The 144,179-nt window shown below is 40.4% G+C and overlaps 2 protein-coding genes and 1 long non-coding RNA gene across 26 annotated transcripts; 1 reads left to right on the top strand and 2 right to left on the bottom strand.

Annotated features, from left to right (window-relative positions):
- The first annotated feature begins 1,214 nt into the window (after window positions 1-1,214).
- Window positions 1,215-77,446, top strand: LOC131221188 (uncharacterized). Its single transcript, XR_009159091.1, has 2 exons — window positions 1,215-1,864; window positions 77,357-77,446. It is a non-coding gene; the product is annotated as an uncharacterized LOC131221188 (long non-coding RNA).
- Window positions 67,833-101,043, bottom strand: LOC131221185 (nuclear-pore anchor-like). 24 transcript variants are annotated; one of them, XM_058216353.1, is made up of 14 exons: window positions 100,900-101,043; window positions 100,412-100,480; window positions 100,014-100,109; window positions 99,777-99,881; window positions 98,991-99,104; window positions 98,759-98,837; window positions 98,321-98,364; window positions 98,148-98,224; window positions 79,723-79,825; window positions 79,520-79,654; window positions 79,340-79,438; window positions 79,224-79,265; window positions 78,952-79,005; window positions 72,411-73,010 (listed from the first exon to the last, which is right to left on the bottom strand). In XM_058216353.1, exons 1-9 carry the CDS (start codon window positions 101,026-101,028, stop codon window positions 79,756-79,758), a joined length of 783 nt encoding a protein of 260 aa, XP_058072336.1. In that variant the 5' UTR covers window positions 101,029-101,043; the 3' UTR covers window positions 72,411-73,010; window positions 78,952-79,005; window positions 79,224-79,265; window positions 79,340-79,438; window positions 79,520-79,654; window positions 79,723-79,755. The 24 variants fall into 24 exon arrangements, 1 of the variants encoding a protein (XP_058072336.1); XR_009159085.1 differs by lacking the exons at window positions 72,411-73,010; window positions 79,723-79,825; window positions 98,148-98,224; ... (5 more) ...; window positions 100,412-100,480; window positions 100,900-101,043 and adding exons at window positions 67,833-68,096; window positions 68,289-68,430; window positions 68,537-68,614; ... (2 more) ...; window positions 70,520-70,636; window positions 71,612-71,774; XR_009159069.1 differs by lacking the exons at window positions 79,723-79,825; window positions 98,148-98,224; window positions 98,321-98,364; ... (4 more) ...; window positions 100,412-100,480; window positions 100,900-101,043 and adding exons at window positions 67,833-68,096; window positions 68,289-68,430; window positions 68,537-68,614; ... (1 more) ...; window positions 70,329-70,432; window positions 70,520-70,636 and having other exon boundaries at window positions 71,612-73,010; window positions 78,952-79,034.
- Window positions 101,044-109,071: 8,028 nt separating this feature from the next.
- On the bottom strand, window positions 109,072-113,607 carry LOC131221187 (nuclear-pore anchor-like). Its single transcript, XM_058216356.1, has 5 exons — window positions 110,754-113,607; window positions 110,582-110,674; window positions 110,419-110,484; window positions 109,415-109,505; window positions 109,072-109,320 (listed from the first exon to the last, which is right to left on the bottom strand). The coding sequence occupies exons 1-4, from the start codon at window positions 110,931-110,933 to the stop codon at window positions 109,455-109,457; spliced, it is 390 nt and encodes a 129-aa protein (XP_058072339.1). The 5' UTR covers window positions 110,934-113,607; the 3' UTR covers window positions 109,072-109,320; window positions 109,415-109,454.
- Between the last annotated feature and the right edge of the window lie 30,572 nt (window positions 113,608-144,179).

Raw genomic sequence — 144,179 nt, forward strand, 5'->3', positions numbered from 1 at the left:
AAGAGAAAGGAACCCAAACTAGATCAAGCAGACCCAGAAACCGAAGACTCCGATACAGGAAACCCTAAGGGCCTGTTTAGATGCCTTTAAGTTCTTTTAAGTTGTAAGCAACTTACATGTAAGTCACTTACAGGTGAAAGTGACTTACAGGTAATTTGTTTGGATGTAAGCTGTAAGTTACTTATAGGTAAGTTAGTTCTTCTGTTCGAGTAACCTGTAAGTTACTTATAGATAAAAAATTGTGTATTCACATCGAGCAGAACTTAGATTAGAAAATTGTTTCAAAATGTTATAATCATATAAAAATGCATGGGATCAAATATGTAATTTTACTAAGCCCATCAAAATGAATATTTAAGCTAATTCTTAGGCCAAACTAATTATCAAGTGGCCCATAAAAGTAGATGAAATACATACCATTAAGCATAAATGGTCCATATATAACAAAATTAGAATTATCATCATCGTCCAATTTTTAGAATCTAAATGCATGAAAATAATTAAATAAAAATTTAAAAATAAATGCATTAAAAGAATCCAAGGGAGCATTTTAGTATAAGATTTGTGTGGCCCACCATAATATATTAATAAATAAATGCATAAAAAGAATCCATATGCTGCCCACCTTAATATATTAATAAATAAATGTAGAAAAAGAATCCATCTTAGGTGGACCACACCATTAGAAATAGGCAAACGGCCCATGGGTTCATTAAACTGGCCACAATTGTTTCTGTGGTGGGGTTCACGTGAGATTTGGATAATCCTAAAATGAGTATACACTCGTTTTGCACTGTTTTTAACTTGAAAAAAACATATGAATTTTTATAGGTAAATTGGCAGCTTGTTCTCAAACCACAGCAGCAACATAATATGTAAGTAGCATACGATGTAGGTGCACCCACCTTCTAGTGATCCAGATCATATCTCTGGTGCACTATGAATGGATCTTGAATAAAGGTAACCTCCATCAAGCAAACCAGCCGTCTAACGAGTGTACATTGTACCATTCTATACATGTCTTACTTTAAACCATCCACAGAGTTTATTATTAAAATGGATGGATGGGGTGGATCAAATACATAAATCACGGTCCCCCACCATCAAAATGCTTAGCCGCGCAGTTGGCGTCAGTTCTTGTGAGAACCTTTTTTGAGAACTCATAATAAGCTATGTTAGTCAAAAATCTGAATGGTCCAAGTGATTAAGCATCCCATGAAACCCACAGGGCTCAACTTTTACGTTGAGACAAAACTTTCGTGGGCCATGGCAAAAGAAAACAGTTTTCTCCTTTGATTTTCATATCACTTTTATATGGCCCACCGAAGTTTTAGATCAGAGTGAAAATTAGTCCCTGGGGGGGTTTAATGGGATTTTTCATCACATGAACCGTTCGGATTAGAGTTCCATTACACGTGTGGAAATTATCGCACGTGCGCACGTGCACAGGTGAGCATGCGTACGAGTAACACCTAATCCACTCCCGTTTTCAAAGCGGTAAAGGAAACATTGCGATCAAACCCTACCGTTTCGGGGGAGGAGTGAGAGGGAGGGCGGTCGTCGCAGACACAGAGAGAGATTGCAGAGAGGGAGGGTGTTCGTTGCAGACAGAGAGAGATTGCAGAGAGGGAGGGCGGTCGTTGCAGACAGAGAGAGATTGCAGAGACGGAGGGCGGTCGTTGCAGACGGAGATAGATTGCAGAGAGGGAGAGCGAGAGATTGCAGAGAGGGAGAGTGGGTTTCTCCATCTTCCCCTCTTTTTAAAAATCCGACCGTTGAGCCTGTAAGTGGCTTACAGGGAAGTGACTTCTCACCCCCATCGCCCTGCAGTTTTTTGGTAGATTTGCCTGTAAGTGACTTACAGGTTGTAAGTTACTTACAGGTGAATTTTCTCCCCCAAACACCACCTGTAAGTGACTTCCCACTTACCCAACTTACAGGCATCCAAACAGGCCCTAAGAAACTTAAGACAGAAGTATCCTCTTCTGAAGGTGATGATTCCAACGGTCCGCTACCTCTGCAGAGAATGGAAAACGGGCTCGTACTCCACTGTCTGGAGGCACTCGATATTGGGAAATGGAATGTTGCAGGTATCCCCTTTGTTCTTTCGAACGCTCTTGCTGTTTTTGATTGAGTTTCTTGGCCTATTCGAGTTTTTTGGGATTTTGGTATTGCTGATTTCATTGAGAATTTGATGGGTTTTTGAATAAATAAATAAAAATAAATGCTGAGGTTCTGAAATCTTCCATATGACATTTGTGTATTGCTTTCTGGTATGAACATATTCTCTCAATGCTGTAAACAAAGTTTCCTCCTGCTTCTGTTCTTGCCCCCCCTTTTTTTAGTTATTATTATTATTATTATTATTATTTATGAATGTCAAAATAGCAAAGTTTGAAAAGAAACTGAATGCAATACTCATATAGATTTACAACTGCAACGTCACGACTTGATTCACAGAAGCCTCCACATACCCCCACCCATCTTCAAAATCGGGCCCCACCCAATAACCAGATATCGTCATATGGACGCAAGAAATGGGCCCACAACGACGCCTACTTGATCTTGACAGATGATTTTCATCTTTTGTATTCATAATAAATCTGACATTAATCAAGCTGGACCTCAGACATTTCATCGTTGTCCTCGATGCTGCTTGACTTGAAACTCTGTCAAAAGATGAACTTCTCGGATGCATTACCAATTGGTGGGTCCCATTAGACTGGTTTTTGGAGCATAGAGCAGAAAGGGAAGGTGTGGAGAAACAGGTGTTGCAGAGCGCACAAGCCATGGCTAAGCAGCGTCTGCCTTCTCATGGGCCAGAATCACCCTGTTTTGGCATTCATTAAAATGACTTTGTACTTAATAGAAAGATTTACCCATTCTTCATGGTCATGAAGTATCTGCCCTTATTGTAGCAGTAGTTGAACTTGTTGAACACTGTCTCTTGAAGAAGAATTATAATCTCCACGTAAAAAAAAAAAGAAAAAGAAAAAAAAGGGGAGGCACTCGAGGTACTCTCTCTCTCTCTCTATTTTTCTCTTTTGATGGCTACAAATTGGGCAGCAACCATGGTAGTGACAGCCATGTCCGCCGCTGTCCATGGCCCCCTACATGTTTGAAGAAATGCTTCAACCAATATTCTCGATTGTGTCATGTACTCTTTCAGAATATGGATTAATTCCACAGATCTCCAACACATGTTGGTGTCTACCTAGATTCTAGCACGTCCCACACCTTCACATCAAGGGCTTTCATTGAATCACAACATATGGGCTTGTTCTTAGCCATTGGTTAGAGTGAGAGGCTTACTACCATATTTGCATTTTGACCCAAAAATCATGCCTTTACTGCCATTCGGTTGGTGGGCCAAATGTGTATGTCTAATGATCATCACTGATTATTCATTTTAGTTGGCCATCTTTTCATATGCGTGTCACCTAAGGGCCAGATTGGCCTGATTTTCAGGTCACCGAACATACACAGTGGGACATAATTGAAGAATAGCCCAGACCCATGTTGGCACATAATAGGATCTGGGTCCCACCTATGAGCAATCATCACATTTTTTAATATGCTTTTAACCGTTAAAATAGTGGTCTAATAATACTTGATAGCTATTATAGGCATCTATATAGAGGGTGGGACTGTGTGAATCTTAGCATCTTTTATTTATTTATTTATTTTTATTTTTAAATGTTAATCTTTAGGTTGCATGTGGATGCACCGTGACCAATTAACCATGGTTAGTTCAATAGAAAGGAAATGGTGAAATTGTCCCAGTATTTATGATATGAGGGAGTAGCCCTCAAGTTGCAATTAACTTCCATTTGTATCTGACATGGCGGTAATATAATTGAAATTTGGCGACTGGTTCCTCAATATGAATACTAAGGTAATTGCAATTTTGTCACTTCCACTTCAAGAACTAATTATTTCAGTTCACTTCATTAGTACATACTGTGCCAGTTCTTAATCATATAGCCTCTATTGTTGAGATCTGTCGTTAAATTTTAGTAATGGAAGTCCGTTTTTTAATGTTCCAGAATATTACAACAAGAACATTATTTAGCAGCTGAATCTAATATTATGCTTGTAATTGTTGCTCCTTATCATTGCAGGATCTTATATGCAGAGATTGGATGTCTTCAGAACATTCACAATAGCCATAGATGCAGTGGATACGAACAATTGCAAGTTGATGATTCTACAAGCTTGTTTTTTCTCTCAGGGACAGATTTTCCTGGCCAAGGAAAATGCAAAATGAGACTGGGCTCGAAATTGCATCTATATATCACACAGATGCCATGTAACTCTTACCATTTTTTTCTTTAAATTATTATTGTGGTGGTCCTGTTAAATATATGAAGTTTTCAATTGTTTTCACCACTAATGTCAAGGAGATTTTACTATTGTTTCTTATTAAAGTTGCTTATTTGTTGATGCTGTTCTATACCTTTTCTTTTTCCTGTAATAGGTGGGACGCATCAATGACTTCACCATTGTCATCAATGAGTGATGAGCCCCAGCCAAAAAGAGAATTTGCCGTCTATACACAAAGCCCCAGGTTCTATGGGTGAGTGTCCAGAACTGTCCTTAAAGAATGTAGGCAATTGGAGTTAGTTTTTTTTTACTATCGTAGTGAATTTCTTTAGTTATAGGAAGCTCTTTTTTTAATGCCTCTACTTTTCTCTTTCACATCCTAAAAGAATTACTTTCTTGGGTTAGATTAGAGGACTACTGGAAAGCCAGTCTCCTCTGCCTTGGAAGTACCTACTTTCATGCCTCCAATTTCTTGCATTTGTGTGCATCAAAGCTGTCAATGGATCGGCCATCTGAGTCATGTTGGGAGCAAAGACCATGGCAATGTTTCTTGCATTCATCTTGTTAGCTTCTTCCTCTTCGACGACATTTGCCAAAAGATCAACGGCCCAGTTGAGGAGCGCAGCTTGAGTTGGGAGGAGCAGTTTCACAAGTTCCAGGCCTTAATTAGACCTGCTAGGCAATGAACATCAATGTCATCAGGTACAATGCCCTTGTTCAGTTGGTCCCTCACATTTTCTTCCTTGCTGTTCTCGGGATTAATCACGTAACAATGCTTTGTATACGGATTGGCAAATTATTGCATTGCAACTTTGTTTCTGGTTGAGATAGTTTATGTTATTTTTTGTGCATGTTGATGTCATTGAGTTGGTAATAATACCATAGTGTATCCTGCAAGACCTTCATGAATTGTCTTGCAAATGTTGTTCATATGTTATTCTAATGTTAATGTGCATGCAGAGTCACAGACTGCAATAGTTTGTAAATCCCTCATAGCAATGCCATAAAAAGTAAAAACGAAAAAGAAAAAAAATCCTTACAGCCACACCCAAATTGTAACTTAGTTGAGCACTCTTTTCAGTTTGACTCGTTGCTTGATTTTTACTTGCTTATGTTGCAAAAGTTGAATCCATTGAAGTGGGGAATGTGCTCTAGTTACACTTCATATAGGGGTGTTGTTGTGTGTAAAGTAGGTATATGATTCCATTCCATGAAATTTGGTGGCATGTTTTATTTACTGTTGGATTTGACCGTGATCAAGCAATCTCTTTCAGATTATTTTAATGTTCGTTGGGTGAAATAGCTTTCCATCATTTGACAAAGAATGCAAAAGGTTCCGAAGTCATTCATGGAAGTACATGTAAAACTATTAGCATTATGAGGATTAAATTGATTGCTGGGAAGGTGTGTGCTTTCTATGTGGAATCTCAGAATAGATGATCTTCAGTTTTTCATTTTTCCAATTCATAGTGTTGATCGATTTCTTTGCATTCTCTGCAATTGCCAATGTATAATTTTACATCACAAGTGTTGAATGAACATCTGGATCTGGCTATGGGGAAGGTGGATGAGTTGCATCCTGACTTGACAGTAGACCCTCTTGGAATCTTGCGTCCTGCAAACAAATTAACTCATCAACTTCCAATGGTAAAACTTCAGCCTGCTGCCACTTCCCTTGAACCACCCAATTATTTTGCATAGGTCGTGACAATGTGTTTGTTACAGGTCAGTGCATACTCATCCTTTGCAAGGATGGTGGGAGTTGGAATTGGTTTGGAGCAACAAAGGAGGAGAATGGACCCCACGACTAATGAACCGTAGTTCACAAACTGCACTAGAGATTTCATTGGCACAGTTGATTACATATTTTACACAGGTAAATTTCCTTGTTGCAAGATGACTTTGCCTGAGCTTTCTTTCCCTTTCTCTTGCCTTTAATATCTATATTCTGTCATTTGTTATTTATATATATGGTTCAGATATTGATAAAAACTTCTACTAGTTGGAGCTTTGTGATCCAACACATATGGTGAGCACTGAAAGTTCAGCAAAGCCAGCAAGTTTACCATGAATGATGGTCACAATTCAATTAAAATTTAGCATGTGTGCAGAGAACAATTCAATGGGAAAAAAATATGATCTTGGATGATTCAAAGTCAACATGGTATTATCTATGGATCAGTAGAGAAAAAAAATCAGGTTTCAAAAAATACGTACAAATCCACATATAGAATCGGGTCGGTAAAGACACAAAAATCAACACCATTCGGCAGAAGAAATCTGATCACCTAGAAGAAGAATCTGATTTTTGGTGACGGATTTAGCAATTTATACACAAGAAAAATTAAACAACTTAGGATCTAGGTTGGGAAAAATTCACCAAGCTCTAATTTGAATTTGGGAGATAAATTTTACATATAAGATAAATTCATCCAGCAACTCAGAATCTGAATCTGAAAGACAAATTTCAGCAGTAAGAAAAATCCAGCAGTATAGAAATCTTTTTTGAAAAATTGATGAAAAAAATCAATATATAAAATAAAGAAGGCATGTTGCTGGCCAAAAATGTAATAAGTTGAATTATATAGGGAGAAAAATTCACCAAACAGCTGGCCAAAACCTAGTTTAAAAAATCAGGTTTAGGATGTCCATAGAGGGCCACAAAATATCATATTCTAATAACCTGAAATTCAAGTTGCTGTTGAGAACATAGAATGAACCGGTGTGCAACATGGTAGGTTCATTGGGTCAGTATTAAGGTGAAATTAGTGGAATTCTATGGTGGCCATTTGCAAATCAGGTGTGAGGAGACATCAAGAATCTTCAAGCAAGAATGTAGATGGATTCGAGTTTTTAAGTTTTTGAACCATGGATGAGCTGCTGCTGAAATTTCTTGGAGTGCGTTTGGATGGGCCGCAAACTAAAACTTACATTGAAATGATGTCCTAACTACCCGACTGATGGGCATCTAATGGGCAACTAGAATGAAAAATAGTCAATTGTTCGAATCAAACAAATCCATCTAATGGGTGACACTATTGCTGAAGCTAGGGCCATGCTGGATGGTATCTTAATCTGTAGCGAGATGGGTTCACTACAAAAAATACTTGTATTAGGGGCACATTATAATATTTAGTTTTGTTGGGGCCTTTGTAAATGCCAACTTCTCATATTGCAGGTTTTCTCAAAATTTTCTGCAGCAACAGAACAACTGTTACCAACATCAACTGATAAACTCAGTACACAGGAGGTTTTTGTTCTTCTTCTTTTTAATTCTCCTTTTGCTAAGCATAAGATTATCTCTTCTTATTAAAGAAGCAAGGCTTCTTAGATCATGAACATAGGATATGGAGGCATGTTTGTACCAGCATTTGTTCACCGTGTACTTCTCTAGCTACTTGCGAGTCTTGAAAAGTGTCTCATGCAATGTTTCTTCGTTGTTTTTCACATGTCACCTGAAAATTGTTCTTGTATGTAGATTGGCATACTGAAGGATCTCTCAATCTTAGATATGGGTGCTAATGAACTTGGATTTGGGGAAGCTCATGACTTGAGTTTTCTTGACTCCTTGACTAATTGCAGTAGCTTACAAGAATGCCGTAATAAACAGTGAGTGGCGTTTCAACTAATTTACTTCTGTAATTAGTCAAATGATTAGATGCAAGCTTTAGTTTTTTTTTTTTTTTTTTTTTTCGTGTGTTGTCTTTCAACCATGGGCAATCTTTTCTTTTAATTGATTTGGTGTGTAGCCTGAGATTCTTCTCTGCGTGTAACTCTCACCATACAGGCCAAGCATGTGTGGTCCACCATAATGTTAGTGCAATGTCCAATCCATCCATCTTTGTGCCTGATCGTCTGAGGAAATCAGTCAAAACGAAGCATGTCTAAAATGCAAGTAGGCCACAACACCAAAATGAAGCATGCCTAAAACGCAAGTGGGCCACAACACCATAAACAGTAGATATGCAATGCCCATCAATGTTCCTATTTTGGGGGCCCACAAACAGTAGATATGTAATGCCCATCAATGTTCCTATTTTGGGACTCTCTCTCTCTCTCTCTCTCTCTCTCTCTCTCTCTCTCTTCACATGCATTCCACAAGCCATACCCTCTTCCTATTTTGACAGTCACACATAAGAATGTCTTATAAATATATTTTTTTATATGTGGCATCCAAAGAACTAAAGAAACACCCTGTTATTACTCAGCTTAAGAAATGGTTGGTAGACACATATGCCACTTGAATAAAAGAATGATAGCTCCATAATAATTCTGGTTCCTTGTATGTATACTGTTTGGATGCCTTCATCTCCTCCAAAAAATTAGAAGTTACTCAAAATTAAAAATTAGATATTTCAAATATAGGCATTTCCCTCCCTACTGTGCCTATAGTGTCGCCCACTTGAGTTTTGGATGTCTTATTTTTTGTCTCACGACTTAAAATGTGGTGTCAAAATGGCTGTATGGGATGGCTTCCTCACAAACATCATGATAGAGCCCACCTAGCTTCCAATCCATGTGGGTAGACTCCAAGGTGCAATTGCACGCATGAGAAAAACTTTCATACTTTTCACTGAATAGATGCTGAAGCCTCAGCTCTGCAGCAAAAGCTTGAAGGAATGAAAATGTCAAGAGTACCTTCAACTGAAGGTGAACAAATAACACCTGCAGAAACAACTCATGCTACATTAGAGGTGAGCTTGATGCTCATTTTTGCATGGTGATTTTCTGTCATTAGGATTTTTATTTATTTATTTATTTATTATTATTTTTTTGTGATATGCAATAGTTTTTCAGAATTCATATGTAGGTGCATATTTGTGCTCGTTCACATGGACTTTGACTATTTTTCTTAAATTTCTTTGGTTTATCTAATTTTTGTATCTAATTTTGAATTTCTAGGCCCTAGCACTTGCAGAAGTTCGGGTATGTTCCAAATTGGAAGCACTCTTACTAAAGAAGAAATCCCTAAACAATGGAGACTCACCTGATATTCGTTCTCAAAAGGTGCTCACTCTATCCAATGTTAGGTTGATAAGAAAGTTGCTTATGAAAATTTACCAGTGCTTGTATTTTCACCTTCTATTTCTTCTTGCGTACATGCGTGCATGCACACGCACATGTGTGTGTGGGGGTATGAACACGTGTATGCCATGTGTGTGCATGCGTCAGTGGGTGTGTGTGGGTGGGCGGTGGATGTGCTTGTGTGCATGCATTAATGTGGAGGAATTTTCTATGTGCTTGTGTGCATGCGTTAATGTGGAGGAAATTTCTACAGAAGGCACACTTCATCTAACATGTGCATTAAAACTCTTCCTAAGTACTTGGAAATGATTTGTCATCCATCACTTGTTTTAATGCTTGTTACATTTGTTTTGTTGATTTCTCATTTTGTAATTATTGTCCACTGAGATTGGAAGAGTTTAAAAATTATGCTCCAAGTAAAAAGACTGCAGTAACTATACTCTCCTGAAGTTAATATAATTGTAAACAACTACCAAAACAGATGATAACTTGAACGACTAATTGATAGTGTTTGTATGAGTAGGGCTGGTAATGGATATCAGTTTACCAAATTACCAAACATAAATGGGGCTGGTTGTAAATGATTTACAGGTTGTGTTTGAATGCTAATTTAAGCCCATAAAGGTCTTCTGATGTAGAAGATTCTTCTAGCCAAGGTTAAGATAAACAGAATGTGTTTTATTTTTAATTTTTCTTTTCTTGTTTTCATTGGTGTTACTTGCACTATTCTCATCATGATATTTGGCAGATTCTGTCTGTGATTGTGAGAGTTATCCGAAAAGATGCTTTAGAGAAGAAGTCCTCTTTCAACCCAAGGCTGTATTTCAGGCTGTTTGTAAACTGGCTTTCAGACTTTGGTTCCCCTGACACTGTCCTTGATGGTGCCAACTTTCAGGCATGAGTTGCTTACCTTGGATCATCTTTATGGTATACACCTCTTTATCTGGCCTGAATGTGGCACATTCAGGTCTTATTGGGGTTCTCAACAGGCCAGATTTAGACCGGGCCAAGGTCAATCCAAGACCGACCTGGGTCTGTGACCAGTCTGTGACCAGCCAAAATGGCTCGAGCCTGGCCTTGTAATCTAATAATTGGCCCAACCCTTGATGGTGTCAGCTGATCTTCTGATTAGTTTCTTGATTGATCATAAGAGCTATAGGTTTGTAATTTTTAGGGTTTTTTTTTTTTGTTGAATCTCTCTGCTTTGTTGATGTGATTGATCTGAAAAATGCTTGAAATCGATTCATGCATGTATTTATGTGTGCGTGCAGTTGCTACAAGAAACAAAAGAAAAATGCAATATGAGTATGTGTGCAGCGGGGATGATAGATTTTAGAACTGTGAGACTTTTAATTCAAATTAATTTTGTGAAAAGATTATTCCTACCACCGTCAATTCGATGCTATAGGGCCCTCTTAGTCGCCACTTAGACAAAGAAGAAAAAAAGCGACATGGCGGTAGTGCGGAGTACCTGGCGGGAACGCCCTTGTGTAGCCTCAATCCAAAAATCAGGTTGATTCAGCATTCAGTTCAGCTTCCTTATAAAATTTATAACTCAAAACCTCTAAATTCACGTGGTATGGCCCACCTATGTTTTGTAATGATTTTTTGCATAATTCTTTCATCCTGATGAAGCACATTAGATGAATGGATTGGATGGCGTGTAAACACTATGGTGGCCCCTACACAAAAGCTAATATTGGGCGTCCCAACTTTTTGCTACGGCATGGACAACCAAAGTTCTGGGTGGTCATGATTTTTGGGTTACATTTGAAGCATGTTTTATGTTTGGGTTGGATCTCATGAAAGTTTCACTCACATGGCTCTCAGCGTGCGAGGTACCCAGCGTCGCACTTAGAGATTTTGGTAAGGATTAAAAATAATTTTGATAACCCATAATTTATATAAGGGTGTTTTTGGCTGCACCTGATGTCAATAAATTCCACAATATTTTTCTACAAATTAGATTGATTAGTCATGAAATGTCGTGAAATACAGGTAGATGCAACCTGGTGCCTTAAGCTATGATTTCTAATACACAATTTCTTTTAACTAAAATGAGATGAAATGATTTTCAAGTGCAACCAAACAGGGCCTAAGCATTTACAGGCAGATGCAAACTTTTTCCTCTCTCATTGGATTCGGATTTAGATGCGCAAGTGAAATGCCAATTCTTCAATCGTTGTGGTCAAATGGGGAGATGTTCTCTACAGCTAATAGTAGTTGTGTTTCTTCCCACTCCCAACTTGGAAGCAGTGCATTGGGCTTAATAGGAATGTGACCAGAGGTGAATGGGTTTGCTTAATCTGCAAACCCGAACACGTTACATGCTCTACATGCTTCTAATTCATTTTTCCTCAGCTCAGCAGATTCCCTGTACCACTGCCTGAAAAAAAGAAAAGAAAAAGAAGTTTCTCAACAAACTAAGTGCATAAATGATTGAATAATGAAGACCACAAAATGATCTGTTAGGAATGTATTTTTTTTTTTAATTTTCAAGTGCAAGCACATAATCCAATAGAAAATTTCACAACTTTGAATCCATTTTGCAATTTACAGAAATTATAGCTGACATAGTTGCACAAATTACAAATTAAATGCTCATGAATAAGAATATAAGCAAAGATTCATTAGTTTCATTATGGAGCAAAAGGAGACATTTGAAATTAGAATTTGGAGAAGTACCCACTTACAAGTGAAAAACACTTTTCATGTGAAACGGTTGGCATCTCCTTGGGATATTTAGCCCAAATACTGAGTTGCCGAGGCTTTATGTTATAAAGTCTACATTGGATGATCCGTTATGGTTTACATGAAGTTGCAAATTATCAACACGATGGTTTTATGTCTTTCTTTTTTTGTTATAATAATTTACCAAGGAATGGTTCTGTGTGTGTGTGTTGCTTCTTTCGGTGCTGTCATATGGGTGCTTTTTGTTGTGTTTGTAAAGTTTTCGATTTGCAGATGTAAATCTCATAAGCTTCTCTTTGTTGTTATTATGTCACTTTGTTACTGGTCTTCCTCATTTTGTTATGCTTGTTTGTAGCATATTATCATGCAAGAGAGCAACAGTTTAGATTCTCAGGTCTTCTTTTGTTACTATTTTGCAGCATCGGAAATTGTGGGTGTTGCAACACATTTGATTTTCTTGCTGATTTAGATGATCTGTCCTGGTTGTAAGTTAATACCCTGTGGCAATCTGTGTTGTTTTATTCTGCAGCCAACTCTAATATTTTCAATATCTCTCACCTTTGGCACATACATTGGCCATTAGAATTTTATCAACATCTAGATCTCTTTGCTACCTAGGTGGTCCTTTTTCTGATAACTGAGCTGTTTGCTGTAAACATTTAATTCACAACAAACACTTGAGATCTGTTTCAGTGGTTCCCAAGGCGTTTCAATTCATTTCTATGGATATTATTTTCCCTTTTTCATTGGGATTTGCTAGATCTAGAGATAGGGTCTACATTTCGGAAGATTAAACTGAGAAAATGGTTTTTCTTTGTGGAATGAATTGGATCATGTTTGTCATTTACATTATGGGACATCTGAATAGCTTAGGATACATTTGATCCATTGATATAAATGGCAAATACTGATTGGTTATTGGTATAGTGTTGTTGCCAATTTTCACTATTGATTTGCCAGGAGCTAATCCGAGATGAGGAATTATATGATTCTGGACACATGCATCTATTCTTGGGCTTTCAATTTTTGCATGTGGGACCCATCCATACATTGATCGTATGGTGTGCACCTTGGATGGATCATACCCAACAATATCTGATGGGACAATCCCAACACTTTGTTTGATGACTTGCTAATAAAAAGTCGAGAAAAAAAACAGCAATGATCTAGATTCATAGAAAAAAACCCAATGATTATATAACTTGCCATTCTGTTTCTTTGCCATAATTCATTGGTCTTGAATTTCACTAAGTTTGTTTAGTCAAGCATTTGGTAATTTCATATGATAGGAAACAATAGTTTTCGGAGCAATTCAGATTCCAGATTCTAGATTCCAGACAAAGAAAAACTTTTTAGCAAGTAAAGCCATATCATTCTCTGTATCTTCACTATCAGAATTAACATTGTTATCTTTTGAAATAAATTTGGATGACTTAAAGGCAATGAACTTACTTTTAGGAGCTTTAAAATTTAACTCATATGTTTGAAGAAAACTAACTCCTCAACCTTCATTTGATTAGTGTCTCTCTGTTCCTGAATGACAGTTACTTTAGAATTGAACCTCTTTGGAAAAGATCGCAGTATTTTAGCACAGACTTTGCTTTTTGGGATTCCATCTTCTAGACCTCACATGGAATTAACTATATTATTTAATTTCATATAGAAGTCCATGAAAGTTTCATTTTCTTCTATACGAATTTCCTCAAATCTTTTAGTGAGGATTTGAACTTTAGATTTCATGACAATAGTAGTTCCTTTGTATGTCATTTTAAGAATATCTCAGGCTTGTTTAGCTGTATCACATGAAATGATTCTTTTAAATTCATTAGGTGATAGGGCACATGTAATTGCATTTAAAGCCTTAGCATTTGCACTGCTTTCATTTTTCTGAGGTATAGTCTATAAATAAAAAGGAGTTTCTTTAATGGACTTGGTTCCATCACTGCCTAGAACCTCAGACACAGGTGGTTTTCATTTGGTTACCGTGGCTTGTCACACGCTTTCATCAACATATTTTAAGAAAAACCTCATTTTGGCTTTATAATAAGCATAATTTGAGCCATCAAAAAATGGTGGCCTGGTAATAGACAAGCTATCGAAATTTGACATAATGAAAGCTCTAGATCTTTAAACTCAAGGAACTTAATCCAAGTAAATGAGCAACTTAGCTTTGATACCACTTGAAAAGGGTGAGCTCGGGGGGGGGGAGGGAATAAGACTGCCAATATAAAAATTAAAGAACTGAAAGATTAAATAAATCAGAACCAATTAGATATCTCAACTGTAATAGTATTGAGAAATTGATTCAAACCTTGTTCAAAGGACAACCTTACGCCAAAGACAGATGTTTTAGGTAGGACAACCTGATTTCTTGAACGTGGTAAGGGTCAAGATCGCAAACTAAAAACAAGAAAAAAAGAAAGAAAGCTAACTATTACAAGCATTCACCACATGTACATGAAAAGATTACAATCATTCAACAAATATATATAACATACATCATTCACCACAAAACACCAAGAATTATAGTGGTTTGGAGTGTACATCAACTGTTCTCAAACAGCCACACGTACTCCACTCTCAATAATCACAACCCACGTGATATTGGCGTTCACTAATAATTAAAGTTTTCTTAGGTTCACCTTAAAATCTATACAGTTGTGTTTTCAAATGGGCTATCACAATCAAAACCCCACGCTAAGATTTTCTAGCTATATCAGTCAAAACCAATACAGAGATTTGCTGGATATCTCAAGAAACCAAAAAAAGAATAAAGAATACTTATCTTCTTCTGAAGACGCGCTTTGATGTAGCCCATAGAACCGCTTCGCTTGATGTAGAAATGTTTAATGTCCAATAACACAATCAAGAGTTATAGGTTCTAAATAGATTTAAAATTAATTCAAACATTGGGTTACTTGTTTGAATTCCTCAGATCTCATAAAGAAGAGTATGAACTCCCTTTAAAACATAAGATTCATAAAAGAGAGATCAATGAATTACAAAAACAAAAAGCTATTAAAAAATTTAAAACTACCGTGCTATAGCTTGAAAATGACGGGGACTTTTCTTTCTCATAATGAAGGCTTTTTGTGTCTTTGATGAATGAATTAGAATGAGAAAAGACCTCTATTTATAGGATGAAAATCGATTGCTTCGACTGGTCTAAGGTCTCTTTTGACTCGTCTAAGATCTAACAAAAAGTAAAATTTTCGGCTTGATCGGATAAAACCGTTCTTCGACTGGTTGAAGGGCCTGCTCGACTAGTTGAGCATTGCCTTCGACTGGTCGAGGGTGTGCCCACGACTGGTTGAGCACCCTACTCGAGTGGTCAAGGAACTACCTGAAAAGTCCATTTTTTGAGTTCGAATCTTGGACTGGTCGAAGTATTTCTTGACTGGTCGAACCAGAGCCTGGACTAGTCGAACTTAGGCTTGGACTAGTCAAACCTAAGCCTAATCAAAATATAAAAACCTGTGTATGTTTAGCATATAAAAGGACCTAAATCTAGGGTCTTTCTAAGGTCAATTATACTTGAAACTTCTACTTGAATCTTCAATAGCGTTCAGTGGATCTTCTACTTGAAGTAAACTTGTAGTTGTAGTTTGATCTTGAACTTGAAATGAAGTAGAACTCAAACTTGAAGTAGTCATCTTCATGTCTTGCACTTTCCAACTTCATGTGTTGATCTTGAAGGTGAACTTTCCATCTTGATTCACTTGAAGGTGAACTTTTCATGACATGAATGAGTCTCATTATAAGTTGTTTTGTCCCATCGAAATTTGACAAATAAGGGTGCTTTATACATCACAACACTTACAGTTAACATGTCCAAGAAGTTTATGCCATAATTTCGTTTCATCTGTTTGGACCATGTAACATGAAAATTTAGAAGAGCGAGACTTATTGATAATATAGCAATTTTCAGAAGTCCTACGACCATTTAATATCACACCACCTTTCTCATTTGAAATCTCGTATCCTTGATTAGTAAATTTTACACTATGTTTGTTATCGAAGATTTGAGATATACTTAAAAGATTGTGTTTAAGACCTTCAACATATAAGACGTTTTCAAAAGGAGGAAGGTTAGAGAGTTGAACAGTACCTAGGCCTACAATCGTACAGTTGCTTCCATCACCAAAAGTAACTGAACCATCATTTATTTATTTGTAGTTGGTGAATATATTTTTGTCACCAGTCATATGTCTTGAATATCGACTGTCTAGATACCTTTTTGAATGGCTAGAAGCTTTGAAGGTAGTGTGGGCAACAAGACAAGTAACTATAGGAACCCATTTCATTATAGTTCTGGGTTTAGGAGTACCATTGGTTTTTCTTGGCTTGTGAGAGTTGAAATTTCTCTGTCTATCAACTCTGATAACATTAGAGTTAGATTTGAGAAGCTCTTTGAGTAAGTCCACTATTTTTCAGCTAAGGGGTTATATCTTTGATTTATAAAGCTGATGTTATCAGAATTAACTTTAGAAGCTTGAAAAGGTTTTGAATTTTTGAAATTGTTTTGGTTATTATTTCTCAAATTCTTACTTTTTAAGTTTGAGGATTCTCCTTTTACAAATATAGGAGATGCATTCTTATTTTTCAAAGGAGTATCTTTGATATAGCCCAGACCCGATTTATCGCCACATTTTCTTGATGCGGTTAATAACTTTTCCAACTTAGGGTCTTCATGGGCGTATCTCCTAGTATCCTTAGAACTCAATAGTGAAGAAACTTCAAGTTTTAAATTCTCATTTTCTATTCTAAGTTTTTCAATTTCAGAAGTTTTGAAACTTAAATCAACTTTTGCTTTTTTTATAACAATAAAAAAGATGAGATTTTTCCAAAACAATATTTTCAAATTCTTCTTTTAGTTTAAGAAATTTTTCTTTTTGAATCTTTAACTTGATAACTATTTTTCAACTTTCCCTATACAGGGCATTATAGGCATCCTGAAGATCATCTTTATTTTCCTTTTCAGGGTCACCCTTGAGATTCTCATAATCAGATAAGTTACAACTATCTGAGGAGGTGATTCTAACTATAGTCATTAGGGCCTTCACTTCATTTGAAGTTTCTTGTTCTGATTCATCTGACTCGGAAGAACTTTTAGAGTCGGATGATTCATCCCAAGTAGCTAACATGTCATTTCTTTTTACTTATCCCTTTTGAGACATTTATTTGACAAATGCCCGTATTCATGGCAGTTGAAACATTGACTGTCTTTTATAGATTTTCAAGTTTTAGATTTTCCCTTTCTCTTATCAGAATGTTTTTGAAAATCATCTCTTTTCTTACTTTTGAAAATTAGCAAGTAAAGCCATATCATCCTTTGTATCTTCAATATCAGAATTAACATTGTTATCTTTTGAAATAGATTTGGATAACTTAAGGGCAATGGACTTACCTTTGGGGGTTTTAAAATTTAACTCGTATGTTTGAAGAGAAACAACAAACTCATCAACCTTCATTTGATCAATGTCTCTTAGTTCCTGAATGACAGTTAATTTGGAATTAAATCTCTCAGGTGCAGTTCATAAATAAAAAGGAGTTTCTTTAATGGACTTGGTTCATTCACTGCCTAGAACCTCAGACACAGGTGGTTTCCATTTGGTTACCGTGGCTTGCTACACGCTTTCATATATGAATTTTAAGAAAATCCTCATTCTGGCTTTCCAATAAGCATAATTTGAGCCATCAAAGGGTGATGGCTTGGTAATAGACAAGCTATCGCAATTTGACATAATGAAAGCTCTAATAGATATTTAAACTCAAGGAATTTAATCCCAATAAATGAGCAACTTAGCTCTGATACCACTTGAAAGGGGCGAGCACTCAGTCTTAGAGAGGGGTGAATAGGACTATGCCAATATAAAAAGTAACGAACTGAAAGATTAAATAAATCAGAACTAATTAGAGATCTCAATTGTAATAGTATTGAGAAATTGATTTGAATCTTGTTCAAAGGACAACCTTATACCAAAAACAAATGTTTTAGGTAAGACAACCTGATTTCTTGAACATAGTAAGGATCAAGATCACAAACTAAAACGAGAAGAAAATGAAAGAAAACTATCTATTACAAGCATTCACCACATGTACATAAAACGATTACAACCATTCATCACATACACATCACATACATCATTCACCATAAAACACCAGGAGTTATAGTGGTTCGTTGTGTACAACAACTGTTCTCAAACAACCACACCTACTCCACTCCTAATAATCACAACCCACGTGATATTGGCGTTCACTAATAATTAAGGTTTTCTCAGGTTCACCTTAAAACCTATACATTTGTGTTTTCAAATGGGCTATCACAATTGAAACCCCACGCTGAGATTTTCTGGCTATCTCAGTTAAAACCAACACAGAGATTTTCTGGATATATCAAGAAACTAAAAATAAATAAATAATAATACTTATCTTCTTCTGAAGACGCTCATTGATGTATCCCGTAAACCACTTCTCTTGATGTAGAAATGTTCAATGTCCAATTAACATAATCAAGGGTTCTAGGTTCTAAATAGATTTTAAATTAATTCAAACCTTGGGCTACTTGTTTGAATTCTTTAGATTTCACAAAAAACAGTATAAACTCCCTTTATAACATAAGATTCATAAAAGAGATCAAGAAATTACAAAACAAAAACTATTAAAAAGATTTAAAATTACCGTTCTATAGCTTGAAGAAGATGGAGACTTTTCTCTCTCAAAGTGAAGGCTTTTTGTGGCTTGAATGAATAATTTCAGAGTGAGAAAAGACCTCTATTTATAGGATGAAAATTTGTTGCTTCGACTGGTCTAAGGTCTCCTTCGACTCGTCTAAGAATCAACGAAATTTCAAAATTTGGGTCTGATTGGATAAAACTGTTTTTTGACTAGTCGAAGGCTCTGCTCGACTGGTCGAGGGCCCTGCTCGACCGGTTGAGCACAACCTTCGACTGGTCGAGGGTGCCAAAAAATTGTTGCTGGACTTCGAGTCGAGCACCCTTCAATTGGTCGAGGATATGCCTTTGACAGGTCGAGCACCCTACTTGACTGGTTGAAGAACCAATAGAAAATATCCATTTTTCAGTTCAAATCTTGGACTGGTTGAAACTTTCCCTAGACTGGTCGAACCAAAGCCTAGACTAGTCGAACTAAAGCCTAACCAAAGTATAAAAATCCATATATGTTTAACATATGAAAGAACATAAGTCTAAGGTCTCTCTAGGGTCAATTATTCATGAAATTATTGAACATTGAAGTATATACCTTGAAACTTCTACTTGAATCTTCAGTAGTATTCAGTGGTTCTTCTACTTGAAGTAATCTTGTAGTTGCAGCTTGATCTTGAATTTGAAGTGAAGTAGAGCTTATAATTGAAGTAACCATCTTTGTGTCTTATTCTTAAACTTACACTTTCCAACTTCATGTGTTAATCTTGAAAGTGAACTTTCCATCTTGATTCACTTGAAGGTGAACTTTCCATCACATGTGTGAACCACATTATAAGCTATTTTGTCCTATCGAAATTTGACAAATAAGGGTGCTTTATACATCACAACACGTACAGTAGACCACATCAACCTCGTTGCCTCTTTCCGTCAAGGCCTTATATCCTTCTACAGCTGTAGCCTTGATTGCCAAGATGGTTGCCTCAGACTCAGACAGCTGAGCAGCTAAGGCCTTCTTAGCCTAAGCCAACTTAGCCGTCAAGCTAGCTCTCACCCTCTCTAGCTCCGCCTTCGATCCCGCACATCGGCTTCGACGGATGAGACGTGTGCCTTCACCATCTCCAGTTCGGCCCTAACTGAGCCAAGGAGGGACTTGTCCCTTCAAGGTCTGCCATCACCAAGCCCTCCATATGTTGGGCTTCGTCCAGCAGGATCTTCAGAACATCCCGCTCCTCCCCAGCGCACTTTCGTAACGTCGTGAAAATCGGGGGTCGAGCACAAACTCAACTCCCGAGTTCCAACGCATCACTTATGCAACATAGATAATGATGATTAAATGTTGTCCATATTAGTGCATTAAACATGAATGAAATTATACCAAAACAGTATATCATACTCCAGAGACAAGTGAATTTTGCAAGCGGAAGACTGTGATAGATATATAAAATATATAAACTGTCGTAAGTCTCCAGAGTGTGAACATGTTACCAAGTTAAATATATACATGTATACTCCAAAAATGGACAAAATGAATATACATGGTGTTCCAAAAGTGCAAAATAATAAGTGTAATGGCATCTAATTAGCATCCCTGTAACCCCGTCGATCAAAACATGGTCTACATAGACCCGCCTGATAGCTGCATCAAGGAGATACCCTCCTCATCATCATAAAAGTCCGGCTCCGCCTCGCAGGCTACGCCATCATCTGAACCTACAACAGGGTCTGGTTGGTGTGTACAACACCGTCCCGTAACGTGGGAGTGAGTGATCAACTCAGTGGAACAATAAAGCAAATGTTAACATGTTATCAATTCAGTCAAGCAATAATGATTATGTAATACAAGCAAACATCCCTAAGTACTGTGATTAATGCAAGAATGATATGAACAATGATGCATGCCCTCGCCTGTGCTCCCTCAACGACTTCATCTTACGTTCGCGCATGCAACATTGCCACAGTGCTTGACATGCTACGCCAAACGCACACGTAATGCGGTGCATGAGCGTGATTACCAAGTTCTTATTAGTCCGTTTCATACAGTAGGATTGAGAAGCTAAGGTACCTCCCTTATATCAATTCCCAAACAATGATCCATTCTAGGGTCGTCAATCTTAGTAAATCTCATACGATGATACGGTTCTAGGTTAATGCAAATGGCTCGTTACCTTATCAGTGCAGGCCTAGTGTACTCTTGTTGCTACGTAAGGGCTCGTCGCCTCTACGCAGTCTTAGTGTATGCTCGAGGTCACTACAAAGGGCTCGTCACCTTATCAGTGTAGGCCGACAGCTCGAATACAGTGTCCCATACCACCGTATTCGGCTTACGAGTCTGGGTTGCTCACTGGTCACTACGAGGAGGCTCGTCACCCCAGCGTAGGCCGACAGCTCGATCACGGTGTCCCATACCACCATGCCCGGCTCATGAGTCTTAGCGGATCGAGGTACCAAGGTTTAAAAGGGTTTTCAGTGGTGAGTTTGATACCTTAGATTCAAGCAGTAGCGTCCATACATGGTGAACATACATCAGGTCAATCGGGTTACTTGACGAGCTCGATTAGTACGAGCGCACGTTGAGTTAATCGACATGAAGTGCGTAAGCACTCCTTGTGGCCTAACCACTGCCGACATCCCAAGTACGGCTCGGATTCACTGATCACGTCCTATGTGGCGAGACAACCTCAGCCACCAATCAGAGCCTGTTACCGATTGCCTGGACTATTCCGTAGTCCTAAACACATTCAATTATAACAGCTACTCATACAAACAAATCAGACCAATAATGGATTAACAATTTTCAATCATACAAACATGTGAGAATTTAATAGATTTCAACTTAAACATGAACTCACACATAAGTAGTGTCTAAGTTAAACAGATAAAGAATGTAACTTGCATGGAGGAAATCATACACATCGTTAAGGTAGTTGAGAATCTCTTCTCAACGCCCATATAAAGTACAGTATATTACATACTTGTTCATTCAGACATTTCTACAAACACTTAGACTACATATTCCAACATACATGACGTATATTGGTGATAGCACATATTAGGACAAATCCTTTCGCTAAGGAGTTTTTGCACATACAACTAGCACAAACACACGGCAATTAATCATGACAAACACATGTTCATATTTCATACGTATACGATACTTTCTACGTATACATGGAATACACTAATCTCAATAGAGTTCATATATATCAGAAACGCAAAACAAACATCGCATTTTGCATGTGAAATTGCACCCACATCAATAATAAACCATTAATCGACATTGAAAGCCTTGAAAACCTTAACCTATACGTTTATAGTCCGCACCTTTCGCCAGTAGACTCGTAACGAACTCAGTTTTAAAGCTAAGTCTTTGTCTACTGCAAATTGACAACCTATAGCATAAATTAGGTTAGCTAATTCATAACTTACACTATCTGAAACTCTAAAACAGATTAGGGTTAGGTTTTCTTACTTAAGAACAGGATTGGTATCGCCCGTATAGCGAGACAGGAGTGGTGGCTAAGCACGTGGAGCGTCAGGGAAAGATCCCAACATCTATCTCTCACTCTCTCTCTCTCTCTCTTCTTCACTTTCTTCTTCTCTTTTCTCTCTTCTTTCCCTTAGGGTTTGCAAAATTCGTGTGGCATATGAGAGAGTTTTTAAGGTCCTTATATAGGCCCAGGTTTGATGGGAATGGCCCCAGGGCCAAGGTTTACTTAGGTTATATCCAAATATGGATTGTTCCCGTCCAACGGAGCACTTCTGGCGGCCCCTTTTCCACGTGCAGTCGGACTTAAGCTCCCTGACCATGGATCTAGGTCAGCCTGAGTTTTCATTCCGATCGGATTTACAGATCAGCCGTGGCGGACCAGTTTCAGTTCAGCGGTCACGGTCACTCGATCAGGGCCACAAGTACATCGACATGTGTGGGACATTTTTTCTGATCCGAGGGTGTATTTGGGTCAAATTCTGACGGTCTGAATCTTTATATTTGGCCCGCAAGCGACACGACTCAGATTACTTAAATTCGGATTTTATTTTTAAATATTTCCATGTTTCTCACACTTTTTGCTCCGGGCTCAAGTTGTGCATTTTTAGACACAATCAATACTTGATTTCTGAGGGAGTTGTCAAGTCCAGTAATGCGGTCATATCCGTATAGTTTCAGGGTAATCGGACTTTCGACGTGCGGTATAGGTCCGATACGGAGTTTCAAGGTGCTCCCAAGAGCAACTGAGTTTTGAGATGGATCCTAAGTTTCAAGATAATGTAGCGTTAATGATTCTACTCATTTTGAGTCTTGTAGTTCGTATTTAAAGTAGTTCGAGCTAATTCTATTGATTGTTCAGTTTAGCAATTAACTAAATCGTGCCCTAATTACGATAGAATAAGGTCCTACGGCAGTTCTACGCCCCTTTTTAGTACTTTTAGTTGGTATATTATTTTAATTATTTTTCTAATAGTTCATCATTAAGTCCACTTCATCCCTACCAAAATTTCATTAGATTTTTTATTGTAGAAAAATTCTAAAAATTCCAGAAGCAGCAGCTGTCCAAACTAACAATTTTCGGATAGTTGTCACAACGACCTATATTTAACTATATTTAGTATTTTATTATAATTTTAAATTATTTTAATATGAAACTAGACTTATCAAGCTTCAATATGGCTTTTAAATTACTTAAATCGGAGTTATAATGAAGGATATATGAATTTTCAAAGTTGGGCGAAAATCACAGAATTTTTCTGCCGAAAACGGGCCGCCGGCCCGCTGCGGCCCTGCCAGGCCCGCATTTTGGCGAGGCCTTGCCAAACCGGCGAGCCCCTCACCGTTCACTGGACTCTGGGGCGAGGGCTCACCCCAGGGGTGATGTCCCCCCCGGGGGTGTCGGATACATGTGGGACCCACCTCGGGTCCCCCCGAATTGTGTCGTTTGGCCCCCGCGTCCGTGTGTGGCATTTTCAGGTCCAATTTGTAAACCGGAATGAGTTTATTTGACGTACAATATATGATTTTGAGTAGGAGATGCTAATCTATCCAACTAACTAATTTATTTTGTTAGATTCCAAAAGGTTAAGGGTCAAAAACCCATTTTATCCATTTATTTAATATTTATGGTAAGTTTTAGTTTCGGTATTGTTCTTCATCATTTATACCCTAGGATTGGTGTGTATTATGAATATGCTTAGAAAACTTTGAAGGATAGGATGGTGAAAGGTGAGATCTCGAAGGAAAATGGTTAAAAAAGGGACTTTACGCTTTGAGATTGAGTTTTAGAAAGTTAATAAGGTGTTAGGATCGACCCATTGCCTAAGTACGTCTAACTCCAAGTTAGCAAAAATCCGGGGCGTTACAACTTTAGAGTCCCCTTCCAGGCATCAGCTTCCGCCGCCCCCTCTTGAAGGCATGCATTGAGGGCCTCGACCTTAACAGTCTTCACCTTGGGTGCCACCTAATCTTGTTTGCACTCATCGGCTATCTGCCTCACTTTTTAGCAAGTGGTTAGCAGCGTGGGGATGAGATGGACATTAAGAAAATAAGTTAGAAAAATAAAAAAGGGAGCAAAGATGACGTCGGAGAGGGTACATACCTTATAACAAAGCGCGACCACATCGGTGAGGAAGGCCTCTGGATGAGAGTCCATCAGGTCAGCAATCTCTTCCTCTGGAGCATGTCTCGCCGCCCAGTAGCTAGACGAGACATATGGTAGCTGGGCGAGAATGTCCTCACCTCCTCATTAGCCCCGGGGCTCGAACCCTTGCCCCCCCTTCAGCATCAATTGGGGCCACTGAGGGGATGGTCTCTTGAGTCGCTCTAGACTCGTCTCCCTCAACAACTTGGGCAACCCCGCCCATAGCAACGACCTCATCTTCTTCGGCCACAGGCATGGCCTCAATGTTCTTAGTCGTGTGGACTTCAAGAGTGACGAGTTGTAAGGCCTTGAAAATCGGGGGTCAAGCATAGGCCTAACTCCCAAGTTCCAATACATCACTTATGCAACATATATAATGATGATTAAATGTTGTCCGTATTAGTGCATTAAACATGAATGAGATTATACCAAAACAACATATCATACTCCATAGACAAGTGAGTTTTGCAAGCGGAAGACTGTAATACATGTAAAAGATATATGAACTGTAGTAGGTCTCCGAAGTGTGATCATGTTACCAGGTTAAATATATACATGTATACTCCTAAAATGTACAAAATGAGTATACATGTGTGCTCCAAAATACAGAATAACAGTGTAAGGGCATCTAGTTAGTGCCCCTGTAGCCTCGGCAATCAAGACACGGCTCACATGAACCCGCTCGATAACTGCATGTAGGAGAATGCCTCCTCGTCATCCTCAAAGTCTGGCTCCTCCTCGTAGGCATTACCACCACCTGCAGCTAAGACAGAGTCTGGTTGGTTTGTACAACACCGTCCCAGAACGTGGAAGTGAGTGATCAACTCAGTGGAGCTATAAGGCAAAGGTTAACATGTTATCAATTTAGTCACGCAGTAATGATAAAGCAATACAACAAGCATTCCTAAGTACTCTGGTTAATGCAAGGATGTTATATATCAATGATGTATGCCCTCGCCTGCACTCCCTCTGCGAACTTCATCTCATGTTCGCGGCATGCATCCCTTCCACAGTGCTCAACTCCAACGCCAAAGGCACATGCAATGCGGTGCATGAACATGATTACCGAGTTCTTATTAGACCTTTTCATACAACATGATTAAGAAGCTAAGGTATCTCCCTTATATCATTTTCTAAAAAATGATGCATTCTAGGGTCGTCAGTCCTAGTAAATCTCATACAATGTTGCGGTTCTAAGTCACTACAAAGGGCTCGTCACCTGATCAGTGTAGGCCTAGTTTATACTCTAGTTGCTATGGAAAGGCTCGTCGCCTCAACGCAGTCTCAGAGTATGCTCGAGGTCACTACAAAGGGCTCGTCACCTGATCAGTGTAGGCCGACAGCTCGAATACAGTGTCCCATACCACCGTATTTGGCTCACGAGGCGGTGTTGCTCATTGGTTACTACGGGGAGGCTAGACGCCCCAGCGTAGGCCGATAGCTCGACCACGGTGTCCCATACCACCATGTTCGGCTCATGAGTCTTAGCGGATCGAGGTACCAAGGTTAACGGGGTTTCTACTGGTGAGTTTGGTACCTTAGGTTCAAGTAGTAGCGTCCATACATGGTGAACATACATCGGGTCAATCGGGTTACTTGACGAGCTCGACTAGTACGAGCGTACGTTAAGCCAATCGACATGGAGTGCGTAAGCACTCCGTGTGGCCTAACCACTGTCGACAACCCAAGTACGACTCGGATTCATCGAACACGTTCAGTGTGGCGAAACAACCTCAACCACCAATCCAGGACCTATTACCGATTACTTGGACTATACCATAGTCCCAAACACACTCCAAATACAATAGGAATACGTATGTGCTAGTCCAAAACAGCATATAGCAACCAACTTAAATATAAGTCTCATTTGAGCATTTCAACGAACACATAGTGTGCATATTAGCGTACATAGGCATTTTAACCATAAAGCACATAGTAGTGTATATGATATATAAAGGAAAACTATAACCATGGTTAATGGAATTGAGAATCCTATCTCAATACCCTCATTACTTGCATTTTAACAAGCATTTCCTCATTGAGGCATTTTATCAAACACTTAGACTACACATATTACAAACATGCAATAACTTAGTTAAAACACATGTTATAGCAAACCTTTCACAAGGAGATGCCACGTATACAACGATCATGCATTTACAACCAATAATCATGGCAAGCACAAATCATAATTCCATATTCATTCAAGCATATCAACAAACACATGGATTTCACTATTTTCAACATAGTTCATATATATGTGTAAAGTGCGAGGAACATCGCATCTAAGCATGTGGTATCATTCAAGTCAGTCATAAATCATTAACTGACATTGGAAGCCTTGAAAACCATAACCTAAACATTTATAATCTGTACCTTTCGCCGGTAGACTCGTAACGAACTCAGTTTAATAGCTAAGTCTTTGTCTACGGCACCACAACAACCTATAACAGGGAATAGGTTAGCTATTCCACCATTTACACTATTGAAAATCCTAAAACAGATTAGAGTTAGGTTTTCTTACCTAAGAATGGAATCGGAATCGCCGGAATAGCGACACGAGAAGGGTGGTTAAGCACGTGGAGCGGCGGGATTGAATCCCCGGAACAAATGCCAACTCTCTCTCTCTTTCCTTCTCTTTCTTTTCTCTTCTCTCACCTAGGGTTAGAAATTTATATGTAAAGGGAGAGATGGTTTAAGACCCTTATATAGGCCCAAGACTGATGGAAATGGCCCCAGGGCCAAGGTATACTTAGGTTATATCCAAAGGGCGTCTGTTTAGTCTAACGGAGCTGCTCTGGACCCCTTTTCTTGGTGCGATCGGACTTAAGCTCCCTGACATTGGATCTAGGTCAAGCTGAGTTTTTGGTCCGATCGGATTTACAGATCAACCGTGACGGACCAGTTTTAGTTCAACAGTCACCGGTACTCGATCAGGGCCACAAGTGCATTGACATGTGTTGAAAATTTTTCCTGATCCAAGGTATAATTAGGTCAGATTCCGGCGGTCAGAATCCTTAGATTTGGCCTGCAAGTGAACGACTTAATTCACTTAAGTTTCAGTTCGTTTTCTAAAGATATTCGCATTTCTCACACACTTCGCTCCGGGCTCAAGTTGTGCGTTTCTGAGTACTATTAGGACTTGATTTCCAAGATGGTTGTCAAGTCCAGTAATGTGGTCATAACCGTCTAGTTTCGCGATAATCGGACTTTCGACGTGCGGTCCAGGTCCGATACGGAGTTTCAAAGTGCTCTTAAGAGCAACTGGGTTTAGAGATTGATTCTAGATTTTAAGGTAAAGTAGCGCCAATGATTTTGCACGTTTGGGTCTTGTAGATCATATTTAAAGTGATTAGTACTAATTTTACAGGTACTCTAGTGTAGCACTAGCTAATTCTCGTCTAATTTCTAAAGGATTTGGTCCTGAGTGATTTCTGCCTGAGGTGATACTTGGGTCTTTGTACGGATTTTTCCGAGACATTACACAAGTACATCTTCTAGTTCCAATTCAACCATCTCCATGGCATTTGTACGTGAATGGGCAGTTGAGGCAGGAGCATCCATCTCACCCACCTCGATTGGGGCCAGTTAGCTTGTCATGGGCTGCTCGGCGATGACCCCTGGGCTCACTTCCGCTGAAGTAGTGAGTATTTAGGCGATAGAGGGGACCACTACATTCTTCTGAGCAACGTTCTTCTTCCTCATCATCTGCTCCACAGGAGGAGGACGCTTCCTCTTTCCGGACCTCTGGACCTCGGCCATGCCTACATAAAAAACTTTCTAAAGTTAGCTTAATGCTAATGCTAAGCTGTAATTGACAAATTGACGACCTGCTGCTCACCAGAAGAAGCGGAGACAAAATTGTGGAGAGAGATCGGTTGTTGAAGAGCAGCCGATCGATGGAGCCTAGGCCTATAAAGCAGATCAGGGGTGATCAGAGTATTCCAACGGCGAAACTCGTCCCTTAGAACTTTCGCCTTGTCTACTTGTTTATGAAGGGGGTCTGACAACTCGGGTCGATCCTTTGAGTAGACTGTAAAATTAAACAGACAATAAGACCATCACAAAATTAAAAGACCTGGATAAGAAAGTCTAAAGTACAACACCACAACAACACCCGACTTGGAGTGGCAAATTTGGTAGGGACCCTGACTCGCAGATGAGACAGCTCGGTAGTAGGCGCCTCCCACTCTCTTGACGCCTAGAACCATTTATTCTTCCAATCCTTGTTGAAAGTTGGGAGATTGACAATGAGGCTCTGACCTCTGTTCGCCCATGTAGAAAAGCAGTACCAGTACGATTGCACGGGGTTGTTCTTGGTCTGGTATAGGTATGTGAATTCCTTAGACGTCAGCTCGTTGTTCTTGAGCTGAAACCAGAGGATGTACATTGCCAAAAGTGCCCTCCACGCATTCGGAATAAGATGACCCGGAGCCAACCTCAGACGAGACATTATGACCCTCACGAACGGGTGAAGCGGAAGTCGAAATCTGCATTGGAGAGTGACAGTAAAGATGGTGACATCCCCTTCGGCAGGGTTACCGAGGTCTCCACATAGGGGTTGGTATTCAAATCCGTACGAAGTCCGGGATCTGATATTCTGAACGGATCCCGACCAAAGCCGCCTCCTTTAAGATCAACACCCCAGGGTCGACATCAACTGAATGCTCAACTGAGGGCTGAGCAACAAAAGCATATATCTCTCATTCCTCCCCCGACATATCCAACATATCGGGCCGAGGAAGGAAAAAGCAAGAAAAAGAAGGAAAGGAAACGGTGGCCGGAGAAGAGAGAACTCACTGAAAATCGCTTACTTTGGGAGTTATGAAGCAGAGAAAGGAAAGATAAAGCGCAAATAGCCGAGCTACTAATGAGGTATTCCGCTTTTATAGGCCTCCTCGGTTGCGGGTATTGATGACCTGCATCAAATGCCGCAGACAAAGAGACATCCTAGTGCCCACCTCTTTATACGCGGCAACTCTTTGTTCGCTCCGCCTATCTGAATCCCTGAGCTGTGCCACACATCTGCATTGTATAGGCCAGAAGCCAAAAAAGCTGTTGTGACAGTGTACGACGCCTCGATCATGTCAGGCCATCATTACAAATTTTTCTTGATTCTCACGCCTTCCCATCCACCTACGATAAAAGCAAGATAGCTTGTCTGCTTGACCCTATTCCACCGACTTACTTCCTAAGCATGCACTCCGAACTCAGAAGTAGGGGGCTTCTATTGTGGGTAAAAGTGGTCTGACCACGCATGGGGTCGGCTTGGACTCACGAGCTCATCGTACGTGTTCCCAGGATAAAGGGGGTCCTGAATAGCCGTCTCAAATCATTCTAAGGATAGGACACTCCCAAGCTTAGTCATCGGCGTTATGTATGACTGAGCTTCGACCAAGCTTAAATACTCATCTTTAGGAATCATTCGAATACATACGATTAGAAGATGCCCGGGAGACTGGTCGGCTTAACAAGATCAATGGGATGGTCTATTAACGACAATATCACCAGGTAGATGGGCTTGACCCCTAAGTTCGACGCATGGATGGATCAAGATGCACGAAAGGCCGATCGGTAACAATCACTATAGAAGCTCGCCCTGGGCCGATTGTTGACCTCTACTTGGTCAGCCTTTGGATCATATCTGCTTGGCCTCATTCTGAACAATCAAGAATTTAGCTCAACTCAGCTTCAACCACCCGCTACATGATTTTAGGGTCAACTACATCAACATTTATCACTCACGTAAATTCCGTGTAATGGTTGAGAAACTTATGCCTAGATTGCACCCATGGATCGCGCCTAAGATCATGAACTGACTCTAGCTAGTTTACACTATAAATAATGGAGCCATCTATATGAAAAGGTATGCAAATTCTCTCATTCGAACCCCTTGACACAACTAGACCTAGATTCCTAGCCTAACTTTGGCATCGGATGGTCCTTGCTCCAGCCAGGGTCTCTTTTACCTTTCTCCTCCTGTGCTGGTGTTTGAATGCCCAGCAACTCGGTGAGGGTGAACCAGATTTTTACATCAATAGATAGTTATGGGAGGGGTGTGTAGGTTACCAGGTTTGCATCCCTTATTTAAGTCAGCAATAAGCATATATATATATATATATATATATATTCCTACTTTAATGCTTGCTTTGGACGGTTAGACTATACTAGAAGGTGATGGTTAAGACTCTTACGCACCCACGTTTATTACGGAGAAATACAGTATTTTCTTTTGCATTTTTTTGAATATGATATATAGCATGATGCTGGTCTTCTTGAGCAATGGCATGTGATAATATGTTTTTATGGTCATGATGGTTCAGCTCAAAGCCTCGCCGTTTAGCCAATGGGACCCAAAGCACGGCTGGGATGACAGAAGGAAATGGAGAAACTCTCACCTGACGACTGGTGATTCATGTGGGTCCGCCAGTTGAACGCTTTAGATCCTGTACTCTACCACTGTTATCCAACTGTCCGAAAACAATTCTTTTATCTTTTTTGTACGGGGAACTACACTCCCTTTCAAATGGGAAGTATTTTGAGTATAAGATCAGGCCCACTTAATACCAACATTGAAAGTTAACATCCAACGGACTGGATTTTCCAATTTATTACCTGTTATTCTTAAATGGTAGGGACAATAAATGGACGGTCCATATTGTATGTTTTTCTACCATAACGAAACGACTGTCCTTAATCATTTTGGAACGCACGTTGTGGAAAATGCATGTACGGTGTATGTTCCGTCGCTGTACAAGGGGGTTGATGTCCATGTGGGGAGAAGTGAACTTTTCTTCTGTAAATGGACGGTCTAGATTGTCTGTTTAGCATGTTTGGTTAGGAAGGGTCGAATGTGGACTTTTCTTTTCTATGGCCATATGATGAGTTGAACATCTTGATCTATCCGGTGGATCCCACCTGATGAGCGAGTAGGAAGTCCAGCACGTGCCTTGAAAGCTCTTTTTTCAAAAATCTAGGTACATTGAATGTTCATAACGACCACTACCCAATGAACTGCTCAGATCAATCACACATGTGCCATCGCACGGCGGGAATCGGGCCCCGGATGTAGTTGTGATATAAACTATCTTGCAGTGTGGCCCAGATCTGATTGGTTTGGAATGAGATGTATGCATGACACGTGTACGTTGGATGTTGTCCACTTTAATACCAACTAATCAAATAACGGAAACGGACTGGCTGCTTGGCTGGTGGTCAGTGCTCTGTGGGCCCCACTATGATGTATGTGTTTCATCCATGCTTTCCATCTATTTTTGTAGATCATTTTATGGTATGAGACAAAAAATGAGGTATATACCAATCTCAAGTGGACCACATTACAGGAAACAGTGTTGCATGAATGTTGACCATTAAAAACTTTTTGGGGACATAAAAGTTTCGGATCAACCTGATATTTGTTTTTTCCCTTCAAATGGGTCTATATGACCTAATCAACAGATTGGATGTCAAATAAACAGTACAGTGGGCCTTAGGAAGATTTTAATGGTGGATATCCAATCACTATTGTTTTCCTGTGGTGTGGCCCACCTAATATTTAGATCCTTCTCATTTTTGGCATCAACCCCTAAAATGATCTGTAAAAATGGATGAACGGAATGGATGAAACACATACATCATGGTGGGGCCCACAGAGCACCTACCATCAACCACCGGGCTCGTGGCAGGGAGTAGCCAATCCGTTTCCTCAAATAACACCGCTCATGCTCTTGAACTCACTGTTGAGTAGTGAGTCATCAGTACGGATTGTAATACCCCACCTGTCCCAAGCTGGGCACAGGCAGGGGCTCTGATAGGCCACTGTGATTTATGGGATTATCTACCTAACACATACACCGCAGTGGGTGGAAATAACTTATCGACATCAACACAAAAAAAAAGTGTGTGATATTTCCAAACAATATTAGTCGTGAATGGTGGGTTTTTGCAGATTCCGCTGCTAATCCAAATGTGATTTCAAATAAACTTTAGGATTTACCGTTTAAATATTTACATTCCAAACATGGCATTTAATATACACAGGAAAAGAAAATTTATATACTAACTCTAACATCATGTTATCATTGTAAAAAATCAATTTCATTCCACTTAATCCTATCTAATTTCAAGAGCTAAACGCCCACCACGATTATTTATGTTTTAGATCCATGCCATTCATCAATTTTAACATATCATTCTAGAGCATGTGCCAAAAAATGAGACATATTCAACGCTTAAGTAGACCACACTAGAGAAAATAGCGGGAATTGAACAACCCTCATTGAAACCTTCTTAAGGTCTACTTTGAGGTTTGTTTGCCATCTAACATCTTCCTAATGTAACACAAACCTAGATTATGGGAAAAGATAGGAAAAGACAAATATTAGCTTAATTAGAGCCGTCCGTGGGAGTTTTCAACCCTAGTCATCCAATTCCCACTATGTAATTAGTGTAGTTCACTTGAGCACTGAATCTTCCTCGTTTTATGTCTCATGTTATAAAATGGTCCGTAAAAATGGATGGACAGTGTGGATCTGATACATCCATCATGATAAGGCCCCACTGAAATGTGTTGCAACACGGGAAGGAGTGGATCTGGTGAGACACAGGCCTCACCAATACGGTGCGGCCCTTACCGTGGTGCCCACCTTGACATGTGTATTCTTAGAGGTGTACACAAACCGAGCTAGCTCGATTAGCTCGCTCAACTCGACTTGAAAAATCTTGATTCAACTCGGTTCGAAGCCAAGTTCGAGCCAAGTCAAGCTGATTTTTTTAGCTCGAAAATGAGTTCAAGCCAAGTTCGAGCTGCCCTAGCTCGACTCAACTTGGTTCAAACCTAGCTTGAATTGAACTTGGATCAAACAGTTTGGTACTCGGTTACTTTGATATTGATGTTGCTCACCAAGTGTTTGATAAAATGACTCAAAGAAGTGTGGGTGGTGGCAAAAAAGGTATGTATATAAAACAAATACCCTTTTTTTTTTTTGATTTTTATGTTGCTTAGAAGGTGTTTGATAAAATGCCTGTAAAAACATTGCTGTTATTACACATACAGCGAGATTTTGAAGGTGCAACTTAGGTGTTTGTGAAAATGCTGCACAGGTAAACTCGACTCGATATCGGCTCGAACTGGCTCGAGCGATTGACCGAACTGAGCCGAGTTGGTCAGTTAGGCTCGAGGACCAAGCCGAGCCGAGTTTGAGCTGAGTTCAACCAGTGGCTGCTCGACTCGATTCGATTCGACTTGATGTACACCCCTATGAATTCTGTATTCACTCTCTTTCTGTTTTTCTAGGTCATTTTAAGACATTATCCACAAAATGAAGCAGATCCAATTACTTGGTGGACAATATCATAGGAAATAGTGGTGATTGGTCATTAATGACACACAAAAGTTTTGGATTACACTGATATGACTTTTTTTATCTTCCTACTGGCTTATGTGAACTTATCAACAGATTGGATGGAAAATAAAAATTAAGAAAACATTAAGATGAGCCCTAAGATGTTTTTAATAAGATGAGCCCTAAGATGTTTTTAATGGTATGATGTTCAATCACCATGTTTCCTAGAATATGGTCCATAGCTTGATAATTGAATCTTCTTAGTTTTTGGTATCTTTCTTAAAAATGGTCTGAAAAATTGGATGAATATAGTGGATATAGAATACACACGGCGAGTCCTTACTCTTGCCCGGGTGGTAGACTTTTCAGGAGTTTCAACTCTTGGTCAAGGGTTCGAGTACCCATAGGTGGTGAAATTCCACCAGCGTGAGTGTATGGCGTGTGTGTGCGTGTATTAAAAAAAAAAAAAGAATACACACAGCAAGCTGGCCCACGCTACCTAATCCGCTCCTGCACCTGAGCAACCTAATTTCTGAAATTTAGGTGGCTTGTAATGATGTATTTATTAGATTAAGGTTGTTCATTCATATTTTTTCATATCATTCTAGGATATAAACTCAAAAACAATGCAACTCCAAAATTAAAGTAGAACACACCGCTGACGATGGTTGGAATTGATGCTCCCATTTAAAATTTCTCAAATCACAAAAGGCTATCATCAATCTGATGCTTGTATCTTAATTTCGTCATTAAGGTATGTGTGATCTTTTGAACATGTTAGATGGAAAATAAACCTCAAGGTGGGCCTTTGAAAAATTTTAATGGTAATTTGTTCAATCCCCACTGCATTCAGTGGTGTGATCCAATTGAATTTGGATGCATGTACCTTATTTTTTGGGATCATGCTTTAGAATTATTTTAAAAAATAATTAATCTAACATAAAAATCAATCATAGTGGGACCTAGAAAAGTTGGGTTAAAATATTTGTCCAGCAGTCAACAATCTAGTTGGAGAGTGAAATCCGGCCTATCTACAGACACTGGCGTTTCATGTGCCTTCCACATAGGTGGTCCGCACTTTTTATGATTTTTATTCGTTCAGGTCCATGTAACCGTGTGAAAGGTTGGAAGGTCAATGCTACCGTGTAAAAGATTAGATGGTAAATAAACATGACAATAAGCCTTAGTAAGGTCCTTTCAAGTCTGACATTGTTGTCACCTCTGCTTCTGATACGCTTGAGCCTCTAATCTGCTTCTATTTTGAGCTCATGTCCTAAAATAATTTATGAAGGTCCCACAGACGGTGTTGATAAAAACATGTATGTATATAATGGTGGGTCCCACGGATCTCCTGCTAGGACCGTCCCATCTCTCGTCTCTAGCTAGGTCCAGGCGGTGTACTACCCAGTCCGCCGCATCACCTTGCAGGCAAGGCATCATGCCCTACCTTTTTTGCCGACATGAAACTTGTGCAGTACATTGTAGCCATGGAAACGGTGGGGCCCACCATGAATATGGCCTGAAACGAAAATCAGGCCGGCACACTAATCATTTGGGCCACACAGAGGCCAACGTGCAAGTGATCCTCTGACAGAACGTGTGTGGCCCATCTGATTTTCCCCAGGTACGGTCTTGATGGTGGAACCTGTATTTTAAACGGTACTGATTTTTTAAAGCAAGTGGGATGTTGGTGGGGAGAAGCGGATTGGCTGGTGTACCACACACCAGCTGCTGTAGGCAATCCACGTCCTTTTGCAACCCTGCTATGTCAGATATGCCCCGAAAGCGTGTTTTGCTAATTTTGTTACGCCATCATCTCTCTCCTCATTGTCGAATGATAAGTGGGCTTCTGGTACGAAACGTGGCGGTTTCCAATTGATGGGAAGAGCTCAGCCAGTCACCGAGTGAGCTCCAAATGGAAGTATCCAGTTCGGATCCGCGATGCAGGGGAGGCAGTTCAACGGAAAAGAAAAAAGCACCGAATTGAAAATGTGTTGGCAGGGGGCACATCAAATCACTGACTCTGCAATGGTCGGGTGGCAGGTTTTCTTTGCATTTGCTGGGTTTGGACGGGGTCATGGTCCAATGATCCTAGCCGTGGATGATGGCCACGGGTTTGTATTTTTCTGATTCCACTAGCCGTCAGCTCGACTACCCATATCATCAATTGTGTTGATCATGGAATCATGGCCTACTTTGCAAACCAAACCGTTGACATTATGTGAACTAAATTGTGCAGAAATAATCACCTGCAACATATCCCCCACTAGGAACCGGATTGACTGGTGTACCACACATCAGCTATACAGTTGTTGTATTGATGTCACCAAGTTTTGTGGTTCACATCACGAGGTATGTGTTATATCCAAACTGTCCGTCCATTCGATGAGCTCATCTTAAGGTTTGAACCGAAAAATAAGACAGATCTAAAGATCAAGTGGACCACATTGCAAAAAGCATTAGGGGATTGAAAGTCTACCATTGAAACCCTTTTAGGTCACAGAAGTATGAAATTTGTTTTTCCTCTTCATCCATGTATTTTTGACCTTATTAACAGATTGTATGGAAAATATACGTTATGATGGGTCCTACGAATTTTTTAACGGTGAAAATCATTATCCTCCCTGCTATTTTTGGTGTGGCCCATTTAAGCTTTGGATATGATTCTCTTTTTTTGTCTAATGCTCTAAAATGATCTCGAAAAATGGATGAACGGTGTGGATATAATAAATACATCATTTTGGGGCCATGTAACTTTGATCTCCTTTTAACTGTTCGTACAACTGGGAGCTTGAGGAGCGTCGGCGCTCGTCTTGGCATGAGACCTATGAGAAATTGACCACTGTAGATGCCACCTTTTACAAAGATGCTCCCAAACTTTACTTCCCCAAAATAAACCATTATGTACGGATACAATACTTGCAGATGAAAATGCCCTTGTATTCACAACCTATGGCTACGAATTATAACCGTAGCCATAGGTATTTAGCCACTGTGAATGAAAGGTATTTTCATCTACAAATAGTGTGTCCGTACAGAATGGTTTACTTTGGGAAAGTAAAGTTTGAGAGCGTTATGAAAAGACGCCCGGTAAAAGGTGGCGTCTACAATGGTCAATTTCTCATTGTGTCCTACCCCAATCAATCTAGGCAGGGCTCTGTGGGGTCCACCGTGATGTAAGTGTTTTATCCTAGCAGTTAATCGCTTTTCTCAGATCATTTTAAGGTATGAGCCAAACACTGAGCAAGGTACAGGGCTTAAGTAGACACAAAGTGGGGATTTAATGTCCACCATTAAAAACTTCTTGGGAGCTGGAGAAGTTTCGGATCAAGCTAATATTCGTTTTTTCACTTCATCCACATCTACATGACCTAATTAATAGGTTTGATGATTAAAAAAAAAACATCACGGTGGCCCTTAGAAAGGTTTCAATGGTGGGTGTCATTATCACTGCAGCTTCCTCCGGTGTGGTCCATTGGAACCGTGGACTTGCTTCAATTTTACATGCATACCTTAAAATGATCTAAGAAAAGCGATTAACGGTGTGGATAAAACACTTACATCACAGTGGGCCCCAGAGAGCCCTGCCGGTAGGACCCAATCCGCCTCCGATTATGATTTTGTAATTTTTTGTGAGTACTTGTAAATCCTGATGATCTTGCTATAAATATCCTCTTTCTTTTTTTCCTTTTTTTTTTTTGGGTCTCGGGGTGTGAAACAACGAAATTTCGCTTTGCTGAAATGGGTAAGGGGGCGTTTGGCGCAGAGTATTACATGGGACTAGGTGGTATAGAATTGCATTTGGTTGCGTGCAATTCCATCAGCAGTTGGAGAGGATGGGAAAGGTTGGGATAAAGTGGAATGGAATTGTATTTAGTCTCATGCATGAATTCTATGGATTTTGAAATCCACTATAGATGTGGCCCCACATTGATGCATATGTTTATCCATGCCATCCATTCATATACACCATTTACACGTGACATTTTGGTTATATACGTGTACAAGTGAATGGCATCCATTGTGAATTCGGTCCATTGATTACAATTCCATGGTCAACCAAACATGATTTTGCTTAATCCCATGTTTTTCGTAGCAGAAATTTTATCCCAAACATGTGATTGGCTAGCTACAATACCATGGTATTTCCAGACATGCAATCATCTTGTAACAATGATGTTAATCCCATCTAATACAATTCAATACCAAACACGCCCTAAGAGAGTTATTGTTGCGTGGAAAAGATGAATAAATTTTTTTGTTATTATTATCGGATTACCCCTGACGTTGCCAAGGATGTGGCTGAGAACGGGTAAGAGCTTTGAGTGGCCACCATGATGTATGGGTATTATCCACACCGTCCATCCATTTTTTCGTATCATTTTGGAAACAAGCCCAAAAATGAGGTAGATATAAGGCTCAAGTGGACCACACCATAGGAAGCAGCGTCACAGTTGAAACATTTCTAAGGCCCAACGTGATGTTTATTTTCCATCCAACCTATTCATAAGTCATGTAAACTTGGATGAAGAGAAAAAAACAAATCTCAACTCCATCCAAAACTTATGTAGCCTTAAGAAGTTTCCAATGGTAAGAGTTTAATCCTCATTTTGTAGTCGACTTTAGACCTGGATTTGCTCCATTTTTGGGCTTATACTCTAAAATGATACGAAAAAATGGATAGACGGTGTGGACAAGACCCATACATCACGGTAGCCACTCAAAGCTCATGCCCTTTCCTAGCTGGAGATGGGCAGGGGTAGGACACAATCCGTGTCCCGTTGCTAAAGGGGGGAGTTATTTGATACTCATGCTGCCTACTATACTTGATATGCAGTAGATGTAAATGCTATATTTTGAATATCTTAATTCAAATTAAACTAAGTAAATTGTGAAATGCAATATTTATAAATTACGGTCCAAAAATCAAATTGGTTGAACGACTATAATCTCTTATATAAATAATATGGATTACTTGTTTATACATTTCCTAGGTAATTTGTAAGTGTTCGTGTATCACTCATCACGCTTTGAAAGATCATTAATTTTTCTCTCCTCGTCATCTCATCCTGATAAAAAGGAATGATAATTGCATGTGTCACACACGTGAAAGGGGCACGTGTCAAAACAGAATCGGTCATCAGGCCATCCAACAATGTGGAGGCCGTATGTAAGAATGTCACATCGGTGGCCCACTTGATGATCCTATTTTGCATGATTTTAAATTGCATGGAATCCACACATATAGGATCGATTGAGGGGACGCGGATTGTGTGGTGACCCCAACACCACGTAGCTACGTGGTGTCAGGACTCTGTGGGGACCACTGTGAATTATGTGTTTTATCCACGCCATCCATCTATTTTGTCAACTCAGTTTAGGTCATAATCTCAAAATTGAAGCATATCCAAAGCTTGAGTGGACCACACCACAGGAAATAGTGGACAAACTATAGGGCCGAGTACTCACGTTCCATAATAGATGAGAATGATAAAGAACTTAGTATCTCTTGCACATAGATTATTGGGGCATCCAACATGCACGTTGGGGCCTTTCAGAATGATGGTGTGGATCACTTAACCATGCCCGCAAATGTACTTGATATAGAACGATGATTCTGACGAGAAGCCAAATATTACATTAGTTAAAGGTGCATATAGGCATAATGTCGAAGCAACTCTGCATAATACACGTGGCAATATGATGTATTAATTGGGCCATCCATCTAGTTACCCTTATGTGGATAGAAGCATTTGGAAATAGGCATGAATTAGATGATTCTAGCAATGTGACACGTGGCCTTCAAAGTGATTGTACAAAATGAAAATAATTAATGGTCAAACATAACAACCACAAATTACAGAAAATGTGATGAAGAAGATTGTAAAATTTCATCCAAACTGACCGTAATGTTTCAGGGAAATTCCATTGAAAGTTGAATATTGCAACCTTGGATCGAGGGTGAGATGTGCAGATTCCCTTGAAGGATACTATTTTCATGTCCTTCTCTTTATATTGTGCATGTGGCACATGTGTATGATAATATGAAAGATTATGGCTTATAAAAGATTTTAATGATTCTTGTTCAGCATATTATGAATGGTTATAATATCTTATCAATGTGAGTTTAGTTCAATGACCCATTAATAATTTCCGGTAGCTCAATGAAATGAATGGTTTAGATAATCATACAATCATGCCACATTTTCACTACTAATATAATATCATGTGATGTGTAACCATACTAATAAACAGAAAAATGAGTTAATCCCTCTTATTCATCACCTTGATAATCTCTGCTTAGGCGGATTCATTGTTTTGCTCCTCAGTCAAGTATTTGGTAGTCAGTTTCAACCTCTTTGACTATTCATATCTCAAGTTAAAGCATACCGAACTCATTTCTAACCTCACAGAGTCAATAATTACGACTCCATCAAGCAACAGATACTGAGCATCACTTTTATTATGATAGTTGTTGTATCACCGGCTCTGAATACAACTAATTTTCTTAGTCATGAATGTACTCCTATCATTCAACCAACTTCACTAGCCCATCATTCAACCAACTGGTGGTAAAATTAATTAAGCTTATTGTATCTATAATACAAAGAGGCTGAAGTAATTTGTCATGCATATACATATACAAACTGAAATAGAGTATGACCTTCATGTAATCATGTTGTAACGTTATCATGTTATCATATGTTCCCTGACACATGAAAGACTGGTCAATTTATCAATTAATAAATTGGATTCAATATAATCAATGAAATTTTAGCAAATAAAGGAAAAAGGTCCAAAATCGTAAAGAGTTAAGACCTCTCAATCTATGATCAAGTATATTGAGTAATGATTTGTTCATTAATCATAGTCCCCCACAAGTGTGGAAGTCTACTAAACATAAAATTGCATTTGTTGATAAGAAAAATATTATATTTCATCAAATAAACTTATTGTCGCATACATGAACACCAAACCTGACCTCCAATGAGAATACAGTTTAGCCTGAAAATTTCATTAATTGAATAATCATCCGAGGAATTTGGACCATTGACCATTTTCTTTCTAACCATTCATTTGATGGCCACCAATTATATCATTAAAACATGCAATCAGTTTGATTACAAACATTATATCTTGAAGACCTACATAATGCCAATGTAACACATGTGCATATTGATCCATAACATTAATCATATACTTTTCTTAGTATAAACCTTTATTTTTTTATGTCAACCCATTTATGAAATACTTATTGACTAAACTTGTACTCTATGGGTTAAGTGTTTTATCTAAGTACATCCAAGTACGCACAATTTCAAATTTAGCCTCGATAGATATATTTATGGTCCACCTGATAAACCTATTAACCAAACCTTAAGTTTTTTTTAAAAAAATCTTTCATAGGAATTAACATCTGAATTAATTGGATCTAACATGTGTCGTAGATCGGCACATGATCGGATGGAAATAATATTTCATCTGTCCTTTTAAGCAGGTAATATTGTTTACAAAGTATGGTAAATGATGTCAAAGGTGAATGTAACATGTCTTATAAATTAGACATGTGCACTTGTCACTCTATCCATAACTTTATGTATAAGATCAATAATATGAACCGTTTATAGAAAAGCAGCGTAAGTGTATCAGACAATTAAGTGATATATGCCGACGGTCCATCTGTCATTGGACCCAATATTCTATAATATCACTTTCTACATAATAAAATGTAATAATAATTAACATTGAACTAATGCACATTCACTACTACTCCTTTTGAAAAACTCAAACCAACATTTGTTTCATGGCAAGTGAAACTCGAGAGAGACAAGCATTCATATAATGTAAGTTATCAGGTACTTAATATTCAAAAAAATAGCATACATGCAAGATCTAGACCTTTCATCTATTGGGCCGGCAAAAGGTAATATTTTAAAAATACACCAGTCCAGTCATTTCACATATGTCAATATAATATCTGTATAGATTGTAATTGTGTACCATTATACATTTATCTCTAAGTGCATCTATGAGCTAATTTTATTTTTATCAGTGCATCTAAGTACATAACCCCACAATTTAAAATCTTTATAAATAAGAATGTGATCTTTTCCACATGTAGTGTTTATATATCAAGAGTCATACATTGTCTAATGTTTCATGTTATAATGGAAATACTATATTTTATACATGTGACACATGAATATAAGATTCAAACAGATCAACCATCAATGCATGTAAGATGGATCAAAGGACATAAGATACATGCAATGATACAAAAGGAATAATGTGAGTTGTCTATAGATACACAATGATAAGTGGGCCTCTGGTTCGATAGACTTAGCTATTGATCTAATCAAGTTCAATATAACATACCCCTATATTCCTTATGTGCACTCAGTATCATAAATGTCAACCACATCCATGATTGGTCTACCTTATAACTTAAAGAACTTTTTTTTAGGTACCATGAATACGAAGAAAGCCCACCAAATTAATATTTGGTACCTAGAACATGTGTTGGGTGACTCTTTGGTGTGCACTCATGCATCTAGGTGCTTTCTTAACCACTTTTTCAAACCTCTAGGTCCATCAAAAGCCAAAATCAAAATATGCAATAGAGAAAAATGACATGTTTTCTTAACCACCATCAAAGCATACATTCAATAGGGCTCACTAGATGATCACATGGTTCAGTGGACCCATTTTAGGATGTCGGCCCCATAAAGAATAGATCATAGATGGTCCTTTAATGATGATGCCCATCATTCTACAATGATACCCGTCCACTGAACAAATTGTTAGCATTATTTGTGGAAAAATCATACTTTTCCAATGATCCACTCATTATGAGATTCACATCTTGAATTGTTTTGATCATCCATATAGATGACGCAATTTACATACCATGAATGCACAACAATAGCCAACGGACCATAGAGTTTAGGTTTCCTTCAATGATTCCAATAACAAATGGGAAACCACGTATTTTGTTAGTCTAGTTACCCATCAAGCTAGACCAGACATTTTTCCAATCAACTAGACGGTTATAAAGTATCCATTGGAAATTACCAAAATACCCATCAAAACCACCAGAACACCACTTGGAATCTATGCGGCATCATATCTTTCAAAATACCATTTCGGCAATCTCATTCCTCATGAATCTTACTCCTTACGAAGACACCTATCGACATCAGATATGATCAACAAACATTTCCTATCCCCACAAAACAATAGTTTATCTTCCATTTTCCCCACTTAAACTGGTTCCTTCACTACCCCCACATCCACAGGCCTTTATACAGATTACCAGAGCAAATGATAAGATTTGGGTGTAGGGCTGCGTATGCGGCGTGCGCCTAATCTTATGGGAAGCGTCGATTTCCCGATGAGGAAGGTAGATAATAGAGGCCTAAGGAACAGTAAGTGATGGAGGAGAGAGTGGAATGAGAAAGGTTGTTTTGTGAAGTATTGGAGCATGTTTCATTAATGGTTATACTCAACAGATCAATGGTACAGATTACTTAACCATGAGCTCCATTTTTCAAAATCGAGAACATTGTACATCGATAAGGGCCATGGATCGCAAAACTTGGATGTTCAACTTTACGTCGTTGCATCATCACCGTTAGATAGGTGGCGTCATAGTGACCAAACACGCAATCATTGCCTTCTAATCATTGGCCAAAAAATTGATAGCAAATGGTCCTCATGTAACAGGAATGGTTCCACTGGACCAGAGGGATTTAAAAATATATATATAGATGGATGCAATTCTTAGCTTATTTATCATCTATTGTATCATCCACCATATGAATGGTTTGAATTGCTCAAGGATGGCCCCTCTTACATGGAACTCTAATGTAACTGAAAATGCCTTTAGTCGAGATGTTAACGAAATTTGTTGTAGATAATCTTTGTTATAGCTATTAATGATGGTAACCACCCAAATCCATTAGTCCAAATAGTTTTTCAAACTACAAATTCGATTTCAAGATTGTTGGTATACAGAGTTTGGAAAACTATTTAGACAAAATAAAATTAAAATTAGACTAGAAAAATAGAAAACTTATAGGTTTGTAGAAGTTGAGGCGTGACGTGAGTCACTTGGCTTGAAATCGAATTTGGCCTCCTTGGACCTCGTCCCAAGTGCAACAGGATTCAACGGGCAATTGACCTTTAGGATACAATGACTATGACCTGGTCCTACTGATGCACTCACTTTTCACGGGCTTGAACCACTTACAGTCTTAACCCGAATCAGAAATGCTTAAACACATTTTTGAAAACAAAACTTGATTTTCTAATCCATCTCAAAACTAAAAAGGAGAAGTATATTTATAAACTTTGAGAAGGCACCCTTTTAAAAAGGGTTGTGACTATTAGGTTTAAACCCAATTGGTGCGACTCTTAGGCTTAAAAAGACAAATTCTCAAAATAAAATATGAAAGGATGTAACCTTTCGGACTTGTTTCAAAAGACACATCCGTAAGGCACATGCTCACCTATTGCTACAGCCACGACCCGTTCCGATGGAAATTGTTAAAACACTAAATTATTTTAAAATAATTTTAAAATACAACAACCTCTTCTCCTGCTGCGGTGGGCCCCACCTCCGATCTCACTCAGGACGACCATCACTAACTCGACCTTTCGCTCCATCTATAGTCAGGCTTCTCTCTGCTTTGGTTTCGGCTGTTATTTTGGGGTTTTGCTGGGGCTAAAATAGGGAAAAAAAGAAAGAAATGGGATGTGTCTTTTCTAACATGTTGATATCATAGATAGTTATGGGAGGGGTGAGTAGGTTAATAGGTTTGCATCCCTTATTTAAGTTAGCAACAAGCATTTTATTTTATTTTATTTTCTATTTTCATGCTTTGGATGGATTGACTACACTAGAAGGTGAGCACTAAGACTCTTATGCACCTGTGTTTATTTTAGAGAAATATGATATTTTCTTTTACATTTCTTAAATTTTATTATTAGAATGATGCTGGTTTTCTTAAGCAATAGTATCTGCATGTTGATGGTATTGTCATGCATGTATGATAATATCTTTTGATGGTCCTGATGGGTCAGCTCGAATCTTCGTCATTCAACCGGTGGGACCCGGAGCACGGCTGGAGTGATATGTGGAAATGGAGAAACTCTCACCTGACCAAGTGGTGATTCATGTGGGCCCTACTAGTTGAACTCTTCAGATCCTATACTCCTCCCACTATTGTTATCCAACTGTCAGAGTACAATTCTTTTGTCTTTTTTACATGAGAAATTTCACTCCCTTTAAAATGACGTGTCTCAAATCTCTAGAGTATAAGATTAGGTCAACTTAATATCGACCCTTGAAATTCAAACCTCTGTATGAAAGTTAAAATCCAACGGACAAGATTTTATAATAATAGATTTATTACATGTTGTTCTTATATGGTGGGGATAATGGATGGACAGTTTAGAATATCTATTTTCTCATTGTATAAAGACGACTGTTTTCATTTTTAAGTGCGAATGGTCTGTGTTGAAGGCATAGGCAAGTGCCCTCGCTTCTCATAGGTCCACGTCATTTCTAATTACTCTATCTAACAAAATAGACCGAATTTCTCTCTTTGAAATAGATTGCTCGCTACACAACATAATTTTTAATGTGTGACGCTTTTCTGAGTAACAACGTGATTTTTGTGTTAGATCTACACTGCCCATCAAATTTTCTAGATAGTTCTAAAGCATGATCCCAAAAATGAAACACATCTAAAGCTTAAGTGGATCACACCACAAAAAAGCATTGGGGATTAAACAAACTACCGTTGAAACTTTCCTAATGCCAAACGAGGCTTATTTTCCATCTGATCTCTTCGTAAGATCACACGTACCTGGATGAAGTTAAAATACAAATATCAACTCTATCAAAGTCTTCTATCACTAAAAAAGTTTTCTACACTACCATCAATACTTATTGTTTTTTTCTAGCATTGCGGTTCATTTTAGCTTTGGATATTCTTTGGTTTCGGACTTTATCTTAGAATCCACGGAGCTTCTCTGGACTCCTCACAGAGACTTCTCGAATCCACAAGGAAAGAAAGTAGAAAATAGAAATAAATTCTAAGAAATTCAAAATTGATTAATTGATGAATAAAAATGAGTTCACAACCCTTTAAATAGGGGAACCAAGTAATGAGAAAGAAATTAGAATTAAACTACAACTCAAACTCCTAGAATCCGCGACTTACTATAAATAGTAAACTTACTATTTATAGATGGTAGTGATGTCTACTAGTGCGCAAGATTTTCGGCCAAAAATAGTGTCCTATTTGGCTTCACCAAACCATTCTCCTAATTATTCTAAGCCCTTTTCACGTTGGGCGCAACTCCTAAAGGCTGATGGATGAAGAGTTATAATCAAACTAAAACTTACTATTTATAGTAAAAATGAAGTTAAAACAGGGAAACGACCGTCGATCCAGGGGTTTTTCGTAATTCGGGGTTGCGCAACCCGGCATAGTAGGGTTGGTTGGCTAAAGTAGCTCGTTCTACCCCAAAATCATATATTTTATGCCTGATAACTCATTCTGGTTTGTGAGATACGCCCGATCTAAGGTCCGACGGTTCGGATCACTTTTATCGTCGACCGGGCCTTTTCTGATCCATCTTGGCCATGAAAATGTCCGTGACCCACTCTACATCAGTCCCCTCTACTTCAAAATAACTCGTCCTCGAGTTCTCATCCTGCTCTAGTTCATGATACTCGATCAGGTCCCCGACGTTGAAAGTCCATGAGATCGCATGTCATCAGGAAGATTAACAACATAAGCATTGTCATTGATCTTTCGGATGATTGGTACCGGTCCAATCTTCTTATTTTTCAACTTGTTGTACGTCCCGGTTGGAAATCTCTCTTTGCGCAGATGGACTATAACGCGGTCGCCCACCTCAAACACTTTTTGTTGCCGTTGCTTGTCCGCTTGTTCCTTGTACTTCTCGTTTGAGGCATGTAGCTTGGTCCTTTCGCATGGATGCCTATGATTTTATCTGCTATATGTTCTACTACAATGCTCGTGCACAGGTGCTTGGGTAGTGGGACCAAGTCAAGTGTGTGGCGAGGTACTCGTCCGTAGATAATCTGGAATGGTGATCTCCTGTCGAGCGGTTCACCATGTTGTTGAATGTAAACTCTGCTTGAGATAAGGTCAAATCCCACTACTTTAGTTTTTCTTCTAAAATATAGCGAATGAGGTTTCCCAACGTGCGATTCACAATTTCGATCTGCCCATCGGTTTGTGGGTGGTAAGCACTCTTGAATTGAAGTTGTGTATCGAATCGATTCCATAAAGTCCCAAAAGTGGCTAATGAACTTCATGTCACGATTGGAAGTAATAGTCTTGGGGATCCCGTGTAGCCGTCGACCTCCCTGAAAAATAGATTCGCCACGTGTGTTGCATCGAGGTCTTCTTGCATGGGATAAAGTGCGTCATCTTGGAGAAACGATCTACCACCACGAACACCGAATCCATGCCGCGTTGTGTTCGTGGGAGACCAAGCATGAAGTCCATTGATAAATCCTCCCAAGGACCGTTAGGTACAGGTAACGGGGTGTAGAGGCCCGTATTCTGAGATTGCCCCTTGGAGGTCTGACAAACATGGCAATGTTGTACGGCTTTTCCCACATCACGTACTAATTGCGGCCAGTAATACCGCTCTTCCATAAGAGCTCGCGTCTTGTTTGCCTAAGGTGTCCACCGAGGCCCGTCTTGTCTTACCCAAGGTGTCTATCGAGGCCACCTCCATGTAACTCCTGCATAATCCGCTCTATTTTAAGAAGAAACTGTCCTGTATATGAAAGTCATTGGGGTGGCCTTCTTGACACTTCATCCAAGAATCTTTAAAGTCCTCATCCTTGACATACAGCTCCTTGAGACAGTCGAAGCCGACTACCTCGTTGCTCATCGTAATAAGTAGTGATGCACGATGGCTAAGTGCATCACCACCTTGTTCTGCCGACTTGTGCTTGAGCGAACATGAATTCTGTAAAAACGCAACTCATCTAGCATGTACACGATTCACGTTAGTCGACTATTAATAAACTTTAATGCACTACGTCAGATGTACAAAACAAACTCTCTTTGAATCAGATAATGCCGCCAATGTCGCAGTGCCTGAACAACTGCGTACAACTCAAGCTCATAAGTCGACCACTTCTTTCGGGCTTTGCTGAGCTTCTCGCTGTAGAAGGCTACCGACCTGCCTTCCTATGATAATACTCCTCCAATTTCGACGTACGAAGTGTCACACTCAACCTCAAATAATTTGTCGAAATTATGAACTACCAAGACCGGTGTTGTAGATAAATGATGCTTAATCTCATGAAAGCTCTTGTCAGCTTTATCGGTCCATTGGAACGGTCCTTTTTTCATACAATCTGTTATAGCCACGACTATGGTGCTAAAATCTCGCACAAATCGACGATAGAAAGTCGCCAACCCGTGAAAACTCCTCATCTCATGCATGTTTGTCGGGATCAGCCATTCCCTAATAGCTCGCACCTTTTCATTGTCCACACAAATGCTTGTGGATGTTACAACAAATCCTAGAAACAACATGTTGTCAGTTAAAAATACTGCATTTCTTTAAATTGAGGTACAACTTATTAATTTGTAGGACCTGCAGTACCTGTTTGAGATGTTTCCTATGCTCCGCCTCATCCTGGGTATATATCAATATGTCATCAAAATATACTATCACAAATCGGCTAGTGAACGGTTTTAAAACTTGATTCATTAAATGCATAAAAGTATTTGGTGCGTTCAATAGGCCGAAGGGCATGACCAGCCACTCATACAACCCTTCCTTGGTCTTGAATGTCGTTTTCCACTCATCATCAAGTTGGATACGAATCTGATGGTACCCGCTCCTTAAATCTAATTTAGAGAACACCTTGGCCCCTTCTAACATATCGAGCATGTCGTCCAACCATGGTATTGGAATCGATATTTAATGGTAATTTTATTGATTGCCCGGCTGTCGAACACATGTGCCAACTTCCATCTTTTTTGACATTAATAATGCTGGTACGGCACATGGGCTCATGCTCTTTCTCAAGAGACCCTTACAGATCAATTCCTCCACTTACCCATAAAGCATCTCACACTCCTTCGGACTCATCCGATAATGAGGGCGGTTGGACAAGCTAACCCTAGGGACGAGGTCTATGTGATGTTGGATGTCCCTCATGGGGGGGCAATCCATCAGGTAAATCCTCAGGCCAGACTTCTTTGAATTCGTTTAGCAACAGTCTTAAACTTGGAGGGATGTTTGAGGGTTCCTCTTCCTCGCCCTTCACCACTACAGCGTATACCTCGCCGGTTTCCTTGGATTCCTTCATGAAATTTCAAATGGTCAAGAGGGAACTCCCCTCCACTTTAGAGGTTTTAGGGTGGTTCTCTGGTGCCATAGGGGCAAGGATTATTTTTCGACTATCTTTGACGAATATGTAGACATTATCTCGTCCCTGATGGGTCGTATCATGATTTAACTGCCAAGTTCGTCTAAGTTTCCATGTCGACCACATCACAAAGTATTTGATCCTTATAATTTTTACCAATTGAAAATGAAATAGTGCATTGGTCAATTACCTTGGTCTCATTCACCTTTTTTATCTAGCCAATTGAGTACGAGAAAGGATGTTTCGTCATTGGTAGCTGCAACTTGTCCACCATCACTCTTGAGACGATGTTCTCGTTACTACCACTGTCTATGATCACATCACAGACATTTTTGTTGACAGTGCACCGAGTACGAAATATATTGTGTCGCTGTGGATATAATTCCTTTCATGGGGCATACAGTAATCGTCTCACAACTAAAAATTCACTACGATTCTCACCCGTCATTTCATCACCACCTACTATTTCTTCAATGGTTTGTTCATGTTCATCAAAGCCATGGTCTTCTTCTATGGCATCATCTTTAGTGCCCCCTTCGCTTATAGTCAAGTGTGTTACGGGACATTAAGGGCAATTGTTTGATAAGTGACACAGCTTGGCCACAATGGTAACAATTGTTCGGCCTTGGTCAAGTATAAGGATTTAGAATCCTACTCGGACTCTCTGTTGTGGGTGTTGCACGTTGAAGTTTGGATGAGCCGCTCCCCTTATCACGGTTTGTAGTTGTAGGAAGTTGAGGTACTTGATCTTTTCCTCGTGTCAGCATTGGATCCTGCTTGGGACCCGTCATGGGGGTCAAGTGAAGGATATGGACGAGCAAGAACTCTTGCAAGTTATGTTTCTACCCTACCCGCCAATTGAACCGCTTCATCCACGGTCCCGACTGGTATATGAACTCGGTTCTGAATTGTTGGTCTCAACCCACCTATAAATCGTGCTACCTTACGTGACTCGATTTTGTGAGATCATTTCGTGCGGCCAAATGTTGGAATTCTTGATGTAATCTGTGTGATTCGATTTTCTTGTCTGCAATTTTAATATTGCTGTTGGAATAATATATGCTCATAATTACGAGGAGAAATTGTGATCGAAGAAGACGTCTCATCCGTGGCCATGATGAGATGGGCGCCTTATTTTGGCGGGCTCGTGAGAGTTGTAATTGTTCCCACCATGCAGAAGCACCATAGTTTAATTTAAACGCTACCAATTTTACCCTTTTATGATCTGGCACGTCCATATAATTAAAATATCTCTCTACTTTGGCTAGTCAATCGAGAAAATCTTCTATACGTAATAAACCGTTAAAACTAGAAAATTCAGCCTTACCTCGATAGTCTCTTTCAGCACAATTTAGATGATCACCTCCATGGATTGGTCATCGGGCAAAACCCTCATTAAGGTCCTCGTCGCTAGAACTTGAATCATTTAGCGTAGCCCTACGGTTTGCCACTAGTAGTGCTCTACGAAAATCAGGGTTGCATCATAGAGTAACCATGGGTGGTGGAGCAACCAAAGGTGGTGGAGCACCGCCTAGGGCTCGGGGCGAAAGTAGCGCATCAGCAAGATGGTTGAGGTTTACCTGCAGCCCTTGCATGGTCAACTGACTCTCCTGGTGGAAAGCTTTTATTCTTTCTAAAAGATAACGAATCACTGGATCACCATCCACAGGATTTTGATTCATACCTTCATTATTTGCCATCGGCCCGAGGGAAAACTTCGCTTTGATACTAATTGATGAAGGGATGGACGTGATGAGGATAACTACTCCGAATCCAGGAGCTTCTTTGGACTCCTCACAGAGACTTCTTGAATCCACGAGGAAAGAAAGCAGAAAATAGAAATAAATTCTAATAAATTCGAAATTAATTAATTGATGAATAAAAATGAGTTCACAACCCTTTAAATAGGGGTACCAAGCAATTAAAAAGAAATCAGAATCAAACTACAACTAAAACTCCTAGAATCCGCGACTTACTATAAATAGTAAACTTACTATTTATAGACGGTCGTGATGTCTACTAGTGCGCAAGGTTTTCGACCAAAAATAGTAAGTGTCCTATTTGGCTTCACCAAACCGTTCTCCTAATTATTCTAAGCTCTTTTCATGTTGGACACAATTCCTAAAGCCCAACGGATGAAGAGTTATAATCAAACTAAAACTTATTATTTATAGTAAAAATGAAAATAAAACAGGGAAACGACCATCGATCCAGGGGATTTTCGCAAATCCGGGCTGCACAACCCGACGTAGTGGGTTGGTTAGCTAAAGTAGCTCGTTCTACCCTAAAATCATATATTTTACGTTGAGTAACTCATTTCGGATTGCGAGATACGCCCGATCTAGGGTCCAACGGTCTGGATCACTTCTGTCGTCGACCAGGCCTTTTCAATACTTATTGTTTTTTTCTAGCATTGCGGTTCATTTTAGCTTTGGATATTCTTTGGTTTCGGACTTTATCTTAGAATGATATGTGTTGATGCAAGAATCAGGATCGCCCTCCTCCGAACTTCAAGCACCTACACAGGAAGAAGACAAAGGAGACCTTGGCTAGAGTAGGGGACCCTTCGATGTCAAAGTTAGGCTAGGAATCTGGGTCTAGTCGTGTTGAGAGGTTTAGGGTGAGAGATTCAATGTACCTATTCATGTAGGTGGTTCCCTTATTTATAGTGTTCGCAGGGCAAGATGGTTTGTAATCCTAGGCACGATCTTAGCCGTTAGACGAGATGTGCATGAGTGGTGAATGTCAACAGTTATCCTAAAATCGTGCGCTGGAGGTTATTTTCGAATCGTGCACTGCTAAGGGGGATCCTGAGCCAAACTGATTTAAACCGAGCTTGCTGATCGACAGGAGATGATTCGAGTTGAGCTAATCCGAGCCAAGCTCTACCAATCGACCGAAGATGTCCTAGGTTGAGCTAATCCGAGATGATCTCTACCAATCAACCGAAGACGGCCAGAACCGAGCTAATTAGGACCAAATCAATTTGAGCCATAGCTCAGAACTGATCATTCGTCAGGTCTATCGGCAGAAACTTAGAGTCATGCCCTGCTGAAGACTATATACCCATAGGAGTGAACGCCAATTTCCATTCATGAGGTGACGCAGGAACAGATTAGGTGTTCGTCAAATCAAGCTGACTTCAAAAGTGGTTAAACTACATATTCTCATAACAGAAGCCCCTTACTTCACGAGTTTGCAGTGTGAGCTCAGGGAGTAAATTGGTGAAATGGAGATGGACGGATGGGCCATTACGCTTTAACTGATAGCTAGCGAGGGCAACGAAATCAAGGAAAATCTGCAATGATGGCCTGACACAATCGAGGCGTCATACTCTGTGGCGGCAACTTTTCGACTGCGGACCTATGGCGAGTGTACGCGTGGGGCAAGCCGAGAGCATGAACCGGCATGGCGAATGGGGAGTTGCCATGTGTAAAGTGGTGGGCGAGGAAGTGACCCTTTGCATGTGACATTTAATGCCGCTCATCAACGATTTGGGGTGGCTCAGGGATTCGCATTGACAAGACTAATTAGGCGTTGCCATGTATGAGGCGATGCTCGGGAGGGCAGCTCTTTGCCTTTAGCATTTAATGTCGGTCATGATTGCTCCCAACCGAGCAAGCTTATAAAAGTAACCACCCCCTGCATCGGCTTGGCTATTTGCTTCTGAGAGAGAATTTTCACTGCTGATAGACTCTCGGCGCAGGCTATTTTTGGTGAGTCCTTCTTACTCTCCTGCCTTTTTCCAATCTTTTTACTTGTTTCTTTCCCTCTTTACATCAAGGATTTGATGTTGGATAGTTCAGATGATGTGCGCGAAGTCTATGCCTTCGAGGGCGATACTGACCTGAGGAGTGCAAACTCCAGGATAGAGGCCTCGGCGGAGTGACCTTCTCCCATTCATCTGCGGTCTGTTAGGATGACTGCCCAACCACAGGTCAAGCGACCCTCTGAGGTTGTCCTCGGGGGGTCGGTCTTGACCAAAGCCAATATGGTTGAAGTCCGCTCTAAGTATCAGATCCCAGGCTCCATTCATATCCGAGCACTAGCCCCCTTTGACATTCCCAAGGATCCGGCTGAAGGGGAGGTTGCCATATTCATCTGCTCTCTCCAATGTGGACTTTGGTTCCTGCTCCATCCATTTGTGAGGGCAATGACCGCGCGCTTGAGGCTAGCTCCAAGGTAGTTCATACAGAATGCTTGGAGGGTGCTGTAGCTAGAGGTGTACACTAGTCGAGTTAGCTCATTAGCTCGCTCGAATCGACTTGAAAAAGCTCGACTCGACTCCGATTGAGCCGAGTTGGTATTATTTCTGTCAAGGACAAACTGAGGTTGGAGCCTCATTGTCAAACTCCCTTCTTCAAACAAAGAATGGAAGAATAAGTGGTTTTGGGTATTAGGGGACTAAGAGGTGCCCACTGCCGAGCTTGCTAGTCTTTGGGTCAGAGTGCCCACTAAATTTGCCATCTTAGGTCGGATTTCAGTGCGGCAGGTAGGTATTCTTTCTCTTTTGTTGGATTTTTTGCTGATCTGTTTTCTTTTGAACTTTTGCAGTTTTTCCAAAGGGTTCACCCGACCTATCTCCCTTCCTCCGTGGCCAGGTAGACAAAGCGAGGGTGTTGAAGGAGGAGCTCCGCATCTGGAGAGAGCTCATTACTCCCGCTCTATTACACCGATCTAAGCTGTGTAGATCAGTTCCTTCTCTCTCCTCCCTTGGTAAGTGGTCGCCTATTTCTTAGAATTTTCCCTTGCTTTTATTCGGCTTACTTGAGTGATGTTGTGTAAGTATGGCCGAGCCTCACTAATCTGGGAAGAGGAAGCGTACTTCTGTCAAAGAGATGCTTCAGACAAAGACAACTGCTCAGAAAAGGATGACTTCCACCGTCGTCCAGTTGCTCTCCTCCACTGTGAAGGCGAGGTTGGGGGCTGAGGCCGAGTAGCCATCCTCTGCCGGGTAAAAAGAGGAGAGGTCCCCGAGTTGGTCGTCCCTTCTCGGCCAAGAGTCGTGGTAGTATCGAGGTGGATGCAAAGGGGATATCTCCCGCCCCTGAGGCTCCAATGACCGAAGAGGCCCCGCCCGGTTTAACGGCCAAGGAGGTCGCGTACCTCATCTCAGATGAGGCCGCCCAACCGGCTGAGGGAGCCAAGTCGATGGTGCCTGAATCTAATCCTCCAGCTGTCAGTGAAGTTGCTGGGGCCACTAGCCCAACTCCTCAGGTTTCCAAAGGGGCGAGGAAGTATTCTCTAGGTCATCATATGTCTTACTTGACCAGTTGGGCAGCAAGACATGTTCCGGAGGCGGATATCGCCAACCTCATGACCTCCACCCAGAGTGCTTTTTCATTGATGTTGTCGCAGTCTGTTATAAGGTTTGCCCTCTTCCTTTGTTGTTGACTCTTCTGTACATCTTTGGACTTACTTATTCGTTACTTCTTGCTCAGATAGTCCATACACTGTTATCTACTCGGGAGAAAGTAATGCAGGTGACTAGCGAGCGGGACATGACCGAGGCAACTCTTAAAGAGAGGACAGATGAGATCGAGGCCTTGAATAAGGCTCTTGAGGAGAAGAAGGTCAAGGCTGAGGCCTTGAGGGAGAGGCTGAAGTCCTCTGGGGAGGAGCAGGACGCTCTAAAGATCTTGTTGGTGGAGGCCTGGGAGAAGGAGGGCCTGGTGATAGCTGAGCTTAGTGGGACAAAATCCCACCTCGACTCCATGAAGGCCGAGCTAGAGAGGGTGAAGGCTTATCTTTCGTCTGTCGTAGCTGACGCCATCGGTTTAATGGCCGAGCTGAAGAGGGTGAAGGCTAGTTCTGCAGCTAAGGTTGAGAAGGCCTTAGCTAATCAACAAGCAGAGTTTAAGGCGTCTCTTCCGTCAATCAAGGCCACTGCCGTTGAAGAATATAAGACCTCGAAGGAACGATCTAGCGAGGTCGACGTCATCTACAACTGCGGCCACGATAGTTGTGTTGAGGACATCAAACGTTTATACCCCAACCTGAACCTGGATGCTCTCATCGGCGATGAAGCCGCAGAAGGACCCTTCGAGTAAGCCCCTCCATCTGAACAACCTCCTCCTTAGGCAGACTAAATATATATTCCCTTTTTGTTATAGTGAAGAAACTTTACAAAAAATTTTGTTAATGGATAGAGAACGTTTTTGATTTATTCTATCGCCCTTACATTCTTATCTGGTTGATATGTCGAGCCGTGTATTCACATGTAGTGGTAGTGTGATTGGTTGCGTTGTTTGGTTTAGCATGTCCGTCGACATGGTTAATGAACCGACTACTTCTTTAAGGGTTAGGTCATCAAAGGAACACTTCTCCTGCATTTATTTATTTATTTTTTGTGAAACGCATAGTTATAGTTAATGGTCTAACTACTTCTTTAAGGGTCGGGTCATTAGAGGAACTTTTCTCCTAACATTGGAGATTCTCTATAGTGTGAGTAGGCGGATGATGTATTGAGGCGAAAATTTTCGTGCCGAGGAGTTTCTTTTCATCTTATTAATAACACTAGGAAGAGCTTTACATAGAGCACAGACAATTCCTAACCTCGATCACTTTTCCTCGCAAATTACATTACGAATAGTAGATTTTTAGGTGCCCGACATTCCATGGATGAGGTACAAGTCGATTATCCATATCTTTTAGTCGATAGGAACCAGGCTGAGCCGTGCTGACTATCCAATAAGGTCCTTCCCAATTTGGTCCTAGGGTTCCCGCTCTAGGTTATATAGTGTTTTGGAATGTCTTGTAGAGGACGAGGTCCCCTGTCCAGAACCGTCTGACCTTGACCCTATAGTTGTAGAATTGAGTGACCTGTTGTTACCGAGCTGCAATTTTAAGCTTCACTATCTCCCTTATTTCTTCAAGGAGGTCAAGGCACATAGTCATTTGCTCGATATTCTGGTCCTCGATGTAAGACTGTACGCGTGCTATAGAGAGCCCTACTTTGACCAATATGACTGCTTCGGCTCCAAAGGAGAGAGAACAGAGTCTCTCAGTTGAGGACCGAGTTGTAGTACTATAAGCCTAGAGTACAAAAGGGAGCTCTTCAGCCCATGCACCTTTTGCCTTCTCGAGCTTGGTTTTAAGATGAATCTTAATTATCTTATTGATTATTTCGACTTGTCCATTCAATTGAGGGTGCCGAGGTGACGAATAGGTATTCTGGATGTCTAGCCTGTGACACATGCCGCAGAACTTGTCGTTGTCGAACTAATCCGAGTTGAGCTCTACCAGTTGACTGAAGACGACCTGAGCTGAGCTAATCAGCACTAAATCAATCCAAGCTGTAGTTCGGAACTGATCCTTTGCCGGGTCTATCTGTTCTCGATGGCCCCTTAGCTTTACCGAGTTATCCAGTCCTTGGTGGGCGCAAGCGGGCAAAAACTTGGAATCATGCCATGTCGAAGACTATACCCATGGGAGTGGATGCCAACTTCCATTCATGAGGTGACGCGAGAACGGGTTGGGTGCTCATCGAGCCGAGCTTATTTCAAAAGTGGTCGGCCTGCATTTTCCCATAACAATATAGAAAAATAAAAGTGCACTGCAGTTCTAAGAAATACATTATCATAGGGCTCATGTAAATTGGCTCATGTAAATTTCACAAGCCAAGAAATACTGATGCTGCTTTTTGCCGAGGGGTCTTTACTCTTGCTCCGGTGGTAGACTCTAAGGAGTTTCAACACCTGGTCAAGGGTTCGAGTACTCATAGGTGGTGAAATTCCACTACGGCGTGAGTGTGTTGGGGTGTGTGAAAAAAAAAATGCTTCTTTTGTGGAGCATGTGAACGGATTAGGTAAGACAAGGCCTTCAGCCAAGACAGTGCAGCCGTTACCACAGGCTCACTTTGACGTGTGTATTTTATATCCACCTTGTACGTCCGTTTATCTGTATTATTTTAGGCCATTATCCAAAAACTGAAGCAGATGTGGACTATACCATTAAAAAAGTGGTGATTAATTTTAATTAGTCGTGAAAGTTTAAAAAGCTTATATTTGTTTTTTTTTCCCCCTTCATACAGGATTTAAAGTGGTCTTTAATAAGTTTTTAATAATAGGGTGTTCAACCACCACTGATTTCTGAAGTATGGTCAACTTGATGATTGGATCTTCTTAATTTTTTGGATAATGACATACAATAATACGGAAAACTGATGCATAGGGTGGGGTGAGCACAATGGTGTAAGGGCCACAACGCCTTGAGTGAGACTGGGGTCTCTCTAATCCGCACCTGCAGTGCAGCGCATAACAGTCGAAAGAAGAAAAATTGAAAGCGTTGACATGTAGAACTATTTTGGCCCCATCACGATGTATGTATCACATCTACACCATTCATCCATTTTTCCATGCTATTTTACGGAATGAGACAAAAAAGAAGCATATCCAAGGCTTAAGTGGGCCATACTATGAAAGAGTAGGACTTGAATGCCTGATGTTGAAAATTTCTCAAGGCTATCTACGTCTTTTTGACCTTGTGAGAAAGGTTATATGAAAAATAAACCTTACAATGGGCTTTGCTGTCTTCTGTGATGATTGGTCCACTTGAGTTTTGGATGTGTCTCATTCTTGGGCTGATGATCTATAATGGACGGTATAGACCTAAAATATAAATCATTATAGGCCATAAAAGTTACACTCGTTAAAAGTCTGGTTGTGTAGCACCCAATCCATGGAAACGGATTGGCTACTCCCCAGCCACCAGCCGGTGGTTGGTGGTCGGTGCTCTATGGGTACCACCATGATGTATGTGTTTCATCCATTCCTTTCATTCATTTTTGCATATCATTTTAGTTTTTATCCCAAATATGAGAGGGATATAAATCTAAAGTGGACCACGCTACAGGAAAATAATAGTGATTGGATATCTACCATTAAAGTCCTCCTAAGGCCTACTGTACTGTTTATTTGACATCCAATGTGTTGATTATGTAATACAAACTCAGATGAAGGGAAAGAGCAAAGATTAGCTTGATCCAAACTTTTATAGCCCCAAAGAGTTTTTAATGGTCAACATTCATTCAACACTATTTCCTTGTAACGTGGTCCACTTGAGATTGGGATATGCCTCTTTTTTGGTCTTAACATGATGAAACACATACATCGTGATGGGGCCCGCATAGCACCGACCACCAGCCATTGGCTGGTGGCAAGGGAAGTAGCCAATCCGTTTCCCCAGTCTCTTCGGCACATAGAAATGCGGCGTATCATGTTAGCCATGTGGCCGTTGGTGATGATGTCGACTAATGAGAAGCTACCGCACTGAAGTCTCCTGTGCGTTCAACACGGACGATTCGCACTCTTTTATTTTAAACTTTTTGGCCTTTCCTGCGTACTGAAAAGGTATGGTATGGAATGTATGAGATGGCATGCCGAGGAAAATGTATGCACCGTATACTTCTGTGCTGTACCAGGCGTTCTTACATTTCATTTTTTTTTTTTTGTCGAAATTGCCCTCGGCTCTGAGCTGAAAGTACTATCATTACCGGTCTGCTGACGGTTAGCCGACCAGGTGAGCCTCGTCATGTACGGAGCGTGGTCCCAATAGCCAGGCCTGTTGAACCATGTGCTAGGGAATGACCAAGTACGTACGACCCCGAAGCAATCCCACCTCGATGTATGAATTGTGTATCCACGCAGTTCATCTGTTTTTAAATCTTATTTTAGACCATGGTCCCAAAACTGAAGTAAATTCAAATTTCAGGTGGAACACATCACAAGAAACAGTGATTATTGGCCATTAAAAACTTTTATGGGCCACAAAAGTTTTGAATTAATCTGATGTTTGTTTGTTTGTTATTATTATTATTATTATTTTTAAAACTTTCATCAATGTCTGTGTGACTTTATCAACAGGTTGGATGGTCAAAAAAGCATTATTGCGAATGGTAGGAAGTTTTTAATGGTAAGCGTTCAGTGACTAGTGTTTCCTATAGCATGGTCCACCTGAAACTTTTATCTGCTTCGTTTTTGGGACTATGTCCTAAAATAATTTAGAGAGGTAGATCGTGGGCGTGGATATACAAGGAATACATAGAGGTGGGCCATACTGTCAGGATCTCACCCACATCGCTGGTTCTCAGTCGCAGCCAAGTTGCTCTCGTACCATTGATTGACGGTTCATATCTTAAATGAAGGCTTCTGGTCCACCTGATGAATTGCCTGCATCTGGCACAGGTGTGAAACATCAACACGTGTGATCAGAGTAGCAGTAGAGGCCTGGTCATTGTTAAATGTTAATGCAACATACTATGCCGTTTTTGGGGTGCACTTTCACCCGAGATTGATCATCCACACTTGAGCACGTGCAAAAATGAAACACTTATGTAAGATCTGAGCTTTCCATAAGGTTGGAAATAATGCTCAGATCCTCTGTCTAAAACATCATAAAGTTCGAGTCTTCGGGTGGGCCACAACGTGCAGAGTACGGTGATGGTTTTTTTTTTCGTTTTTGGTAGACATTCATCTATTTTCCTGTATGCTGTGGCCCACCTGAAGAGGAAATGCCTGATTTTTATGCTGGAAGAACTAAACAACGTCGATTTCCTGATGAAGAGCTCAAGCTCACATACTTATGACCGTATGATACAAGTGCCCCCGTGTGGATGTGTACGGTTTCTACACGAGTGTGAAATTAACAAACCTCTTGTGGATAATCCTTGTGTATAATTGCTGAGTGGAGAGAATGTAGCATGACATCATACTCGACCTCTTGGCGTGGCAAGTGGTCCCGTGATTTCAGTGATAGAGGCGGTTGGTCTGTTTGGTCCCCTTTTGGATGAACCATGCTCCAACAATCTCCTCAATAGGACAATGTAACCTTTTAATCTTTTAGCCTGGGAATAACGGCTGAAACAGAAATAGAAAATGTCCAAATTCAATTGAAAAAAAAAAAAAAAACGAAAGGCCAAATGTAGGGGCTATATTCTTAAAATCGGATATATTGGGTATGGTCTATTGGGGATCGACCAAATGGTCTAGACTGCGGAAAATGGGCCCCACTTGTGGAAAGTCTAAACTAAAAATCAAAACCATCCGATGGTCAGGTAGGCCACATATTTACGCAATCAATGGGAAAGGATTAGGTGAGACTTGGATCCACCTAGGTAGGTGGGACCCCTGACTTTGGGGCTCACAGTGATGTATGTCCCTTAAATCTACACTGCATGCCCAAGTGTTTTGAAAACTCAATTCAGGGCAAAGCCCCCAAAATGATGCAGATTCAAATCTTAAGAGGGCCATGCCACATGAAAATAATAATAATAAATAAAATAAAATTAGAGAATGGTTTTAAAATGGTGTTTGAATTCTACAAGCTTATTTTGTTAGATAATAGGACTTTTGTTAGAAAATAATATGCTTGCAATAGAATGTTTAAACTCAATGTTATTAATGAAATAAATAATGTCCATTTTGCGTATATTGTTGATATGATGACTATTTGGCATGATAAATTAGGACATGAATCTCAATTTTATAAAGTGGACGTCAAATCTCGAGTTTATCGATAAAGTTCATAATGATCACATATACAATGTGAAATTTATAGTAAATGTAAAATTATTAAAAAATAAAATAAAATTGAGGGTGTGGAAAGAGAATTTAAGCTTCTAAGGTTGGTACATAATGATATATATAATGTCAATGCAGTACTAATTTGAAGTAGCAAACGATATTTCGTCACTTTTATCCATGACTGCTACAATTCTAAGATTGCACACCCAAGTGTAAATAGCAAAGTGCAAAAGGATTTGAGTTCTGATTTTCAGTTACATATGATTGAAAGTAATCACTCTACAAGAGGAATGCTAATTGCATTAGTCTCACACGTGAGAGAGGCACGTGTCAGATGTCAGAATCGCTCATCAGGCAACCTGTGGAGGCGGTATCTCATGTAGGCCACACCGGACCATTGATTCCAAATTTGCGTACATCAGTGACCCATTTGATAATCCTATTTTGCATGGTTTCAGATTGCATGGAATTCACGCATAGATGATCGAATGTGAGCCGTCCATGATAGAGACCACTAGATGGACGGCCTCGGTTGACATATCTCCTGCCACGTATAGTAGGTATGGTACCTAACCAAATGTGCATATGCAGTCTCATCCAAAACTGGCCAAATGTCAATGGAAAGTTGGATATTGCTATATTAAATCAACGGATGAGATACAGTGTCCCCTGAAGGATGTGATTTTCACATCCCGCTCTTTATATTGTGCATGCAGCTCATGTGTATGAAGATTTGAATTGTTCATTCATCCTAGATTTCCATAAACAGGCAATAGTAGGAATTACACTACATAGAGGGATGGACGTACCGGACTACGGTCCGCCCAGCACGTAAGTCACCCCGCCACGTGTACAGAGTTTTTTCGTTGGGGGTGGGGGTATTTTCGACTTTTCGCCTCACCCAATCATATTCCTCATCCCGACCCAAAACCCTGCCAAGCCTTTTCTTGTCCCTCTTGCAGAAATCTCCTGTTCCCGAAGCTTCCAAAAGATGTTATAAATTTTTTTTTTTTATAAAAAAAAAAAAAAAAAAAAAAAACATTTCCACATTGGATGGCTCTCTTGGAAGATCCTGTGCAGCATAAAGCTATGTGGGGTCGACCATAATGATTGTATGACATCCCCTCCGTCCATCAGTTCCACCGGCTCATGTCGGGGCATTAGACAAAAATTTAGTCAATCCAAAATTCAAATGGGACACACCATGGGAAAACGAGGGCATAGGAACGTCGACCATTGAAACATTCTGAGGCCCATGGAAGTTCTGAATTAGTTGCTATTGGTGCTTTCCCTTCCTCCGGGTAGCGGTAACCTTGCCAACTGGTTGTATGGCATATAAACGTGAGGGTGGACCTCACCTTGTGATCATCATGTTGTGACCCACTTGAGTTTATGATTGGTCGGATTTTTTGGATTCACCTCCGTACATAATCCGTAGCAAATGATGAACGGAGTGGATGTCACACAAACATCTGATTTTTCTTACCTGGTCTTGATAGATGCAGCTTTCTATTCTGCTTTTGCCTTTTGGTAATACGGAGTGTAGAAAGGGGAGCGCATTTATCAATCTGGATGGCAAATGTCATATGTAGCGCCTTTCCGTCTACTTTTGGTATAATAATTGAGGGACGGATTAGGTGTGGCCCTAGGGTCCACCTTCATATATGCATTCTATTTCTATGCCGTATATCTGTTATGGCATATCATTTTAAGGCATGAGCCCATGAAATAAATAAATAAATAAATAAATTCAAATATCAGGTGGACCATACTATAGGAAACAGTGGGATGAACCGTTCATCAGGTCATTCCTACTTGGATGAACCGAAAACATAAAAAATTATTAGCCAGGTCTAAAACTTTTGTGGCCCACGCGTGTTTCAGGTGGACATTCAATCCCCACTGTTTTCTGTAGTATAGCCCATTCGAATTTTGGATCTACTTAATTTTTGTACTCGTATCCTAAGCTGAGTTGGAAAAATAAGTGGACGGGATCGATTTCACAGAAACATTACAGGCGTGGTCCACTTTGAATTATGTTTTTTTGTGTATGATAATAGTCACCTAAAATTACCACATATGTTATGATGTTTGTATTTACTATACGTTGGAGTTGCGTGGGGCCCACCCATGGTGTGTATTTTGGAATCCAAACGGTGCATCTATAGTCATCTACCGCTCTTCCTTTGTTTAACGTACACTCCTGTAATCATAGGAGTGTACGATCACGCAGGATCATTGTAAAATCACGCCAAAAACCCCACATATATGCAGGTGGTGTGGCCCACTATGTTTAGGAATGGCCTAAATCTTTTTATCTTTGTGGGGCATACTTGATAAATGGGTTATATGTCATATATGGAACATGGTGGACCCACGTTGAATCTGAAAGTTTCTACGGTGGGCGTGGTGGCAATGTACGTACCCAGCTATATGGCTGGTGTGGGTACGTGTCGTGCCAAGATCGATCGTTGCAGTTCGCAAAATGAAAGGACGGTTGAGATATAAGATGGAAGCGGATGGAAGCGGCTTTCGCAGGAAATCCACGTCCGAAGCGGATTGGCTGGTACCACACAACAAGTTATGTGGATCTAATCATGAGGTATGTGTTATATCCAAACCGTCCATCCATTTGGAGAGATCGTCTTAAGGCTTGGGACGAAAATTAAGACAGATCTAACTATCAAGTGGACCACACTAGAAATAGAAATGGGGGATTGAACGTCTACCATTGAAACCCTTTTAGGGGTCACAGAAGTTTTGTATCAATATGAAATTTTTTTTCCTCTTCATCCAGGTCTTTGTGACCTTATGAATAGATTGGATGGAAAATAAACGTTATGGTGGGCCTAAGGAATATTTTAACGGTGAAAATCATTATCCCCACTCTATTTTTGGTGTGGTCCGGTCAATCTTTAGATATAATTCATTTTTTGAATAATTCTCTAAAATAATCTCGAAAAATGGATTAACGGCGTGGATATAATAAATACATCACTGTGGGGCCATGTAACTTTGATCTCCTTTGAACCGTTCGTACAACTCTGAGAGCGCTCGTCTTTGCCCTGTACGTTGCTTATATCATCTCATTTTATTTTTTATTTTTTGTCTGAAATTCTTTCTCAAATCACACAGCGCCATGAGTGGAGGAGCAAATGACCGTTCTCCCGCCGTAGGAGAAATCGCCAGTGACGGAGATTCTTCTTCCGGAGGAAATATAGTCAGTAAACTCATCCGTTCTCCCGCTGGCCGAGGAGTAGAACTCCGTTCTCTCGCCAGACGAGAAATCCTCACTGTAGGAGATTCTCCTTCTTCCAGACGAGAAATCGTCAGTGAAATCCTCCGTTCTCCCGCTAGAGGAGGAAGAGAACTCGGTTCTCTCGCCAGAGGAGAAATCATCAATGTCGTAGAAATCATGAGTGTCGGAGATTCTCCTTCTTCCAGAGGAGAACGTTCCGTAGGAAGACTGGGACGAGCCGGAGGAGGACTAGGACCAGACGTAGGTTCTCTCGCCGGAGGAGAACGGGGACCGACAAACGTCGCCAGAGGACGGGGACCAGCAAACGAGGGTTCTTCCATGGGAGAAATCGTCAGTGCTGAAGAAGTTCCGGTAGAAGTACAACCGGCGACGGCGCCAGCAAACTGCTGCGGACGGAGAGGTATTATTAACCTTTTATTTTATTTTATTATTTTGGGAGATGATAAATAAATAAATAAATAAATAAAAGGGCCGACCCGCTTTCATAGGAATGAAATCTGACTCATTTAGGTTTATCCACGCCGTTAATCCCTTATATATATATATATATATATATATATATATAATTTTTTCTGTTTTGCAGCTAAAAGATGGAGCTGGGGTTTTTACGCCAAGAGTGGTCTTATATTTTCGTACATTTCTAGTATAGTAACGCTCATATGGGGAACGCCAGGTAAAAAACATTATGAAATAGGACTACCAATATTCGCCGGCTTAATTCTGATTACGGTGATTTGGTTAGTAATTAGTATGTGTAGAAGGGGACAGAAGGATGCAGAACAGGAGGAGGAGATTGCAGAACCGAATGCAAGTGATCTTTGTTAGTACCTCTGGACAGTTGCCAGAAGAACATGCGAATTTTATTATATTTTTGTTTAATTTTAACTTGTCAATTTCACGAATACACTTGTGATTTTGGCTAGTAATTGCTTTGATAGATCTTTTTGGATATAGAATAGATACATGATGGTGGGCCCCACGTTAAGGGCCATTTAAAATGATGGGTCCACCGTTGTTGAGGCATGCAGTTCGGACCATCTGGTCTAAAGATTACGGGGTCCGGCCTCTTGACGGAGCTATATCCATCGCATGTCAACCGTACATTCGTCTGTGGACATGAATACCAGTTGCTCACCTCCACTGCATACTCCGGTTTTCCCATCACTTTTTCCCGTGATGGATTGGGGCACCTTAATATCCGATAAGCTGCATGACCCACACATCCCTACAAGCGAATCAAAGTGTAAATCGTTGCGTTATTATGTGTATTATGAACACCGGAGCTCAAATGTATTAGTTATTTCCGCGTTTGACCGTTGGAATGGGCAGGATGGAAAATGGCTATGATTTTTGGCAGGAGATATCAATATTCAGAATCATGGGTGGATCGATTTCTATGGGCCACATCACAAGAGAAAGATGAGACATGGACATTTGTCTGTGTGGGGCCCACCATGGAGCTGATGGGTTATCCAACCCATTCACTGTTTTCCGCCCAACTGGATGAGGGGACAATAAAAAATCTGGCCCTTTCAGGAATCAGATGGAGCGCAACAGTGCAGGTTCAAAATTTTTTCGAGCTTCAAAAATAAGCTTGACTCGGTCCGAATCCAACTTCGAGCCGAGGCGAGTCGAGCTTGTTCCAGTCGAATTAGCCAAGGCGAGTCAAGCTTGTTCGAGTTGAATTGAGCGAGCTGACCGAGCTAACTCGACTGTGTACAGCTCTACAAAGGCGGAATGTTTAGGGGTTTTGATTCAGGTTTGAGTCAGGCGGGTTTTTTCTGCTTCATCTTTTTTAACTTTATTTCTTTTCACTTATTTTTTCCTTGTTCAAACCCTTGTACATTTGGTGCCCCATGTAATACAATATTCTTAACATTTACTGTAAAAAAAATATTATTTACAGAGGAAGTGAAATAATTTATTAAACCATCCATTTGGTAGATTGCTTAGAATCCTAAAGAATCACTTTAAACAGATGATCCTAAGCAATAATCCTGGCTTGGGGAATGGACAATTATAATTTGAGGAGGCAGGTGTTTGGATGGAGTATGATTTTTTCATGGTCACTTGTAAAGTCTGGTTCATCATAACATAAAATTCAAAACAATTGATTGGGTTCCTCATGTCTCATAGCACTAGGACATACACTTGCTACAAAAGCAAACTAGTAGGGGAACGATTCCATGTGTGGGTGAACATTCAAAAAGATGCTCTACACGTCAACACGAAAGTTTGTGAAGATCAAAGCTGTTTAATGGGTGGCCCCCCTATGATGTATCTGTTTGGTCCTTGATGACCTAATGTTAGCCACACTTGTATGGATGAGGAATGCTAATGTTATCTGTTCATGTAAGATGAGGGGAGGTGGACTCATGCCACGAAAATTTCATTAATCACGGAAATTTACAGCCATTCGGGTGGGTCCCAACAAAAAAAATTATGGACCACACCTATCATATAACCACAAACTAAGCTAGACACTAAAACAGAAGAAAACTTCCTAGAGATCCTATGCTCAAACTTAGACACAACAGCCGCCATCCAGAAAAAGGCACTGGAGAGGAGAGGATCAGCAAACAACAACAGGAAAGGAAGGGCGGCCACAAGATAGAGCTCTTCATAAAGAGACCTTTTAGTTAATTCATATAGGTCAACAAACTCTGTAGGATGAGGGGAACATTTTGAGCTCTTCATAACGAGAGACTTTTATAGTTAATTCATATAGGTCAACAAACTCCGTACCTATGAATTTCTTACGGAACTTATATTCTAGTCCATCTTGTGTGAACTGCACAAATTTGGCCTCGGTCATGACTACTTTACAACGGCTCTTCGCCTACTTGAACCGCATAATATAATTCTTGCAGAATTCCCTAGGCAACTAATGGAATTGTGCGAGATAGGTGTTGGCAACCCCAAGTGCAAAGTTGCACTGTAGTAATAATATCGGTAAGACCGAGGTCAAATCCACTGGGACTTACCTTGTACATATTGTGAATTAACTAGAATTGGAACTAAAATCTAAAATTTGAAAATTTAAGGAGAAATTGTTGTGATTTAAATCTATCAAAATAATGAAAGCTAGAGTGCGAAGGATCCACTTGTAGTTATTAAGATGATACTTTACTTGATTCAACAAGAACACAACTGGAATCAAAGTCCTCTTCTATCCAGCTGGCAGATGGGTCAGTTAAAACATAATGTGGTGCAAAACTTTATTGGATTAATTCACACATGAAGCACCAATCCCATGATCGCAGGGAATTCATGCATCAACCATGCCCATAGACAAGCTTTCCACTATTAAGATTTTCTTGTGTAGAAATCTAGCAAGCCCACTGATTGGGCTAATCGATCACTGATCTTACACACGTCACTACAAGAAAAGATGGCTTTAGCCTCGGTTCAAAATTGTGGCTAAAAATGTTAAAAACTGAGGCTAAAGCCTTTAGCCTCAGTTTTGCCTCAGTTATCCAAACCGAAGTTGAAACCCCCGTGGCTAAGCCTTTAAAACCGAGGCTAAAATGACCTTTATAGCCTCAGTTCTTCAAGTGAAGCTAAAAGAACCTTTTTAGCTTTAGTTTTCTTGAAATGAGGCTAAATCAAAATTTTAGCCTCCATTATTTGCAACTGAAACTAAATCCAAATTTAGCCTCAATTGCCTCCAACCGAAGCTAAAACTATTTTTAACCTCGGCTCTCAACAATCAAGGCTAAAGCCTTTAGCTACGGGAGTTGTACTCTCTGTTTCGATAACTAAGGCAAAATTGAGACTAAAGATGGATTTAGCCTCTTTTGGCATCAACCAAGGCTAAATTCGGTTTTTGACCTCGTTTCTCTATCAACCAAAGCTAACAATATCATAATCAACAAATGATTGAACCTCATATTTCACCCATTTAACATTCATCAAGATAACAATCAGCACAATATCAACAAAACAATTAATGGTCTATTTAAAGTTTTCAAAACAAACTACAAACGTCTTCCTTTCCTAGCTTTCCACATGAACTGTTTCGGTGAGGTCCCCTTCTGGACCGATCATATGTCTTCCTTTCCTAGCCACATCTTCTAGCAGATGTCTACAACACCGACCTTACTGGCCATGATCACGTGTCCACTACGTGTGATGTAAAAGCGACCGGGGCACAATCCATTCCGGTCCACTGTTGCTCTAAGATAGCAGCCATCTGTAACTGCATTTATACAATAAATATAGGTTCAAAATGCTCATGTCACATACAGAATCATTAAAGCATGAAGCAGTTCCAGCACCAACTTTACATGATATAAGTGCAGGTCCATCCCATGGCTCCATAAGAGCTGAAAAATATTCGTACAAGGCCTTTCTATCACAACTTAAGAGATCTGTCAAGGTTGCAACTTACAAATTGAAGGCCACTAAAAACATGATAAAGTCCTTTGAAGTTGTAATGTCAATGAATCCTGTCCTTGGAACTGCACTCCATTTGCAACGACATCTATCCAATGCAGCACTAGTAAAAGCAAGAGTGTACTCTAGCACACTTCCTGTTTTGTTGCATCAAACATCATAGACTACCTCTAATCATATCATTTAAAACAAAAAATCAAACTAGCTGCAAAAAAAAAAAATTCTTAAAGGAAAAGGAGTTACCTTTCAAGACTCATGAACTTCAGGAACATTGTATGAATCGGGCGTTATGTCGGACAGCCATAAACCAGGGAAAGTCGCCTGACAGAAATCATTAAAAATGCATCAATTTCATACTAAAAATCAAGAAACAGAATCACGCAAGCTTTTTTAGCACAGCCAGCAACAGCAGAAGCCGGGTGCACTCTTCCGGTGGTGATCTGACTGTTCATCCAGTGTATATATGCAAGAGGTGTATTACCCACCGACTGTTTGTGAAGACGTTCAGAGGTAATGTGCATCTGCAACCCATGTAGTATCATGAGCAGTGGCACCATTGTGCATAGTATAGGCTTATAAGAAAAATAGAATCCTGGAAGAAATTAGTACCGACAGGAGATCTAGCAGCACATATAATGTACATAGGTCTGGAAGTATGCATAGTGCACACAATTCTAATATTATAGCAGTACAAAATCACATCTTTAAACTCTAGTTTGCTAAAGTTCCAATGTTGTTACAGGGTATGAATACCCCATGAAGAATCCTGGAGAGGCATTGGACAGATTTGATTATTTTGACATTGAGATAACTGTCACAACTCACATGCATTTAGGAGATACATCATAACTGTCACAACTCACATGCATTTAGGCATGCCACTCATCATCCGCTATGGGATTTTGTTTCCCCCTTTCTGATCCAGATGAAATAAAATTAAGAAAACAATGCGTATAACTAAACAACAGCGATAGGAACAACAAAGGACCTTTTCGAGATACTCCTGCAGCTTCTTTATCCGGCCTATGTAGTCCTGACCTTCAACACACAGGGTGGTGACAGACTTGGCATCTGAGCCCAGGCCATCAAATTGAAGAGGCCCAGGGTTTCTGTACATGTCATCCATCAAAAACTTCATTGCATTTTCTCTCAGTAACCTGGAACCAAAAGCCCAAACGGTTCACAACAGCCACAAGGATTACATGCAGAAACCCCGTTCAACACCTACCTTTATTTCTATAAAAAAGTGAGTAATCAAGCAAAAAGGTGCATTTTATTCATAGAAGACAATAGGAAAACAACTTGCTAGTTCCATGTACCTCTTATAATCTTTCAGCAAAGAGGTCTCTTGGGTTACCAAAATCATGGTATCTAGGGCAGGAAACATATGTCAGCGTGGTGAATACAGATGGCATGCCCCATGTTGTGTATAACATCCAATCCATCTTGTAGGGTCACTCCATCATCAAAACAGATACCATGATTTCAGGAAAACAACTTGAGAAAGACATAAGCAAGAAACTGCAAGAATAGTTTACGGAAATGAAATTGGTAGTTGAGAAGCTGAATTTAGAACTTAGAATTTTAAAAAATAATAATAATGAAATTGATGTTCAGATCACATGCACAATGGGCCTCACCAATGAACGGCACAATGTCTCACAGATGGCCCATTTTAGCACGTGCGTTGCATAGTGGCAAAACCATGAAAAGAAAACGAAGAAAAACAAACCTTGACATGCAGATTTAGTCAGAGAGTCCGTATCCAATGTCGCAGATGAAAATTCAGGCGATGATCTATACTCACTCATCTACGTAATTTAGAAGAAAGAAAAGAAAATTGAAATCATTGCATCTTAAGCTAAACTTGCTTATCTGCCCCTCCAATCAATGCACATGCTTATTGATCCCGGCCATCAGATGATCCTAACCATTGGATCAATGGGGTGAGGCCCAACGTATAATTCACACATAGAAGCATTCATTATTCATCAAAAAGCCTTAATGCATTTGAATAAAAATCTTAAGAACTAACCCAAATTGGGGCATTTACAGAGGGGCCATCCCACCCTATGTGGGCCACATGTTTTACTTTGGTGAGTAAACCAATCTGCATCTCAGGTTCTTTAATATTTGAATCTGTGATGAAATCAAAGAGAATTAGTCCCTACTTATAAAATACATTATATACGAATTGGTGAGCCATGATTAGTGCAAATCACATACCGAATATTTGTGAAACATATCTCAGGCCTTTCACCTTGGCTGTCATTTGGGGTGCAAGGACAGCCTATTTGGCAAGCAATGCATCAATGGAATTCTTTCGTCGATGAACCTGTATCGCTGGACATAAAAAATCAAACAGAAAATTGGAAGAGAGTAAAAAAACAAGTCTAACATGATGATTGTAAAAAAAGAAAATATGAGTTAGTAAAAATATCAATGAGTTAATTTCCTATTGTGTTATTAACTATTTCTTGATAATATTTATCTTACAGATTGCTTAATTGTTGCTCTCAATTAATTTTTTAGAAACTGCTACTTAACGAAGCAACGACTTAGGAAATGATACATCTGCCTGTATTGGCACCAATAGTTGCACAAACCTTGTAACTAGGTGTTGCTCCCACTTTGAATTATGCTTTGGGACAGGGCTTCTTGTCAGCAATTGAAGGCATTAAAACTTTTCATACTTCACTTTTTTTCCCTAAAGGATCAATACTAAGCAATGATTTTTAAGTATATGAAAAGAAGTAATGACTGTTTGAGCAGGCAACTACTCAAATATGACCTATCATGTGTGTTAGTGCTTCGTGCCTAGCAGTTTGCCTAACAACTGCTCCTCCATCACCCTAACCGTTTATTTTCCCTTTGAGGCATGCATGTGAAGTTACGCTCTGGGTCAATACCCAGTGAGACTTTATTGGCATGTGGGTGTTATCAAAGCGAGCATAGCCTGTCCAATGAGCCCAGTAAAAAGAGGAAGGTTGGTAACTGGTCGGGAGTTGATCCTAAAACTTTTCTCAATCTGCCATTCAAAATTGCTAGGGGAAATGCTAAGATGATGATGACATTACAAGAGTGATGGCTAATGGGTTGCTATTGGTAGCACTTTGCTAATAATCAACTTCAAGTAGGTGTAGCTACAAACCTTGTTCTTTATTTTTCCTTCATAATAAAAGTTTCTAATTTACCTTCAAGTGAACAATAATCTTCTCTTTTTCTACTTTTTAATACCCTTTTATAGGAGATAATTTCCAGATCTATAATATTGATTTGTATCCATTGAATTTGTGAATTTTAAGGCAGGCAACTTACTGCAAACATTGGGAACTTATGATCATCTTGTGTTTGTGTGACTGATTTGTAGCCGAGATAATAACTACGAAGCACCTGCAGAAAAGTCGTTGCATAAAAAATGTCCAGATTTTGGATCATACTGATGAATATCAATATCCAGCCTGCAGAACGAAACATGATTCTGCCCCAGAGAGAACTGCATGAATACTCAACTAGCAGCATTAAACTATATTAAAGCCAATAACAGAACAAAAAATATATAGAATTTTGAGAAAAATACTATGGCTACTGATTTAGGAATTTTTCCAAACACTTGATGGGCAACAACTAATGTGATTAAATGTAATGATAGATTATAATCCCAGTTACATGGAATCCAAACGGTGCATCTAGAGTGCCTTCTCATGCTCACCTTACATCCCAGGAATCCAAACGGTGCATCTGGAGTGCCTTCTCATGCTCTCTCGAATCTGGAGAGTGAAATCCCTAATTTTAAAAATCCTTGGATTCCCAAAATCCTAAAATTCCCAAATCCTCAATTTGTAAAATCAAAAAAATCCAAATTCGAGGTCCACATTCAAATCTGTAAGCCCTAAAATCTGAGATCCGACCCAACGATTTCCGAAGAATTTCGAAATCGAACAATCAGAATCCTGATTTTTCAACACGGATAGATCATAACACGCAAGATCAGTAAAAATCAAGAAAAAACGAGAACCAAACGGAATCTGATTTCCGATAATTGAACGGAAAACATACTAAAATCTAGGGTTTTGAAAGAAGGATTTTACCATTTTCTAGAGAGAGAGAGAGAGAGGGAGGGAGATAAAAGTTGTTTGAAAGGGTCTAAAATCAAAACGACAAGTCCAGAGCTTTTCCAGATCTGCGACGACTCCTACTTACGAAAGCGAATTGGCTGGTGTACCACGCACCAGCTATATAGCTGGTGTAGGTACGTGTCGTGCGAAGACGAGCGATGACGCTCCTCGAGCTCCGACTTGTACGAACAGTTCAAAGGAAATCCCGTCCCAGTTCGGGCATCTCGATCCACGACGACTGACACCGAAACGATCCACATGAAAACACAGAGTAATCTGATCCATACCTTCGCTTGGAGAAGCCCGTAAAACCTGTCCTGCTCTTTTGGCAGCCGATCCAACGGCTCAATTGCGCTCTTGATCAGGCAATCCAGAAGCTTCTTCGATCAGAGATCAACATTGGGAGAATTCAGGACCTGGAAACAAGTGGCGAGCAGTAAATCGACGGCCACCTGAATGTCCACATTCTCCGTCTTGAAAACCTCTGATCCGCCAAATCCTTGATTCCCGTCAGTAATCAACGGTGTAGGGAAGGATTCTAACGCATCGGTGGGGTCAGACGCGTCCGACGGAGATGAAAACAAGGGTTTTGGACCGCTCTGCAGACGGGACATACGAACGTGAGAGATTGCATGGATTTCAACACAGATTTCGGAGAATTGGGATCTGAAACGTACTTTAGGGCCTGTTTGGATGCCTGTAAGTTCTTTTAAGTTGTACGTGACTTACCTTACAGGTGAAAGTTACTTACAGGTAACCTGTTTGGATGTAAGCTGTAAGTCACTTATAGGTAAGTTTTTCTGTTTGGGGTAAAAAATTGTATAATCACATCGAGCAGAACTTGGATTAGGGAATTGTTTCAAAATGTTATGATCATATAAAAATGCATGGGATCAAATATGTAATTTTATTAAGCCCATCAAGATGAATATTTAAGCTAATTTTTAGGTCAAACTAATTATCAAGTGGGCCATAAAATTGGGCCCATGAATTCAAAATATCTATAATATGGAGCAATAACTCAATTTAAGCATTGATAAGAAACTTAAAAACATTAATAAGTCAAGAAACATTAATCCATCTTGAAATCCGAATTCATTTTGCAAATAAATCAAAAAATTAAGGAATTATTAAGTCAAGAAATACATACCATTAAGCATAAATGGTCCATATATAACAAAATCAGAATTATCATTACCGTCCCATTTTTAGAATCCAAATGCATGAAAATAATTAAATAAAAATTAAACAATAAATGCATTAAAAGAATCCAAGGGAGCATATTAGGTTAAGATCTGTGTGCCCCACCTCAATATATTAATAAATAAATACATAAAAAAGAATCCATATACAGCCCACCTTAGTATATTAATAAATAAATGTATAAAAAGAATCCATCTTAGGTGGACCTCACCATTAGAAATAGGCAAACAGCCCATGGGTTCACTGTGGTGGGGTCCACATGAGATTTGGATTAGCTTAATTTTTGGGACCACATCCTAAAATGAGTATACACTCGTTCCGTAGTGTTTTTTACTTGAAAAAAACATATGAATTTTTTAAGGTAAATTGGCAGTTTGTTCTTAAATGACAGCAGCAACACAATATGTAAGCAGTGTTCGAAATATTGGTATCGCACGATGTATCACACCCTTGGGATACAGATACATATCCGTTATCGCACGGGATATATCGTTTGTATCGCATAGTTTATCGCACTTTTTGGGAAACATGGGGAAACATTGAGATATGGTTGAATTTTTTAATGAAACTTTGGGGATTGTTAAAAAGGCCCTTAATACACACTTTTAAATCATAACATCTCAAAAAAAAGATGCACATAATAAATTTCCTTTGTATAGGGTCTTAAGCTATGCGATGCTTCCTTTCATGTGGTCCACTGGAGCTGTGGATAGGCTTAAGTTTTTATCTCTTACCTTAAAATAATATGAGAAAAGCGATGAACAGTGTGGATAAAGCAATTACATCACTTTGGGCCCCACAGAGGCATGCCCAGACGGATTACCGTCCGGGCGGGGGTAGGACGCAATCCGCGTCCCCCTGACATCGACCTCATGGCTGGTGGTCGGTGCTCTGTGGGCCCCACCATAATGTATTTGTTTCATTCATTCCGTTCATCCATTTCTACGGATCATTTTAGGGATTGATACAAAAAATCATAGGGATATAAATCGCAGGTGGACCACACCAAAGGAAAACAATAATGATTGGATATCCACCATTAAAATCCTCCTAAGGCCCACTGTGTTGTTTATTTGACATCCAATCTGTTGATTGGGTCCTAAAGACCCAGATGAAGGGAAAAAATAAATATCAGGTTGATCCAAAGCTTTTATGGCTCCTACAACATTCATTCAACACTGTTTCCTGTAATGTGGTCCACTTGAGTTGTGGTATGGTTCAATTTTGGGCTCAACATCTAAAATGATCAGTAAAAACGGATGGACGGCGTGGATAAACCACATGTAATCACGGTGGGCCCAACAGAGTTTACTCAGTAAGATAAGAGTGTATTGAGTACGCAATCTCGTATGAACGCCCGTCACTGACGGGGCACAAGACGTCACCAAGTTAAATGGGTCCCACCATGATGTATTTTTTATATCTACACCGTCCATACATTTGAAGAGATCATTTTATAGCATGAGCCAAAAAATGGGTCAGATCCAGAGCTCGAGTGGACCCCACCATAGAAAATAGTGGAGAAAGGTTTCAACGGTGGAAATCAGTATCACCACTGTTTCCTATGGTATGATCTTAGATTTTTATAAAATTTGAGATCAACCCTTAAATTAGATGGGAAAACGGATGGACGGTGTGGATGGACCACATACATTGAAGGTGGGCCCAAGTGAGTTTACTGAGTACGATAAGAGCGTATTCAGTAACGCACCACGCACCACGACAAGCCATCCACGAAAGCAGATTGCGCACTGTGTACTGAGTAAACTGTGGGGCCCACTGTCATTCACGCATTTTATCAAATCCGTTCATCCGTTTTATCATATAATTTCAGGGCTTTAAATGAAAAATTAATCATATCCAAAGCTCAAGTGGACCACACCACCTGAAACAGTTTGAATTGAAGTCTACCGTTGAAAAGTTCTTGGGGGCCCACAGAAGTTTTAGATCAAGATGATATTTGTTTTTTCCATTCATCCATGTCTTTGTGATATTATGAACAGTTTGGATGACAAATAAACATCATTGGAGGCCTTATAAATATTTCAATGGTGGAAATCAATACTTCCACTGTTTCCTTTAGTACGGTCTACTTGAGATTTTGATATATTTTATTTTTGGGCTCAACCCCTAAAATGATCTGGAAAAACGGATGTACAGCGTGGATGAACTAACAAACTGCACAATGGGCCCTACAGAGTTTACTCAGTACGATAAGAGCGTACTGAGTAACTCAGTACGCAATCCCGATTTCCCCATCCGCGCCCCTCTCGCACTTTCCCTCTCCATTTTCATCGCCATCCACGCAGTCCGATCCGAGTCTTTCACGCATGCAAGGGTTCGTCCCTCAAATCTTGTTCCGGAAGCCACAGTTCGTCGATCCAGCCTGATTCCTCGCCGGAATCTCCGAGAAAGAAGAAAGTTGAAGAAAATGGCAAGAAAATCCTACTTACCTGTCGAATGGCCCACCTCCGATCACCGCTACAGCCAGGTACTCTCCGATTTCTTTTTTTTTTTTTTCTAATTCAATATATATATATATATATATTTAATTCTCCACAACCCGGATCCGATTTTTTATGGTGTTTGTGGGTGGTTAGCTACAGTCGGACTCGTGAGTCCCCTACAATCCACACGTGACTGTCCGTGCATTTATCTCCGACAATAATGGAGAGGAAATCTCGCAATATCGTCGATATATCGTGCGATATCGACTATATATCGACCGATATCTGGATTTTGGATTTTTTGGTATCTTTTGGGGGTTGTCGGGGGTGTATCGTCTCGCATTGGTGCGATAATGATAATATCGGCCAATAGTATCAATATTTCAAACACTGTATGTAAGTAGCATACGATGTAGGTGCACCCACCTTCTAGTGATCCAGATTATATTTCTGGTGCGACCAACTAATGAATGGATCATGAATAAAGGTAACCTCCATCTAACAAACCAGCCATTTGATGAGACTTTAAACAATCCACAGAGTTTATTATTAAAATGGATGGATGGGGTGGATCAAATACATAAATCACGGTGGATCAATCCCTTTTGTCAAAATGATCGGCTGCGCACGAGTTGGCACAAGTTCCTGTGAGAACATTTTGAGAACTCATAATACGTGATGTTAGTCCAAAATTTGAATGGTCTACATGATGAAGCACCCCATGAAACCCCCAGGGCCCAACTTTTACATTGATCCAAAACTTCCGTGGGCCATGGCAAAAGAAAACAGTTTTCTCCCTTGATTTTCATTTCACTTTTCTATGGTCCACCAGAGTTTTAGATTAGGGTGAAAATTAGTCCCTGGAGGTTTAATGGGATGTTTCATCACATGGACCGTTCGGATTAGAGGCCCATGACATGTGTGGAAAGGTGCGCATGTGCACACATGCACAGGTGAGCATGCCTATGTATGAGTAACACCTAATCCACTCCCGTTTTCAAAGCAGAAAAAAGGAAACATTGCGATCAAACCCTACCGTTTTGGGAGGAGTAGAGAGAGAGGGCGGTCGTTGCAGACAGAGAGAGATTGCAGAGAGAGAGAGAGAGAGAGAGAGAGAGAGAGAGAGAGAGAGAGAGAGAGAGAGAGAGAGCGTTTCTCCATCTTCCCCTCTTTTTAAAAATCTGACCGTTGAGCTTGTAAGTGGCTTACAGGGAAGTGACTTCTCACCCCCATCGCCCTGTAGTTTTTTGGTAGATTTGCCTGTAAGTGACTTATTGGTTGTAAGTTACTTACAGGTGAATTTTCTCCCCCAAACACCACCTGTAAGTGACTTCCTTGTAAGTCACTTCCCACTTACCCAACTTACAGGCATCCAAACAGGCCCTCAGGGATTGTTGAAAAAGACATCAATACACACTTTGAAATCAAAATATTACAAAAAAAAAAAGTGCTTATAATAGCATTTTCCTTTGTATGGGGTTCTAATATATGTGTTTTCCAACTGAACTGATGCAAGTATATTCATATAATTTATAAACATAAGAAGACATGTATGGAAACAAAACCAATACATTCAAAAGCAAAAGAAGAATCACCAGATCAGGCTACATACATGTTTAATTTTGTTTTTGGATACTAAGATCGCAACTGATTTGTGAGAAATTGAGAAATTTTGATTTTTTTTTTCTCAATTTTCCGCAACTTGACCCATCTCCCCCAAATCTCAAAATCTAAGTTCCAATTCCATAATTTTTCAAGGAAAACACGAAGAATCATAGATTTTTAACCATTTGACACTGGTTTAGTGTGATTTAAAATAAAAATATGGATCGAAAATTGAAAATGTTCACTGGATCGAATAGGTGGGATATATATAGGCACTACCTGTGCGTTTTGTATCGCATAGGTGGTATACAAGATATATCGTGGGATATATTGGCTGATATCGTCAACATTTAAAACACTAGATACAGGCCAATATGGTTAGTTTTTGTGTCAATACGTATACAATACGGTTGTATCAGCTGATACGATACCGATATTCATATCTATAGTTATGATACAGCCCTATAGTGGGAGAGAGAGAGAGAGAGAGAGAGAGAGAGAGAGAGAGAGAGAGAGAGAGAGAGAGAGAGAGGAATATGTATCGGTTGCATATTGGACCCGTTATGGCCCTGTATTGGCACGTTACATCCATTATTAGCCCATTATAGTCATCTTTTTTAGAACAGCCATTACAGCCCTGCATTGTCGGTGCCACCATTACCATTACCTAATGGTTGTTAGAGCCATTGCGTAACCATTTTTTAATACCATGCTATAGATTCACAATATATATTCAAGAAATAGCAGAACTATTCGATTCATTTGTCTTCTCCATACGCATTTGGCAAACCAGATGGCCATGGTCACATTTATGCACATGCAAATTACAAAATGAGATGGTGGACAAAAGTGAACATAAAAACTTAGTGGTATCAAGTGAAAGTGTAGGACAATTAGAACTGAAAGTGAGGCTAGGGCTGATAGGCAGATTAAAGGAAAGGGATAACCCAAGAAAATAGTATAAGTTCATTACCTTACAACAGAACAGCATCTAACACATACTGGAAAGCTTGATTTTAGTTAACTTGAAGTGCTAAACAATATACACCTTAAGAAGAACTGTTTCAATGGAACGCATGCACAACTATAAACATGAGAAATTATTGCATGTATTAACACTTGAACAAATTATCCTCTCTAAGTTTCTAATCAAAACACCCCATTATGGGTACAAAGAGCACCCCATGACTAATAGAAACTATAACATGAGCAAACTATATTAGAAAACGAAAAAGGAAAAGTAGAAACAGCAAAATATATCATCAGCAGATAAAAGAAAGCTTACTTCAACTCATTTTAGATGCTCCTCATGTTTTCTCCTTTCCATAGCCCTAGCTTCCTGCAATAGGCATGAATAGAGCCAATTTACTAATGAAATTAATGGAGATGGTATGTTCTAGATAAAGACACCAACAAATAAATAAAGAGTAGCATAACTCGCTTCTTAGCGATGACAAATGTGTCTAGCCCAAGTCTGGTTATGACAACATGGCCACTCCAATTATTCCAATCCGATCCCTAAATAAAGACGAAGGACAGAAAAAGAGAGTAGCATACCTCTCTAATCTCCTCAGCACTGTGAATTGTGTCCAAGGTTGCCTGCACAACAAACAACAAAAAATAAGCATCACACAGAAAAATGGTTGAGCATGTCTTTATAGGACTATCGCCACCTGGAGACAATGCACTCTCTCTGACAAACTCCGAACTTCATCGGAAGCTCTTTTTTCAGAAATCATCAGGATATCCTTTTCATGTTTCAAAACAGACACCTGTTGAGGAGTAGTAGGGAAAAAAATTTGAATATCATGAAGTCAAATGTGAACAACATCATTGTTTCAAGTTATTATCACCTCCATAGATAATTTCTGTGGGAGCACATCACAGGCACTCAAAGAATCAGCACTTTCACGAAGTCTTCGTTGGTAGTCAACCATCAACTGTGAGAACTCCACATTTCTAGCTAGTACTTCATTCATTTCATCTCTCTGACATGATATTCATGGCATGTGTTAAGAAACTAAATAGAAAATGATATTTAATTAATATGATATACCGGACACTCAAATTCTTTCGTGAAGCTATCTAGTCACTCTCGGGCAAAATTTGCTTCCATTGCCAGTTTATCGCAGTCCAAACGTAATGCAATAGCCTCACTCCTGATCAAAATGGATTTCTAATATGCATTATATGGTGTTCTAAGACCAACCAGGGACAAAGAAATTGATAGTAAACTCAAAAGCAGCTGAGATAAGTGAACGATTGAAGTTGTAAATAATGGTTTATTCAAGCAACTTGCACAATGAAAAGCAAGAAACACATGATACGAAACAGAGTCCAATGTCCCAAACCATGATACTACAAATCTACAATCCTTCAAAAAATGGATTTGTCATGTTGCTCTGTCTCAATCAAATCAAGACAGGTAGTATTGGATTGGAGATTTGACACCTCCGGAAATTTCATGGTCAAGCCATTCTACCATCAGCTCATGGGCAGGAATGGAGGCAGCCTGGATGCAACTTCAGCATCGATCAAGCACTATACTAACCTGCCAAGGGTGCTAGCATTTGAATGGATAGCCACAAGAGATGAGTTAAGGTGCATGACGCAAAACAGAAAGGGCGCTATGGAATCTCTCACTCGTGGCAATCATCTGGTGGATTTGTAAAGTGTGTAATTACAAGGTTTTCAACAATCATACAAATTCAAAGTGTTATTCCTAGGTGTCAAGGGCAAGGCAACAGCTTAGACTATTGGGCTTCACCTTTGTGGTTGCAATAGAGTATATTCTCTCTGGCTCTTGGATTGATCTATCTAGACAATCGAGGAAAGGATGATCCCTCACCATCCCTTCCTCCATGATTTGGCCTAATTTTTCCTCCTTTGATTGGTTTCGAACATTCAATAAAATTGCTTGAGTTACCATTCATAAAACAAAAGGATCCTCCAAAAGAAAAATAAAAAATGAAAAGAAAAAAATGGATGCCCAACTGGGATACTCAGATACTTGGATAAGGGTAATCCCCTTCACCAACACTAAGTTTTGAATCTAACGGAATTTCGGATGATAGGCTTACTAATGCCAGTGTTCGAAATATCGATACTATCAGCCGATATTATCGGTATCGGGCCCCAGCGAGATGAAACTCCTCCGATAACACCGGAAAGATACCGAAAATTCCAAAATCCAGATATCGGCCGATATTATCGTCAATATCGCACGATATATCATCGATATCGCCGATACAACCCACATAGTGCGATATCGCAGTATTTCCGCCTCCATTATTGTCGGAAATTGACAAACAGACAAGCCGTGCTTTTGCAGGGGACTCACGAGTCCCACTGTAGCCAACAACCCACAACTCACAACAATAAAAAGCCACCATGCCAGGTTGTGGAGAATCAGAAAAAATTTGAATTAGAAAAAAAAAAAGAAGGAGAAATCGGAGAGTACCTGTAGCCGTAGGCTGTAGCGGTGATCGGAGGTGGGCCATTCGACAGGTAAGTATCTGTATCCCTCTTTCTTCGATTTTTTCGGCTCGAGAGAAGGTGGGTCTGGAAGCGTTGCGTGCATGAAGGAGAGGGAAATGGAAGAAGACGGGCGCGATTTTCATATGAAAACCCTTGCGATTTTCATGTGAAGGAGATGGAAAGGGAAACCTTCGTTGTGGTGGTTTACACAGTACGCTTTTATCGTACTCAGTAAATTCAATTGGAACCACCTTTAATGTATGTAGTCTATCCACGCTGTCCATCCGTTTTCCCATCTAATTTAATGGGTTGATCCCTAAGTTCAGTAGCCAAATCGCTACTGAATTGACGTCACCAAGCTCTGTGGACCCCACCATAGAAAACAGTGGGGACAGTGACATCCACCATTCAAAACTTCTCAGGGGCTACAGAAGTTTCTGATCAAGCTTATATTTTTGTTTTCACTTCATCTATCTGTATGTTAACTTACGAATAGGTTGGATTTAAAAAAAATACATCATGGTGTGCGCTATAAATATTTTAACGGTGGGTGTGACTGCTTCAACGGTTTTCTGTGATGGGTCCACTTGTACTTTAGATCTATATCATTCCTTTTTTCATGCCATAAAATGAGCTGTAAAAATGGTTGGACGGTATGGATACAACACATGCATTATGGTGGGGTCCACAGAGCTTGGTGACGTGGGATACTGATTTCCACCGTTGAAACCTTTCTTCGCCTCTGCGGTGATGTTTATTGGTCATCCAAACCGTTAAAAAGATGATACAGACGTGGATGAAGGGAAAATACTAATATAAGCTTGATCCAATCATCCAAGTAGCCCTCAAGAAATTTTCAACGGTAGATGTTCAATTCAACTGTTTTATATGGTGTGGCCCATTTGAACATTGTATATGCTTTATTTTTGGGCTAAAGCCCTGAAATTATTTGGTAAAATGTATGGACGGATCGGATAAAATATTATCTTGATCAAAAAGTCTTGTGGCCGTCAAAATAAGTTTGTAATGGTGGGCGTCACTCTCTCCACTGTTTTCTGTGGTGGGGTCCGCTCGAGCTCTGGATCTTACCCATTTTTTGGCTCATGCCATAAAATGACCCATTCAAATGTATGGACGGTGTGGATACAAAAAATACATTATGGTGGGACCCACAGAAGTTGGTGACGTCCATGGTCACGTCAATTGGGTTGCGTACTGAGTTACTCAGTATGCTATTATCGTACTGAGTAAACTCTATTGGGCCCACCGTGAATGTATGTGATCTATACAAGCCATCCATCGGTTTTTCCATCATATTTTAACGGTTGAGCTCAAAATTTTATCATACCCACCCAAAGATCAAGTGGACCATACCATAGGAAATGGTTGGAATAATGATTTCCACCGTTAAAACCTTTTTAGATAGACGGTGTGGATTTGTCACGGATTTGAAAAGTTTATTTGAAAAAAATAAATGGACGATGTGGATATAGATGCATACATCATAGTGGGCCCATGGTAAGGGTTGCACCATGCTATGGGGGGCAACCTTGATGTATATATTCCTGATTCATGTTGTCCATCCGTTTTTCCGGATAATTTGATAGCAGCAGTAGTTAGGTGCACTTTGGCCTCATCCAAGATGGAGTGGACTTATTGTGGGGCCCACCTTGATGTATGCATCCTACATCAAAGCTGTATATCTGTTGTGTCAGATCATTTTAGGGCATGAGCTAAAAAAAAATGATGTAAATCTAAATCTTAAGTGAACCATAATATAGGAAAAAGTGGTGATTGTATGTTTCACCGTTAAAAACTATACAAATGAAATTTATTATGTGCATATTTTTTTGAGATGTTATGATTTAAAAGTGTGTATTAAGGGCCTTTTTAACAATCCCCAAAGTTTCATTAAAAAATTCAACCATTTTCCCAATGTTTCCCCATGTTTCCCAAAAAGTGCGATAAACTATGCGATACAAACGATATATCCCGTGCGATAACCGATATGTATCTGTATCCCAAGGGTGCGATACATTGTGCGATACCGATATTTCGAACACTGACTAATGCAGGGGCATTTTCACACCGGGCTCGAGTAGGGTCGCCCATGGGATGCAGGGGCACACTTGGGATGGGCGGGGCCCACGGGGGAGGTCTCGTGTTCAAGACTCCTCACTAGGGGTGATTAATGCACATTTCACACCGGGCTCGAGTGTGGTAGCCTGTGGGATGTAGGGACACACTCGGGGTGGGCAACCCATGTGAGGCGGTACCCATGTGATTTGGGGCCCACGAGGGGGGTTCAGCCGAGGTCCTAACCCATAGATGTGGGTCTTGGGCTATGAGATAAAGGGATTAATTCGCCATGCTCTAATTGTTCGAGCTTTTAGAGCAAGTGGTTAATTGTCCTGCATCACTTACTAATGTAGAATTTAGATTGAACAATAGCAACAAGGATACAAGCACAAATTCTAAATACTAATGGGGGAGAATGTTAAAAATAAATAAATAAATAAACAATAATAACCTATAGCAATGAGTCCTCATCACTCCCGTATCCTATGAATTTGGGATTTAGAGGATCTGACATAACTAATACATGACAACCATACCCACCCAGGTCATATAGATCCCAACTACAAATCTTTTATTCAGCGATCCCAACGTACAAACCAGAATCATAATGTTAACAAGATTGTAACCCAATTAACAAAATCAACAAGATTTGGATCACAACGAGGAAGACCAAAAACAGCATGCCTTCAAAGTCGAATCAGGACCCATGTACGAAGTTGGTAGACATGACCACTTGGTGAACCCAAACTCGAAGAACTCAAGACATGGAAACAAGAGATCGATAGTTGGGAGAAAACCAAAGAGGCTCAAGTAAATCTCTTACTTTTCGATAATCATGTTTCAAAGGATAGAGGCCGTGCTTCAGGAGGAGATCCCCACAATAGCTACCCGCGTTCCAAACCAAGACGTCTCCGTGGCACGGTGCTTTACTGTCTTCGGTCCCCTACTTGTAGGAAGGAGGAACATGACAGATGAGGAAGCAGAGTTCACTTGGCTCTTAGATCAACTTCATCGTGTCAAGCCTTCTTCTGGTGTAGGTTATTCAATTGTGTGGTCCAAGGTCAAGTTTGGCCCGTTCTCCATCGGGTCAGTTTATAGGTTGTTGACATATAGCTCTATGGTTGCAACATGTGTTTATACATCTCATGTCTACCAATATATTGATATCGCCAAAAATCTATTTATTAAAAAAAAATCCATTTCAATTTTTTTATGGGTGCATGGTTTTATGATGAAATGCATGTTTGTATGTGAATATATGTATGCATACATGGATGGATGGATGGATGCATGGTTGGTTGGATGGTTGGTTAGATGGATGGATGTATGTATCTGCATGCATGGATGGATGGTTGGATGGATGCATGTGTGTCTATGCACGCACACATGGATGGATGGTTGGATGGATACATGTGTGTCTATGCACGCACACATGGATGGATGGATTATGTATGTATGTACGTATGTGCATGCATGGATTGATGGATGCATCTCCTGAAGTTTTGCTGAAAAATTCCACCATTTTTCCCATGTTTCCCCCCATTTCCAGGAATTGGCATATTATTAGTGATAACGATCTCGTTTCCATATCCCCGGTTAGCGAAACTTATAGCAATATCGATACTCTGAACACTGATTGTATCTAGGCAAAGTTTTGTGTATCATTACATATAAATAAATATATTTCTGCACACACACACACACACACACACACACACTCTTCCCACAAAAACATTTAATAAACCAATATGATCTTAATCCACTAATTCCTAAGAAATAATGTGCACTAATTCAATGTTGATTAGCGTGTCGTGGAATTTATGACGCATTCCTACTTTTGGAATGTCTTAAATGTTGCATTTAATGTTTGGGACACATTAAATACTCATTATCTTGTCCTTGAGTACACAATAGGCGGTGCTTTTCTCTTAGCAAACAAGGTATGTAGGAGGAAGTAGTGTAGAAAGCAAAGAGTTATGTCATAGAATGGGCTTCTAGGATTCAACATGTAAATGTCCTTGACGTTCCTTTTTTCTTTCGGATATAGTGCCATATTACTATTTGGGATCTAACACCTCGTGTATTTTTTATTGCATTGATATTTTCAAGCAACCTTTCAATAAAATAGATCCTACATCTATTGTCTTTCAAAAAAAAAAACTCATTATATTGTGGGATACTAATAGGGGTTTTGTTGTGAGTCCATGGAAGAGTTCTTATCCATGGTTCCTAAGTACCCAGACTATCCATGCCCAATCTAACAAGTTTGGGCTACCTATGATCATGTTTTGGGGTCATCTTGTGTGATGGGGACCAACGACGAGTTGGGATGTACAGTCTCCACTGTCAAGCACCATGTGTCTTTGCCCTACCTCACATGGGAGTGTGAGTGTTCAATGTGTTTGCAGGTTCTTGTGTTTCGGGCTGACTGGACACTTGCATTGGAGGAACATATCAAGTCAATGGTTGAGGACCATCATGTCTGGAGCAATTGGACTTGATCACGTACTAGCTTTGGCAATCCTTTTGATGCGGACACAAGCGCATTCAAGGTGTACCAATGAAGAAAGCGTCAACCATAAGTGCCGTCCTTGTGGATAGGCGACTGTTGAGGAGCTGAAGACCTTTCACATGTGATTGGACATATAGAAGACCCCACTCAGGGAAGACACATGTGAAGGAAGATTGGAGAAAGAAGACCGAACGTCCAAACTTTCCCGTACTTATGTTATTTGCGCGTTTTTGACTTAGGGGTCTTTTAGTAATTTTATGTCTTTATTTGCTTATCCTAAGGGTATTTTAGTAATTTTGTCTTTATTTGCTTATTTAAGTAGGCTAAAGCCCTAAACTCGAATTTTTAACTATTGATTAATGAAAAGCAAACCCTTTGATTGCCTCCTTCCTCTCTTCTCTCTAATGGTGCTTCTTCTCTTCCCTTGATCTTCTTCTCTTAATTTCTTCTTGTGCCCCTCCAACTTCTTCAAGGTAATAATTTTCTTCCTTCTATTTTCCAGTTTTGGCTAATCCTTCTTCGATCAAAATCTTGAGAACCGATCTAAATCCTAAACCCGCAATTCTCAAATCCCTAATCCGAGAAACTTCTTGGTTCTTCTAACTAGTGATCTTCGTTAATCGATTGGGCATGACCATGCAAGATCGGGAGGTCTCATCCCTCGCCGGATCCAACCCAAGTAGTAATTGAATTCCATAATCCATGGTTGTGGTGATGGCCCGCTCCATTGCATGTTTCCTTTATGATTTTCTCAGTTATGATGATTACTGTTAGAATTTTAGATCAATTATTCCTTTTATTTCCGCTGTTTAATTGTGTCCATGAGCATGCATCATAATTAGGGTTGTCCTGCGTCACCTTTAAACCTGAGGACACGTTGGGAATTGATGGTCCTGGTATTATATGCTTTGGCTCACCCTTGAAGTTACAATGGTGACTAACATGTGGGTGTAGCTGTGCATGCAGTAAGGTGTAGTTGAAGATCACATGTTCCAATAAGGGATCCACTTGCTTACCCAGGACGTAAATTATGGGCTTATCTTGGTGTTTGGACCATCCATCAAGTTGTTTTTTAGTTGGATCCAACAGTAAAATGGTTTAAATGTTTTCTTTATTGATTTTTAACCGTTGATCTTTTGCGTTCACCATCAAAATTTGTTTTATTGAACTTGATGGACATTTGATCCATTCCCTAGACCTGCATAGCTTTTATGGTCAAGGATGGTGGCCACTGAAATTGGAGGGATTTGGTCTATTGGGTATAGGGATAGGCCGGATTATAGGCTTTTGATGATGTAGGACAAACTGAAGCCTATAGTGGTGAGGAGCACCACAACTAGTGCATCCCTACATCCCTCTAAAACCCTAACTCCTTAGGAATAGATCATATCCCAAGGAGTAAGAGAAAGAGCTTGGATGTTTTTAAGAGAAGAAAGAAAGAACAAAATCCTCTCTCTCTCCATCGGTCACACATGTGAGCTTGTGGGTCGTCCCTGTGGACGGTTCTCACGTGCGGACGCCCTTAGCTCTAGAGTAGGGGTGTAAACAAGCTCTCATCTCTCATCTATTTGTCGGGGCGCATCATGGAGGGGCCTCCTATGATGGAGGATTGACATTAACTTTCATCACATGACCCAAGGGATATGATCTCAAGGTTAAACCCTAGCACTCGTTTTCTTTAGTTTTGGAATTTGATTGCATCTACAAGGAGATAGTTAACCTAAAATCTGGATATGTTTCAATGTCTTTCACAATCTACTAACATTTAGACTATGTTTGACGTATCAGTATCGCTATAAGTTTTGTTGGCTGGGGATACGGAAACAATATTGATATCGCCAATAATATCACCGATAGTCAAAAACATGGGGAACAATGGAATTTTTTAGTGAAAGTTTAGGAGATGCTACAATACATATATTTGCATATTTAGGAATCAAAAAATTGCAAAATGAATGCATACGTAATAAGTTTCCATTTAATAGGTGCCTAAAAGCATGTGTTGCCATAAGAAATTAGTCCATTCATCCAACTATCCAACCTTCCATCTATTGAGGGTCAAATATTGCATATCAGACCCCAGTTATTACCTACTTTTACGAACATGATATTGTTTAACGCCCTGCTTTAATCGTGTTTTTGATGCAAGGTGTATTTAGGAGCTTGGACTGGAAAAGGGTACTCAAAGCATAGATTTAGCGCTCCAAAATCACCAAGGCAAGGGACGGACCCCAGGGGACTGAGATCGACGGATTTACATGCCAGAAATCCGAGAAAATCGAGAAACTGAAGCTCAAGTGGCCCGAAATTGGTCCAGAATGCAAGATCACAGGGTTCCCACCATCTGCTCGGCTCGAAACTTCATATATGGCCTGAGGACCATGAATTAACCGTACACGTCGAATTTCAGCCGTTCGATCTCGGTGGAAGTGACCCAATGGATAGATCAGCCCACAAAACAGTGATTTGGGGCCCACCTGATATCTGGATGTGCTTCAATTTTGGTCTCAACGACTTACTTGAGGTAAAAAAACAGATAGACGGAGAAGATTTCTCACACACATCAAGGTGGGACCCACTTTGGGTGAGTGGGAGTGCACACCGGCTGTGCACTCACATTGCATCGAGCCAACAAAAGACGGTCAAACCGCCTTTGACCAACGAAAACAGAAAGCTCTGTTTCTGTTTTCGTTTCTCCAGTGTTCGCACAGGGACTTGCAGTTGGGGCTCTATGGGCCACCATCATGGCCCAGATGATGAAATCTGTACTGTTCATTATAACCCCAAGGTTCGTGTTACCGAGGCCTAGGTGACGAAATTCCAAGAAACAACGAGGATGGGTTCCCAGCCGTTCTAAGACAGGATGGACGGCAGAAAGAAAAATCCTATGGACCACACCGAATCTAAGCCGAAACCATCCATTTCCAATTGTTTTTTCGACATGCATTCAATGGACGGACTGGATTTACAAGTCAGCATCAATCAGGGGCCCCACAGCTCATGCAAATCGGATTTTTTGCATGTAATACGCAGCAGGACGTGCGTCCGAGACCCGACCGATCCGAGCCGTTTTGCAATCGTAGCAAAGATCGGTCTGTCCATCTGGACTGTTCAAAACCTTTCCAAGGGCCAACCAGGGCCAAGAAGACTGAACGTCTTAGATCTTGCATGTGACACCGCGAACTTGATTCCAAATCGCAAGACAGTCGTTGCGCAAGACGTTTCCAAAAGTTGTTGCTGTGTACGCTGTAATGCTCTTCCGACCTCTCCGACAGACCTTGACAGCTATAAAACAAAGAGAGAGAGAGAGAGAGAGAGAGAGAGAGAGAGAGAGAGAGAGAGAGAGAGAGAGAGAGAGAGCGTGGTAGGAGATCTGGGCTGGACGTGAAGCACAAAACGAGGAAGAGAGAGTAGAGTTGTTTTTTTTCTTTTTCTTTTTCTTTTTTCTTTTGTTTATTTTATTTTTGTTTAAGGGATTTAGCCTAATCATGTTGCTAGACTAAACCTCTTAGCTAGGGCTAAGAGGTGAAGCTTGCAGCGTGATTGGGATGGTTGCTTGTTTTTATTCATGTCTTGTTGAACCTTATGGATTCTAATTTGATTATTAAGGTATGCTTTTAGTTTTTAATGGTTTATTGTGACTCAAATTACAGTAGATTTGCAATAGCTTTGAGTATGTTCTTTTCATTATGAGATTGTGAAATTAGGAGGCCTTGTTGTTCGCCATCATCTCATGGGCATGGTTGGGTGCTAGAACCCTTCCTAACTTTCACAATTCTCTCATGATTGGCTGTGAGATTGGTAAATTGCTGTTGTTTGCCATAGTCTCCTGGGCATGGTTAGGTGACGGAATCACTTCCAAATCTTCACCAATCTTATCTGTTGATGATTAGATTCATGAGAAGTTCAGAGATCTGACAAATCTCTTCTTACCGACTGGATAAGATAGGACTCTGATTCCAATTGTGTCCCTGAATCAGTGCAAGGTAACTTCCCAATTGCTACAACTGGATCCTTGGCACCCTAGTTTCCTACATCTGATTTCTTTAAGTTTTAAATTAATATTTCATTATTATTCCCTCAAATTCATTCGATTTAGATTTCATCTTAGTCTAGTTCTAATTCTACTTAATTTTAGACTACGTACAAGTTTCAGTCCCTTGGGATTCGACCTCGGTCTCACCGAGTTTATTACTACATCACAACCCTATACTTGGGGAGTGAACAAGTTTTTGGCGCCGTTGCCGGGGATTGACGGTTACATTTTCTTAAATTAACTAGTTTTAGGATTAGTTTAAAATTACGATCTTTCTAACTTTAGGTTTAGGTTTTTCTGATTTCTAGAAACAAACCTATTTTCCTGTTTTGTAGGATCCTGACATAAACTTCTAAATTGGTAATCCCTTTCTAATTCCTCTACTTTTTCTATTTTTAGAATTAGGGTTTGAGTTTTAGAAATTTTCTAATTCTAGGCTCTTTTTTTTTTAATTTTAGAAATTTTCTATTTTCTAATTTTAGAAAATTTTCCCTTTTTAGAAACTAACATTACTTTCTATTTTAGGATTATGTTTTTTTAGAATTTTCTAACTTTAGGTTTAGAACTTTCCTACTTATTTTTAGAAACTCTCTAATTTTAGGTTTTATTTTCTCCTTTTAGAAATTTTCTAATTCTAGTATTTTTCTATTTTTAGGAACTAGTTTATTTTTAGAAACTTTCCTCTTTTGTTTTTAAAAACTAGGTTAGTTATTTCCCTTTTTTAGAAATTCTTTCTAATTTTAGAAACTAACTCATCTTTCTTTTATTTTATTTTTAGAAACTTTCCTTTTTAAGAATTAGTTTATTTTTAGAAACTTTTTAATTTTAGGTTTAGATTTTCTATTTTAGAAACTTTCTAATTCTAGGTCTTTTTTTTAGAAACTAACTTAGCTTCTAGGTTTATGGAACTTTCCTTTTTAGAAACTAACTTTCTAATTCAATTGTAGGAACTTTCTAACTTTAGACTTTCTATTTTAGAAAATAATCTCTTTTGTTTTCTTTTGCAGGATCTTAACATAGGAACTTCTCATGTGGTACCTTCTTTCTAACTTCTCCTCCTCTTAATTTCTATATTACTGTAGGATCTTTTCTTTTGTTTTTCTTAGGATTAGATTCAGAGTTCAGGTTTCACCATGTATATGCATGAGTGGGAACGTCAGTATGCTGAGAAGAATAACATATATTGGGATGATGATTATGATAGAAAACAACCTATGTCTCAAAACTTTTCTGAAACTATCATCGAGAACCGATCGGAATATAAAGATCCACTGGTTTAGAAGTCTTTTCGTGATCATATGCAAGAGAACAATTACACCCCACGGATTAACAAAACAGTACGTGAGTGCTGGGGTTATCATAACTATGGGAGTGAGAATTTTTATTACTCATCCGATAAAAAGAAAACAATGCGTGATTATATTATGAGTGATAATATGTATTACCAACCATTAAATTCTTCCACCTATGATCCGTATGACTATAATCAGTGGAAACATCAAAATTGGGAAAATGAACCAACAACATGTTATAATGATTATTCTCTTGGATCCCCTACCGTTGAGATCCAACCAGAAACGATCCAAAAGGATTCATTTCAGCATAACATTGCATGTCTTGTGGAAATTAGAAAAGCAATGGAAGCACTCAATTCACGCCTCAATAGGATAGAAGAAACTCGCTCATCCCAACCACAACCCAATCCAGAAAATGCGAGGAAAGTGATCCTCACTCGCTTTTAAAGAAATCTAGAATTTGGAATGAGGAGTTGGATTCCAGTAATGAGCATACGGTTCAATTTCCCAATGAGTCGATCTCGATGACTGTTCAAAAGAATGGTGAAGATACATGGGTGTCTTTCAAATATAATGATGATGACACATCTCCCTCACATGACACACAGGATTTCAATGAGGAGGTAAAGGTTAATTTATTCAAACCTCAATCCAATTCAGGAATGGAATGTGAGGAAAGCTATCCCACCCCAAGTGTGCACTATTGGATAAAATTAAACAATGATGCGTATTGGGATGACTATTATGAACGTGCGGCCCAAATTCTCCTAGAATCAATCTCAAGTTTGGTCTAGGTCAATGATCAAGACGTACACGAAGTGGTCGGTCATAATGAGCCACTCCCCTCACCTGACATGTCTTATTTCAAAGTGGAGGATGAGCCCCTTACAACCGACCCTTCTAACTCTTGCGAAACATGTTTGGACCACTCCTCTGAATCGAATGATGATGTGATTCGGAAGAAGGACGAGTTGCTTGCTATGACCCTAGAATTTGAAACCACTCAGTTGAGGCCACTATCTGAGCTGTACACGTTTGACAATTCAATGCCTCGATTGAGTAGTTTCAATGAACAAAGTGATCACATCGATGCTTCCCCTATTGATTTTCAATCTGTCTATGCAGGGCAAGAGCAAGCGAGCATGTTTCCATCCACTTCAAAAGACGATGAAATCCTTGAACAAATCATTACAGACTTCAATGCAGGAGACGAGTCACTCTCAGCTGATTGTCCCAATCCTTTGACTACATGCGCGGCACACTTTGTGGATTCTGACAACCCCATGATACATGAAATAGTGGATGCCTCACAAGATAGTACCTCGGTAGTTTTTACTAACCAAGAGAACCCTTACTCTAAAGCCCCTTATCCCCAGATCCTAACTGTTTACCATTAAGAGAGGAGAAGCTGAAAATTGAACTGAAGTCTGAAACTTCGGAATGTGTCAAGACTACATCACTTTCTGAAAAGTTTTCTAAGTTTTATTTACTTGTAGTCTCTGATTCACCATGTGATACTAACATTGAAACTTTTTCTGTCACAGGTGAATCATATATACTTTGGATACCTCAGGCGAATCAACGACAAATTTTTGCTGAGGTACATAAGTTTTTCTAGACATTCATGCTCCAGGGCATCCAAGCTTATTGCAAAAAGGGCTTTTGGATGATTCTGTTGAGAAACTTATTGAGAAAATTTTCAAGATACTGGTTAGAAGAAGAACCTTGCGGCATGACTGAGTAGTTTTTCCCCTGCTTTCATAGGACTAGGTTAGTTTGCTTGATGTCGTTCTAAGTTAGTTGATTTTATGCCATTAGGTTAGTTTGCTTTCCCTTTGTTTTAAGATGGTTTGCTTTACTCTTGTGCTGACCCGCTCTCACGCTGTGATCTCTTTGGTAAAAGTTTCTCGATTCCTTCGTCCAGGTACTATCTTCCCATCACTTCTCATTTACTTTCATTGTCTCATGTGCACTGCATGCTCATATCTTTTACATTGAGGACAATGTAGATTTTTGGTTGGGGGTAGGAGATTAGGTTACCTAATCAGTGTTTGCTTGGTCTTGAGCGAAATTTGTGAAAAATTTTCAAAATTTTTTTGGACGTTCTAGTGCATTCAAAGTGATTTTGAAAGATAGTCGTGATTTGAGAAGTATAAGATACGTAATGTTGGATTTATGACTCTTGGATTCAGTTATCTATTAGATTTCACAGTTCAGTTTAAATTGTTAATCAAGGATTAGAAGTTGTAAACATTGATTGAGTCATGATTTCACATGTCACATCCAGCTTACACATTAAGGTTTTAGTCGATATTGAATAGTTAACTTGGTAATCACTAAGTATGAAAGGAACCAGCCCGCCTTTAAAAAAAGTTGGGCGAATGGACTTCACTATAGGTTTGCTCCCTATAGGTGAAGGTTCGATTACTCATGATTGACATTCGGAAAGGGTTGGATAACTGGTCTTCACCATAGGTTTGCTCCCTAAAGGTGAAGATTTGATTCCCCTCGGCGTTATTTTTAATGGAAAAAAAAAATAAAAAATCAAAAGTTGGTAGAACGAAGAAAGGATGATCTATGAGGCAAGTTTTGGTTGTCCTGAATACCCGTTTTGATTATCAATGTTATCATGAAATTGACGATTGGATCTCTTAATGATGATAAGCCAAGATTACACCGTACACACATGGAACTCGATGTTTAGAATTGTTCTAATTAAGGGATTAATATTTTGAACTTGATTATGAAGTTTACTGCACGCTGGAGTCCAAGAGAAAGGAATGCCCAACATTCATGAATCTTCGCATTTTCGCATCTCGATTATTCTTCACTAATCACTGGTGTTCACAGGAATTGTCTTGTAGTTCTCAACTTATTTTTCGCATACTTTGCTCGGGACTAGCAAAATGTTGGTTGGAGGTTGTGTTGAGGGTCAAATATTGTATATCAGACCCCAGTTATTACCTACTTTTACGAACATGATATTGTTTAACGCCCTGCTTTAATCGTGTTTTTGATGCAAGGTGTATTTAGGAGTTTGGACTGGAAAAGGGTACTAAAAGCAAAGATTTAGCGCTCCGGAATCACCAAGGCAAGGGACGGACCCCAGGGGATTGAGATCGACGGATTTACATGCCAGAAATCCAAGAAAATCGAGAAACTGAAGCTCAAGCGGCCCGAAATTGGTCCAGAATGCAAGACCACAGGGTTCCCACCATCTGCTCGGCTCAAAACTTCATACATGGCCTGAGGACCATGAATTAACCGTACACGTCGAATTTCAGCCGTTCGATCCCGGTGGAAGTGACCCAATGGACAGATCAGCCCACAAAACAACGATTTGGGGCCCACCTGATATCTGGATGTGCTTCAATTTTGGTCTCAATGGCTTACTTGAGGTGAAAAAACAGATAGACGGAGAAGATTTCTCACACGCATCAAGGTGGGACCCACTTTGGGTGAGTGGGAGTGCACACCGGCTGTGCACTCACATTGCATCGAGCCAACAACAGACGGTCAAACCGCCTTTGACCAACGAAAACAGAAAGCTCTGTTTCTGTTTTCGTTTCTCCAGTGTTCGCACAGGGACTTGCGGTTGGGGCTCTCTGGGCCACCATCATGGCCCAGATGATGAATCTGTACCGTTCATTATAACCCCAAGGTTCGTCTTACCGAGGCCTAGGTGACGAAATTCCAAGAAACAACGAGGATGGGTTCCCAGCCGTTCAAACACAGGATGGACGGCAGAAAGAAAAATCCTATGGACCACACCGAATCTAAGCCGAAACCATCCATTTCCAATTGTTTTTTCGACATGCATTCAATGGACGGACTGGATTTACAAGTCAGCATCAATCAGGGGCCCCACAGCTCATGCAAATCGGATTTTTTGCATGTAATACGCAGCAGGACGTGCGTCCGAGACCCGACCGATCCGGGCCGTTTTGCAATCGTAGCAAAGATTGGTCTGTCCATCTGGACCGTTCAAAACCTTTCCAAGGAAGGGCCAACTAGGGCTAAGAAGACTGAACGTCTTAGATCTTGAATGTGACACTGCGAACTTGATTCCAAATCGCAAGACAGTCGTTGCGCAAGGCATTTCCAAAAGTTGTTGTTGATGTACGCTATAATGCTCTCTTTCGACCTCTCCGACCGACCCTGACAGCTATAAAACAAAGAGAGAGAGAGAGAGAGAGAGAGAGAGAGAGAGAGAGAGAGAGAGAGAGAGAGAGAGCGTGGTAGGAGATCTGGGCTGGATGTGAAGCACAAAACGAGGAAGAGAGAGTAGAGTTGTTTTTTTTCTTTTTATTTTTATTTTTTCTTTTGTTTATTTTATTTTTGTTTAAGAGATTTAGCCTAATCATGTTGCTAGGCTAAACCTCTTAGCTAGGGCTAAGAGGTAAAGCTTGTAGCGTGATTGGGATGGTTGCTTGTTTTGATTCATGTCTTGTTGAACCTTATGGATTCTAATTTGATTATTAAGGTATGTTTTTAGTTTTTAATGGTTTATTGTGACTCAAATTACAGTAGATCTGCAATAGCTTTGAGTATGTTCTTTTCATTATGAGATTGTGAAATTAGGAGGCCCTGTTGTTCGCCATCGTCTCATGAGCATGGTTGGGTGATGGAACCCTTCCTAACTTTCACAATTCTCTCATGATTGGCTGTGAGATTGGTAAATTGCTGTTGTTTGTCAGTCTCCTGGGCATGGTTAGGTGACGGAATCACTTCCAAATCTTCACCAATCTTATCTGTTGATGATTAGATTCATGAGAAGTTCAGAGATCTGACAAATCTCTTCTTACCAATCGGATAAGATAGGACTCTGATTCCAGTTGTGTCCCTGAATCAGTGCAAGGTAACTTCCCAATTGCTACAACTGGATCCTTGGCACCCTAGTTTCCTACCTCTGATTTCTTTAAATTTTAAATTAATATTTCATTATTATTCCCTCAAATTCATTCGATTTAGATTTCATCTTAGTCTAGTTTTAGTTCCACTTAATTTCAAACTACGTACAAGTTTCAATCCCTTGGGATTCGACCTCGGTCTCACTGAGTTTATTACTACATCACAACCCTATACTTGGGGAGTGAACACCATCCAAACATCCATCGATATTTTCATAATAGAAACAACACAATATTTCGCCAAGAAATCATTGACAACTAGAAACGAAACGAAACGAAACAAAACGAAAGATTGCGGTCTCAATATCGCCTATGTTGCGATAACAATAATATCATGATAATATCGATGTTATTGTCAACAAATTGAACACTGCATACAACCACATTCACTAAAAAAAATAAAAATTTGAAATGGAAATTTTTTTTAATAGACAAATTTTTGGCAATATCGATACATCGATGATAGAATCAAAATATGGTAAATACACTGGCAATACAAGCGACACCTAGAATTTACATAGTCGAACATATTGCCAATAAATTGGCGATATCGATGCATTGACAATCAGTGATTTAAATAGCTATGCTATGTAGCGTGTAGCTTACACTACGTAGCATAGTTTAGCCTTAATGCTACGTAGCTCATGAAAATAGCTCAAGTCATGTGTAGCCTATGCTACATGATAATTTATGTACGGCGCACGTTACATAAACTACACGACACACTATGTAGCTCACATTACGAGTTATTTTTCACTACAACAATAAATCAATTAATGCTTTTAATGATTTTTTACATTTTTTCCTATTTTCAATCAAAATTAACTATTCATTTCAGTGCTTGAGGTAAATCAGTTTCGTTGCTCTTTCTTTACCTCTATACATGATCATTGCCATTTCCTATTACTTTAGGTTGCATTTGGTTGCACCAAATATCAATATCATGAAATTTTGTTAAATTTCATTATTAATCAATTTAACTTGGGGTAGAATATCACGAATTGGTGCAACCAAAAGTAACCTTGATTAAAAACCTAGAAGTAGTGTGTTGCTTACGCTACACGCTATGTAGCTTACGCCTCACTCTTCAAAGGGGTGAGTGCTACGCTACATGCTATTTGCTACTTAAAACGCTGTTGACAATACACATGACACCTGGAATTTACACGGTCAAAAATACTGGCGATATCGATACATTGGCGATACATCACCGATACCTGGAATTTCTAATATCACCAGTGTTATCAATATTGCTACCAGTTTTATCGGTATTGCCAAGCTGGAGATACGTATAATATCAGGGATATTTTGATAATATCGGGGATACTTTGAACAATGCATTCAGCATGCAATACACTAATTTAGAACACCTTATGAAGAGATTCCTACTCATGGCTCAGTGGTAGACACTCTGCGTTTTTCCTCTGAGGTCATGGGTTCAAGAACTCATGTGGTGTGTAAGAGTGTTTGTGTATTGACCTTTCGGAAAAAAAAAAAAAAAAAAAGGATCCCCACAAAGAACTTCAAAAACTGGGATTTTCATATTTTTATTTTTTATTTTCTGGAATTTCAAACATGCAACCACAAGAAAATTTTCAAAAAATGCTTATTTTTCGTTTTTATTTTATTTTTTTAATTTTCAGAAAGTATTAACATTAGTATCGTCAATATGATCGATAATATTGGCGATATTATTGAATTATCAACAAATACACTATTTATTTCAAAGAGCTATTGCTGATATCACGCAATATCTAAAACATTGTGAAATATTGGCGATATTAGGAATAGTATTGACAATAACTCGCAAGTTTTATTTTCTCCAAGGTTTCCGTATGCCTAAGTGTTATACAGATTTCATCAGCCAATATCATTGATGATAAGCAATATTTTGAACAATGCATGCAGGAAGATTAGGCTTGCAGCAAGAGATATTGATGCAAATCCAACTGTCTCTCTAACCAAGAGATATTGCTGCAAATCCAATAGCTAACACTATGCTAGACCGAAAGGCTTCATAATTGCCTAATAAACCAAAAGTATGAGAAACATGCAGTGCTACCAAAGAATAAGCTGAACACTGGAAAAAATGCAAATCCACAATTCAGCAAAACTTTAAACAGACACTCCATCCTATCATCATGGTTAATACCAAGAGGTAGCATCCTCTACCTGGATTTAGCCAAATCATCTTCCAGATTTCTGACCTGTTCAGAAGCCTGCTCAAGGGCCGTTTTGGTAGTTTCCTGCTAATAAATAGTTTGCAGGGGGGGGGGGGGAGTATAAAACACGTGAAATATACATGTCCATATCCAATGTTCAATGAATATAGCTTTGCAAGTCACCTGTGAACTTTCAGATAGAAGGATAAGGTCTTTCCTGCCATCTTCTGCAAATATCACAACATAAATTAGATGGGCTGAATGACACACACAAACACCCGCACACGCATGCGCACGCGCACGCACACACACACAAGGAGAGAGAACTCGAGAGTATGCACAATTAAGAGCATGGTTTGAAATTATCTGCACAGATTCAGCTATTCACACCCTCGAGCACATTAAAATTATGCCCAGCTGCCTTTATTTTTTGTTTTGTTTTTCTTGATGGGTAAGCTGGGCTCGCACCCAAACCTCAACGTTAAAATGCACCCTGTCTGGTATCAAGTTACAGGCATGAATCATGCCCAAATGCCCTTAGTGATGGCACATTTTAGAACAAAAATAACCCAAAATAGTGAAAGACTCAATCAGCCTGCAAGCCAAATTTTGCAATAGAACCTGGAAAAGTTTCTGGAAGATGAGAATAAGAAGCACGAGATTTAAGCTCTTCTTCATATAATCTCTTATACATTGCGACCTATGCCAAAAAAATAAGAAAAAGAATTAGGCATTATTGCTCCACAACAAGCATCACATCCAGCTGCTCTTGATGCACAAGCAAAAATTCCAAAGCTAACATTTCTAGGCGATGCAAAACTTAAAAAAAAAAGATTGTAGAATTAATACTTACAGAGTCGTGAAGTGATTCTATCATTCGTCCTTGCTCTTCAGACCTTTCCAATACAAATGCAACTTTGGATGATGCCTCATCAATATGCTTCTGTAGTTCCATTTCAAACTTCTCCTGGTAACCCACAGGATTGGTCCCAAATTGAAAAGATAAACAAAAACAAAAACCAGGGTCAGTTTATATAAAGCAACCATGGTCTCACTTTACAAATTGTGGGTGTATGTGCATGAGGTCCTATGATTGGCCCATAGGTACATACACATGGGTTGTTTTGGACATTTGTAATTAATTTTTCAGCCTTCTATCTCTTTTTGATACTTTCTTTATTGCTCCTTAGCCTTCCTTTAGTTTTTTCTTCATTTAAGGGCGTAAATGTAATTTTATCTTTTCTTTTACTATTACAAATGAGAGAGGGCTAGAAATCCCAGCCCCATATGCTCTCTTTCTCTCCAATTCTCTCCTTCTTCTTAACACAAATCAAATACTATTAAAAGCGGAGAAAATTTTGACTAGATCATAAAACGTACGAACTTCAAATATTGGGCAAGTGTTTGCCATTTTATGGCCTTTAATGGGTAAAAAGAAGAAACCTTCATGGGAATTTTTCCCATAAAATAAAATACTCCACATTCTTCTAATTATGGAAATCATAAGTTCAAATAGAAATGGGACCTCCCAATAATTTTAACTAAAAAGTGCAATACAACATAATTAAACTAGAGTAGTGCAGGCCCTCAAAGCCAATAAAAAATACAAGAGATTTACAGCAAGAAATAATGAAGTTACCTTTAACTCAGCATCTATTTGATCATGCTTTATAGAAAGACTATGCACGAGTCTACGTAGCTGGACATTTTGCCCAACTAATCCATTGACATCCTTAAAAGTCAACTGCTTAAGACAAAAGGCCAAGGATTGATTATTCCATCATGCAGGTAAAAGGAGTTAAAACTTGAAATTTATGTATTTAAAAAAAAACAAAAAACAAAAAACAAAAAAGCTCAAGAGATGTTCTAAGATGACCTTTTCAACTTCAGTCCCATCTTCCATATAAACCACACTGGAAGTAGGAGAATCAGTAGGATCCTGACTGGCTACCCCACAACGAAGTTGAATATCCTGGCATTCCTTAAGAAGAACTGTCACCTGAAATATCAGCTCCAAAACAATCAACAAAATACATCATCAAAAGTGGTATTCATATTGAAAGCACTACATTCGAAGTTTCTTAATACAATATCAGCTCAAAGATTGAATGATACTGTATCAGCTTGTGTATTTTGTGGTTTCGAGCACAGCCAATTAATTAAGTCTTAATGCAATTTCATGTTATTACAGAAAAAGTCACTTCAATACATTCAGTTAGGAAGAAACTCCCATCAATAATAGACAAGTACACACGGAGATGGAACATGTTTTACCTGCTTTTGGAGGTTGATTATCTCTATCTGTGCAATATTGTGGTCTTGTTCATGCCTCCTCAAGTCGACCTGAAAAAGGACCAAGTTAAATGGGTGGAAAAAAAAAGTTTTCCTAGACATTTGGGAGAGCGTTTGGTTGCTGGTTTTTTAATTTCTCGGCCTAGCAATTCCATGGTTTTCATGAAAAACCAGTTTGGTTTGTACTTCCTTGTTGGTTTTATATTTCCCGGGAATTCTATTGCCCAACTTTTGTTCAAAAAACTTGCCCCAGCTTCTAGCTGGGAAATGGAAAACCAAGGAAATTAAAACGGAATTTCGGACTTTTTCCATGTTTCCCAAAAGACAGTGTGGATCAACCAAACAAAATTTAATTTTCCCAAAGAAATATTAAGCCATTTCTAATATTCCCCAGAAAACATAAAAACCAGGGAATGAATTCCCCAGCTACCATACACGCCCTCAAACTGAGGAATCGGCCATTCATATACCTTCAATTCCCGGATGATATTCTCTAAGTAAGCATTCTCTGAAAGTGTCTGCTGCAATTTTTGATTCGTCAAATTGTATGCTTCCGCCATTCTCTCATCTTCCGCTGAGATAAGTGAAATCCTGCTCATTAGTACTTTGAAATAAAATCAATGACAAGAAAATATATCACATTGAGAAGGAACTCCTTCGGAAGATCATCCCAATTATAGCTATTGCAAAATGACATGGTAACTCAAGTCCATTGAAAGAAAATGACCATAATAAATCTGGATCATAATCAACATGGCCCACTCCCAGCTATATGGGTCAGTGTCACATAAGCCTATTTCGCAAAATCTCAAGATTTGAAATAGGCTACCTAATTATTATGCTTGGACAAATACATTAACTGGGCTTGGGACCAACTGATATGATGTTACCAGGTGGAGGTTTCACAATTGAACTCATAAGTTCAAAAAGAAGAAAAAGAACAACTCAAGTCCACCTAACCAATTTGACTCAATCAGACTAGCATCCCAAGCCGTACGAGATTGCTTGGGTGAATGGCAGGTTATCCACGTGACCAAGCGGTGATTAGTAAGCTTCTCCTTGAGTCCTTACAAAATATCGCTTTGGTGTGACATCATTCCAATGAAAGAAACACATATATATTACTGAGGCTCCCATGGATATATGACAAGGATGTGACACACAAGGGTCAAAAGAACACGTATAGGTGGAAGTTTCACAATTGAACTCTTTATCATAGGTAGACTATTTTTGTTTCGCCTCATTCAGTTTCTCACTAAAAAAGGCGACAGGGTGCCCTTCCTGACTAAGTACTCCTATACCAACTCCTGACACATCACATACGACTTCAAAAACTTTCGAAAAATCTGGAAGTTGCGTGACTGGAGCTTCGGTTATCCTGACCTTTATCTCCTTAAAGGCTTTCGAGGTTGCCTTCGTCCATTGACACTCTCCCTCTTTAATGCAATCCGTGATGGGAGCCATAATAGAACTGAAGTCTCGAATGAACCGCCTATAGAAGGTGGCCAGGCTGTGAAAGCTGCGCACTTTATGAATATTGCGGGGTTCAGGCCAATTGACAATGGCTTTGACCTTCTCAGGATCCGCCGATACACCTTTAGCTGACACAACAAAACCTAAGAAGATAACACTATTAGACATAAACGCACACTTCTTTACGTTGGCGTACAATTTCTAGGCGCTAAGGATCCCACAAACTTGCCTCAAATGGTTGAGGGGTGTTGTTGCTTGGTCATGCTATAAATCAGGATATCATCAAAGTAAACGACTAGAAACTTCCCTATGAAGGGCCTCAACACTTGAGTCATCACACGCATAAAAGTATTTGGGGTATTAGTCAGCCCAAAAGGCATGACTAGCCACTCGTATAGCCCATCCTTCGTATTGAAGGTCGTCTTCCACTCATCACCAAGGCGTATACGGATTTGGTGATAACCACTTAAGGTCAATTTTGGATAAGATAGTAACATTGGCCATCATATCCAACATGTCATCAAGACGGGGTATGAGAAACCGATACTTGACTGTGATTCTATTGATGGCCCTACTATCAACACACATCCTCCATGTGTCATCCTTCTTAGGTGTAAGAAGGGCGGGCACGACACACGGGCTCATGCTCTCTCGAATGAAACCCTTTTCTAGAAGCTCATAAATATGTCTTTTCAACTTTGCATGCTCTTTTGGGTTCATTCTGTAATGAGGGAGGTTTGGTAGAGTCGCCCCAGGGACTAAATCAATTGCATGTTGTATTTCCCTTATAGGGGGAAGCTCATCCGGTGGATCCTTAGGAAAAAAACATCACAGGACTCGTCCACTACCGAAATGGCCTCAGTGGGTAACTCTACGCTAGCCTCTGGTGCACTCTCCCTAGCCCCAAGGGCATACACTACCGAGTCTGACTCGGTCTCTCGCTCAAAGTCCTTGGCATTTAGAATATGGAGAGGCTTAGATTTGGACTTCGATTCCTTCAATTCTTTTGAGCCGCTCACACCACTCTGTGTGGTGGACTCCTTTCTAGTCGTGTTCTCGGGTGGAGGTGGATTTAGCTTGACTTTCGTGCCCTCAAACCAGAATGAACATACATTTGAACGACCAAATATGGTGACGTCTCTGTCATAGAACCAAGGCCTACCCAAAATAATATGGCCAACATCCATGGGAACAACATCACACCAAAGTGTCATTATGTGATCCAAACTGAATAAGAATAAGACAACGGTGCGAGACTGGAATGGAAGTGTCATCAACCCAAGACACTCTATAAGGTTGAGGATGGGCTTCGAGCTTCAAGCCCAAACAGCTCATAGTGTCAGTTAATGCCACATTGGCACAACTACAACTATCCACGATCATCATGCAACTCTTATCACCACACTTTGCATAGGTATAGAAGATCTGTTGCGGCGCCAATCGTTGATATTCTTTACTTGGGCAAAGGCGCAGCGCACAACTGTCAGGGTCGCAAACTCTTGCGATCCCTCTTCCTAGGGCCACTACTTCTACTTGCCCATCAATAAGGAGCACCTTGGTGCCTCTTTCGTGCCGCACTGGTGGGCAAAGTGACCAAACCCCTGACATCTAAAGCACCTAGTCGCCTCACTTTTGTGCGAGCTAGACCCGACAATTCCTTTACCCTTATCATCCTTGGGCCTAGACTGATAACTACTGGAAGATTTGTTTTGGTATCCAGTGTTAGACTTAGCTCCAGAAGGATTGGCTTTAGCGCTAGAATCACAAACCGCCTTCCCACAGATGCTTTGAGGTATTGCTCAACCTCCAACATTACTTGGTACAACTATTCAAGAGTGTTTATGTCCTTGGCGAGCAACTCTCCTAATGTCAAAATGGAGGCCCGTCTTAAACCGAGCAAGAGCGAGTACGGGATCCTCATCAACTTCACACTGGGTCAAGTACTCTTCGAACTTTTCAATGTATTCCGCCACACTCATGGAACCTTGTCGAAGAGACTGCCATTCCTCAACCAACCTCAAGTAATAAGAGAAAGGGAGGTACTTTTCCTTAAGAGTTTCTTTCATTTCTTCCCAATGGACTATTGGGAGCTCCCTCGACCTTTCTTTCTTTCGCTCAATAGTAGCCCAAAACCTCTTTGCTTGGCCCACAAGCTTCATCTTGGCGAATCGGACTCGACGAGCATCTGACAGGTCATACTACTCAAAATAGTGATTCATATCCGCCAACCAATCTAAAAAAGCTTTAGGGTCCAAGTGGCCATCAAACGTAAGGACATCTACTCTGACTCCCTTGAGGGGTTGCGCATATGGGTCATAATGATCCTAATGTCCCTTGTGGGGTGGGTGCATGGGTGTGCGCCCATGACCGTTTCTTTGGCCACCTCCATTCCTTAGTCTATCCTCTTGACCACCTGCTTGTGATTGGGCATCTTCCTCAATGGTGGTCTCTAGTTGGGTAACACGCACATTAAGTTGATTCAAGCATTGGTCAATACGTTGTTCCAAGTGCCTACCCAAAGACTCAAACTATCGGATTAGGTCGTTCACGGACTCTTACAATTTCTCCATATTTAGTGTAAGGTGCAACCCAAAACCACGACCAGTACGTGTGGGCATACAACCACTCACTCAAAGATCCTCTAATGCAACTATACGCATCTAAATGAGACTAAATGATCTTATATAACTCTATATGAGGGAAACTACAGAACACTCCTAAAATTCCAACAACATAACCGCCTAAATAGTCTTAACAGAAAATTCAGCCAAGAAATTTGGGGATTTTCTGACAACAGAAAATTCAGCAGCCCATACTGTGAATTATGAGTCTTAAACAGCCCTATATGATGAGACTTGCTACAAAATAGACACAAGCAAACTAAACCCTAAACATACAATGCATTCCCCCTATGAAAAACCTAAGCTCTGATACCAAATTTGATGCAGGATATGAAAATTAAATATGATATGCAAGATTTCAGACTTTAGATCATACTAATTTAGAAACAATCACAAAAATTCCATATCCCACATAAAGTCAAGCACTCAACAAGGGGAATCTACGAGGGTCCAAGCCTACACATGTTAGGGTTGGATCAATTAAAAATTACAGACCAAACAATGCTCAAAGGAGAGTAGATTCATCCACACATGCAAAGGATTATTCCCCAATCCATGGGATTCACATGTTTCAATTCAGGAAAACCTAGGGTTGCAAAAGTGGAATAGAACTTGGGATTTAGGATTATCTAGGGTTAGAGTTAGGGAAATAAGACGAGAGAGGAGTGAAATAGATGAGAGAGATAAACCCAAGATGATCCACACGTGTGGACAGTGGACAGGTCCAGATGCACGTGTGTGGGATCCTGCCCGCACGTGTGTAGGGCCCACGAATCCAAAAAGGGTAAGCTTGAGTCTAGTCGGCCAGGGATGGGCCACCCACACACCAAATCTCAGGCTGATTGGACGTCTTGTCTGTACACGGTGATCCGCCGAAGTTTCAACCCCCTTACAGGTAGGGATGTACATCGAGTCAAACCAAGTCGAGCTGGCTTCAGCTCGACTCGGCTCGACCACTAGCTGACCTTAGCTTGAACTCGGCTCGACTCGGTCCTCGAGCCTGACTAGCCAGCTCGGCTCGGTTTGGTTAGCAGATCGGGCCGAGATCGAGCCGAGTTCGCCATTGAGGCATTTTCACAAACACCTAGAGTGCACCTTCAAAATCTCACTGTATTTGAGATAGAGGTATTTTATCAAACACCATCTAAGCAACATAAAAAATTAAGGGAAAAAAAAAAAAGGTGTTTGTTTCATATACATACCTTCCTTGCCACCAACAACACTTCTTTGAGTCATTTCATCAAACACTTGATGAACAACCTCAATATCAAAGTAACCGAGTCACTAAACTGGTTTGATCCAAGTTCGATTCGCTCTAGGTTCGATTCGAGTTGAGTCGAGCTGGGGCCAGCTCGAACTCAGCTTCGAACCGAGTTGAATCGAACTTTTTCAAGTCAAGTCAAGCGAGCTAACCGAGTGTACACCCCTACCTGCAGGGCCTGATTCTACAAATCTGTTGTAGAGGAAGGATTGGCTGCAAAAGGGGGTGGATTTGGAGAGTGGATGGTTGTGGGAGATGATGAATATAGAGGATAGGAGGTGAGGGCGATTTGGGATGGGTGTGGCTTCGCACCATGGTAGTTAGCCCTTAGAAGAAGAGAGGGTTTCGCACCCAATTAGATTTCCATAACTTAGAGAATTAGAGAAGCAGGAAAACGCGGAATTTTATTCATAATCTTCAATCCCCAAAAAAAAACCTACAAGAGGTTGCTTATTTATAAGAAAATCCTATACCTCAAAACACGCGCCATGTGCGCACACTATTACTTAGAGACAAAGTAACAAAAATAACAATTAATCAATGCAATCAAAACCATTCATGATTTCCCCAATAACGATAATAAGCAAAACTCAAAGTCGTAGATCATTTAGGGTAGTGGGTCACGATCATGAGATCCAATGGTGGGATCCACATGATGATCGGGTCCACTTCAATGAACCATAGCATAGCCCTCTAACTATAAGGCCCTCCATGGATGTCGTCATTGATCCAGATACATGGTGGGGCCTTCCTCCTTGCGTACGTGCGGAGGGGGGGTGTGCGTGTGCGCATGATGTCCCCATCAATAAGATATCCCCATTCTACGCGGTGTTCGAAATATTGGTATCGTGTTATGTATCACATCCTTGGGATACAAATACATACCAGTTATCACACGAGATATATCGTTTGTATCACGTTATGTATCACATCTTTGGGATACAAATACGTACCAGTTATCACACGAGATATATCGTTTGTATCGAGTAATTTATCGCACTTTTTGGGAAACATGGGGAAACATTGGGGTAACGGTTGGAATTTTTTAATGAAACTTCGAAGATTGTTAAAAAAGACGTTAATACACACTTTTAAAACATAATATTTTAATAAAGAAGTGCACATAATAGGTTTCCTTTTTATAGGGTCCCAAGTTATGCATTGTCTCACTGAACTAATGCAACTATATTCAAATTGAATACATAACATTTAGAGTGTATGTGGATGATCATTTCATGACACTCTTAAATGCTTAGAAATTAGTCTCAATTGATAGTTGGTTGAAGGAAATTTTTGAAAAAAAATAATATTTTATTAATTTTTAATTAAAAAATTATTGTTATTTTTCGAAAATTGATAAGGACTTAACAAATCAGTAGGTCAACCCTCATACATGCTTGATTTCATGTTTAGACTGCAACATTGCAAGTAATTTGGGAGAAATTAGGGAAACTTTGAATTTTCCCCACATCGGAGCACCTACACTCAAATTTAAAAATTAGAGTGTATGAGATGAATAATGATCATTTCATCAAATACTCCTAAATACTTCGAAATTAGTCTCAATTGACAGCTGGCTGAAGGAAAAATTTGAAGAAACAAAAAACATGAAGAACCAATGGACATTGAAATCAAAGCTCCAAATCCATGATTTTTCATGCAAAACATGAAGAACCAATGGATTTATTATAACCATTTGACACTGATTTAGCATAATTTCAATTTTAAAAAAAGAAGAAGAAGAAGAAGAAGATTGGAAATTGAAAATGCTCACCAGATAGAACATGTGGGATATATTGGCACCACTTGTGCGTTTCATATCGCATAGGTGGGATACAAGATAAATCATGGGATATATCGGCCGATATCATCGATATTTAAAAAATTGATTCTGTGGGAATCTCCATAAATGCTTTTCAAGCAATTCTATATTCAAGTTTTTCAACCTTGTAATGCCCGAACCTCATATCTTTGGTTTGCAAATTTCTTGCCACTCGACTAAATGGTGCTTCCATAACTCTCCTTGTCCTCCTTCCATTTGTAATGGCCTACAATAAGGCATATTAGACAAAAATCCTTGATTCCTACAATCCCCACTTTTTGGGGTGATTGAAGCAATGAAAGACATTCACATCTCTCTTTCCCAATCTGCCTCTTTCATGAAATTTTGTTAAGCAAGTTATTATATCAGATTGTAAGAAAGCTGATACAAATTACCAAAAGAAGAAGTTTACGCATGGCATTGCACTTACAACACAGTAAGGATTTTGATCGTAGGCTGTAGATACCAATGACAAGTTTCACCTTAGCTCCTAAATCTAACAGCAGCTTCTGAAACTTCAATATAAGATTTTACATCTCCAAGTATGTGAAAATTAACAAATTTGGCGCACAAACAATATATGTGCACATATATGGGACAATAAAATATTGACAGCAAAAATTCTAGGCTAAATTTCAATTCACTTAAGGATCAATTAGAGTTAACTTTGTGATAAATAAGAGTGTAGAAATGAAAAAGGAAGCACACTTAAGCCACTATTTTTCATAGTGAGTACAGCAGATTTAAGCGAATTGAACCTACACCTGACATGCAGCATATGTTACAACAGCATGAATCCAATCAGCAGAAGTAAACTAAAATACATTTACTACTAATTCTGTTACAACATACAATTCTTCTGCACTTGAGTCGCTCTGCAAACTGGATGGTGGAAGAAGGCTCAATTTATCAGGCTTTCGAGCATTCACAATTTCAAGTTCACACTTTTCCCAGTTTTTCTTTTAAGTCAGAAGCCTCCTGCAACCACAAAAAAAAAAAAAAATAAAAAAAAAAAAAATAAAATAAAAAAAAAGAAGAAAGAGAGAGAGAGAGAGAGAGAGAGAGAGAGAGAGAGAGAGAGAGAGAGAACAAAAACAATGAATCCATGCAGCCCACAACTCACTGGATCAATAAAATGATCCTCTCCAGAGCTCAAACGATGAAGGACGATATAAACCAATAAAAAAGAACCAAATCAACAAGGTAAAACAAAAAAGAAGATGGTCTAACCAAGACCCAGACCAAAATAATAAATGATCATGATGATGATGGTGATTATGGCCAAATCAAGAATGCAAGAGTGTCAAATGCACCTTGGAAAGCCTTTTGACAAATCAAAAAGAAAAGAAATGTTGGGTGTCCAGGTATCTTGAAGATGCGATAAGGCAATATTAATTTCTGACCAAAATTAATAGCCCACTCATTTCATGTCCTATAGGAATGAATGGAATACCGAATACCAATATCAACCAGAAAAAGATAGCAACCATAATGTGGATTACTCTTTCTAACCTTTCCAAATGCCATACTTATCCAAAGGTGGTGGCCCCAAAATGTTCAGGAACATAGTTTAAGCATGCTTCCAAATGCACCATTAAATATTTATTTACATGAACAAAATAACAAAATACCAGACCTTTTCAAAATCTTTTCTGGCAGATGCTTCCTTCTCAAGTTTCTCTTTGTAATCATTGTCGACTTGACTCAAATGTGTCTGGATGTGCAATACAAAATCAAAAGACTTAAAATAAGCTTCTGGATAGTATGTAGTGAATTAGAATGCTCAAGACTTGCAGAAACATCCTTACTTCCAATGCCTTAATTACACCCTCAAGTTCTCCTGCCTTTCTAGACCATTTCTTCAGCACTCTCTTTGTAAAGGTCAACAAGCTTAGAAATCTTCAAGAGGTAGAGAAAATTCAAAACATAAATTCAAATGGACTATTAATGAAAGAAAATGATAGATAGAAATATACAAACAAGATGGTTAAACTTCACTATGTAGGAAATTGATCCCATATTTAAACAGGAAACATTGAAAAATAGAACACATAAGGTGAGAAAATCGCAAGGACTCCAAGTAGGAATATACAAACGAGAACTTGTATGGATAAACATTGATAATCTCTACGCAATAAAAAGTTTTGATGCTTTGTTAAGAATTCAAGAACCGACCACAAATGCGAGATAGAATAATGTAGGAGTGAAAAAAGATATGACAAATTGGTTTCATAGACTGCTATTGTGTAGAAGCCTTTGAATTTGAACCCTAACCAAGTTATGTTGTTTGTGCATTTCTTGTGTTCCTATCATAACAATCTCGGAATTCGATGAGCTTTATAAACTGTTACTGTGTCCTGCCTTTTCAAAAAGGCAAACAAAAATGGAATTTAATGACATCATCTCAGTTGGGTTGAAATATCCTTTCCAGTGATCAATTATATACCATTTTTCATCACCACCTTGGTCCTCAAATTTGTCGAAAACAATGAACAGAATCTTTTTTCGCTCTCAATTATCTCTAAATCAGTAATAGTACAACACATATAGGCAGATAACAATCTGATTGTGATATGGACCCAATGTTCTATTCAGTTTTATTAAGGATAAAGTAAATTACACTAATCAAGATAAATTCTAATAATTGGCAACCAAAAATCATCAAAATAATGTATATGCTTCCACCAAAGAACACTCTAAACTGAAACAATCATCAAATAATCACATAACAGATTTGTATCCATAACTTCAAATAACTGGAACCAAAAAAAATTCTACTGATCTAAAAAAAAATACTTCACATGGAACTTACAGTTGATTTTTCAGCAGAGTAGCGCTCTTCATTAGCAGCAGCAGCATCTTTGGTGGAGCATGACTCCTTCATTGGGGCAATTATGGATCCATGGAGCATGTTAACAGGACAAGAAATGGAATAGCATGCAAATTTAATGACTCCAAATAGAAACAAGTCAAACCTCCTGCAGAGATGTCAATTTCCTTTCAAGTTCCCTAACTCTCTCTTTATGCAACTTTAGACAGATTGAACAATCTTTAAATTTTTTCTCAACCTGAAAGACCAAACATGAAAAAAGTTATTGAACTGCCACTAACCCTGGTATTTTGAAAGAATTAGTAGAATAAACTTACATTAGCAACCTTAGCAGACATATCTGCCTCAAATTCAGTATGTGTTCGGCGAAGTTCAATGAGGCTGTTAACTTTGGTCGTTAACTCTTCATTAAGCCAGAGATTATGCTTTTCAATAAGTTCTTTTTCCTGTCCAGTACAAGTTTCTCTCATAATAATAATAATAATAATAAACTGCATCCAATTTCAAGCAACAAACCATAAAAACCATATGGCTACAATCAAAGGCCTCCTAGAATTTTGTTTCAGCAGATAAATGAAATATATTACTAAAGGAATAACTTACAAACAGTGGTGCAGGAATAACAAAGCCCCAATACATCATGGCATACAGAAAATTTGCCAGATTAAACGAAATGTTTAATCTGAACAATAGACCCAAACACTACGCCACAAGACTGGACCACCCATTCCATATCTCTGACATCGACCTCCCACAGAATTTTGAAGATAATGACGCCAATTCAATGATAGACCCCTTGATTTGGAAGATAATGACGCCAATTCACTCGTTTAAAATTCTGTTAGATCTCTTTCCAAATCTCCCAACCAATGGCAAAAAGCACAATGTTCCACAAGATCTTGCTCCTGCTGGGCGGGCTGTTGCACCAACTGATGAATTGATCTTGCAACATGAAGCTATTGGACCACGAAGTTTTGAACTCAGTATGGAAGAAAGCCCAAATCGCTGAAGCTATCGGACAATGGAGGAGCAGATGAGGACTGCTCTATTGGATGGCTTTACAGATCACACATCTGTTTGGTAGAACCATACCTCATTGCTGCAACTTGTCCACTTTTAGAATTTTCTGATTGATTGCAAAGCACATGCACTACGGATATCAATTAAGTCCAGTATATTAGCTAGGAGCTGGAATTTCAATCAATGAGTTCAGATGGAGTTTGGTGCTGAATGTAGTACACAACAATGCCAAGTTTTCAATTCCTAAGCTTAGTCAAGCAAATAGTTAAAGTTGAAACTTATAATTTTTTATTATTATTTTTTTTAATGAAACTAAAATGGTGGTATGGTTTCCTGGTTAGAAAACCCAAGGTTTTGGAGAAGATCAAATTAGGATGGGATTCCGAACAAAGAAATGGCTTTTTCTTGAGTTGATTAGGGCTGATGGTTTCTGTAGTTGAATCTAAAATAGGGGTTTTTAAAGATTTTTCATATGGAGTCTTAGGTTGCTCATGATTTCTTTCTTCCATCTCTCTTAGTGACAAAGGGAGACCATGGGCTTGGTCGAGTGGGTGAATTCTATTCCGTGTAGGCTACGGTTTCCCAGGCTTCTCTAAGCTATGAAGGCACAAACTACTCTAAAAGATTGTAAAGCTTAAACAAACACTCGAGGTTTTTCAGTGTTCAAGGATTGATGTAACTTTGTAACGCTGTATGATGATGCATCCTCTGCTGCAGGGAACAGTAGTTCTTTTATAGAGAGGGACCAAGGACAGGTATGACGCAAAGCCCTAGTATACTCCAGAGACAGAATAGTGGTTACTGGTCTTTAGGGGCAGTTTCTGACACCAGGGTGTTAACATTTCCAGCACAACATTCCCCACAGCTAGTACAACTTCATACAAAGGCAATCCAAAACAATGTGACAATTTTCTATACCCACTTCCCTCCGAAGTTCACAAAACAATCAGATGACATTTCGTCCTATTCTCAAAATAGCGGTTGTTCCTCTCACTCCATATAGGCCATAAGGCAGCCATCACCGCCAACCACCAGACCACCTTCCCCTCTTTGCGCACACCACCCCCATGCCATGCTGCTAGGAAGTCCAGCACCAATCCCAGAATCACCTATTGGATGCTAAGGGTTAATAAGAGGCTTTCCCAAATCTTCCTCACAAACTTACAATCAAGGAACAAATTATCCACCAATTTAGCATCTCTCAAACACATAACGCATATGTTTGAGAACACCATAGATCTCTTAATGAGATTATTACTGGTGAGCACCTTCTTTCTTCCCTCTAACCAAACAAAAGCTGCAACCTTTGAGCCAAGACCAATAGTTGTAGCGATTAACCGATTCATTGAAGAAGCGTATTGTAGACAAACTGAACCAAAAATCTCCCCAAGTTATGAGCACGCCACACCACATCTTTCACCACACCCTAGTAGCGAAGAACTTGAGGCTATCCAAAATGCTGATGAAATCAACTACTTCCTCATCCTAGGGAACCCTTCGAAATGGGGGAGCCCACACCACCTCAACATTGATATGGGAATAATAACAAGCTACTCAGACATTCCTGAAGAGGACTTAGTAGTTGCAGCACTCTCTTCTTGTCCTCGTCAAAGTTAGAGCCTCTATGAAGGATATTCAGGTTTGGTTTGAAGCTTGCTATGAGCTCAGGAAGGAAGATTGTTTAATCAAACCACTGGGTGAGGAGCTATGGGTTTTCGTCAGGACTGACGCCAACCTAAACCAGATCGTCGCCGCTGGCACACTCTTCAGTCACGGGTCAGTACTGAAAGTACACATATGGGAGGAGATATCGCTTTTCGAAGAAGTGGAGGTATGGTGTTTACTATGGGGGATTCCTCTGGAGGTTTGGGTCACCAACGTGTTTAGGGTGCAAGGCTCTTGTCTAAGGGAGGTAACAGCTATCGACCCCTCGACAAAGAAGGGAGACAAAATCAGTGCAGCTATCAACCCCTTGCATGTATTATGGAATGATGGTTTGAAATTAAAAAAATCTTTTTTCGTCAGTCTACAGAATCAAATGTCATTTTTCCAATGTGACTCTACATTCACGAAAGGTAATAAGAACATAAACTATTAAAGGATCCTCGTATGTTTTTTGAGGAAAATTTCTTAAAAGGCAAAAACAAAAAAAAAACAAAAAAACAAAAAAAAAAAAAAGAAAAGAAGGAAAGTTAAGAATCCTTTAACACTATTATGATATGGTATTACTTGGTGCATATTAATGGCAAAAGGATGATTGCTATTTTTATTTTTTTGTCATTTATTTATACTTTTCATATTTTCAAGAAAATCATAAAAAATCCTTACGATTTGCGATTCTATTCGATTCAACCCCTATTACAATCTGCGATACGATAACGATTTTGACAACATTGGTGTCAACAGGCTCAGGAGATAAACCAAGCTTGGATGCAAGTTTGGGATATAGATGGCAAGGGAGAAGTGAGGTTAGTTCTGTTGGGCGTCTAGATGTTAGCCTCGATGCTGAGCCTATGCCTCAAAGTATTACATGCCAGTGGGGACCCACCACATAGTGGCAACGATATTAATGAGACTGGCTTTTCAAACAAAGTGGGACGACAAGCGTCAGAGATGCCCGTGGAGCGAAAAGAAGCGATTTCTCTCCAATCAGCACGTGGCGCCAACGTCATTGAGTAGGAGATTTGGAGCACTCGGCCTCCTCCTAGTGAGACAAGTGGGTATATGTCAAGGCTAGGGGAGGTTTGTTCTCAAGGTGACAACCTCAACAAGGACGATGTAACTCCAAAATGTGAAGATGCTCACACGTCGGTCCCAAACTAGAGGGATGACTCGAGAGACATGATGATGGCTTCGACATGTGTCTTGAACTCAACCGAGCATATGGTGCTTGTGCGTCTCCGTCATATCACAGGGGAGGGATGTAACTAATGAACGGCAAATGCTTCCTGCTCGAGTCAAAAGTCGGCGAAGCACTTCTATAAGTGGAGATTCTTCCAACCTGGGCTTATTACGGGAACACGAGGAGTATTAGTCAAGGAGGTCTTCATTGGTGGAGGGGTATTCGATGTCAGCCAAAGGCTGGGGAATCGTTTGATGTTGTCAATGTAGAGTTATTTTATGATGATCTTGATATCACTCCTCGGCAAGCAACGAGGGAGCTCCCGGTTGGAGGCAGTGAAGCTCTTATTCCCCCACTCTTAGATAATACCACTCACTCTTGCCAAGGTGATCATATGATGACAGAGGAGTTACAATGGTATAGAGACATGTAGGAACGCATAGGCAAATTAGTAGGGTTGTCCTTTGGAGTTGATGATGAAGACATCCATGCCTTTATTAACTTTGTGGAGGAAAGAGGCAATTGGAAGATGGAGAGAAATGCTGATGCAAAAGTTCAAGCCAAAGTACCCGAGAGGCTGGAGAGAATTGCTTAACTTGGAGTGCACTACTAATTACGAACAAGCCAATGGTAGCAAGAAGGGTAGGGGTCTTTGATCTAGTTCCAGTGAAGGTGCTCATTTGCAATTTAACAGCGCTGGGAAGTCAAGAAAAAAGACCATGTTAAACAGATATGCAAAAAGTACAAGATTCAGATTTTCACTTCGCGATACTAAATTAGAGACTTTCGACAATAAAAACCCCGTTTCCATAAAAACAATGGATGGTCTGCTTTGAACGCAGAAGGTTAAGCAGGGAGTGCAGTTATAGCCTGAATAGGGACATTTGGTCCTCAGAGGGCAGTCATATTGGGGCCTTCTCGGTGTCTATTGTAATCAGGGAAAGATCTTGACAGTTTAGATGGCTTTACACGGCAATATATGGGCAGTGCTTTCCAATTCGAAGACAGCTTTGCCTTTGAAGATCAGGTCAGGGCCATTTTTAACTTTATATGGTGAGTTGGAGGTGATTTCAACGTAATCAAGTTTATACATGAGAAATCAAATGCAAGCCGACTCACTAGGAGTATAAAATGGTTCGAGGATTGGGTGAGCAAAAATGAACTGATTGATACTCCAATTTGGGTTTTTTGTGTGTGTGTACATGGTCTAATGGGAGGAAGCAAGCAATAATGGCTAGAATAGATAGATTTTTGTTATTCACTGAATGGGTTGACAAATGCCCACTAATCATCTCATGGCATGCCCAAATCTATATCAAATCGCCGACCTATTTTATTGGAGGTTGAGGAGGATAAAGGGAGGCCCAAGCCCTTACGCTTTGAACTCGCATGGCTAGAAGTGGACGATTTTGCAGATTCATTAGAAAATCGTGGCAATCCTTCAATGTTTCAGGAACGATTGGGTTTTGGCTATCTCAAAATTATATGCATAGAAAAAGGAGTTTCTATCCAATAGATTTGTAAAGGCAGATGGCATTATTTCCAAATTAAATGAGATTGATATGAAGGAGTAAGGGGTTGTCCTATCTATAGAAGATCGGAACAGGTGTTTGTTCTTATCAGCCAAGTACTCTTAAGTACCTCAAAGAAGAAGAGATCGTGCGGAGGAAGAGGTTAAGGGCTATATAGCTGAAAGAATGCAATAAAAAACACTAGTTATTTCCATGGTATGGCTGGTACAAGGGCAAGGAACAACCAGATAATCAGTATAGTGGTTAATGGACAGAATAAAAAAACAATAGGACCAAGTTTGTTCAGGTTCTTCTCCAATCTATGTAGGGATGGGTGGAGAGACCTTCACTGGATAATTTGCCTTTTCAACATATTTCGCTCGCAGATATGGAATCACTTGAAAAGCCGATACTAGAAGAAGAAATTAAATGCACAATGGATTCCTTGGGTAGAGATAAGGCTCTAGCCCAGACGGCTTCCCTATGGCCTTCTATGAAGTCTGCTGGGATATGCTCAAGAAAGATGTGGTGGATTTTATTCAAGTGTTTTATGACAAGGTTAGGCTGCCCAAAGGGATGGAGGCCTATCATCCCAAAGAATGGAGTAGAGGCACTCATAGATTGCCCTATCAATCTAATTGGCAGCCCCCCTACAAGATCCTGGCGAAGATAATGGCATCTAGATTCAGATTGGTGCTATCTCCGGTTATAACTAAGAACCGTGGAGCTTTTGCAGAGAACAAACAGAGTTTAGATAGCGCTTTCCTTGCCCATGAATGTATTGATTCGAGAGAGACAACGAAAGGAGTGGTTTGCAAATTGGACATTGAAAAGGTGTATGACCATGTGGATTGGGGCTTCTTCAAGTATATGTTGGGAAGATTGGAATGCGGAAGCAAATGGTTTAGTTGGATATATGAATGCTTTATTGGCCTATTTTGGTCAATGGTTCTCCGAATGGCTTTTTTCCAAGCATCATGGGGATTAAGGCAAGGGGATACATCATCACCTTTTCTATTTATAGTGGTTGGGGAAGCTTCGAGTAGAATGTTAGCCAAAGGTCAAGAAGTGGGTCTTACATCTAGTTTTTGAAGTTTATACGAAGGAGCTCAGATATCCCACTTGCAATTTGCGAATGATACACCATTATTTTGTGAGGCGGATGTAAATATAGTTAATAATTTGAGGAAGATATTGGGGTGTTATGAAGAGGTTTCAAGGCTTAAGATAAATATCGAAAAAAGTGAGATGCTACGAATCAGGCTTTCTAATGAAGAGTTATCCACCTATGCGGAGGTCTTCGGGTGTGAAGTTGATTTTTTTTTTCCACCCACTTATTGGGCCTACTGTTGAGCTTGGGAAAACCACCTAAACACTTATAAAGTAGGGTGATTGAAAGGTTTGAGAGGAAGCTATCTAAGTGGAAGAGTAGATGTAACGCCTCGGAAAAATCCGTACAGAGGCCCGAGTACCACCCCAGGCAGAAATCACACAGGACCAAATCCTTTAGAAATTAGGCGAGAATTAACCAGTGCTAAACTAGCTTATCTGTGAAATTAACACTAATCACTTTAAATATGATCTGCAAGACCCAAACCGTGCAGAATCATCACCGCTACATTACCTTAAAACTTAGGATCAATCTCAAGTTTCAGTTGCTCCCGGGAGCACATCGAAACTCCGTATCGGACCTGGACCGCATGTTGAAAGTCCGATAACTACGAAACTATACAAATATGACCGCCTCGTTGGACTTGACAACCATTCCGGAAATCAAGTCCTAATAGTATCCAGAAACACATAACTTGAGCCCGGAGCGAAGTGTGTAAGAAACGCGAATACCTATAAGAAATAAACCCAAACTTAAGTAAACTGAGTCGTTCACTTGCAGGTCCAAATATAAGGATACAGACCGTCAGAATCTGACCCAATTACACCCTCGGATCAGAGAAAATTTCCAACACATGTCAGTACACTAGTGGCCCTGATCGAGCACCGGTGACCGTTAAACTGAAACTGGTCTGCCACGGTCGATCTGTAAATCCGATCGGACTGAAAACTTAGCCCGACCTAAATCCAATGTCAAGGAGCTTAAGTCTGGCCGCACGCAGAAGAAGGGCTACCAGAAGTGCTCCGTTGGACTGAAACAAACGCCCTTTGGATATAACCTAGGTATACCTTGGCCCCGGGGCCATTTCCATCAGACTTGGGCCTATATAAAGGCCTAAACCCACTTCCCTCTCACCACGTACGAATTTTCAAACCCTAGGAAGAAAATAGAGAGAAAAGAGAAGGAGAAAGGGAGGAGAAATGAGTGAGAGTGGGATTAGTTGCCGGGATCTTTCCCTGATGCTCCACGTGCTTAACCACGATTTCTGTATCGCTATTCCAGCGATTCCGACTCCATTCTTTGGTAAGAAAAGCCTAACCCTAATCTATTTTAGGGTTTCCAACTAGTGTAATAAACGAAATAGCTAACCTATTCCCTGATATAGGTTGTTGTGGTGCCGTAGACAAAGACTTAGTGGTTAAACTGAGTTCGTTACGCGTTTACAGGCGTAAGGTGCGGACTATAAATGTTTAGGTTATGGTTTTCAAGGTTTTCAATGTCAATTAATGATTTATGACTGACTTGAATGCTATCACATGCTTAGATGCGATGTTTCCCGCACTTTACACACATATATGAAGTATGTTGAATATAGTGAAATCCATGTGTTTGTTGATATGCTTGAATGAATATGGAATTATGATTCATGCTTGCCATGATTATTAATTGTAAATGCATGATCGTTGTATACGTGGCACCTCCTTGTGAAAGGATTTGCTATAACATGTGTTTTAACTAAGTTATTACATGTATGTAATGTGTGTAGTCTAAGTGTTTGACAAAATGACTGAATGAGTAAATGCTTGTTTAATGGTATGACATAAGGGCGTTGAGACAGGAACCTCAACCCCCTTATCTATACTTATGGTTTCCTTTTGTAACCTATCTACTATTACGTGACTTGTGGTGAGAGGCCTATGTATGTTGACATGTACACAATGTATTTGTTAAAATGTTCAAATAAGATCTCTATGTGAATTGATTATCACATGTTGTTCTTGACTATCACATGTGGAATAAATTGTTTGGAGTGTGTTTAGGACTATGGTATAGTCCAGGCAATCGGTAACAGGTTCTGGGTTGGTGGCTGAGGTTGTTTCGCCACACCGGACATGTTCGATGAATCCGAGTTGTACTTGGGTTGTCGACAGTGGTTAGGCCACGCGGAGTGCTTACGTGCTCCATGTCGATCGGCTCGACGTGCGCTCGTACCAGTCGAGCCTGTCAAGTAACCCGATTGACCCGATGTATGTTCACCATGTATGGACGCTACTGCTTGAATCGAAGGTACCAAACTCACCATTGGAAACCCTGTTAACCTTGGTACCTTGATCCGCTAAGACTCATGAGCTGGGCATGATGGATAAGACACCGTGGTCGAGCTGTCGGCCTACGCTGGGGTGACGAGCCTCCCCGTAGTGACTAGTGAGCAACCCAAACTCGTGAGCCGAATACGGTGGTATGGGACACTATATTCGAGCTATCGGCTTACGTCTAGGTGACGAGCCATTCGTAGTAACCTCGAGCATACTCTAAGACTGCATTGAGGTGACGAGCCTCGTCGTAGTAAACAAGAGTATAAACCAGGCATGCATCGAGGTGACAAGCCCTTTGTAGCGACCTCTAACTGCAACATCGTATGAGACTGGCTAGGACTGACAACCCTAGAATGGATCATCGTTTGGGAAATGATATGACGGAGGTACCTTAGTTTCCCAATCCTGCTGTATGAAAAGGCCTAATAAGAACTTGGTAATCACGCTCATGCACCGCATTGCATGTGCCGTTTGGCATTGGGTAGAGCACTGAGGAAGTGACTGACATGCTGCGACCGTGAGATGAAGATCGCAGAGGGAGTGCAGGGAAACATCTAGAAGCAAAGTAGTGGAGATTGGTTACAATAACCATCGGAACGTGGAAAGAATCCAGAATGGTTGGATCAGAGCTATAAATAGAAGAAGATTGCAGCAAAATAATTCATCACATACCAAACCAAACAAATCAAATCTATCTTCAATTATCCTTCAATTATCCTGTCAATTTTACATTCTTTAGTGTTACTTTTTCTTTTCTCGTTCAAGTGAATTGCATTCCATAGCATAATCATTTACTTTCCGTACTTGTCAATTACATTCCATAGTGTAACCCGTAATATAATCAATAGCGTTAATGCTATAGTCAATAACCTTAGCTTTAGCTAGAGTTGTTGCTAGAACATTGAATCGTGTTCGACTACTAAGGAGTATCCTTCAACAGCTGATAGCGGCCAATTGTAAGGATTTCTTTTCTCTTCTCACTTTATCTGCACTGAAAAGTCCTTTCGTACAGAAGGCAAAGGAGTAACCCATCATCAGAGGACGAACCCCACCCTCTAACCATCGCCTAATCATTAAATACGTTGAGCCATTGGCTGAATAGGCGACCGATCTTTTCAGAATCCGGTCATACACATTTTGTCTGCCTATCTTGGCGCTCGGGGTCATTGTTGTTCGGTTTGAATTGGAACCGTAATCCCAATTTTGGCACGCCAGCAAGAAACAGACACTCGTGCCAAGGAAGAGATCGAAAAACGAGGCGAACACCAACAGTGCCTAATATGATGAAGGATAGTCACCAATCCCTGATGATTGCACGGAACTCTTCCACTAACAAACAAGCGAGTTCAAAAACAGATGGTTTTGGGCCCCAACCATCCACCCTCAGTTCCAATAAGACTAGATGATGATCAAATGTAGCCCTAGGCAAGCCGCACGAGATAATCAAAGGGTACTTATTGACCCACAGTGTTTTCAGTAGCGCCCGTAGCGTAGCGATTTCGCTACGTAGCGTTACAAATAGCGTTTTTCCCCTGTAGCGCGTAGCGTATGCTACGGATACATAGCGTGTAGCGCAGGTAGCGTGCGCTACCTGTTTGGTATTTTTTTTTTTTTCAGTGCAGGAAACAGTGGTGAACTCACACCACAAGCCAAACTAAAGTTAAAAAAGCAAAAACCTAATTCGAAAGGGCTTCCACCCCCAAACCGAAGCAGCCGACGCAGTTGCTGTCCCCACCCTTCCATTTGGAGACTAAAAATCCTCTCACAGGGCCAATCCGACGCTGCCGACGCTGCTCCTCTCCCCACCCTTCAATGTTGAGGTCGAAAATCTGCTGTCAGGCGCAAACCGACGCTACAGACATTGCTCATCTCCCCACTTTTCAATCTTGAGTTTGAAAAACTGCTTCCAGAGGCCAACATTTGCGGTTTTCACTGATTCAATCTCATCTTGAGACAAAAATAGGTACGCTCCTTCCTTTTTCTTTTTTTCTTTTTTCTTCTCCTCTTCCTTCTTCTCCTTCTTCTTCTTCCTCTTCTTCTTCTTCTTCTTCCTCTTCTTCTTCTTCTCGAACTGCTGCGGTTGCGGCCGCAGCTGCGGATTCTTCTTCTTCTTCTTCTTCTTCTTCTTCTTCTTCTTCTTCTCTCTCTCTCTCTCTCTCTCTCTCTCTCTCTCTCTCTCTCTCTTCTTTCCCTCTTTTCTTTCGGTTTCCCCCTCTTCTTTTTCATTTTCGGAATAGATTGCGTGGCTGTTTCACAGCCACGCACTTATTATTATTATTTTTCTGTGTTCTGCGGTGCACGTTGAACAGTGCACTTGCACTATTTTATTATATGGTCCGTTGTAATGTTTATTTTCCATCTAACCTGTTAATTGGGTCACACTGACATGGATGAAGGGAAAACGCACATGTCAGCTTGATCTAAAACTTTTGTAGCCCCCAATAAATTTTTAATGGTGGATGTTTAATTATTATTGTTTCTTATGGTGCGGTCCACCCGAGATTTGGATTTGCCTCATTTTTGGGCTCATGCCCTAAAATTATTTGGCAAAATGGATGGACGGTGTGGATATAACACATTCATCACGGTGGGGCCCAAAAAACTTTGACACTTGTGTGCTACACTTCACAATCCGAGTCCCGCCTAATTCGGGCCCTTAAAAAATTGTACACGAGACATGTATTAACTTAAAAATAATAAGACCCTATCCATCAACTTCTTACTATTTAATATTTATCATATATATATATATATATATATATATATATATATATATATATATATATATTAAAAAAAATTTAAAAATAGAAGTATCGTGTAGCTTACGCTACACGCTACGGAGGGTTGAACGCTACACAACACGCTACCGCTATTTAAAACACTGTTGACCCAATCAAATCAAATGATGGAGTTAATAATAAAAAAAAAAAACTATCGGGATATCGATCATCCCATTTTGGGTAACCCATTCCCCAAAACCCCTGATACTTCTCATGACTCTGGCTTCAGATAGTTTTTCATGCACAAATCTGATGGTGTTGAAGTCTCCCCCAACGCACCATGGTTAAAAGAAGCTCCGACCTAGTTCACCTCTGTCAAGAAAAGATGTCTTTGAACTGGAAAGCAGGGGTTATGTATTGTTGTAAGTAACCATCTAAATTGGTATCCAGTGTCTTTGAACACAACCAAAACCAAAAAAGATCCAATCTGACTACCCTCCACGCACCAGAAGGCTTTGTTCCACGCAACTACAATACCACCCTTCGATCCTTCTGCATACAATGCATACCACCCCTTATTGATGATGCCCCAAATGGGGCCAAGAATCTTATCGTTGAAGGTGTCCAACTTTGTTTCCTAGAGAGCAAGAATCTGGGTCATATGCCTTTTACATACCTCTTTTACATGCAATCTTTTTCCTTAGCTTCCCAGCCCCCTCAAATACCAGTAGAGGATCTTCATTGTACAATAGTACGAGATGCTTTTCCCTTCTTGTTGTCATTATCTCTACTAGAAGAACCATAATTGACAAAACACTCCAAATTCAGTAGCTCACTCCAACCTCTTAAGTTTTTTGGGCTTATACTTATGCTTAGAGCTTCCCTCTTCTTCTGGTTACCTCTAGTCTTTCCTTTACAAAATTGATAAAAGCATGGACTTCTACTACTTGTATTAAGCATCCAACTCATCGAAGTCGAGTTCTATCCAACTCGGGGTGAATGATGCAAGCCCACAGCCCACTAAGGCCCATCCTGGCCCACTGTAGTGCCTAGCACACTTAAGCCCATCTAGGCCCAGCAAGACATAGGTCCCATAGCCCGAGCCCAACATGTGCTGATTTTTTTGTTGATTATTTACTGATTAGAGGGGCCTAAATCAAGTATTGTAATTTACTATTTTTGGGAGATATGGGGGACTAATTTGAAGATGTGATTGATATGATTGAAGATATGGGCTGGTTTTAGAGATATAATTACTTTCCATGTTTGCTTTTTATTATCAGATTTTTACCATATTAAGGAATATTAGATTGGATTAAAATAAATTGTGATTGATTTAAAATCAATATTTTAATTAGGAGATTTTCATTAAATATTCATTTAGGATCTATAACGAGGGTAATGGTGTAGGAGTTAGTCATTCGAATATTTTTAAGTGCGAGTTTTCTTAAAGTTTTTGTAAGAGAAGAAAATTGATATCAATAAAGTTCTTTCCCTCTCTACTCCATTGTTCTTATGGGCAGTGTTTTAAATATCAGGGAAAATTTCTAATACATGTCAGTGTACTTGTGGCCCTGATCGAGTACCGGTGACCGTTAAACTGAAACTGATCCTTCACAGTCGATCCACTGATCTGATCGGACCGAGATCTTAACCTGGCATAAATCCAATGTCAGGGAACTTTCCCCCCACCATATGCAGGAAATGGGCCTCCAGATGATCCCTGTTGGCCCGAAACAACCGACTTTTGGCTATATCTTAAGTATACCATGGCCCTGGGGCCATTACCATCAGTTCTGGGCCTATATAAGGGCCTAAACCCACCCCATTTCTATTCCATACGATTTTCCTAACCCTAGGAGAGAAGAGAAAAAAGAGGAGGAGAAAGTGAGGAGAAGTGAGAGAGATCTGGAGTTAGTAGCCGGGATTCATTCCCACCGCTCCACGTATCAAATCACCTCTTCTGTGTCGCTACACCATCGCTTTCAACTCCGTTTTTGGGTAAGAAATCCTAACCCTAATCTGTTTTAGGTATCCAAATAGGTAAATTGGCAAAATAGCTAACCTATTTCTTGATTCAGGTAGCCGTTATGCCGTAGACAGTGACGTAGTGTTCAAACTGAGCTCGGTAGGAGTTTACCGACGAAAGGTGCAGACTATAAACGTTTAGGTTATGGTTTTCAAGGCTTTCAATGTCAGCAATGATTTATGTTTGACTTGATTGCTGCTATATGATCTTAGGTACGATGTATTCGATAAACTATACATGTGTGTGAACTATGTGGTTATATAATGCATTTCAGGTGTTTGTTGAAATGTTTGAATGAACATGGAATTATGATTTGTGCTTGTCATGATTGTTTGGTTGAGAATACATGATCGTTACGTGTGGCAACTCCCTTATGAAAGGATTTGCTATAATATACGTTATAACTAATATATTATATGAATGTTGGTACGTGTAGTCCATGTGTTTGATAAAATGCCTGAATGAGAAAATGCTTGTTGAACTGTAATTAATGAGGGTGTTGAGATGGGATTCTCAATTTCCTTATCTATAGTTATAGTTTTCTTTATGTAACCTATCTTACTACTATGTGATTTAGGGATGAAATGTCCGTGTATTATAGCATGTGTACTATTTGTTTGTCGAAATGCTCAATTGAGATTTATATTTTATATTGGTTGTCACATGCCGTCTTTGACAATCATATGTTGTAACGCCCTGAAAATCGGGGGTCGAGTAGAAGTCCAACTCCCGAGTTCCAACGCATCACTTATGCAACATATTTAATGATGATTAAATGTTGTTAGTATTAATGCATAAAACATGAATAAGATTAAGCCAAATCAGCAATACATAATCCAGGGACAGTTGTAATACGCAAGCGGAAGACTAAAATAAATATGTATAACTTGATAAACTAGTATAGGTCCCCAAAGTATGTATGCATTGCCAGGTCAATAATTACATGTATTGTTTCAAAATACAAAATATCAAAAATGTAACAGTCCACTACAAGTATAACCCTGAAGCCCCGTCGATTCAGAACGGTCTACGAGAACCCGCCTGAATACTGCATATATGAGAATGCCTCCTCATCATCCTCAAAGTCCAGCTCTGCCTCGCAGGCTACGCCATCATCTGAACCTACAACAGGGTCTAGTTAGTGTTTAAAACACCGACCCGTAACGTAAGAGTGAGTGATCAACTCAGTGAAACAATAAAGTAAATGTTAACATGTTATCAATTCAGTCAAGCAGTAATGATAAAGCAATATAATCGAACACCTATAAATACTCTGATTAATGCAGGAATGGTATGAATAAATGATGCATGCCCTCGCCTGCACTCCCTCAGCGATCTTCATCTAACAGTCGCGCATGTCAGTTACTTCCTCGTGCTCTCTACACATCGCCAAACGGGACATGCAATGTGGTGCATGAGCGTGATTACCAAGTTCTTATTAGTCCTTTTCATACAGTAGGATTGGGAAGCTAAGGTACCTCCATTATATCAATTCCCAAACGATGATCCAATCTAGGGTCGTCAATCCTAGTAAATCTCATACGATGATACAGTTCTAGGTTACTGCAAAGGGCTCGTCACCTTATCAGTGCAAGCCTAGTGTACTCATGTTGCTACGTAAGGGCTCGTCGCCTCTACGTAGTCTTAGGGTACGCTCGAGGTCACTACAAAGGGCTCGTCACCTTATCAGTGTAGGCCGACAGCTCAAATACAGTGTCTCATACCACCATATTCGGCTCACGAGTCTGGGTTGCTCACTGATCACTACGGGGAGGCTCGTCACCCCAGCGTAGGCCGACGGCTCGACCACGGTGTCCGATACCACCATGCCCGGCTCATGAGTCTTAGTGGATCGAGGTATCAAGGTTTAAAGGGGTTTTTATTGGTGAGTTTGGTACTCTAGATTCAAGCAGTAGCGTCCATACATGGTGAACATACATCGGGTCAATCGGGTTACTTGACGAGCTCGACTAGCACAAGCGCACATCGAATTGATCGACATGAAGTACGTAAACACTCCGTGTGGCCTAACCACTGTCGGCAACCGAAGTACGACTTGGACCCATCGAAAACATCCTATGTGGCGAAACAACCTCAGCCACTTATTCGAGATCTGATACCGATTGCCTGGACTAAATCGTAGTCCCAAACATATCCAATTCCAACAAGTATTCGTATGAAATAGTCAAAGCAGTAATAAACACATGATTCCAATCTTACAACTATTTGAGCATGTTATGAAATACAACATACACAGGAATTTACACATGCGCATTTCATAAGTAAAACAGGCAGTATAATATAAGTTACATGGAGGAAATCATACACATAGTCAAGGTAGTTGAGAATCTTATCTCAACACTCATATAAAGTACCTGATGCCAAGTACTTGCTCATTCAGACATTTCTACAAACACTTAGACTACATATTCCAACATACATGACGTATGTTGGTGATAGCACGTATTAGGGTATATCCTTGCGCCAAGGAGTTGTTACACATACAACTAGTATAAACACATGACAATTAATCATGGCAAACACATTTTCAAATTCCATACGTATACTGTCTTTTCTACAAATATGTGGAATACACTAAACTCCACATAGTTCATCTATATCTGAAACGCAAAACAAACATCGCATTTAGCATGTGAAATAGCACCCACATCAGTAATAAACCATTAACCGACATTGAAAGCCTTGAAAACCATAACCTATACGTTTATAGTCCGCACCTTTCACCGGTAAACGCGTAACGGATTCGTTTTAGACACTTAGCCTTTGTCAACGGCGGATTGGCAACCTATAGCATGAATTAGGTTAACTATTTCATAACTTACACCATCTGAAACTCTAAAACAGATTAGGGTTAGGTTTTCTTACCTAAGAACGGAATTGGAATCGCCTGTATAGCGATACAGGAATGGTGGTTGAGTGTGTGGAATAGCGGGATCGAATCCCAGGAAGAATCTCCAACTCTCACTCTCACTCTCTCTTTTCCCTTCTCTTTTCTCTTCTCTCTCCCCTAGGGTTTCTCAAATTCGTATGGGGTGAGAGAGAGAGGGTTTAAGGTCCTTATATAGGCCCAGGATTGATGGAAATGGCCCCAGGGCCAAGGTATACTTAGGTTATATCCAAATACGGACTGTTCCGGTCCAACGGAGCACTTCTGGTGACCCCTTTTCCACGTGCGGTCGGACTTAAGCTCCCTGACCATGGATCTAGGTCAGGCTGAGTTTTTGTTCCGATTGGATTTACAGATCAGCCGTGGCAGACCAGTTTCAGTTTAACGGTCACCAGCACTCGATCAGGGCCACAAGTACACCGATATGTGTGGGACATTTCTCCTGATCCGATGGTGTATTTGGGTCAGATTCTGACGGTCTGAATCCTTATATTTGGCCCGCAAGAGACACGACTCAGATTACTTAAATTCGGAATTTACTTCTAAATATATTCACGTTTCTCACACACTTTGCTCCAGGCTCAAGTTGTGCATTTCTACACACAATTAGGACTTGATTTCCGAGGGGGTTGTCAAGTTCAGTAATGCGGTCATATCCGTATAGTTTCGGGGTAATCGGACTTTCGACGTGCGATCCAGGTCCGATACGGAGTTTCGGTGTGCTCCCGAGAGCAACCGGGTTTTGGGATGGATTCTACATTTCAAGGTAACGTAGCGTTAATGATACTGCACGATTTGGGTCTTGCAGATCATATTTAAAGTGATTAGTGCTAATTTCATAAGCACTCTAGTTTAGCACTTGCTAACATTAACCTAATTTCTAAAGGTTTTGGAGGTGGTACTCGGGTCCTTGTACGGATTTTTCAGAGACATTACATATGTGAATGCTATTGTTTGGAATGTGATTGGGACTACAATACAATCCAGGCAATCGGTAATGGTTTACGGTCGGTGGCCAAACTGTTTAGCCACGACGGATACGTTTGAGGAATCCGAGTCGTACAGTGATTATCGACAGTGGTTAGGCCACGAGGATTGCATACGCGCTCCATGTCGAATAATTCAACGTACGCTCGTACTATTCGAGGTTGTCAAGTAACCTGATTGGCCCAATGTATGTTCACCATGTATGGACGCTACTGCTTGAATCTAAGATACCAAACTTACCAGTGAAAAGCCCGTTTAACCTTGGTACCTCGATCCGCTAAGACTCATGAGCCGGGCATGGTGGTATAGGACACAGTGGTCAAGCTGTCGGCCTACGCTGGGGCGACGAGCCTCCCCGTAGTGACCAGTGAGCAACCCAAACTCGTGAGCCGAATACGGTGGTATGGGACACTGTATTCGAGCTGTCGGCCTACGCTAAGGTGACGAGCCTTTCCCGTAGTGACCTCGAGTATACACTAGGACTACGCTAAGGTGACGAGCCTTGCCATAGTGACCTTGAGTCTAAATAGGCCTACCCCGACACAGCCTAGCTATGGTCCCCAGTCAGGTTGGTGACGAGCCTTCGAAAATAGACTGCCAGTTAGTAGGGCGTTGGTGGTGTGACCTCGAGTATGAATTAAGCCTACGCTGAAGTGACGAGCCTCCCATAGCAACCACTAGTATAAACTTGCAAACTTGCGTATTATATGTGACTAACTAGGTTTGACGACCCTAGATGGATCATTGTTTGGGTAGTGATATAAAGGGAGGTGCCTTAGCTTTCTGAACTAGTTGTATGAATAGACCTAATTAAGAACTTGGCTAACACGACCATGCATCGCATTGCACGGTGCTTTGGCGAGGAAGCGCACGTGTACGGAGTAGTGCATGCGCGATCGTGAGATGATGTCGCTGAGGGAGTGTAGGCGAGGGCGTGCATCATTATAGCATATCATTCCTGCATTAACAAGAATACTTAGGACTTGATTGTTGTACTGCTTTATCATTACTGCTTGACTGAATTGATAACATGTTAACCTTTGCTTTATAGTTTCACTGAATTAGCTACTCATTCCCACCTGGGACGGCGTTTTAAAACACCACCCAGACTCTAGTTTAGATGCAGGTGATGGCGAGGTCTATACAGCAAAGTTGGACTTCGTAAGCGATGAGGAAGGATTCTCCTACGTTCAACTATCAGGTGGATCTATGTAGATCTCATACCGTTGCGCATGGACTACTGGGATACTTGTTTAGTTGAACATATTTACTTCCTGCATTTGATATGGTTAGAAACAACAAATGTATATATTTAGCCCGGTTTCATACTCATACTCCGAAATTTGTGAAACGTTTTCATAATTAAATGCATATATTTTACTCTTCCGCTTGCCAAATTACATTAACTCTGGAGTATGATATGCTGATTTAGTATAATCTCACTCATGTTCGAATGCACTCATAATAATCATTATAATCTATGTTGCATAAGTGATGCGTTGGAACTCGGGAGTTGAGCTTTGCTCAACCCCCGATTTTCAGGACGTTACAAGATGGTATCAAAGTATGATTTGGATGAAACTGGGCCTGGGTTATGGTAACACGACGCACACTGACATATTCTGATCTAGGAGGGAGCGGTGAAACACAGAAACAGCCATAGGATTCCCGGTTTCGCCGATCGGCGAAATTGATCGTTGAAATCTAACCCATATGCATCGGTGATCATGCAAAATGATCCCGATTCCTTTCCAAGCCATTGGTCAACGGGTTTGGATGATAATTCGGCGCATCCCATATTCAAATGACTCGGAATGCGTGAATACACACTAGTTGGGACCCGAAACCGCCTTAAACGGTCGAGGGGGCCCAAAGCACGCAAATCGGTGGGACCCAGGGGGTCCCCCGCACATTTTCGGTACCCCGGGAGGGGGGTGGCCACCTCCCAGGGGGGGCGGCACCCCGCCCAATCCAGCGGACCGGGGCGCACCCTAGTCCGGTTCGTCCGGGCCTGTCGGGCCAACCCTTGTGCACACCTATGGGGCCCACGAAATCGTGTGGGGGCCCCTATTTCTCTCCCATTTGCTTCACTTCTCCCATTTCCACCCCTCCAAGCTTTCCAAACTTCTCAAAATTTCATCTCTCTCTCAAATCTCCTCTCCATTCTCATATCTTCTTCATCTTCTTCACTACATACCCATCTCCAACGTCTCCTCAAAGGACCCATCTTCTACAACCACCTATATCCCTAAATCCCTCTCATTTAAGCACACCAAACTACCTTTGTGACTCATACACTTTCAAATCCACCAACCCATTCCATCTCTCATGCTTCCTTGACTTCCATAGCTCTCTTTGAGCTTATGGCTGCAATCTTCTCTCTTTCCACACTTGTTTCCCTCATGGGGAAGAAGAGGGCTTCCATAGATAAAGCTAGGCCTAGCCGCCCGACCCTTCCAAGGAAGAAGGCGGGCACCAAAGCTAGCACAAGCGTCACCCGAGAGCGAAGGTGGAAGCGGGATCTCGATCCCCAAATTCCACTCGAAAGAGTTCTACCGGCGGGCATCGAACACGGTCGGTTTGGTGGCCGTAGGGTTATGTTTGAAGCTCATGTAGACGAAAGGCTATTTGGGCTGTATCCAGTAATGGACTTCCTGGCAGACGCCGAGTGGGGTCTCATATTCGAGGGCAAGTCTCACGCATGTGAGAACACTGTTCGAGCCTTCTACGCCCACATTTGGAATCCACTACTGGAGCCCCTGCAATTCACCATTCCCGTGGGAAGGCGGGAAGCGACAGTCAATGTAGATTTGGTGGCCCGGATCATGGGAATTCCACGTGGTGAGGTGCATGCTAGCGAAAAGAATCTCAAGAGCATGCGGGAAAGAGATCGCCGCACACGGTTCCTTTGTAGCTGACTAGCGCACTGAAAGGGAGGCAGATGCCTCCCATCGACGGAATTGACAGAAGATTTCCGCCTGCTTTGCCACATATTCACATATAATGTGTATCCTAGGTGGGGCAACCGTACCGAATGCACTCGCTTGATGGTGGATTTCCTGTATAGAGCTGGGCAGGGAGACAAGCTATGTCTGCCTACGTTCGCCCTGCTACAGATAGTCCAGACTGCACGCTCTGTTAGGAATGATGTCTCACTTCCATTTGGCCGACTTGTATGCAAGATTGCTCGAGAGTTCGCCTACAGACCCAACATGGATGACCTTGCGCCGATCTTCTTCATTAATGACACTACACTCAACAACACGAGGATTGGCCCTCGACAACGTCAAGCCCGACTCGACGAGTATGGAGACGAGACGGAAAGTGAAAAGGAAGAAAGTGATGAAGAAGAGGACGGAAATGAAATAGAGAAAGGAAGTATGGTAGAGGGAGAACAGAAAGAGGAAGAAGAGGAGGCCCAAGACTCTGATGGGGGCTCCCCTCCTGCTACACATGAGCGCCATCACGATCAGGCTGTTTTAGAAGCCCACTTGCTCGGATCGAGGAGGGCCAGGTTGCCCTGCGACAGGAGGTCAAGGAGACCCGGGCCGAACTTGAGGAGAATAGGGCCTACATGAAACAAAGGTCCAAGAAGGTGTCTCGCACCCAGTGTTTTAAATAGCGGTAGCGTGTTGCGTAGCGTTCAACCCTCCGTAGCGTGTAGCGAAATAGCGTAGCGTGTAGCGTAAGCTACACAATACTTCTATTTTTTAATTGAAAAAGAAAAGAAAAATATGATAAATATTAAATAGTAAGAAAAAAGCAAAATATATAAAAGTCACATTCTTCAAAAAAAAAACATGCATTACAGTGGACCCCACGCACGTGGGCCATGCCATACACACACCATAGTGGACCCGCGCATGTGGGCCATGCCATACACACACAACAGTGGACCCCACGCATGTGGGCCATGCCACACACACACCACAATGGTCCCCACGCATGTGGGCCATGCCATACACACACCACAGTGGACCCCACGCATGTGGGTCATGGCATAAAACACCACAGAGGACCCCAACACGTGGGCCGTGGCATAGAACACTACAGTGGACCCCACGCATGTGTCCCACGTGATGGTTGGATGAGTCAAATCCATGCCATAGACACCACAGCCCCCATAAAAAGAAAAAAAATTGAAAAAAAATGAAAAAATAATACAACATTTCAGTATAAATAAAAATAAAACTCATTAACAATGGTTAAAGGGCTAAAACATACCTTGAATAGAGATTTAATCAACTGAAAATTGATTTTTGGGAGTTATGTGTCCACGCGGCTGCGAAAAGAGGGATACGCGATTTCTCACTTGTTTGGGCTTCAATGCTTCTGAAATTCCAGCAACATGATGCTCTTGTAATTCCGATTGAACTCCAAAAATCAGATTTGAGAAAGGGCTCTTTGAAATCTTGGAATCAAAGCTTCAAAAATGAGGAACCTGCGGCTGCTGCAGCACCGCAATAGGGCTGTTCGAAAGCCCTAATACGATTGTTTTAAGTTTAAAAAAAAAGTCTTATAATATGAGTCTAACACCACCTACTCAAAAGGAAAGATGGCCAGTCACCACCATTTAAATACAAGTTTTTAGCTAAAGTGACTTTTATTTTAAAATTCTTACGGTAGTCTTGAGGCGTACGCTATATACGCTACACGCTACTTATGTGTAGCGTATGCTACAGCCCTGGTAGCGCACGCTACTACGTATTTACGCTATTCCGCACGCTACGTAGCGTTTTTTGTACGCTACGCTACGTAGCGTACGCTACACGCTATTTAATACACTGCTGGCACCTTGAAGGCTCTTCTGTACTGCATGCAGGATAAGGGTATCCCTCCTCCATCACTAGATTCAGACGACTAGACATGGGTGTGGTCGTCTTCCAGTTTGCTTGATGTTAGTATTCTTTTGTACTGGCCCTAGTAGGCCTGTTTGGTTGTTGGTATGTTTTAGTGTTTGAAACCTTGCTTAGATGAGCTCACATGCATCTTCTGTCATGATCCATGTAATACTACATCTCATGTATCGAGACAATTTTGGTTAAATGAAATGCATGTAGCTCCTTTTGTTATGAGGTGTAGAATGCTTGAGGAATTGAGTGTTGTATGCTGAATCTCACATGCGTTGCACCCTATGTTGTATATAGGGACTGTCACCTAAGACCATACGGAGTACGACACGTCTCACACTTGGCGACTCGATTGACGGGGCACCTCCCCTAAGTGATAGCCATACGGACCCCATTTTGGGCCCGGATCGCAAGACTATGCCGGATTCTCAGCCGGCCACTGGCCCCACTAATGGGCCGACACGTGTTGCACCACCGGTTCCTGAGCAGCACCGCACGTCTACCTCGACGCCACACGCGCCTTAGTCGGCTCCTCCTCCTGATAGGTTGAAGCAGATGATGCTCTTGATGCAGCAACAGCAACAGTTTTTTGCCACCATTGCGGGGGCCGTTGCTCAGAACATACACACGGTCTCGCTTGCACCACCAGTGCAGCCTGCTGGAAATATGAGTGCTAGCGGCTTATTTGAGCGATTTCAGCGCTCCCGACCTCCTACTTTTGCGGGTACTCACAGACCCGAGGAGGCCGAGTATTGGCTTGACCGTATCTCTAAGATGCTGAAGCGCTGCAGTGCACTGAGGCAGAGCAGGTGGAGCTGGCCACCTACATGTTCGAGAAGGAGGCCAATCTATGGTGGGACAGCGTCCTACGAACAGTTCCTGCAGGACACATGTGGACATGGAATGCATTTGAAACCCGCTTCCATGGAAAGCACTTCCCCCTTACTTACCGTGATGAAAAGGTGGGTGAATTCCTTCGCCTCCGACAGGGAGGGATGACCGTGTCAGAATACGAGAACAGATTTACGGAGCTAGCCAGATACGCTCCTTTGATACTAGTAGATGAGCCGATGAAAATGCAGCGTTTTTCAGATGGTCTGCGGCCTGAAATCCGCACTAAGACGTGTTGTGCTAGCATTCCCAATTACGCCAAGCTAGTCAACATGTCTCTACGAGCCGAACCAGATGGAGACAGAGTTTCTCAGACACGTATACCAATGGGCCCGAGGCCTCAGCCCGAATCACAGCACCGGCCAGTCCTAGGTAAGAGGCCATATGTAGACTCGCCTCCCAGGCTCATGACTCCGCCGACCCAACAGAGACGAGCTGGCCATTGGTGTACCTATTGCAACAAAGGCGGACACACTGACCCCTTCTGTTTTACCAAGATGAAAGACAACGGTATCACACCACCTCAGAAGCTCGACCGTCAACCACCACGTGATATAGTGACTCCACCTCTACGATCTGCACCACCAGCGCAACCATTTTACCGACCACCTGTACCTCAGAATGGGCTGCCTCAACGACCTATGGCAGCGCAACCAAATCATCCTCAACAAGCCCGTGGGCATGCACTTGCACCTGAAACACCTGAGTCTGCAACTGCAGCGCCTTTGGCCTTTGAGGTCACCGCCCACATTCAAGGTATACCTGTATTCCTATTGGTAGACACTGGGTCTATTAAACCAATTCATATGAAAGAATAGGCCTAACAATGGATTACTATAAGGATTATAAAAATAATATGGTAACTAGAGATGACAAATATGTTATAAGTAATAGAAGGGTCGAAACGGAAAATTTCTACAACTTCGAGTTGCCAATAGACTGGTCATATCTTTTCAAATTAAAGTTTAGTATATGGTGTCTATTTAGGAATTATTTATAATCATACTAGGAATTATCCTGTAATTAAATTTGATTATACGTAAAGATATATATATATATATATAGTTGTTTTTGTACAATTAAATTAGGACCCTCGGGTAGGATTGAGTTTCATAGTTTAATACTCCGTGAGCTCATGTTAGAGGCGGACTACAGTAAAATGTTATAAGTTTATTCCCTTATAAATTCAAGGTTCATACCGCATCGAGGAGATGTCCCACTTCTTTCCTTTCCCGCGGCCTTATATTGCTAACACCCCAAACTTCTGAAATATTTTAGAACTCTTGACTCTTCCTTCCCTCCCGAAGTTAATGTAACCGAAGTGCAAACTACCCATAACCCCCTAGCCGTATGATCGAAATGGTGACACACAAATATAATTTTAGGAGATTGAAAACCCTTCTAGTATAGTCTTTTGACTATGAGCACCATGGAAGAACTTATTATCCACCAAGTTAAACATAGGGTAAACAAGAACTCTCATTGAACAAGATCCAAAGGACAACCTTATAGACACGAGGCTTGAACCTCCTAATGAATTATAATACTCCTTAAATACTTAGGATGATCAGGTTTCGGAATTTCAGAACCATATCCCTACGAGGCATTCGCGGCTTAACTCAATTCTCAATCCCGGGTAATTACCAAAGGACTCACTGCTTTGACCGAGCAGAAGACCAAGATCCATCAGGATTAGGAAGGGATACAACGAGTTATCTGCCCTGGTCAAGCAGGCAATCGACATATCGGATTTGAGTCTACCACAACTGTCTTTCCATATTAGCTCAATCATAAAGAGTAAATTATACCACCCTTAACTAAACTTTATCATCAAACCCTTAGCACGATAATAATGATTTGGACATTTGTTTTCAAACCTCAAAGGTAGAAACTTTTAAGGGGGGTAGACCATTATGAGCTAGGCTATTGTAGTTATTATATACCCTAACACGTATATAAACCTGAAACCAACAGAACTAAGCAAATGAAATAATAAAACCTTTACTTGTTACCCTTAGGCAATTTCGAGGACGAAATTTTTCTTCAAGGGGGGTAGATTGTAACGTCCTGGAAAAATCCGTACAAAGACCCGAGTACCACCTCTGGCAGAAATCACTAGGGAACAAATCCTTTAGGAATTAGACGAAATTTACCAAGTGCTAAACTAAATCATCTGCGGAATTAGCTTGAATTACTTTCAATACGAACTGCAAGACGTAAAACTAGTAGAATCGCTAACGCTACATTACCTAGAAACCTGGGATCAATCTCAAAACCTAGTTGCTCTCGGGAGCACATTGAAACTCCGTATCGGACCTGGACCGCGCATCGAAAGTCCGATTACCGCGAAACTATACGGTTATGACCGCCTTACTGGGCTTGACAATCATCTCGGAAATCAAGTCCTAATAGTATCCAGAAACGCAAAACTTGAGCCCGGAGCGAAGTGTGTGAGAAACGAGAATATCTTTAAGAAATGAACTGAAACTTAAGTGAATTGAGCCGTTCGCTTGCAGGCCAATTTTAAGGTTTCAGACCGTCAGATTCTGACCCAATTACACCCTCGGATCAGGAAAAATTTCTAACACATGTCGGTGTACTTGTGGCCCTGATCGAGTACCGGTAAGCGTTGAACTGAAACTGGTCCTTCACGGTCGATCCACTGATCTGATCGGACCGAGATCTTAACCTGGCATAGATCCAATGTCAAGGAACTTTCCCCCGACCGTATGCAGGAAATGGGCCTCCAGATGAGCCCCGTTGGCCCAAAACAGCCGACTTTTGGCAATATCCTAAGTATACCAAGGCCCTGGGGCCATTACCATCAGTTTTGGGCCTATAAGGGCCTAAACCCACCCCATTTCTATTCCATACGATTTTCCTAACCCTAAAGAGAGAAAAGAGGAGGAGAAAGTGAGGAGAAGTGAGAGAGATCTGGAGTTAGTAGCCGGGATTCATTCCCACCGCTCCACGTATCAAATCACCTCTTCCGTGTCGCTACACCATCGCTTTCAACTCCGTTTTTGGGTAAGAAATCCTAACCCTAATCTGTTTTAGGTATCCAAATAGGTAGATCGGAGAAATAGCTAACCTATTTCGTGATTAAGGTAGCCGTTGTGCCGTAGACAGTGACGTAGTGTTCAAACTGAGCTCGGTACGGGTTTACCGACGAAAAGTGCAGACTATAAATGTTTAGGTTATGGTTTTCAAGGCTTTCAATGTCAGCAATGATTTATGTTTGACTTGATTGCTGCTATATGATCTTAGGTACGATGTATCCAATAAACTATACATGTGTGTGAACTATGTGGTTATATAATGCATTTCAGGTGTTTGTTAAAATGTTTGAATGAACATGGAATTACGATTTGTGCTTGCCATGATTGTTTGGTTGAGAATACATGATCGTTGTACGTGTGGCAACTCCCTTATGAAAGGATTTACTATAATATACGTTATAACTAATATATTATATGAATGTTGGAACGTGTAGTCTAAGTGTTTGATAAAATGCCTGAATGAGAAAATGCTTGTTGAACTGTATTTAATGAGGGTGTTGAGATAGGATTCTCAATCCCCTTATCGATAGTTATAGTTTTCTTTATGTAACCTATCTTACTACTATGTGATTTAGGGATGAAATGCCTGTGTATTATAGCATGTGTACTATTTGTTTGTCGAAATGCTCAATTGAGATTTATATTTTAGATTGGTTATCACATGCCGTCTTTGACTATCATATGTGAATGCTATTGTTTGGAGTGTGATTGGGACTACAATGTAGTCCAGGCAATCGGTAATGTTTTACGGTCGGTGGCCGAACTGTTTAGCCACGACGGATACGTTCGAGGAATCCGAGTCGTACCGTGATTATCGACGGTGATTAAGCACGAAGAGTGTGTACGCGCTTCATGTCGAATAATTCAACATACGCTCGTACTATTCGAGGTTGTCAAGTAACCCGATTGGCCCAATGTATGTTCACCATGTATGGACGCTACTGCTTGAACCTAAGGTACCAAACTTACCAGTGAAAAGCCCGTTTAACCTTGGTACCTCGATCCGCTAAGACTCATGAGCTGGGCATAGTGGTATGGGACACCGTGGTCGAGCTGTCGGCCTACGTTGGGGCAACAAGCCTCCCCGTAGTGACCAGTGAGCAACCCAAACTCGTAAGCCGAATACGGTGGTATGGGACACTGTATTCGAGCTGCCGGCTTACGCTAAGGTGACGAGCCTTTCCCGTAGTGACCTCGAGTATACACCAGGACTACGCTAAGGTGACGAGCCTTGCCATAGTGACCTTGAGTCTAAATAGGCCTACCCCGACACAGCCTAGCTGTGGTCCCCAGTCGGGTTGGTGACGAGCCTTCGAAAATAGACTGCCAGTTGGTAGGGCGTTGGTGGTGTGACCTCGAGTATGAATTAAGCCTACGCTGAGGTGACGAGCCTCCCATAGCAACCACTAGTATAAACTTGCAAACTTGCGTATTATATGTGACTAACTAGGATTGACGACCCTAGATGGATCATTGTTTGGGTAGTGATATAAAGGGAGGTGCCTTAGCTTCCTGAACCAGTTATATGAATAGACCTAATTAAGAACTTGGCTAACACGACCATGCATCGCATTGCACGGTGCTTTGGCGAGGAAGTGCACGTGTACGGAGTAGTGCATGCCGCGATTGTGAGATGATGTCGCTGGGGGAGTGTAAGCGAGGGCATGCATCATTAGAGCATATCATTCCTGCATTAACAAGAATACTTAGGACTTGATTGTTGTACTGCTTTATCATTACTGCTTGACTGAATTGATAACATGTTAACCTTTGTTTTATAGTTCCACTGAATTAGCTACTCATTCCCACTTGGGAAGGCGTTCTAAAACACCACCGAGACTCTAGTTTAGATGCAGATGATGACGAGGTCTATACAGCAGAGTTGGACTTCGTAAGCGATGAGGAAGGATTCTCCTACGTTCAATTATCGGGTGGATCTATGTAGATCTCATACCGATGCACAGGGACTACTAGGATACTTGTTTAGTTGAACATATTTACTTCCTACATTTGATATGGTTAGAAACAACACATGTATATATTTAGCCCGGTTTCATACTCATACTCCGAAATTTGTGAAACGTTTTCATAATTAAATGCATATATTTTACTCTTCCGCTTGCCAAATTACATTAACTCTGGAATATGATATGCTGATTTAGTATAATCCCACTCTTGTTCGAATGCACTCATAATAATCATCATAATCTATGTTGCATAAGTGATGCGTTGGAACTCGGGAGTTGAGCTTTGCTCGACCCCCGATTTTCAGGGCATTACAGAGATAAAGGGATTGATACGTCACGCTCTATCAATTCGAGCTTTTAAAGTAAGTGGTTAGTTGTCCTACATTAAAGTGGTATCAAGGCAAGAGGTCTCGTGTTCGAGACTCCTCACTGGGGGGTCATTAATGCAGGGACATTTTAACACCGGGCTTGAGTGGGGTGGCCCTTTTAGCTAAAATAGTTAGTTGTCCTGCATCAGATAGCTTCTAATATGGATATATAAATTAGAAAACTTTTCAGAGCCCAACCAAGTGGGAGGACTCCAATCAGTGCTACAGCTATCTAAGGCTCTAAAAGAATTGTAGACATATGATCATGTAAATTTACTTGGTTGATGATGAATGGACACACAAGGAGAATTGTAACCAAAATGGTTGGAAAAATCACGAATGCCCTGCCAGCTCAAAAATTGGTGACTGACTACATGTTTCGTACCAGGACCTCAGTATAGCAAGAACAGCAACAGGTATATTGTAGTCACTTAATCATGTATATATAGTATATACCTGGTTGATGATGCACTGACACACAATGAGAATTGCAGCCCACAAAATGAGTGGAAAAAATCACATAAGGCATTGCTAGCTCAAAGATTCATGACTAGCTATTTCTTGCTTACTAGGAACTCGGGATAGCAAGAATAGCAACAGCTTACAAGGTGCAAAAATTAGCTAATGCAATTGAGTTGGTGTGATATCCGCAGCCAAGTGAATTGGATAAACAAATGATTTTTTAATGTTTAAAACAAATGATCATCTATTGAATGAGAAGCAGACTGGACTGCATACAAAAGTTTGACAAGAGATGCTTTAAATTAAAAGCTTAGAACCCAGTTAGAGTTAATGCTTGCTTTTAAATACTCCACTCATTATTCTGACAAGATTCTACCCATTTTATTAAACCCAAACAAGACCACACTTGCATTCACACTTTTATTGTAAGTAGCATAAACTTATCAATAATGGTTCAAAAAAAGGCATGGATAAACAGATGTCTCATCTGGAAGAACAGAAAATGCAAATTACCGTTCAAACACTGAAGCAAAAAGATAAAGAGAATGAAACTTACAATCTTATCCAAATAGCTCTTCATGGTTGCATTCTTCTCTCCTATCTCGATATCCTTTTGCCCCAGCATTTCCACCAACTGCCGTTTCAATTTATGATGCTCAGAGGCTTCGACAGACAACCGCTCAACATCTCCATCTTTGCTGATCTGAAAACAATGCACAAGCAATCAAATGAACTGGTGGAGCAGAATGATGAGCCACCAAACAAATACACAAGAGCTTCTGTAACTAGTCTACAGCTTACAGATTCAATATAATTGCAAAAACAGGACAGGAAATGTGTTCCAATAGTCTAGGGTCCAATGGCAGATGGGTCATTCTATGGAAACAGCACAGATTGGCCTATGCTACTTGCCTGACTGATGGACATTTTCTCATTCAGTGCCGACCAACGTCTCCAACATCTTTTGCCATTGTCCATTTGAAGGCTGCCAACTGTGACTGTTCAGAAGTATAATTTAAATCATGTGAACCAATGCTAGGGCCCACTAGATGAACGGTTCAGATCCAGAGCTACTGAGACACTGACACATGATCATTGCCATAGGTCATGAGTCGAATAGTCAAAACCATCTGAGCAATGAACTTTTTACCCTGGTGGCCCATTCAGGATGTGTTAAAGGCAGAGCATGTACATGCTTAAACTTCTTAGTGGTTCCAAGAGGGGAGGGGGGGAGGGATTGATAGAATTAAGAATGCTAAGCCCACATGCACATGAAGACAGCCTGTGTACACACATCCACAGGCGCCAGTATGGTGCATCAGCATGATACCCAAGCCATCTATCAGGTGGGTCCCACCCCTTACCTGCACTGACCCAAAATCAGGTCAGTCCACTGATAAGGTGGCCGACAGTTCACAAAACATGATATATATAAGCCTAACCAAGTTTTCCTAAGCCATCTGATGATTGCGCCAGAATGAATATTTGGGTCAGGGCATCTACAATGTGGCAAGCACCCAATGGACGGCTTGGATCTTGTGCCCACATGCCACATTGGGACAAGTGAAAGTGTGTACATGGGATGCCTTGTACATGCATGTGCGCTTAGCAAAACTCTTGAGATGGTTCAGTCATGTGCAATGAAGACCAGGCCCTCATCACGTATGATTGTGTGAGATTGCTACGCCCACATGAAGACCAGGACCATACATTGAGTGGGATTTGTTGGCGACCGCTCATCATGTGGGATCCGTTACTAAGCCCAGATTACATAAGGTCAATCAATGTAGGGTTCATTAGCGAAGAGGGATTCATAAACACCAAATAGCCAGGTAAAAGGTGTAACAAACCTGTTACTGTTGATACCAGAAAGTAGGTGTTTTAGATAGAATCAGGGACTGAAATCTCATTAGAGGGAGAATTCGACCTCTTGTTCTTGTTAGAGAGAGAACAACATCTCATGGGAACTTTGAAATTTCATTGATAATCATAAAGATGCTTGCATGGTATCAATGTTGTCGAATCACATATGCAATCATGTGTGATTGTATATGCCTATGCGCATATGCGATCGCACAATCGCATATGCGACCGCATTTTTTTTTAATGAAAATTTAAAAAAAAAAAATCGAAAAATATGGAAAAATTCAAAAAAAAATGTAAAAAAGAACTAAGTTAATAAATAACTAATTTTATATATTTAAGATATATTTGAGAGAAATAAAATCAATTAAATAACAAGTGCTTGAATCTTGATCTTCCAGCTTCCAAGAGAGGGAACGTAGGAGAGAGAGAGAGAGAGATTAAGACCACTTGGAAGTAGGAAATATATGAGAGAGAGATTAAGACCACTTGGAATTAAGAAATGTAAGAGAAGAATAGAGTAAAAGAGTTTTGGAGTGAGAATATTGCAAATTTGGGAGGTTTGGAAGCCTTCTTATAGACAAAAAGTTGTTTTTTTTTAACAACAAAATAAAATAACGTGCCAATCGTTGGCCAATATGCGATCGCATATGATGCATGCAATTGCATACATCACATGCGATCGCATATGTGATCTGCATATGGATATGCGCATATGCCATCATGGCACATGCGGTCGCACATGACAACAATGCATGGTATATTTATTCTCCATAGGACTCCTAGCCCTATTTTAGTAACAAACCATAACCCAAGATTTCCCACTTTCCTACCCATTTATTGATAATCATAAAGATGCTTACATCGTATATTTATTCTCCATCGGACTCCTAACCTTATTTTGGTAACAAACCATAACCCAAGACTTCCCACTTTCCTACACCTCCATTGATAATCATAAAGATGCTTACATGGTATATTTATCCTCCATAGGACTCCTACCCCTATTTTAGTAACAACCCGTAAGAAACCATAACCCAAGATTTCACAGTTTCCTACACATCCATTGATAATCATAAAGATGTTTACATGGTATATTTATTCTCCATAGGACTCCTACCCCTATTTTAGTTACAAACCATAATCCAAAATTTCCCAGTTTCCTACCCATCCTTTGGTAACCACGTGAATCTTATCTTATTCATATGAAATTCAAATTTAAAAGAAAATTAACTATTCACATTCAAAAGGAAACTAACCCAAATTCAAAAGAAAACTAACTCTTCCTATCCACGTGTAGGTTTGTAGCAAAAGGCCACGTCTGTGAAGACAAATGTATGGAGGGAGGGTAGGAACGATCTTATTACCGCCTTGATGTGAAGCTGTTTCTTCTCGGCCTGGACTTCGATGAGCTCGGAGAGCCTTTTTTCGAGAGAGGTGGAGAGCTGGGCGTTCTGGGACTGGAACTCAGAAAAATCGGACGAGAGAGAGAGGTATTTCTGCTCGATGAGGGCGCACGTCTGCTCGGAGGTGATTGAGGAGGAGATGCGGAGTTCCATTCACAGGGAGGGGAATGTGTGGAATCGAGGGATCTACCACTACCAGTGTTTTAAACGGGAGAAATTGACCATTGTAAATGCCACCTTTTACCCAGCGCCTTTTCTGAACCATCCCAAACTTACATTGCCAGTTTGAACCTTTCACGTACGGACAGACGAATTGAGGACGAAAATACCCCTGCTTTTCAACTATGGCTACGGATTATAACCGTAGCTATAAGCAACGTAGCCATCATGGGCAAAGGAGCCACCCTAGTTCAGCGCAACCCCGCCGATTCAAACGAAGCCGAGCAGGGCCATGCTGGGGCCTGAGTTTTGTGAGGCCATCTACACATGTGTGGGGGCCCCTTTTTGCCATTTTTTAAGCCTCCAAACACCCCCATTTCGAAATTTTCCTAATTCCTCTCCCTCAAAACCCAAAATCCTCCCTCTAAGCCCATTCCCTGCATCCAATCCTCACCACCAAACCCTATTTTCCTAAATACTCTTCATCTTTAGGTCCTCTATTTACCAAAATTCTTCCTTTTAAACTCAATTCCCTCAAAACCCCTTATTCCCTAAACCCGTCTTTCTCAAGGGGGCGTTTGGCACAAGGTATTAAATGGGATTAAGTGGGATAGAATTGTATTTAGTCCCATGCAATTCCATCCATCATTTAGAGAGGATGGGAAATGTTGGGATTAGTTGGGATGGAATTACATTTAGTCCCATGAAATTGCATTTGGTCCATGCAGGATTTCTATGGATTTTAAAATCCATTACACATGTGGGCCCCACATTGATGCATGCATTTATCTATGTCGTTCATCCATATACACCGTTTACATTTGACATTTTAGTTATATATGTGTACGAGACCTTCCATGCATCTTTCCCTTGAACCTGCACAAGCAGAGGTGAGAGACAGAAGAGGCTTTGGTTTGTTCAGGGGACTCTCTGATGCTTAAGTCAGGCTCGTGGTCTAAGAAGGATCTCCATAAAAGATATCAATGTGGTGATTAGGGTTTTCTGGTGAATGTACCTTTTCTAATGAAATATACCTCCATATTCATAGGGAAGAGAGAGTTCCACTGTGAGGGGGCTTCTCTCGATTATTATGGAAATTCAATATGATCTGGGATCTCTCTGAGATTACGGGATCCCGAGATTATTGAGATTTGATCTTATCTCTCAAGATCTTAGGAGAGATCTTCGGAACTCATAAAGATCCTTCGGATGTTAGCTCGATTTTGGGTCGGATCTGGGGCGGGAGTTGTGTCGGACGGCTCCGCACTCCTTGTT

The sequence above is a fragment of the Magnolia sinica genome, chromosome 12 (assembly GCF_029962835.1).
Source record: "Magnolia sinica isolate HGM2019 chromosome 12, MsV1, whole genome shotgun sequence".
Lineage (NCBI taxonomy): Eukaryota > Viridiplantae > Streptophyta > Magnoliopsida > Magnoliales > Magnoliaceae > Magnolia > Magnolia sinica.

Coding starts and splice junctions, on each gene's coding strand:
- LOC131221185 (XM_058216353.1), bottom strand. CDS start 101,028: ATGAGCAGGATTTCACTTATCTCAGCGGAAGATGAGAGAATGGCGGAA. Junction 100,110..100,411: donor TAATCAACCTCCAAAAGCAG/GTAAAACATGTT, acceptor AAGGAATGCCAG/GATATTCAACTTCGTTGTGG. Junction 99,105..99,776: donor AAATAGATGCTGAGTTAAAG/GTAACTTCATTA, acceptor GTGGGTTACCAG/GAGAAGTTTGAAATGGAACT.
- LOC131221187 (XM_058216356.1), bottom strand. CDS start 110,933: ATGCAGTTTATTATTATTATTATTATTATGAGAGAAACTTGTACTGGA. Junction 110,675..110,753: donor TGTCTGCTAAGGTTGCTAAT/GTAAGTTTATTC, acceptor TTGGTCTTTCAG/GTTGAGAAAAAATTTAAAGA. Junction 109,506..110,418: donor ACTCTGCTGAAAAATCAACT/GTAAGTTCCATG, acceptor TACCTCTTGAAG/ATTTCTAAGCTTGTTGACCT.